Below are 144,179 nucleotides of genomic sequence, written 5' to 3' on the forward strand. Positions count from 1 at the left end.
CAGAGACTTTTGTCTCTGTTAATCATTTAATCAACAGTCTTATGCTAATGTGTGTTTCTTACCCTTATTTTCTCAGTAACTTTCTGTTGTTGATGCTATAAAGTAATTGTGTTCCACAGCTTTGGAACATGAATTGAATAATTGAATTGTAGGAATAACTTACTATGGTATTGAGAGGAACTGAGTTGACATGGACCACTGTGAATCTGTGAATAACCCTTAAATCCCAACCATAACAAGAGCCAAATGTACATCACAAGTTAAATACATGTGCTATGCTTTCAACATCTTTTTAATGACAGTCATTTGACTATTTAGGCCACATGCTGCTGTAGGGAGAATACAGTGGAATTTGAACTAATGTTATTCCTTGATTTCTATCAGTGCTTAGTTCACATATGAAGGTCTGTTGTGTTTTCTGATTTTGGCTTTGCTTTTTTTTTTTTTTTTTTTACTTAGAATGGTTGACTTTTGGGGAATTACTGTCAGACCTGTAACCCTTCATCTTTCATTTTTCTTTTCAGGCTGTTTTCCATACTCTTGATCCTTGAAGAGACAGAAAGATTGATAAGAACCTTTAGCTATGGGAGATGTCTACAGATCTTCAGAAATAAGAGATAGAGGGGCCAGAGATCCTAATTAAATACTCTATTTTGAAGCAGGTTTTTTTTGAGTATTTCAACTTGAAATCCAATTCTTTCTTATATAGCCATGCAAATATCAAATTTCAGAATATTCCATGATATAATAACAGTGTAGTTGTAGCCCTGATTTGGATAATGGCTATAACAACACTTATTAAAACCTTGAAGGTGGCAGAGAAAAGTTATAATCTCCTTAGGGTCAGTGCTCATTTTTTTTTGTAGGCTTTCTGAAGAATTGAGATAGTTATACTGAAAATGCAAATGGACAATGTGACAATGTACCTCAGAACTTGGAGCTTTTTCCCAAATCTTTGTAGATGAAGGGTTTTGTAAGAATTTTTAAGATGGATACAGAAGACAAATTGAATTCTGGGAAGATTTCTGCTTAGGCAGTTGCCTTCTCTTAAGCACCAGGGGCTTTGAAATGGATGTGGAGGTGTGTGTAATGTAATGCATCACATACAGACTTTCTTTGGTGCATATGGAATGGTAATTTCAAGGTCTATGTGGATGTTGGGGGCAGGGAAATTTGCATTATTCACTGCTCTATCCTCAGTCTGCAAGTATCGTCCTGTTTATAGTATTTTTCTTCGGGAACCCTGTTCTGCAGAGGGAAAACCTGCACCTCTGAGGCCTAGAAAGGAAAACTGAGGAAGATATCCTTGGCAAATACTTCTGTGTTTGATTAGCTGGTGATATAGTAAAGAGAAGTAAATTGAATGGTAGCAGTTTATGAATTTTAATGTGTTTTTTATTCATATACTATTTTACTGTATTTTTAGTTTTATATATATAAAGTATGCAAAGGACTGATTACTCAGAAAAGTCATTCTTAAATGTAAATCCACTGAACAAAACCAAATCTTATTACAGCAAATATGGCTAAGGAAAATATTGTTTATTCACAGAGCTTGGATGTGGAAATGAGAAAATATGCTTTAGTTTGGAGTAGGTGTAAGATAGAAAAACGTTCTGAGTATGTGTGTACAGGTTAACATACAATGCTCCACTTAATACCAGCATTCACTAAACTGTGATGCTCTTAGGGGGCACAAGCAGGTGCTATTCCTGGCTATCTCTGCTTGGCAGCTGCAGACAACCTTGAAAGGAATTTCAGTAATCCTTGTAACAAACCTGTCTAAGCAGGAAATCTGCTGTTCTTTTCTTTCCAGCAATAGGGTCCTGGAGACCAGGGCCTGAGGAAGCTTAGCTCAGGTTGTGGTGTCATGAGATTGACTGAGCCAATCTAACAACTCACTGCCACTGGAAGGAGAGAGACTTCCTTTTTTACCCCTGCTCCCAGCTGCACAGCCTGGATACCTTGCATGGCCTCTGGTACCCACTGGGAACACAACTCACTGATCTGAGGACATTCCCCCTCAACCCCAATAATAAAAAAATTCCCAACCCAAAAGCCCTAAATGTTTTCTCTTCAGAATCTGGGTAGTAGCTGGGAGCAGGAAAGGGTTGAGCAGGGACACTGGTTTTGGTATCCGAGACAAAGATAGTATTTGAAGGCAACTGGATTTGGGTGTCCATGATGTGCTTGATTCAGAGACACTGCAGAGGGGTACTCTTACTGCTTGCTTCTGAAGTATGAACAGTGGGCTATGGACTGATGAAAAGAGGGGGCTATATACCACTCCCAGAAGTAGTGGGTCTCCCTATGGGATGGGGAAGGGAATCAGTCCTGGGAGCATATTGCCTGACAGTTGCAGGGAACAGAATGGGAGACGCGTCCAGGAGAAGGCAGTTAGAACAGGCATGGTGCTGAAAGCATGAGCAGAGCTGACAAGGCTGGTGGAAAGAGAGGCAGTGGCTGCTGGAGCCACGCTATCTTCTCTCGTCTGCTTACCACCCAACACTGGACTCCAAAGACAAGTGGAGAGGTAGTGATGGGGTCCCAACCGCTGTAGAGTTCATGTGCCAATCTGTCCAGAGCTTGCAGTTCTTTATCCAGAGTAAGCCAAGACTCCTTCAATCTGTCAAAACCCTTTTCCTACTGAGAAAGTAGTAGGGAAGCTACTGATTAGTGCTTACACATGTATCTTATTCTGATGGTTCCTCCAGCTATCCATAGATTCAAGATCTTTGGATTCCAGTTGTCACTTGTGTGTTTTCCAGATGAGCTCCTATTATTTAGTCTGTAGGGTGTTGTCCTTTATTTTCACCTCTCATACTTTCCTACTTTGCAGCTGGTCAGGTTTTGAGTTGGTTCCAACAATAATTTGCCCAGCAATCATAAAACTTTCTGTCAACAGTAGTTTATTCTTTAAAGAAAAGAAACCTAAATGGCTTTGGTGCCTTATAGGTTATCACTGAAGAGACTAAGTTTTGCAAGTGACTTGCCTGTTTGATGTTCAAGCCTACTGTGAGCTAAAGCCTAGTATTAACTTCCATCTACCTTCTGTGGTTTTAACATAGCTCAGATTTGCAGCCCTTTGCCTTCTGTTTACATCTTCCTGTTTCACCCCCTGTTCCTCTGCAGCAGCATGTCTTCCGGGATACATTCCACAGTAACATGTTCCTAGTTTGAGGATTACTTCTGTAAACTGAAGTCCTGCAGCAGTCTCACAAAGAAGTGATGATTTTAAGTGATAAGGGATTTGCCTGAAACTGTGACTATGATTCTGCTTTCTGTGCTTCGTGTTTACTTGTGTTATATTAGTGCAAATGAGATCACAATGAGATTGTGGATTTAGTGTTTATATGTAAGTGCATTTCAAAATCTAGAGAAAAAACTTTAAATTTTGAATTTTGTCTCTCCCTTCCTACGTAAGGCAAGTATTTCTCTAAAATTAACCTAGTTTAGGTAAATGATCAGTTATATGAAGCATCTGTCTTAAAAGATATACATTCTATCTTCATGTTGTGCTAGAACATATCCATGAAGTCTAGAAGTGGAATAAAATTTTTAATTTTTCATTGTTTGTAAGGTTACATAATTGGTATGTTCTCTGCCCCTCATTTTAATTGAGGGATAGATAAATGAGTTGAATGGAAAATTAAAAAAAAAAAAATCTTTGATCCCAGTTATTTGCAATGTAAGTCTATTATCTAGCTTTATTCTTTAATGTGCATTAGCAGATCTTTTCCTGTGAAACAAAGGGTGACCTAAGGTATGGAATGAAATGATGTATAGGATCTATCTTGAAAGTACCATATTTAATATAATTTTCATTTCTTTTATAATCCCACATTTTCATGTAACAGACTGGCCACACATAAGAAATGGTAAAGCTCACTCTTGTGGTATAGTAAGAGAAGTGCAGAAGCAACAGTCCTTTATTCTTCAGTGACTTTTGTTTGCACATAAACATTAGAAGTGACCCTTTAACATACTTCTTTCTGTAGATGGATCCTTGATATTTACATTCTTCTCTCGATGAACATGGTTTCTTTTGTTCTGTTTTTCTTTCTGTGGTCTAAGGAACTTTATGGGATTGATGCAGTGCACTATCAGGCTGCTGGACAGGTATTGATGCTTACAGCACCACTAACCAAAGCTGCTTTACTAAAACTCACTGGTTTTTCATCAATCATGAAGTTACGAATGCAGCCAATGAAGGAGTTGCGTGTAGACAGGCTGGATGTTAGCAGAGACTCTGGAAGAAGCAGATTTAAAAAAAAAATAAAATTAGAGCTCATGATGACCAAAATAATCAGCTTGGTGGCAGAATTTTTTCAATTTGCTGCTAACTGCAGCTCTGCTGAATCTTCTGTGGATCTTTTAAAATGTCTGGCCTACTGCCAGTGTCCTAGAGACCATCAGAGTAAGTATGAGGAGTTATCTACATCTATGTAAAACTCTTGATACTGCATAGTCAATAGGGGCCCAGTCTTGCATTTTTTGACAACTGCATTTTCTTTTAAGTAACAGAGTAGATGAATCCCAGGGTGCATGTTTGTAATTTCTTTTAACATTACATGTATTGTCATCTGTGTCTGATCTGTTAGTTTGCATTTAGTTTACTGTATTTACATGGTATTAGTTAGTATTGTATCTTGTTTGTTGTCATGAAGTTCTTTGTAAGATTTTTCTGTGCCAGGGTGATAATAGCATTATAGAGCCAATATATGGCATTGCTTTTGTGTTCTATAATTAATGTAGAAATAGACGGCTCTATTATGAAGCAGAACAGCATTTGTAATTACCACTTTATATTACCTCTCTGGGATAAGTTCTGTCCTAATAAAATTCCAGTTTGGATTTAAAGAGTGAACAGGCATCTGCACATAGATTTTATTATTCCCTTTAGGCTCATTTTTTCCTCCTGGTAGTGTGGGATGGATGAGAACATCATGGACTCAAGCCACTAATCCAAGATAAGCAATATAATAAATTTTGTAGTTAGAGCTGTTCATGATTGACATGCAAGGCACAGAGAAATAATGCTGCATGTTTTCAATGAGAAATGTACAGGAGATGACTTAAAAATTGAATCACGTAGTGTTGATTACAGTTTGTATATGAACCCCAACAGAGTAGCTCTGTCTGTTGAATAAGGGAAGTAAATGTAGTAATCTTGGCCCACACTACACAGATGGTCTGTGAGTCACAAATTCACATTAGCAGACATCTGTGCAATAGAAATCACTAGTCAGAAAAAGAATTTTCATGTTTTGTCTCATGTTCAAAGACACCATTGCTTGAAGAAGAGGGAAGAAGCCTACCAGCCACAAAACCTTGAGACTCCAGTTACAGTGACAGTGAGTTTCCAACCCCATAAATAAATAAATCACTTCTTAAAAAACAGTAAGCCCACACTGGAAAGTAAAATGGAAAAAAAGTGATATTTTTTCTAGCTGGCTGACTTCTCTACTGAGTCCATACCTGACCATCCAGCAACTGTGAATGTTTTAATTTCAATGAAGCAGCACTTTTTTTCTTTGAGAACTTGAGGCAGAACATTTCTGATCAGCTCTTGAGCCTTTGAATTTTACCAGGTTGTTCACATGAGATATGTTTTGTTCTTTTTTGAAATGAAAATGAAGTCTCTATGCTTCCTCTGGAAACTGTGTTGAAATTTGAGAACAACTTACCACAAAGCTGCCAAAAACTTACCTGGTACACCTCCAATAAACACTGGCTCCCTGTGGTCAGTTGCCTTTGGATTTAGTGGCCCTACAACATGATTGACTTCAGAGTCTACATCCAGCTGCACCACATTAGCATCTCTAATAACTGAAAGGAGAACAGGGATCAAGAAGATTGTAAGAAGTAGCACATAAGTCTTCTATGACAGACAGGAGTTATCTGATCTGAGTAGTTTGATTTAGTGTTTGCTAGGTTGGGTGTGAGCCATCAGTGACAGTATGTGGGCAAATTCTGGCATAGAGCAGGGCCAATGGAAGATATAGTGTGGGAGCAAGGGTGCTTTTGAGTGGGGCTCTTGATTGCCAGCATGTGTGTCTAGGCTGCAGGGTATGAGCATACAATGGTGTGTGGCTTAGAAAAACCGTTTGCCAAATCATTCCCAGTAGGAGATGTACTAGAATGCAGTGAAGTTTCCTCCTTGCTTGTGTGCCTGGGTTTCCATCAGAAGGAAACCAGAATGCATGGGGAAAGGGTGCACACTCATATCTCTTATGAATGTGATGCTGGGAGATAGGCCAAGTCAGCACCTAGACAGGAAGGTAAGGGAGTTCAAAGTACCTTAGGTTTAGAAGTACTTTCTGACTTTCATACCCAGGAAAGGATGGCTGTATGGCATAGAGGCAAAATCCTGTCTGTAGACATCTCTCTGTGTGAGGCAGAGGCTCCCCAGATCTGTCCTGTTATTTGACCTTTAAGGGCAGCATATACTTGTGCCTACTACATTCTACCAACTTATTTAACCTCTAATTGGGAAAAGAAGAATATCATCTGGTATAGGACTTAGGAAAGGTTGCCAGCATTTCAGTTAGGCTGTCTTGTGTTCTTTGAACAAGGAGCTTCCATCTTTGCTTGTTCTTTGTAGGAACTTGTGCTTGTCCTCCCAGGAAGCTCTATGGTTCCTGTATCTAAGGGATGAATATGACTATGTCTTTCACACAAACTTATGTCTTGACAGGTGAAAAGGAAGAACTGAGAATATGACCCCATTCCCTGTGCACTAGCCCGTGGAGATGGTTGTCTGGAGGGGAGAACTGGGCTCTGTCACCTTACTTAGGGGATGATCATGTCTTACTGACCTGCAATTCGGTGCCACCTCCCATCGCAGAGACTCTGTTTCAGTGTCACTGAAGTTGAAAAATCCCTGATTCCATTATTTAGTTTCACAGTAACCTGGGGGAAAATAATGTAGTTGCCACTGTAAACCCCTTCCTGTTCTCTTTTTTCCTTCTGTTGTAATAATGCTGTATTCCTCACTCAAAACATGCCTAGTATGTAAGTGAAAGAAAAACATGATTTCATGAAATTCTTTAAAATAAAGCACCTTTCTAATTCACAGATTTAGTGGTTTTGGGTTTGGGGTTTTTTTTTTTAGATTCAATAGTTCTGCAACATTTCTGATTTGAACTCAAGGAAGAGTTCAAAAAAAGATTAAAAAATAACAGCTAATTTCACTCAAATTTTCTAGTACTGCTACTCTATAATTTCCTGTGTGGTAAATTGGTGTTTAGAGGCATCAGATGATGTTTTGGCATCTTGCTAGCCACTTAATAAGGAAAACAGTCATGAAAGACCTAAGTATAAACAAACAGACAAGATGTGAGAAAGAAATAGATAGGGAACTTAAGAATCACTTTTAAGTTACTTGTTCAAGCTTACCAGCAAATCTCTGGCAGAGCTAGAAAGTGAACCTAATTCTGAATTTTGCACCTCTGCTTTATGTGGGTTACGTGGATTAATATCTTTCTGCGTGGAAATGTTACAGCAGTGGCAGAGCAGTGCTGTGTCCCTGTTGCGGGGCACAAGATTGCCAGTGGTGATTGTCAGAGAACTCCAGAGTGTAGCCACTTAGGCTTTTCAAATGTCTAAGTTGTCCCTGCTAATACTGACAACTTGTTGACTGAAAATGTTGCAAGGAAACAACTTCTATTTAATTTTAGAGGATCTCTGTTTCATCATAGTTGTAACTAAGAAATTTTTAAACTTTTTTCCACAAGGGCACCAGCAAACAAAAATGAAATGATCCTCATGTTCTCTTTTATCCACCCTTGGACAGAATATATAGTAGTGATTAAAGCAAATACAGAATTGTGAGAGAAAGTGGCTCCTTAATAAATCCCCCAGACAAGCTGTACTGATAGAGAGAGATGCGTACATTTAAAAAATGAATTAAAAATGCTGGTTGTTCTTATTTGTCCAGCAAAAATGTTTTCACAAAACAGTCTTTGGTAATGCATTCAAAGAGAGCAGTTGGTTAATGGTAAAAAACACAGATGCTTACTAAGAAGATAACTGGCGTACCTGTTGCATTGACAAGCAGGGAAGAGCTGCTTTTCAAGGGTGAATTTTGTTTATGAATTGCATATGCGTTATGCAGGAAGTGAGGTTTGAAGCAGTAAGTGAGGCAGTATCTTTTGTTAGACCAACTGATACAGTTGGAAAACCAGGCAAGATTCTGGACATTGCAAACCTTCCATCAGATCTTTACATAGGGAATACTAGGCTGGACTAGTTGTATACAGATTCAACCTTTAAAGGTGACATGATACACAGCAATACAATGTGCTTTAGGAAGTTCTTTGTTAATTCATGAAGGACTAACTACAGCTATAAGAATGGGCTTTATCTTACCTAATCAGCTGTCAAAAGTTAGGTGCCTAACTGAAGCACATGTTCTATCTATGGTCAATATAGAAAAATAGATTCTCTGAATGACAGCTGACTTACTTAGTCACCTATATTAGGCACCTGCCTTAGGATAGGATGAATCACCGTGTTAAACTCTCCACTCAGTCGCTCTACTGTAGGTTCCTGTTCTTTTAAGAGAGGTGACAGCATGTTTCCTGAGATGTTGCATTTCTAACTGAGGTACAGCCAGCCTCACTTAAATACCCTTCTGCTTTGGTTATATAGATAGATATTGGGTAGTGCATTGCAGTGGTCAAAGAATATCCACACTGCTTAGTCTCTTGACTATGCCCTGAGTTTCTTTTCTGCAAAAAGGAAAAAAAAAAAAAATTTCCCCTGCTCTAAACCTTTGCTTGTTTTGTCCACTTAGACTGCAACTTATTACTGTATGTGTGCAATGCATAGCATGAAGGGATCCAGATTTTAGCAATGAACATAATAAAAAATAGCAACAGCAATAACTATCTGGTAAGTTCATTTCAGACATCCCCCTTTCAAAAAAGAAAGCCTTACAAAAATCCAGAGGCTCTAGAAACCAGATCAGCAGACAATCAGAATTTTCCCTTTCTCTCTCTCCCCATCACACACATGTATGTTAAAGGAAGAAGAGTGAGCACAACTCAGACTTCTCTTTTAACAAACGAGAAATAAAAATTCATCAACAGTTACCTTACTTGTAACTGTTACACATTTTTAATGTGTGGATGAAAGAGCAGCACCAAAGAGTCAGTGCTCTTGCTTCTTTTCAACTGCTCATTAAATATTTATAATTGGTATCAGTAAAGTGATCTGATTTTGTCCTAGGTGTTATTTTTTGTATTTTGAAATAAATATCTGGGTTGCCTAATCTAAGCAGTTAATATATTTAGGAGAGAAATAAGAATCAGTTAATGGCAAATTTGTAAGACAAAAGCTGCATATAGCAGAGCCCAAGTAGGTAGGAGAGGAACCAGTCAAAGCAGTAGAGGAAATAGCACTTTCATTATACCTGTCCATTTCTCATGTGCATATTCAAGTACTCTCCATTCACGCTGTGACCATGCAGTAGAATTCCTGAGCTGCTTCGGGGACGTATTTCAAAAACAACTTCAAATTTCAGGCCTAAACTGAAGGATTCATCTGTGAGGTAAAAAGAATAACATTCTTTTTGTACTGAGTTAGTGATGAAATTGGACATTTATTCAAAGTCAAAACAGAAATTCAAAGCCCAGGGTGGAACTTACTTATCCTGTCATTGAAATTATTGAAACATGTGCCAATACACATACTTGAAGAGATGGCATGGTGTGCTGTCAATGACCCATTTCAACTTTTGTTTTGATTGTTTGCTTGGAGTACTAATAAAGGTTTCTTTATTTTCCCATTATTTAAAAAAATGTATTTTGTTTAAAAATATTTCTTAGCAATGAAAGGGACAGCAGAAAGTAAATAATCTGTATTTTTTAGCAGTTTCTTATTGTGCAATTTGGTAGACATTCAGCAGTCTTTATACAGTGAGTGGGAGTTCACATGAGCTTTGATGATTCAGTAGAAGAAACTCCCTTTTTCAATCTGGTGGCAGGCCAGGGAGCAAATTAGAAACACTGTCTAATTCTTCTTGGTGTTGCCAATGCATAGGGTTGTGCAGTTTCCTTTCCTGTTCAGATCAGAGCCTATGTGACCAAAAACCCCTCATAAAACACGTCCTGGAACATAACAGGCCTAAATGACAGAAACGATGTATTCTGCCATGCTGTTCATTGTCAAGACATGCAGAAAGCCTTTCCTTAGGATTTTTGCATTACATGTTGTTTTAGTAATTAAAAAACTAAGGGATGACTATTTGCTGGTGTGCTTGGTCCTGGCCACATTGACTTCTGTATGTCTGTAATAATTTTTCCCATATTATAATCTGTTCCCCTGTGAAATTATTCTAATTATTTGAAATACATACATACAGATGTATTTATGTAACAACTTGTTAAGTTTCATGGTGACATTGTAACCTGTCAACATCAGCTGCTTACCACAATAATGATCTGTATCTAGTAATCCTTACAGCTCCCAGCCTCAGAAATTACCACACCCTTTAGTAAAATATGCCATTCTGAAGCACAGTGAATACTACAGTCTTATTATGCAATACATTTGTTTAGTAGTGTATTACCAAGGACGACATATCCTCCTTCTGATGAAAAGTATGTTCCTGCTTCTGATGGGCCTTCAAAGCAAGGCGTTACACTAAATGTCTGTGAAGCTGAATTAATTGATCTTCCATTGAGCTGTAAATTGCTGAGACAACCACTGAAACTGTAGACAGAGTTAATCTGAGGGGGGGAAAAAAAGCATGATTAGTAGAGAAGCTGCTTGTGGAAGGAAATAAACTCTTCTGTCCTTATTTGTACTTGTTTTACAAGCTGTAAGGCTGTGGTTGTCTGGTGCTGCATCAATTTTGAATAAAAAATAGTTTCCAGAGAAAAGAAGCAGGACAGATACTTTTCCTAGCCTCTCGTATCTCTCTGATGACTTCAAGGTAACTCCAACTTGTGTTGTTTCTCAGACAGTCCTTACTGAACTGTGAGAAATAAAGTGCAACTAGAGCAAGGCAGTGTTATACGTACCTTATAGCCTCAAGGCAGGACAGGGGTCTACTTTTTCTGAGTAGTGTATCTATCTTGTTAGGCACATAACACTAAAGATTATCTTGAAGGAGACTTGATTATGTTCATTTTTGCTTTAACACTCCTTTCCACGTAATTCAGTATCAAGATGTAGAGCAGAATCCTGACTTCTAGGTACTGTCTTAAAACAGAGATACTAAGCACTAAAATCTCTCCAAAACTCATCTGTATCTCAAACCTTAGGGTGAAACTGATCTCACCTAACTTTACCTGTCTCATCTAAGCTTGGATGTCACTAGGATTTCTCTGTTCCTCAGGGACCATTGGCTTTCCAGTTGCTGCTGCAAGTCTATGGAAGTCTAGCCCAGCTACTGCCAGCCGAGCCCTGCAGGAACTTTGCTATCCACTTGAACTGAGCTCCATGCTCCTCAGCATGCTGAGGATTCAGATCATACAGTCAGCTTTTGCACTAGCTGTACATAGAGGTATGGGATGATGTAATGGGTGTCTGCTTTACCTGGATATTTTTTACAGCTTTTCCGGGAGCTACACCCCCAATATAGAGTGGTTCAGTGACTTGCCAGGTATTAGCATTGCTGCTGAAAGGTTCTTCCAGTACTCGGAGACCATCAATTATCAAGCGACCAATATTTTTGCCTCTAATAAATATCACCTAGAAAGGGAGGAAAAAAATTTGGAAGATTACTTTAATCTGTTGAGTGAACACTCCTGTGCAGTGGAAGAAGATAAGAAATTTGAGAAGAAAAGCTTGTGAGTGATACTCTACAAACCTGTTTCATTAACTGCCAATATTCTTTGCTGGACAACCCTCTCTTTTCAAGTTCATGTAAAGGCTAGATAGTAAAACTGTTCTTTCTTAACATTTTGGTGTACAAGGCAGAGGTAGTCAAGGTGTCACAAGGTCTACTGATATCTGACCATCTTATATTCACATATATGATCCATTGCTACAGTGTTATCACTGTTAGCATTTTCATGTTCTTCACCAGTTTTATGGTCTGGATTCATCCAGCCTGCTTTAAACACTTAAATGCCCAAGTTAGGATCTTAGTAACTGTAGACTTCCTCTGTAGTCAGTGAGGAGGGAGAGGTACCTACAGAGGGAAATTCACCTTGACCCCTAAAATTGGCTTTTTATTTTCATAGACTACAGAGGGAGACTAAGACAGCTGTGCTCCTTGCTTAGGGACTTCAAAGAAATTTGCTGAACAAAATTATCCTAGTCCTCCCTTTCCTAGCTAACTTAACTCTTAATTGCCTCACTGTTCTGCTTGTTGCCATCACTTCTGTTCAGCTGTTAGTGTTGGGAATTGCTGGATTTTTATAACTGACATACTTTCCTGTCCCTAGTTAATGACTTGATAAAATGCCACATGGAAGATTTAAAAACATTGGCAGAAGTTTCTCAACATATAAGTGTGGTTATGAACACACAAATGAAAACTTCCTGAGCTGTCACATCAGCAGTGTCTTTACTACAGCCTTGATAGCATGTGCCATCATAATGATTGCTTTCTTTTACTTACATTGTGCCAAAGGCCATCATTGTATTTCTCTTGGCTCTTAATCCTTATCTTCTGATGACCAGCATTAAACATAAAAATGAGTCGGCCATGAGCAACGAAGAGGGCCATGAAGTTGGTCTCTTTTTGATCCGAGACGTAGCAAATCATTCCATGAGATGAGTGAGTTTTCAGACTGATAGAGAACTGAGCTCTGGCACATAAAAACACAGTATTAAAATTATAGCAGATATAACTGACTTAAATCAAACTGCAGCAGAGGAAGACTGAGATTTGCCTCTCATCCAAAGGAATATACATCTCCTTTATGGAAGTTCTGTTTCTGAGAAACATTCTGTACTGGATTTTGGAGTAGAAGTCAAAGTTGGAGAAGAAGCTGCCTTGCAAAGAACTTGTTTTCAAAAATTAAAATCTCTGGAGTGAATAAAATCAATACAGACCACCAATAACTGACACTATACACACTACATTTCCATTCCTGTTGAACAGCAGTGTTGGGGGACTTTTTAACTGTGACAGCATGGATGCCTGACAGTTCACAATTCTTTATTGTTATTCCAGACTTACTGCTAAGCTTCTCCTTCATTGTAGTTCCTTGTGAAGTCCAAGACAACATGGCAAGTTATATTGACTTGGTTTGACACTGTCAACAGTGAAGATTTCTTGAGTCATTGGTATTATTGCTTTGGGTCTAAAAAATGGTAAACCTGTACTGGTGTAGGACAGTGCCAGAACTGATAACTCCTGCTTCTCATGTCAGGTGACTAGCCTAGCTTCCATTCGTAGTATTGCCTGAAGGATCTCTATGTTCCCCATTGCATGTGTGTACATTCCACACACACTTTAGGCCCTTGCCAATATCTGTTGTTTTAAAACATCACAAGTCATTGTTTTTTTGAAATGCACATTAAATGATGAAGCTGTAATAACAGTTGTAAAACAAATATGTCTTGTAGGGATGAAGAGACATATTAAAGTTTGGGTTTTCCTTCTTCATATGGGCACCATCAGGACTGCCCTACATGAAACACTATTGAATTAAAACAAATGTAATGCTTTTTTTATTTAAGTCAGGAAATAGCACTCTTCTTTTCTGAGTTAGTCTGGTCTGGTATGCTTCCAGGAAGTGCTATGTTGTTGAATTTATAGTCTTTCATGGAAAGTATTAAACCAAAATCCTTTGTTGGTCATAACATACCATATGGCATATTCTGTGGGAGCCTGAGAATTAAAAGTCCACAATATCTGGACTCATTATTTATGGTTTGAATTGGACATGGTTTTCATAGCTTTATGTCCTACTGCACTGTGTAGATTCCTAACCATTAAATAGCTGACAAGGTCCACTCAACACGTAACTGCTTCATTTCTTGGTAAACTGTCATGTTCTTTTCCAGCTCTGCTCTAATGCCATTGCTTCTTGTGTAAAGAGACGAAAGGTGCATTGCTTGTACAGAACTAACATCCTCAACGTCTTCATACAAATAGGCAAGGAGACACATTTTGTTAATATATGTTGCAGAAGAAGACTGCACAAGAGGGTTGTAACTGGAAACACATTCTATTTATTGCTGAAACACCTTTTAATATATCCTAACAACATGCTCTATACAAAAATTGGCCTAAGATACAAAGGAAAAAGCCAGGGTAACAGCAGAAATGTGTCCCTTTTTTAAATTTGAAATACATCTTTCTCCTCCTCAGTATATGTAATTTTTATTTCTAAGGTCCCTTTACCTTTGACTGAAATCCTTTGGCATGTGATCAAATTCTTGCCGGCTGTTTGCTGTTCCTCCAAACTGATATGCATGTTCGGTTGCCTTGGGATTCATGGGCAAGTGGCACTGAGGGTCTCTTTGCATATTCACTTCTTGATATAGGTTTTTGAGGCCAGTTGAAGGCTGTGAAATCTTGTCTTTATCTCTTCCCACCTTCATAGAAAGAGAACCATTAACCACAAATTTTAACTAAGATTGGACATAATAAAATAACAGTATCATTTATACCTAAGCTAGTAATACATTTTTTTCCTTATAAAAATAGCAGGAATGGTTCCAAGTCAAATTTTCCTTGAACAGATCTACTATAGATGCTGATTTAGGGCAGAAAAAGGGATAAACAGAATACTTGTGTAGCTAACATAATTACAATTCAATTCTTTTGCTGTTCTCCTAATTTAATCTTTTCCTCTCTGCTTTGATGATATCAGATATACTATAGGCATAAGATGACATGCTTGGACTAAAAGTTCTGCATGCTGGAAGAAGGGGGTTCTTTCACATTTATATTAATGCATGCTAATTGTACCCAGTAGAGAGAGCCACACAGATGTAGCTGAGAATAGAAGCAACCTTATTGCCTTTAGGATATAGAAGAAATCAAGAAGGCTTGTTTCTGCAGTACTTTTTTGAAGATGTCATAAATTTTGTTTTACAGTTCTAGCAAGAGAGAATGATGCAAGTGTAGGCCAGATAGACTGAGTCAGGGATGCAGTGATGGAATATGTAAAGAACAGGATCCTTTCCTTCATATATGTGAAATAGTCTTCATGTGGTACGTTTTGGATCCATGATTTGGAGAATTCCCAATCGTGGCACAGTATGTATCAACTTTGGAAAACTCTAGGGTGCTACTGGGGCAATTTGTAGCAAACCTTTTTATTACGGTTTCCTTTGGCTTTTGATGAGTTTTTTCCTTTCTTATGGAGAAGAGCAACTGGAGGAGATTCAACAGGGCATCCATACAAAGAAGTCTGAACTTTCTCAGAGTACTGCTGGAAATCTTCCACTTCAACCTCTCGATCCAACCTGTGTTTCAAAAAGGGGATTACAAGAAAAGCTTTCTTCCAAGCATTGGAATTGTCTTCGTAAAAATCACAGAATTTTACATTTATGGTTTAAAAGATGTTTGGATGGGCTTTTTTTTCATTCTTGGATCATGGATAAAAGTACAGATTTATCAGTCAATGTTTGGGTAATGCAGGCAGCCTATACTACCTCTGCCTGTTGTATCCATGCTTACATAAACAGAGAGTACCAACCTGCAGCATCAAATTAACTTTAAAATCTTCTATATAAGAACATTTCATAAAGTGATTAAAATCAACAAGTTCTGACCATTTTCACATGACCAAACTCCTAACTTTCCCAGCTTCTGTGAGATGCCTTAATATCATTTTGTTTCAAAGGCAGAGCTGAAAGCTACATAATATAAATGTAAATTACAGCTATGCAAATTATACATTGCAGCAGCAGCATTAGCAGGTGCAGTACTGAAAGCTAATTTACATCAAGTTATTCCCACTTTAACAATAGATTAACCTAGCAGGTCTGTGCCCACAGATTCCATGGCAAGTAAGGTAAGAAACTTATTCACACATACTGTCTAGCCTCACAAAATGAGACAGGGATTTTTTTTTTGTGACAATAAATCAATTCTGTTGAGCTACTATTCGAGCTGTCAGGCAGTGACTGCCTGGTAATGTGTTTGGGAAGATGCTACGCACCTAGTGAAGTAAGCGTTGCTTATGCAGCCAGTGAAGTTGGCTTGCTGCGTTCTGAGGGGAGAGCCGCCAAAATAAAACTTCTTGACACTGTCTGGGCTTTTCCCTGCTCTGTCCTTTGCTGGGTTCTTCTTGCTTTGTTTCTTGTCATCAACAGTCAGCTCATATCTGCAAAGGCAAAACATCCATTTTGTAGGCTAGTTTCAGAAACATCAATGCCAGTGGTTAGACAGCATATTACATGCACCCAAAATGCTCCACTCGGTGTATACATTACTGAATGGTGGTACTGCTCAAAGTCATGAGAAGACCTTCTCATTTCCTGCTATGCAACAGGTAGCAGTGCAATAACCCACTGGCAAAGTTGAGCTCAGAGGCCTATGGATTTAATAATATTCTGGGGTTAATTGTGAAGTCCAAAAAAATACAGTCCACTCAGTGAAGGTAGATAAACTAAGGGATTGCTAATAAATGGACGGAGCCACCGTTTGGGTAAAATAAGATCTAAACACATGCTAATCCTTCTTTATGACCCTATCCCTTTTTCCTCCTCTTTCATCACAATACATTGATGTTTGAGCTTATACAATGTTTTTTACCTAATTAATTTTGCAACACATTAATTGCTGCAGAAGTCAGGAAGGATTTTATTGCTTTAATAAGGAACTGAGTATAACTAAAGCATCAGATATTGATTTTGTTTGGCAAGTTCAGAATTCAGCACGCTCAGGGAAACATGACAGTGCCCAAGGCTATTCCAAGGCACCTTTTTGCACCTTCAACTTTTCAAACTATGTTTCTTGGAATCAGAAGTCAAAGGTACAAACCTCCATTTCCATTAGAAAACTGAGAATGACCTGGTTGTATCTGCATAGGCAAGATTCTTGAAGAAAGATGATTTGATTATTTGACCTTCTAAGAAAATTTTAAACATAGAAAATGACACTAAAACATACCAATAAAACAATGCTTTCAAGATTTAAAAATGAACATAGGGAGACTTATTCCCTACTGCTGTATTTAGTCTCACATTTGTGTCTGTCGATGCTAAAAAAATACTTTGAACACGTTCCACTTCATATATCCCGAATGAATGTTTTTTGTGAAGATGCCTCAATTACTTCAGGGTCAATTTCGGATTGCTTTAACAAATCAGAACAATCAATCCTGATGAAAAATGAATATCCTGCTAGTCTTTAATTATATTAAACTGCTTTCATACCTGAGGACAAAAAAGGACTAAGCTTTTAGAAAAACTATTATTTTAGTTTTACTAAAAATTACCAGCATCTTGTGCTCAGGCCAAGCTGGCCAGTTTTCAATAACATAGATTTTTGGCTTTGTATTTTCTTAACTGAATAGATCAGTTAAAAATATCACTTAAAAATCACTTTGGAAGTGAATATTAAATGATAATATGCTTTACAAGAAATATTTATATGCTAAAGGTAGGGAATAAAAGATGCTGGACAGCTTTACCTTTCTGGTGTGACAGAAGTGATGATGAAGTGGGTTTTTCCATCATTGTAATTTCGGTCTGGTGATTGAATTTTGGTTCCACTTGCATTTAAAACCACAGCACCTCTGTCCATAGAGATGGATAATACATCTGACTGGAATATAGACAAAAACATCTTCATAAGCAAGTGTAACACAGAAAAATTAACAGTTCTGTGCATTTTCATGTTGTATTTATTTTCCTTCCTGCTGTTTTCCCCATTTGTGCTTTATTTGCAGAAAGCTATACTGAGGAGCAAAACGGGATGATCTCATTAGAATTGATATTCTTGCTGGTTTTTAAGCCTGAATTCTGGGAGTTCTGGTGCTGATTATGTCTCAAGTATGTCACATGAACTCCTTCCATCTAACATGGCTGCATGACGTTTACATTTCATTTGTGTTTCTGGTACTCCTGGTACTGTATAGAGCAGCTGTTACTGCAAGATTCCTGCTGTCGTAAGACCAATACATTTTTTTTTTCCTAATTCCCTCTGATCAGACCAGTTCAATCACCCAAAATTATCTCAGAGATAAGATCTGCTATCTGGGTCAGGCATACGGGATCACTATGCCACATAGCAGGAATATTGTCTGTTCCATTAGAGCAAGCACCGCCACTGTGCACTGGTAGGAATCATCCTGTCTCCCACTGTCAAGTGCTAAGTAGCTGAACCTCCATTTGTTAAGTAGGGCACTTGGCACCTCATAGGATTAGAGCTTTTGATTTAACACCAGAAGTGGTGTGTGTAAGGCTTCATTTATGCAAACGATGTGGATAACTGACATGGTTACTGATTTCAATTTAAGGTAATACTCCAGGCTGTAAAATGTAAAAGTTCAGGAGTAGTTATCAGTGTCATACAGCCTTCCCTGCTGCCCTGCTGATGATCTTCTGCAAGTACAGCAGAACAGACACTCGGGGGTGGTTGCAAATGTTCTGTCATCTAAGCTCATGCTTGCTGCAGATATCAGTCTGAGCCTGCAGGATCTTGGAATCGCTTTGGCTCACACAACATTTTGGGAGTTCAAGTCCATGTTTCTGCCCATGTCACACCTCTGAGGGGGCATTTAGAACAAGGAGCCATTCTCCAGTGCAGCTTTTCCCAGTCACACATGGAGGTCTAAGTACCATCTGGGAATACAGACAGCTTTCTTATTGATTTCTGTCAACTCAGCGATGCTCAAAATACCATCCCACTAATTCAAACAAACTTTGTCTTTGCTTCTAGGGGATTGTGTCTGGATGGAAAATGTCAGGCCCTTAATACTATTTGTGCTTTGGTAGCACCTACAGGTCCAAATAGGGATTGCAGTACTGCTGAGCACAGCAAGACCCACTGTGCATTTCTGCTCTAAGGACTTTATTGAGCACAAGTGGATGCATATTAATTCTAGGCATATGATCAAATCCTCTTCTCAACATCAAAATAATGCCTAAGCATTGCTGTTTTTCATCTGTAGATCAAATGTGAACTGTGAAAATGAGGTCATCAATGAATGCTTCTATATTGGAGACTGCTTTCTCTATTATGAAACCATGAAGTGAGAAATTGTATTATTCCCCTAGTATTCTCCTGGGAAACAATGTGAAGATAAAATAAAACCAACTGTAAAGAAATATATACTTACTCCTTCAGAATAGTAAAACAGCAGCCCGTTGGGCTGCAATGTCCGGAAATTAAAGCCTCCTTCAAATTCACTAAAGAGGGATTCTTTTTGGCTTGATGCAATGAAGCTCTCTCCATTGAAATATGCTTTGCGGGACATCTGTGTATTAAATGAAACAAAATTACAAGTAAACCTCAAGAAAACATTCAAATCATAAAAAGAATGAGGCTATTTCTTTTTTTTTTAAAGATTCAGCCAGCTCAGTTCTATAAAACCTTCAGTTTTTCATGCATGTCAATGTAATTTATATAGGCTTTCTCTTGCATGCTGTGAAAATATTAAGAAAGTGTAGCCATTTTAGACAGTGTAAGCCGAATTGTTCTCAGTTTCCTGGGATTCTTGGCCTCATCCTAAATCTGCTGATGTTAGTGGGCCTGAAGACCAGAAGCAGAGGGGGCTCAAGCCCCTGTCTATGCTGTGTGGCACTGATTCACCATCCCAACATATTATATATTAGTTTGTGTGCTGCACTGAGTGCTGGGACGGGACGGGGGGGATGTTGGACATGGTAGTCTATAACCCTCAGAGTCTCAGGAGTAAAACTGGATCTGAGGTAGGACAAATTGCAGCTAGCTTCATTGTTCACAGCGGGTGAGATTGTGTGATGAGTTCTACAAGTGTTGGGCTCCTTCATCTCCACAGATTTGCAGCATGACTTTGGATAGACATGGCCATAGGATAAAGACCACAAACACTGTTTAGATTTACCAGCCTTGCATTGTAATGGACAAATGATGAATGATGGAAGGGATTGGAAACAAAATGGCAATTTTCTTGGTGGTAATGCTGGTGCAGTTGGTTTGTGTATCACAGAGGAATAGCTGGCCTGACTTAAGGGGAGAACTTATTTGAAGGGTGAATATCGTGCTCTCTTTTTAATTTCATACATCTGTATTAGGATGCATGTGAGGATAATTCTCCTTGTTTCTTTAAGAAAAAACAAATTATGTTGGAATATTTCCTTTCAGAAAACAGCACACAATTTATTTCAGATCCAGCTTTCACATTGCAATCTCACATATGATAAGAACATCAAGTGAAACAGCTTGTGCTGTAATTGAGGGTGAAAATTGGGTGTATGTCAGCAGACTTAACACACACATGCACCACCCCCACCAGTCAGTGTGTGCATTGTCATTTCCTTGGTTGAAGACTTTCTTTCTGTTGTTTGGAGTAAAACTCAAGCTCACAGCTGTATCCATTGCCAAAATTTTGTTGTTATCTCACAAAAATGATGTTACGCTCACCAGTGAATCCTCTGGGCACCCGTAGCTGATTCCCAGGGTTCCTGGTTCCTCTAACAAGTTGAAATCCTTCTTTTGGAATTGGAAACCCTTCATGCAGCCTTTAAAGCCGATACTTCCTGCCAGATGTGAGCTAATGCTGTTGGAAAAAAATGCCAAACAAGCTGCAGTTAGATAGCCCTTGTCTTTCTGAACAGACTTTTATCACCAAGGTGTTCTAAAAAACTTGGAAGAGCCTCAATCATTTGCCTCACTAGTGCCCAATTCCTGCATCTTTATATAAAACAACTAATTAACCACATTATGTGTTTTGAAAAGTCAAGATGCACCAGATGTAATAAATGTTATGGGGGGAAATATATGAGAGTTCAGAGAGGAGATCCATATAGAGTAACTTTAAAAAAATAAAAATAGCTGCTGATATGAAAAGGTTTTAAAATGTGTTTCTACCCACTTACAATGGGTTTCTATCTCCATTTTTTAATAATTTTGGAAAAGTTCTGGTTTAGTTTTCCTGTATTGCCTTTAGTAGCAAGCTCCGTTCTTGCCTTTGGAAGCAAATGGATCTCTGTTTCTTAACAAAAAATAGTAACAGAGGTCAGGGAAGTAAGAGCAAATTCTGCTTGCTGATGAGTGGGTTTATGTGATCATAAATGAGAGCAGTAGGTGGGCTTCCAGGATCCTTTTTAGGTCAGATTTGAGGTAGATAGCACAGCAGTGTATCCCAACTGCTCCTACTCACTGCTCTAAGTTTTTCAACTCCACTCTTCACTAAGATATCACAGCATTACAGCACAGGGCAAATACAATTGAATTTATCCTCACAATATTCGAGGTGCATGAAGAGGAAGTAATTTGCTTAAAATTGCAGAAAGTCTGTGACAGGGCAAGGAAATTACATGGGATCTACTGGGTACCAGTCCAGGAGACAACTAGGGAACAAATGCACTGAAGGAGTGAATGTGAAATCTGGAGCTTTGACCTGGCTACCTGGAAGTGGTCTTTGTTCTTTCAACAGGATGTACCTTAGCAGTGGGATTCTTCTCACCTCACATGAGATGATATTGACAGTGTTGACATCTGCTTCTGTGCTAGTTGTCTATGAGTTATCTCATTGTAAGGTAGACATTGGAAACATGATGGATGAATGAGGCTCTGGAAATGCTTATTTTTCTACATTGGCAAAAATGGACCATCAGGTGAAGTAGCACAGATGTACATGTACATATCTGAAATAAGGTGAGGGGAGGAGCACCGTAGGGGCTTAATCTGCTCCTCAGTGAAATCAGCACGAAGGCAAAATCAACAGGAAGGCTCCTGCCATCCTCACTGGGATTTGGATCAAAGTGTGGGGTATCAGTCAACCAGTTTAATCTCTACTCTGATTGACCATGTGACTGGCTGGATGCCACAAATATGCCTTTCTGTTAAATGCCATTAACTTAACATTTTCTAGGAGGAACAGAAACTAGAGAAGATAGGCTTTAACCTAAAGAAAGGCTTCTGAGTTTGTTTCTTAATGGTTCCCAGCACCCAGTGCTCATATCTCCCCTTAGCTTTCTGCTTTATGCAGTGACTGAGGTGGGAGAAAAATAACATATAATGGTACTTCCAGATTCATTTATTTGGGAAAAAGGCAATTGACAGAGGAAAGAGCTGCTGAAGTGAATGAAAATACACTGCTTTGAAAGAATATTAAACTCCCTCTCTAAGACTAGAGCTAATTTCCTGCCCCTGCTGCTGCCCTCCACTGTCAGTTATATGTAAGTCTGTCTAGAAAAAGGAAGCATAATTATAAATAGTAGGTAGTAGTAGTAGTAGAGAGATAGTAGTAGGTCATCAGTAGATGATATAATTCTAATACTGACTTAATGCTCTGATGAAAATGGAATGCTGTCACCACATTTGGACTGTACTTTTTGCTGTCTACCTTTGTCATGAGAACCAAAGCTGAGTACAATAGCAAAGGTGTAGCTCTGCTTAAATAATTTCCGTATACATTTTTCAATATTGATCATATTTTTGCAATGCCTATGGATTTTTTCTGACACAACTTGTTTATTGAGATGCTATTTTTCCTGCTTTAACAGTACCTTCCAGGTGTTTTGCAGAATAGCCACAATTCACTCAGAAAACTGCAGGCATAATTCATGTGATTCATCTTGTATCCTACATTTGTGAACAAGTCTCATTTGCCATTGAGCTGCACAATTGCCTAGATTTCTAGGTCCTTCTGGGCTTTTTCAAGGTTCTCTAGGCTTGATTAACCAAAGTAATTTTCACCATCCTTTTGTCCTTTGTTTCTAGATAGTTAACGTATTTAATACCAGCCCTAAGAGAGATCCTTTGGGCAGGTGGTGTACACTTTTTATACTGTGAGAATTGAAGAGTTACTGCTATGTCCTATTTTCTCTTTCCCAGCTGCTCTCTAATCCACTGCAGCCTTTCCCCTCTCCACACCACTAGTTTTCTTAATAGCCCTTTATGACAGACCTTTGTAAAGAACTATTTGAAAGGCCAGATAAATTATATACTCTGTTTCTTCCTTGCCCACCATTTTGTTTGCATGTTCAAATAATTACATGGGATTGAAAGGCATCGTTTTCCTTTATGTGAAGATTGCCCCTATTTTAAAAGCTTAATCTGTAAGTATTTTATACCTCAGACATTATTTATCGATTCAACAGGCTCTCCTGACAACAAAATAAGGTTTCAGGAGATTTACCACTAATTCCTAGAAACTATTGTGCAACATTTTCTATCTTCCTTTTTTTTTTTTTTACACAGAGGGTTTTTTAAGGAGAGATGGTATTTCTGTTAGCAGTTGTGACACTTAAAACAGCAGCTGGAGCCCTTCTGAAAATGCTGGCCTCACTGTTTGACCCTGGGAATGAATACTGCCTGTCAGAAGAGCATACCCTTCTTCAAGCAGCCAGTTGGCTCTCCCAGAGCATGACCCTGGTCCGGCAGATTCCCACTGCAGGAAATGAGAGTAACACAGTCTACTGAGATTAAACCTGGCTTCTGTCAAATGGTACGATGGGAAAATGAGACTTTTTCTTTTCTTCCCACGCCTACACAGAGCCAGCTGACTTGGGTCTAGAGAGAACCTGAGATGGATCAGAACTGAAGTGCACAGAAGGAAAAATATTGTCTTTAGATTTGAAATGCAGTTGGTAGAAGGTTTTGATTCTTCAGCTGGTGCATTGCTATTTTACAAAGATCACTTTTTGCAGAGCAAGGAGGAACAGCGATTCTGTACATTCATGTGTTCTTCAAAAATGCCATTTAGTTTTAAGAAGACATCAATTTCTGTTACCCTTACTAAAACTCAACCAGTTTCAGCAGAATTTACCTGTGCTGGATCACAGCCTAATCCTTGGTACTTCAGAGCTCTGAGAGACACTTAGAAAAGTGTCTGAGGTGTTGTTTTACGTAAAGTGTTGAGGCTTGGAAAAATGTTTTACTGTAAGCCCTTCAGCACAGATCATACAACATAACTTAAATATGGTGATTACTTGAAGATAATGATTGAATCCCAGTAGTAAACCAACCTGGAGTGCAAGATCTCAGCAGGCGCTCCTCCAATGTAGATGTCTGTGAATGGCATTGTTGTTCTTTCATTGTCCACACTTTTTATATGTCGTCTGTCTACTACCAAGATCATCTTCTTAGAATTGTGATATATAATAGAAATCTGAAAAGAGAAACATGTGCTTAGAAGTGTCCAAAATGTCCTTTTGTAAGTTGTCATGGTGATTTTGCAAAATTGATTGCATCATTATATCTTTTTGTTTGAGAAGTTCCTCCCATTTATAAAAAAATTTGTTGTAAATCAGGAGAGGCTGACAAAAATTACTAGTAGGGAGCTTATTTTGATGTCACAATTTATCTGATGACTGAAAACTCAGGATAATTCACTTATAAGTAAATCCACATGAAACTACCCCATGTCAAATTCTACACTGTGGCAAACAGATAAGCTCCATTAACTTCAGAGTGCTTTCTTGATTTATCCAAGAAGCTAGGCCATACTTCTTAAAAAACGTATTTTATTTTCAAAGCATAAAAGGCTTAATTGTGCTCTGCTTAAACAGTTTGAACAGAACTTTAGCTGCAGTTGTGGATCAGGAATCAGACTTTGAATTTACATCAAGTAAATGGCAGGAGAAGCAAGCCACTAAGCATGATTTGCTACTGTCACTGTCACAGTTACACCAGCTTAAAGCAAATTCTCTTAAACCAAATACAAGTAGATATTTTAGATTTGCCAAAGTCCCTAAAATACTATGCATATACTAAAAACTGCTACCAAATTAATTCTTTCTTTAAATGAAATGGGAAATGCAATATTTCTTGTAATACAATGCATAACAACTAAGGTGGTCAAGTTAACATAATGACATGTTTTTAGTTGAGGAGAGTTGTATATTTGAAGGACATAGTTGTCCTGGATATAATTTCATTTTGAATTAATAACAATTTTTCTCCCTCGTGAACTGTCCTGTCCTTGGCTAGTAATATGGAGAATCTGTCCACAAGCACTGATTTACAAGGAGGCAGAGAGCTCCTTCCCTTTCCACTGCTCAGTAGTGGTGGGACTTGCATGTCCTCTTTCACATCCAAGGCAGGCATGCTCTCTACTCTTCTGCCCACTCTTCTGCATCACCACCTGACACCTCATCCCTTTGCGCCTCTCATTGGTGTTGGAGTAAATTATTGCTGCTTTGGAGCTGCTGGGATAGTTGGTCAAAAGGCTGTGATTGATTGTAACTGTATCTCTACCTCATGAAATTTAGCGTCGTTAATCTGAGCCTTCTTCATGGAGTCCTCTAGCAGCACAGGGCCGGTGCTGAAGCCAAAGTCATAACGAAGGTACAAGAAACCATTGTGCATCTCTAGACTGAAGAACATACTCTGTGTAAAACAAAACAGCAGTCAGAAAAGCACAATGATTGTGGGAGCAATTAAAAAAAAGTAATAAACAATGTTATGAGAGTGTCTGATATTGTGAAAAGCATGCTGGGAAAAGGTACTTTTGTTTGCAAAACTAAGTTTCTGGATTATTTATATGTATATAAAATATATGTTTATATACACATGCACACATAATTGATAAACAGCACTTATTTTAAGACTTGATGAACTGTTTCCCTGTAGGAAGAGTATTTGGTAGCACAGTGATGTCAATATTCTTTACCAGCAAATTGTTCCTAATGCAAACACATCTATTTACTGTCAAAGTAATACCACATGCCCCAAATGAAAGATGTTATACTGCTGAAAGCAATGTTGTGCTAGAATGACTGTATCTGCATTAGTAGCTTCTGCCACGATGCCTGTAATAGCTCAGGATTATATCTTTTCACAGCCCTGATCAGCACTGATGTATTTCCTGAAGGCTGAGCAATAGGTAGAGAGTATTTACTGTGTGTTTGATTTCTGGATTTCCTGACTATTCCTGCTTCATGGTTTGGCTTCTGTTCTGTGGCTGGGTGACCTAAAGTTTATAAACAGGATCTCTACTTTAGAAATCTTTAGGGAGTGCTTGAAATGAAGATCTGTACCATAGAATTAGTCTTGTTCCAAAACTGAATATAAAGAAGGAGAAAGGACAGTTTACAGCAACTGTACATCTGGGTTAATGCTTTTAATGCTAATGTTTGTCTTCTCTCCTAGTGTTTGTGCTGTTGTTCCCATGCCTAATGGAAACATGGGAACAATAATTCTCAAAAAACTACTGCAGGGCAAGAACTGCTGTCTCTAACACAGATGAGTGCACCTTCAGAAATCATTACTTAAAGTAGTAAAAGTAGGTCTTAATCTAGCGCTTTTAAATGAAACTGCAGCTTGGGTTTGTTTTGAACAGCTTAAACTTGAAAATGAAACAGGGATTACATTCAGAATATTTATGAGCTGTCTTTGCAGAGCTGAATAATGGACCAGCTTACTCAGTCTTTCTAAAAGTGCCTATGAGCAGACATGGTCTTCCACAGCTAACATCCAACTTGATTGCAGTTTCCACCGTAACACACAAAGTGCATACATGTCCAACAAACCTCTGGGCACTTTGGAAGAAAAATGTCTGATCTGCCATAGAGGCTGTTAAACTTTTAACAGGAGTTGCTTAGTCCAAAACCTCCTAAGAGCGAAGGTTAGTGGTGGCATGCTATGCTACAGAGCAAATCACTCCCCACAACTCTCCTCTGGAAGTTATCCTAAAGGTAAACACTAGAGAGTAGCTCTTCTAATGAGAATGGATTTTTTTCTCTTCTAAATGCTCAATGCAGTGGTACATGTAGGTGTCTAGACAAGTGTATGTCTGTGGACTGCATCTACATAGTAGAATGTTTTCTGTAGCTTTACCAAGTTGTAATCCACACAGGACTTGGGAGCTTGATGTGGAGATCCTCAAACCAAAAAAATCCAAATTTGTCTTCAGAAGATATTTGCATGTGGAGTCTACTTTCTTCAAACCCTTACAGAGTTGGCGTAACCCTCAAACTTCTGAAAAGCTGGTGATATTTGGATCAAGCCTTTTTATTTGGACTACTTTCTGTTTTCAGTAACTTAAATAAATATTTAGTACACCCTGAGACACAGTTATAAAGTGGCAGCTACGACAAAGTGGCTGCTTTATGGCAGTTACTTCATAGAAATTTCCTATTGCTTTGATTGTGTGTTCACATTTAAATAAAGGTGCAACTACTGGTCTTAACTGGAATCTCTCTCAAAGTGTCATTGCAAAGGTATGACCGGTCTGAAGACCTGACTATCTGGAAGAGAGCAGAGTCCAACTCAGGGCCTCGGCTTCCTGGGGCCTTTGCAGAGCAAGTTCCAGTTCCCTCCTATTGTATGCATGCACCAGACAAACACAAAGTATTTCCTCTTTCTGGAAGTTAAATGTATGAACATAAGCATTTTGGATTTTTCATGATATTGTAAGTATTGGGGAACTTGTGGCACTCATGGATAAAGGGTAACAGCAGGATTTGGTACTCACCCCATTAATCATCAGCAGGATCAATCCATTGTCTGTAGGTGTTCGAACTTCTATGTCAAACCGAGTCACTTGGCTGAATCTTCCCCTTCTCTCAATGTTTCTTGCCAGGGCATAGCCAGAGCCATCAAAGAAATAGCTCACAGCCCGGCTCTGAGTGAAAGCCAACTTATTTCTATGAAAAAACAAGCAGAGAAGTAGTATTTGGCATATCCCCATTTTAATTTGGGGAAATTTAAAGGCCTTTACAATTAACATACTTTCTTGAAATAATTGTTCTGTACTGCTGCTTCTTCCTGGCAGCAGTGAGACTGATCACTTTCTTTCAAATTCTTTCTGGGAATTTTTTCTGAAAAACTCTGTATCTTTGAAGGTGTATCCTCCTTCATCATTACATTGTGCTTTTATTCTGTGTAGTACGTAGAGGACAGAAAAACTCTTTGCTCATCCTTGTAATGTGGCAGGCCCACAACACCTCCTCATTATAAGGATACACATACATTCCTATTAAGAGCTTGCCCAGTTTGCACAGAAACCCATTGGAATTCTCTGAGGGATTTAGCCAAGCATGGGCTCTGCTGGGGAGCCCAGGAGCGGCCACATGCACTGTCCTGGAGAGCAGCTGCTTGCATTCCCTGCTTGTGGGAATGGTATGGGAAGCAATCATTTGCTCTGTCCCAACACATCCTGCATTTCTTCCCAGTGAGAGCAGCACATTTCTCTCCTGTTCTTTGTATGGAGAGATTCTACTGTTGCTGCCTGTTGTATGAACAAAATGCCTGCTAATGTCTGTGCTAAATGAACGCTGCAGTTGATGTTGACTTCTACTTTAGGGGCTGCATTTCCCAGTTTGTGAATGGCTTATCTGAGGAATTTCTGTTGTGGGTTTAAGAGTATGTGACAGGAAGATAACTTTGGTATGGGCTTTGCTAGCTGAGGGTGGGACTGCACTCAAGTTTGCCAGGCCCACTGGAGCAGTATTGCTTGCAGTAACAGGGTTCAAGTCAGGAGCAGTCCTGTCCTAGGCAAGCAGTGGGGTTAAGGAGGCAGCCTGGACCATGGCCCAGCTAACATATCAGTTTCCCTTTCGAAGGCATGAGCAAGGTTGTGAGAGAGTTAATGGAGACAGCAGCAAATCATAGAATGTCTTGAGTTGGGAGGGACCCATAAGGATCATCGAGTCCAACTCCCATGTATATGTATGTTTAACTTGTTGACACAACTAGGAGTTAAAAGTGGCCAAGTTCCTTCTGGACAATTCAGTATCACCTTCACGTTTGTAATGTAAAATGGGAATAGAACCACCAGGACTGGCACTTGCAACAAACCAGAGCAGCAGAGTGACGGTGGGACTGTCCCCTACCTGGCACAAGGTGGCGATGTGGTGGTGTCGATGTTATAGACGTGCTTGAAGTTGTACAGGCTGATCACATCATCGTTCAGGGTAGCCAGTTCCAGGCAGCCGATGAAGCCAGGTAGGTTTAAGCTAGGAGGGAGCTATGCAGAGGGCAAGGAAAAGTAAAAGGAGAAAGGTCACACTCTTTGTTTTGGTATCACGACAGCTTTTGTGCCTGGGGTCAGTTTTGTCCCGGTGCTCTTCGTGTTTTGAAACAAATGGGATGATGCTACCTCGGAATAGTCTTTGCAGTCCGTATCATGATATGGCCATTGTGCTGTAAGTTAAAATGGAGCACATGAATGGTCTCACAGTGGGAACAATAGGCCAGGTAAGGCAACTGCAAACAAAAAACTTCTTTTGTAGTTTTGAAGGGAGCACACTTGGAAAAGGGGAAAAGGGTTAAGATTTGACTAATCATAGATCTTGCTCAGCGTATTTGAATCTCTCAGTAGATATTTCATATCTAATGTATTGACATCCTTCACTGCCAGAAGAATAACTTCATACTGTGATGAAAGAGAGAGAAATGAGAGAGGTCTTTAAACCCACAAGACTTGGATTCAAAGTCTGTACCAGTGGCTAATCCTCACTAGGTATTATTTTGAACAGTTAGCATGATATAAAAACTCCTTCTTTTAACAATGGTCACTGCAAATGGAATTTAAATAGCCACATTGGTGAGGGGAAAAATACAAAAGAAGAAAGCTGATAGAGCTAGTGAATCATTCTTTTAATATTAAAATACTCTGCCCTGTGGAACAGGTGTGATATTAATAACACCCCTTGTACTTCAGAGTCTGATCACTGCCAGTAACTTTTCTTTGGCTTCTCATTATTTCCATTTTGCTTATGGTGTAATAATAATGGTAATACAGCAATGCAGAATATGTGTAGCTGTAAGAGAAAATGAGATTCTTATCTGCAGCACAGATACATTTGGTAAATGATCATGTTTCCTTTTTTTCCTTTGTTTCTTCTATTCTTTTAAATTATGTTAAGTATGAGACTTCTAATGGTTAAGTGGTACATTTCATATTTACAATGTAACAGGGAAGAAAAGGCAAAAGCTTTTAGCAAATAAGACTGTATGTTAATAAATGAAAATGTGAGGTGTCCATTCCTAAGGGAGAGGAGACCCATATGCTTATCAAATAATGCCATGAATCCTTTTCTTCCCATTCTCCTTCCAATTTTTCTTCACTTTTCTCTTTTCCTTTTCCTCTGCCCTGCTCTGGAACAGACCTGGAGGGTTCATTTGCTGGATTTTTGTTGTTGTTGTTGTGTGTGTGCAACTATTATTCAGTCCTCAGTCCTATTTGCAGGCAATTTGCACCCAGGGTTCAGTAATCAAAAATTCAAACCATGGCTTATAGCTGGCAGTCACAGCAATGCAAAAGCTCAGGAATATGTAAGTGTATTGAGTTAATCTTTGTTTTTATATTGTTAGGAGGGCTGCTTGTAGAACAGTAGTTAGATGTTTTTAGCACCTACTACAGTTAGCTTAAAGAACTTAGCATTCTCTAAAGTCTTTCTAAGTATGTCTTCATTCAGTCATGGAATTTTCATAGCCAAGATCATTCATAACAATTTCTAAATCCAAAAAGAGGACCTGGTATGTTCACAGAAGCAGGTTAAGTGAGGTGCTAATTCATGCTGACTACTAAGGACTAGACTGAAGCAACTGTCTCACACAGATCTTCAGACATGTCTTGCACAGGCAAGTCTTCATGCTGTTCTAAGGCCAGATTTAAACCAATGATAATTTAAATTCAAACAAATCACTATATTACTAGTTTCCCACACTGTCCTAATATTAACAATACATTACTTTTCATTTTTGTGACAGTTGTAAAAAAGAAACTGTAAGCATCAAGATGTCATTAGCATTGAAAAAACCTGGTAGCCTACAAACTTTGTGCAAGCTGGGCTAATAGGCCTGAATTTATACATACTACTTAACAGCCAGCAAGCTTTTTTCTTATTACATTTCAGAAAACTTGAATGACAGCTAACAGGAATCTAATCATCTTACTGTATGACATGATATGCTTGAGAAAACAGTAGTTTTCACCATGGCTAGAAGATGGATTCCTAAGATGACAAATGACTAAATAAGGATATTTTATTTATTAACCATTTCTGTGTTTAAAGGGAAGCCCAGCAAGATAGGTTTGCATTATTTAGTTTTGAATACAGAGTATTTATCTGACCAACCTGAAAGTCTGGAGGCACTCCACCAACGTAGAAAACAGTGTTTTCAGGTTCCAAATTCAGGAGAGAGCCAGGACCAAGAACCTCTCCCTTTTTGATGAATTTTTCTTCAGCTGTGCTGCTAAGACTGGGCACAGTTAAAAACATTTTGCCATGTCTTCCAATCCTGTAGAAGGGAATTGTAAGAGAAGAGAGTTTTGTGTTGGCTAAACTTAAAAAAGAAGAAGCAAGCCTCCAACTCCTGGAGGGGTTTTTATTTCCTCACTAGAAGACTGGTACTCTGGGGGAAAAGAAGGAGAGAAACTACAGACACTTTCTCTTCCCCCCTGTGGCCCCTTGGGTCCTGGCTCTTCTAAAAGCAAAGAGAATTTCCATTTCTTTCAGAAGGAGTAGAACCAGGCACTGAAGACTCCTGATGAGCAGTTCTGACCCAGCCTTATCTGTTTGATTTTTTTCTATTAACTGATTTTGGGGAAATGCACATTATCACTTTACCTCTCAATTTTGATGATGCTGAAGTAAGAAGGCCAGGTGCTGACTGGCTTGGCATCCAGAGGTATCTCCACGTCTTGGCCCCCCAGATTATAAATGTACACAAGGTTGTCATTTTTAATTGCGAGACCAATGTAATTTTTTGCCTAAAACACCAATGGAGAAGGGCGTCAGGGCTACAACATTGAAAGAGATTTAATGCAGAACATTAGTAAAGGGTGGGCTTTATAGACTAAATGACACCTTTAAATCTAACTAATAAACAAAAGATTCATTCTCTAACTGCTTTCTTTCACCATATAAAACTGTACAGAAAAGGTCTCTGATATTTTACTTTATATCCATTTTGACTGAGGTAAATACAAGGAGATGAGATGTCATCTGACCATAAATCAGTCATGTTCAGTGGGAAGCTGTTCATCAGTATTTAGTGTGCAGTGTCATATGCAGGAAATAGGAAGAAACATTTGTCTAAAGCCTAGGATTTATGCTGCAATTAAATATTCTGCCAAGAGGGGCTTCACTTGATTTATATTCAGTAGACACTGTTTTTAGAAAAGCTTAAAAAGAAAAGCTTGCCTCTTTACCCTTCCCAAGTAACACCTTGCCAGGATTATACCTGGCTTGTGAGGTGTGATTTTTTTCTTTTAGGAACCACAATTTAAAGAACAATTACATCACAACACTTACAGGTCGTGAGAGTATATGCCCTTTATAGATGTTTCAAAATAGTGATGCACAGAGTGTACAACAGCAGCACAAGCCACAGGCAAAGAAACCTGCTTATCTTGTGGGCCTGTAACCTCAGAGATTTGGAATTGACACTGTCAGCAGCATAAACCTAATTAAAATGTGGCCCACAAAAACCAGGCAGGTGATATTAACTGCTTCAGAGCACCTCAGTACCAGCAGTGGAGATAGCAAGCGTGGCTCACAGCAGTGACAATCACAGCAGCATGCTGCATAGGCAGTCTAATTTGCTTCTTAGCGAGAATCCTTTACTGTTTGGGGTGAGAAGTTTCAAGGACAGGCATCTCGGGAACCCTTGCTCTTTGCTTGTCACAAAATCAGTGACAGTCATATAGTAGACACCTCTTATTTTGAAACATAAAGTAATAGTGAGAGGAAAAACCAAGGGCAAATAAACTTCAAACCTATTTCAATTTTTTTATATATATATAAAAATTAACTGGGTTATACTCTTACATTTTTGTTTCCAAGGTACAAAATAAATCTGTCTGGAGATGCTGCCAGTTGTGGGTTGTCTTTCTGAAACTTTATGTACAAGCTCATGGAAGTAAAAGATTTCAGTTCCTCCACGTTGATCTTTGGATTGACTTCAACAGCTGATTGGCCTCCAAACATCATAGAAACTTGGACCTGCAGTTGCAAGTGTGCTAAGTGAGACACATTATTGCTGTCTGGAGACATTACTTAAGGTAAATGTGCAAGAATACTTCGCCAGCAGCCTTGCTTATTGCAAGAGTGAAGTTGGCACCTATATATTGGCTATGCAAAATTGTATGTTTATAACAGTCAATTCTGGAAGACACTGTAAAGAAGATAGAGGGAATTAATTTTAAAATTAATTAAAGCTTCTAATTAACTGCACTTAAGCATATTCATAAAGTAAATTAAATTTCAGTGGGACATAGATGTGTGCTTAGTTGAATCAGGGCTACATCATTATGTATGTCACATAATGAAATTCTTCCATAGCTATAAAACTTCTACACATAATTTATTTCTTTGCTTTGGGAGTAGTATGACCAGTTTTCTGTTCACGAGTAATCCTCTTATATTACTGAAGTTAAAGTGATGAGATGCTAATAAAATTTTAAAACATGTTCATTTTAGTTCAAAATGCCTTCAACATTAACTGAAATAATGTTTTCAAGTTTAAGCACTATATGCCTGAATGACAAAATAGATTTAAAGAACAGCCAAGCACTGCACACGTACTAACTGATTTTTCCTTTTCTTTCTAAGTAATGTACGTGGACAGCATATTCCAGCAATGTGAATGTACAATAATGCACTGATTTTTTTATTTATCTGAATGAATTCAAATATACTGTTTTAATTCTTGACCTTGGTGTTCTTGTTACAGAAAAATACCTCATAATTAATGTATGATAATGAAAATGTTTTTCTCTATTAAATGTGTGAGCCAAATGTTCTCTTACCCTGCAGAAAATGAATTCAAAAGAAAAAAAAGAAATACTGTCATCTCAGAAAAGTTTGCGTTAAATTGCCATAATTACTACTGCTTGTAAATAATGTTGCCAGCTGAGTAATGACCTAGTAGTTTTAGCTTTAAATGATTTTGCTTTTGTGGCCATCTTTAACACTTAGGCCAATTAGGTAATTAAAGTTGCTACGGCAGTAGCAGTAGTCTACCATGAATACCATGGTAATGTTAATTGCTTGCAAATAGCCACTGTAAAGATTTTAATGACTTCCACAGTACTTTGTTTATCCAGTTGTCGGGCAGTGATAATGTCAATGTTTGGGCTTCTAACATAGCCCTGGAAAATGGAGCTCCTAATAAGATGCATTTGATTATTAGCACTAGTAACCAAAAGTCCCATCCGAAAGTTTTACCTTGCTTGCTACACTCCTGGTTTGAGCAATTAACTGTCTGATCCGCTGAATGCTGGAAGAAATATTGTTTGCTGGTGCCTTCTGTTCTACTCTGCGCAGTTTGTCCAGGAGTTGAGGGAAGACTTCTGTAAGTTTCTTCACTGCAGTTAGAAAAGACGTGACAGCTTGTTTTTTTCCTCTTTGTAACACTGGTTTTGCACCAGGAAAATTCCTCTTTACCCTCTTAGGTTAACTCACCTATCTCCTTCTGCTTTAAGAACAAGTCCTAACTTTGGTATGTGAGAGTCAGTGATTTCAGAAAGGGTAGAGATTTATCAGAATCTAGTATTGCAAAAGTTTTTAGAAAGAAGTTTGCACAAAGGAGACTACTTTTTTCATGGGACTCCTAGGTACTACCATGGTGGTGTACCTCTGTAATACTTTCCTCAATGAGCTTTGCAAACGTTAATCATTCTAACTTTTTCATCTTCCTTCAAGGCAAATAAATGTTAAACCCAATTTTACAGATATGGCAACTGGAGCAGAAGGATTATTTGTTCAGCATCTCACTGGATATCTGTGGCTGACCTGGGAACTGCATCTAAGAGCTATGGTTCATGAGCTCTTCAAATTCATTTTAGGGGAGATGAATAGGTTGTTTCCCTCAGGTCTCAGCTGTGCATCTCTCCCAAAGGTTATCACCCAGATGATAGCAGCAACGGCTGCACAGGTGATGTGTCTGTGTGTGGTTCACAGCCCACTCTGCTAACAGAAACACTGCTGCTTTCGGACTGTGGTAACAGGCCTGTACCGTACAACGGTGCAAAGCCTTAGCTGATGATGCATGTGCACCTAAACTGAGAGTGGTAATCTCTTCAGCTTTCCTGCCTACATCTGCCAGGGGTCATGAATCAGAGTCCTGGACCTTTGGTCTTTCACTGCTGTGTCTTCTGGTACATGTGCAAGTAGGATTGTTATCAAAGGGAAATGCAGGTGCTTTGTTGTGTTTAAGGGGAGAGAAGTCCTTTCCCAGAAAGATAAGCAGACAGAAAAATTACTGAGAAAGAAAAATAACTACCCCTAATTATAATCCAATTTCATCACATCAGATTCCAAAGACATGCTGCCCTTTGAAGTATATTTACACATCACATCAGTTTTCATCTTTAATTAGATGTAGGTACAAGTAGCTGAGTATAATGAAATGCGATTTTAGCCACAAGCTACATGCATATAAGAAAGATCCAGTAGTCATAGTTAATTTTTAATGACATGGATTCACTATAAAGGTTAAGACCAGATTTGTAGGGTTTGCAGTTATATTTTAGGGGTTGTCAACTTGTGTCCACCTGCTCTTGTATTCTTCCTCTCATATTTTTACTCATCTGAGAAGACAGTGGAGAGACAGAGGAGCTAATCCTCAGATGTACTGAGACTGTATAGAAGGGAAAGAAGGAAGAGTAGGCTCCAGTCACTTTTCTGTGCTTCCAGTTCTGTGTTGTCTAAAGATTGAAGCTGCTCTCAGCCTTATTCAGAGCAATCCAGAGTATGAGAAGATCCCGTGGAGTCCTACCAGTCCTGCTTCACTTTGGATAGATTGAAAAGTTTTATTTGCCACAGTCCTGCCCTTTCTCTACTTGGCTCTTCTCAATTGTGTTTTACTTTCCAAGTTCAGTGTAGGAGTGGGCCATAGCTTTAGACTCTCCAGTTATTCCCATTAAGTCCTGAAAGACCTTAAGTGCCAGGGAATCAGTAATCAGATATTCTATATAAGGCTTACTGTACATTAAAATGCCATCATTTTAGCAAATCCTCAAAGAACTACAGTGAATTTTGGGCAACAAATTAATTCTAGAATGCATCAAAATTTCTACTTAAAAAAACCTAACCAGTATAATAATCAACTTACAGAAAGTTTTCTCTGCCTTTTGAAATCAATGTTCCAGTGCATTGGAAAAAAGCCCACATTATTCTCAAAGTAAAAAAATTGCAAGCTAAGAAAATGATTTAACAAATTTCAACCACTTTTTTTTTTTAATAGTCAGCAACAGAATTGGAATTGTGTCTGATCTAATGTCTTAAAAAACTGGCTTTTCATCTTTTTGAAATTTGAGGTATTAAACTTTAAACACAACCATAACATGAAAACACAGAACTAACTTCTACTACTACTAGTACTATTGTAAAATCTCACCATAAATCTCTTCCCCTTGTCATTTATAATGGCATTCTTTAACGCAGAAGAATATTGATTTTTTATTTTAGTTTTTGGGGTGATAGTGAGAGTGAAAAAGGAAAACTAGTCTTACCCAGTGATAAAATACAAAAAAGAATACAAGGGAAACTGTCAAGGAGGAAATACCTCAACTATAACCTTCCAGACACTTTCTCATTTTGTGTTTTCCTTCCCAAACTGTCCTTCATCCTCTCTGCTGAAGCCTACCTGTTCCCTGCACCATGGTGGCATAGGGAGTATTCTCAGACAAACTGCACAGCCAAGACATGCTCTCACCTTTCCAAAAATCAAGTGCAAGCTTTATTCAAAGGCAATCCAGACTTGCCAGCTTAGAGGCTTCAGCTGCCATGGTAGTGTTATTGGCATGATGATCAGGTGTTTTGGTGTTTCAGGCACCTGTCTGAACATTTTTTGTGACTTTCTTTTGGACTTTGATGGGCATTCCTCCTGCCACATCAACCTCTCCTGGCAACATACACAGCTGATCTGAGAACACTCCACCATGCCCTGGCATGTCTACATCTCTCTTCCCAGGCTGTGAATCACAGTCACATCTGACTGAAGCATTACCCATGCCATCCTCCTTTGTAGCACTGATCTGTCTTCTCAGCTATTTCCACCTGATCTGTCTGGCAAAAAAATCATCGTGGCTTAAAACAAAAAAATAAATGCCTTTAGATGAACAATGCCATGGAAAAGCTGTTTCCACAAATGTAGTAGGGCACGCATTGCTGTAGTTTGCATATTAGCATCTCTCAGTTAGTTTGTGGTCAGCAGGCCCTCCAGGTGCTCTGATATGATCAGAATACTTTCAAGGTGACTCCCTACCTGCAAACCCACTATCACAGAGAAGACCTTTTTGCCAGGCACATCACATAGGAGCTGACCTGTTCTTTACAACCTGTGGTGCGTGTACCATGCATGTCTTTTTGGGAACATAACCAACTAGGAGAGCTGGGCCATCTTACGTTTCTCCATTCTTACAGAGCCTCTCAAATGTTACTGGAAATATTTCTTACAGTATATTAGCTAGTATGAGCAGATTTTTTGAATCCTGAATATCTGCTGACATTTTGAGCATGAAGAACCAAATGCAGCTTGTGTTGCTGCTCTATATACTAAGCTGGCACTGGTAAATGTTAAATGTAAATCCAGTGTAAAGGTGAATAAAACAAAAACCTTCATATGTAAGCTATAGCAGACTGTGTCTCTTAGATGTTTTTCCTCATACCATTCCCTCCCTGAATGCCAATCATATCCACATTTACATTGTCTTAAATGGGAGTTGGAGCCCATAGCCCACAGTCTAAACTGTGCTCTGTGGTGATCAAAAACATTTTACAGCAATGCAATACAACTGTTATATCAATTACACCTTTATGGAGCTCTGTGCAGTGACTAACAGTGAGCTTACCCATTCCCGGAGGGAGTGGCTCAATGTTTCCTTGATGAAAAGCTCAGAGAAATGTGAGTTGCTTCCAGTTCTGGAGCCAAAGGTTGGGCTATTGAATAGTACTGAATTTCTTCTTGTGGAGGGAACCAGTTTTATACCAGTTATTGGGAGCACTCACTTAACCAAAAATATCAGTGTGAGTGTCTTATCCATTACTGAATTCTGGAAATAACATGACCCTTGGGTTTCCCCAGTCTAGAGGGAAGAGTGTGGCTTTGGGGGACTAGAAGCAATGCTGGGTTTGGTACTCGTAACACCATTTGCAGTAAAATGACACTCAAGTTGCAAAGCTCCTGACAGAAGGAGAAAGGATTTGGGGCAGTAGATCTGAGATTCAGACTTTCTGGAAATAGAGTCAATGGAGTTATGGACCTTCCCTGAGGCACTTTCAGGAGGGAAGACATCACTGGACAGTGCTGCAGGTGATGGTACATATCATCAAACATATGCAGGAAATTTCTTGTTCTGGATTTCCAGCTTCCCTAGCCGTGAATACCTTGGGACCTTTGTAAGCCTCCTGAACAGAGCCAGGAATACATTGAGCAATAAGTAGTGGTGCTTGCCAGCAATTTTTTATTCTGAATATTCTCAATTCTAGGTTGATTCTTTTCTTTCCTAATTTTTCTTTTCCTTCTTTCACCAGTCACTTCATTTCAGCTTCACTCTCTCTGCCTCTTTTTCCACTCTTCCCTATCATCTTCATTTTAATTTTGTAGCCTGCCTCCGTTTTTCTTTTGTCTTTTTGTTTGCCTTAAATTTTTCATAACAAGTCTTCTGGTTTTTACTCTACTCTTCCTCCTCCCCCTGACAATAAAAGTGGAATTAATGTGATGTTTACAAGCTTTTCCAGCAATCACCCTGCTTAAATACTGTATTTCCTCCCTAATCCTCTTTGCCTCCTTTGTTTAGACTACAAGCTCATCAAGTCAGGGACCTTTTCTCCTCCATGTTTGTACTACTGAGGGCAAAAGGACCCTGTTTTCAAATGCCTCCCAATGTTAAAAAAAAAGTAAACCACCAATCATAATAGCAAGAAGTATTTAAACAAGCTGTCTACCATTCAGTGTGACCTTGGTACACTGATAAAAATGACTTAGAAGCCAATAAGACTTCAGCCCTTAAGTGTTTAAGTCACTTTTGGAAATGCTCAAGTATCCAAAAGCTTTAAAGTATAGTCAAGTCTCTAGAAAACTGCTGATTTTTGAAATGTTTTCATGGAGTTAAGATGCTAGAGGATTATATGCAATGAACATGCAATGTAAACAATTCATATAACATGATGTTGCAATGATTCACTGACCTTTTAATGCTAAGGAATGGCAAAATTCAGGTCACCCTACCTGCATCCCCAGCTGAATCCACAGCACTGTCGTATGCTGCTGAGTTGTGCTGGAAGTCTTGCAGGTTTTGAGACCACAACCTCACGTTCTCATCCATGGGGGTTGTAGCCTGCGTTACTGTCATGGTAGCACTTACAGCATCTGCAGTCTTCATTTTAGCTTGCTCCAAACGCTCTCTGGCCTCCACTACAAAATAAATAGGGGATGAGAAGAAATGAACTCTTTCAAAGATTCAAGCAAGCTATACCCAGTATTTAGAAAGTGGTGAGGCTAAGGGGATTTTACCTTCTGCAGAATGGGGACCCAGCCTTGCTTGGCTGGTTTTCTCTTTATTTCTACAGGGAATATTCAAAACTTCCTGTGGTTGTTCTACAATCATATTAATTCTTAAAATTTAAGAAATTCTCATTACCATTCTAGATTGTTAGAAATTTTCAATGTCCTTGGATTTTGATGGCTGTTACATAGCCAAGGAAGTTGGAACAGAGATGAAAAAATACATTGTTTTTCATCAAGTTTTTAAAAGAAAATGCACATATTTGTTGAATATTTTTCATGAAAGTTATTTTGAAGGAGTGAAACCCAAGACACTGAAGTGGTTTTGTTTTTTCATACCTGGCATTTTTTTTTTTTTTTTTTTTTTTGGAGTTACCAGCTACTGTATTTGTAAAACCTGTGGCATTTTGCATATGGTAATGTCTTGGCAGTAAAACCCAGCCATTTTTAGTTTAAGTTAATGAAGAAATCTTGACCATGTCAGTTTTGAACACCTTCAGATATACTTGCTGGATGGTCTATGATGTCTCTTTTCTTAAAAACTAAGGTGAGGTTTTGTCAATCAAGACTGCCAGTAATTACCTCCCAAATACTCTACTTGGCAGGTGTGATGTATATGTGAATTAGATTTGGACTGTCAATACAGTAAAACCATAGACTTGTAGATTCTCCATGCCCTGAAAATATCAAGAGTAACATGGGAGAGGACAATTGTAGTAAGGAGGATCAAGAAGAATGTTAGTAATTTCATGTGGCAAAACATGTAATTTGTTTATGAATATGTTAAAGCTGGATGTTTGCTACCTAGGTCTTGTAGTTTCAAATTCGTTTAGGCCTCCCTGGGACTGAAATTTTAATACCAACTTCATAGGCGATATGCAAAGATAAAATATGCTCTTAAATATATGAAGATAAAGCATCATAAAATGAAGTTCCTCTTACAACCTGGCTCTGCTGATTGCATTTTTGTGATGGCTCTCATCAGTTGGCTTCGCAGAACACTCATTCTAGCAAGAGTGCCATTAACATGCCGGCTAGTGTCTGCAATGGTTAAATCATTACCTGCAGGGAGAAAATAGGAGGTATAGTTGAGTGGCATCAAAGTGGTGTTTAAAAAGGTATATTTTATCCTGTGGAAGTATGTTATTAAGCATTTAATACACCATAGGCAGTATACTATGGCCTCTTTTAGCATAGATCATACTAACACTCTTGACTTAACATAATCTAAAGGAAAAAGCAACCTTGCAGGTCCCAGCCATTATTTGCATGCCAGAGGCTGTCTTAGAAAAATCTGGAGACCTGTATCTCAGTCAGTACTGTCTCTCTCTGCTTTACCAGAACTGCTAAGAATAGCTGCAACAAGTATACAGGAAAAGTTTTAAGGAACTCAAAAGGTCCTGAAAAATTGAAGAGGTGATTTCTGTAATTTGAGTTTTCTTTTATTTTCAGTGAAAAAAAGGCCAAAATACCTTAACATTTATTATTATCCTTCACTGGTGATATCCAGCTTTCTGAACACTTAAACTGTTGTGAATTAATTTCAGCTGAACTACTTGACTGAGTATATTTACCCGTGAACAAGTCTTTGCAAGAACACATTTAAACAGTGGTTGTATCTGAAATGGTCCTTTTGTGAAGGAAATAAACTTTCAGCATCTGGCAGGATGACAACACATGAACTACTCATACTGTGCCTGTGGCCATTTCAAGTACTTTGTGTGGTAACTTTGATCAATATGCTATTCTGTTACAGCAGTAGTTCTGCCTTAGTGATGTGCCTTTTAAATTTATTTTAACATGCATGCTTATAAACTGACTGGGAAGGTAGGAAGGACGTATATTTACTGTCATCTACTGTCCGTTGTAGCTCCATGGCTTGGTTGAGGAGTTCTTCGCTTTTACCTTTATGGTAAATGATCTGAGTATCAATTCCAACTGCAGCCTACAAGTATGTTCCAAAAAAGAAAGTCAGAATAATGCTTATCAAATGTTCCTCTTTATTGTGTTTAATTGTGGACAACATATTACTTCATATGAATGCAACTGCAAAGTCACTGCTGTTTCATTTCATTTGAAGATTGGCAGTTAGATTGGAAAAAAAAGTCTGAAAAGCAAAATTTTCTGTAGATTGCAATTAAAGTTTAGAGAATGTATGCTTTTCCAGGCAACAACACTGAGTAACAAAGATGGAGAAAGCACAGAAGTCCTCTTAATTTATCAACTCTAGTATGGTCAACGTGATACTCATGTTGGTTAGGCACTGTGACTGTTCATTTCTACTGTCATCTCTCATGGGTGATAAACACTTGCACTGCGTGGGGAGCTGCCTTGCAGTCCCCAGTAGTGTGCTGGAAGCAGAAGGTTGGACTTGAAATCCCACAGCCCTGTAATCTAGCCAAGTCCTCTTGCTATCCCACTAATAAATTGCTGGTAAGTAGCATGTATATCAGTTGGAAACTATATATGTAAAAAAATACATATAAAATATTTCAGAACAGTGAGGCCAGAGACGAAATTAGCATCCTCATCCCTGCACTGAGTGTGTGAGTCGGCTCTTTGCCCCATTTTAACTTGACTTTCTGTGAGAAACAGTGATGTTTCTGTTAGATGTCTTGACCACCTTTCTTGCCACATGGTGCTGTGTGGAGTAGGAGGGCTTGGGCACTAATGCCAGCTCAGGTTCCTACAGGGCCAGGGAGTTGTTTGGACTTTCACAGAGCAGCCTCAATTTGAGTGACGACACAGAGCAGCATCACCCTATACTTAGGGACAAAAGAACCTGTTGCGTCTTTTCAAATACCAGGGGACTTTAGGCTGGCAGAATAATTAACTACCTAGGATTTAATTCCGGAAATAGTAGATGAAGCAAAATGTGCAGTGAGAAGTTCAGTGCTGACAGTTAACCTAAATCTTGTTTTTTCTTTATATTTAGGTGTCTGAAGTCCCTGAAGCATTGCAAGATAAAAGCTGATATTATGAAAATTACTTACATCGTTGACCCGGTTTGTTGTGTTCAGTGCCAGCAAAGCAGCTTTATTAGCTTCTTCAATATAACCAGCAATATTTTCGTAAACATTTGAAGCATTTATTGCCCTTTGTACCAAACCATTTGTATCAACACCATACAAATTCCTGTTAAAAAGAGAGTAAAAGGAGGAAGAAACCAAACTGAATCAAACTAGTTTCAAATTGATTAATTTTCTTAACATTCTGTGAATTCTGACTACATAATTACACAGATAAATATACTTGGCCTAAGCAGTATTCTCTTCATTGTGTATGACCATTTATGTCAATCTGAAGCAGGTGAAAACTATGTGGATAGAAGGTAATTCCCAGTGGTATAACTTTGGGAATTTTGCCTTCAACATCTATGTAAGCAGCAGCAAATGACTACTGAGCTTTTATCTTTTTTTTAGTCTAGATTAGATATTCCATGAATTAACAGAATAACAGATCCATCAGTTGCCGTTCATTAGGGTTAACTTCTGGCCACGAATGGAAAGACTTGTGTGTGCCAGTGATCAGGACAGCTGTATCGCTGGGCTGTTTATATTTTCCAAAAGTAGGTGGGAAAAGGGGGAGGATCAGATGAAGGACTGCCCATGGTCATGATACTTTGCAAAAAGTTAGATTTAAAAAACACAAGATAGCTTTTCTGGCACAGTAGATCTTGATTTGCATATGAGGCGATAACTGGTCTTTAGATTCCAAACAGCAGTTGGTTCAGGGCTCAACCTTCAGCTGTTAGCAACTTTGAATAAATATTATTTTTTTAAGATTTTTGTGATAAACAGATTTCAGAATATATGTTAAATATAGACTAAATATATATATATTTACATGTGTGTGTATTCACTTCAAAGTGTTTGCACACTGAGAGATTATTAGGTTTCCAGATTCAGTGTTGTTGCAAGAATTTCCTGCTATATTCCCCTAAGACAAAAGAAGAAACTCTACCAAATAAAAGCCTAACAGGCTTATAAAGCAAACCCATAGAAACAAAATTATTTGAAAACAGGCTAAATGTTTTAAAGGATTAAAGTTTCACTGCAGGATAATCTTCTCAACAAATAAAAGAGTCAGCACATTTCCATCTCAATATTTCATAATTATTTCTGTTTGCTTTCTGTTAACTTCCTAATGTGTTGGACTTGGTAGTAATTTTTAAATTATTTTGGTAAGGGATGAAGGCTAGCCATATGGGGTATTTTCTTTCAAGTGATTCTGCTGCCCCCAGTTAGCTGATCTCAGACTGAACATATTGTTTGGTTTTTAGGCTGTCTGTAGTTTGTGTGGTGTTACAGAACAGAGTTTCAGATGTCAGCTTTACACAACTGTATAAAAGACAACCATCTGTTATTTTTTTCTCTATTTTAATCTCCTATCTAGGGCATACTAATATTAAGAAACAATTGGTATTTAGGTAATATACTTGAAGAGTAGTTTTAATTTTATCTTCCAAAAGCATATGTCCATGATGTTACTTAAGGTAGAATTTGGTGAAATATTTTATTTAAGAATTCATTTGCAGCAGTGATTTTTCCACAGGTGGTCCCGATTGCAAATAAAGTCAAATTTCAGATCTGTCTAGAAGTGACTTGTTAGTAAATTGGGGAATGTTGATGCATTTAGTATCTTCCAGCAAAATAGGAAGACTTATAGTAAGTTTTTGGTGTTACAGTGGGCCAGTTTCACTGGAACACAACCTGTTGAGTATCAGAACTACTCCATCTGTAAACCAGTTCTTGAAAAAAAATGATCCCAAAGCCCATTTTGTGGCCTATAATGCTGAACATTTTTAATGTGAATGAACTTACTGACATGAGCTGTTTCTGCAAACCCCATTTAATCTGACTGTATTATTTTACTTTTCAGTGATCTACCTTTCCTATTCTCTTGCTATGGGAAGAGAAAACATGCCAAATTAGAAAAGGCAGAATGTCATGCAAGGTATATGTTTATTCTTTGAAAAGATTAATAGATTTTGCTTAGCTCAACTTCAGCTGTTCCCTCTGGACCATGACAAGTCCTTCCATACATGACTTAACAGTGATTTGTTTAGTGCCTATTTACAGACAGCATATTTAATGTCACTGTGTTTCTGCTTGTCTTTTAGTTCATTCAGCTGTTCAGTCAGTAGCACTTGTATGAACAGAGTCTGCTGAAGTTAAATTTTACCGGTCCAGCTCATCAGCAAGTCTTCTTAGGTTGTGTGCATGATGCATAGCCTTTTCTACCAAATCATCATCAAACAGAGACAGATTGGCTATTTTTTCCTGCAATTCCTTTTTTGCTCCATCTATTTCTGCGTAGAGCCCTGACACATTCTGAAAAAAATATGAAAGGAAGGAAAGAAGATGAAAATTGTAAAAAATCAGGTCTGTATTTTTATTATTATGTTTTATTTTACCATTTATATTATTATAATGTTGTTGCTTTCTGTTATATTTGTTTTATGTTATATTTTTAACAGATCAAAAAGAGGAAAGATCTAAAAGAGTCTGTCCCATGAATGTCAGTATAGCAAGACAAATGCAGGAACATAAAAATCAACCAAAAATTCTAGGAATCCCTTAAAAAGATATTAGAGATATATGTGTAAAATACAGAAGAAAGACAGTTGAGAAATGTCTCACTATCTTTTATGTTTGCTCCAGAATGGTGACAATGACAAGACTTGCAGAGTGAAGTGCTAATAGGTGAAGTAATTAAACCAGATCTTTGCAAAAATCCCCTTATTGTGGTTCTTCTTAAATTGGGAGATGGAACCAATAATTTTTTTTTTTTTTTTTTACCCCTTCGCTGTGAAGTCTGCAGGCCAGAAATTATTTTTTAGAACTTTTAAATGATACCTATACAAGTAAACTAAATAGTGCTATAGTGGTTGGGCTAACGCATCATCCCGTTACTGCATGGGTCCTGGCACTGTTTTGGCCCTGGCCAGCTGCATCTCTCCCAAACCTGCCTCCTTGAGGAATAGCATGGGGCAGTGCCTGTGGCCTGGGGACAATTTGGCAATTGCTGGAGGGGGGCAGAGAGTTTAGCTGTACTGCTGTGAGCTGTGCCACATCGCGGAAAATGGGCCCTGGTCCCTTTCTGTCTCCTTGCACAGAGACATCCCTCATGCTAAGAAATCTTGGGTTAGTCTAATTTGTAAATTAGTCCACCTAAATACTACCTATATGTATTTGTAGGCAAGGAGAAGTAGTATCCCTTTGCCTTAGCCATACTTCTTCCTTATATGAAATACTTGTGGGGAAGACCAAATGGGCCTGCAGTCACCTTCTCTCCAATACACAACCTTGCTGATATGTTTGAGGAGTATAAATGCGGCCTCAAAATACACAAAAAAAGGATGAAACAGAGGGAGAGAAGAAGGATGAATGAGTGAAGCGTGAAAATACTTATTGCTGATGAGGATGGAAGATCTATGATGTTTGCATACTACTTCTTTCCCTGCAGTGTGAATGTCCCCTCTGTGTAAACTTATCCACAAGAGTGGGGGACCTGAAATGATAAACTGCAGCAATTTGTTTTGCACAAAATGCAGGGGAAAAAAAAAATCATACTGCTTGATCACCTAGGGAGGGTTATAAAGCAAGCTGTCTTCCTTCTGTTTTCTCAAATAACTTTTTCAAAGAAATATTAATGACTTCTGATATTTATTTTTGTGTTAAAAAAAAGAAGTGGGCAACTATGACCAAAGTCAATGTCTGTGGAGAATTTTCATTTGTCTTAAATTACCTCAATATGTTAGAATAAAACATGAAAAAAAAAAAAAAAGCTTTGGTAAGTCCAAAATCCTAAAATTTCTAGACATTTCCTGCAACACTTTGTCTCATTCAAAACACTGGATACTAGTCTACAGTTCCAGAAGAGGAGTTCTGTAAGACAATCTGTTTATGTATGTTTTACAGCCTGACAGTGGCTGGTTTTAACACTGGTATCTGGGATCTGTAGCCTTCTTCTATGCTCACTTGCAGGTACAAGAAAAGGAATTTAGCATATAGTGCAGTCTTTTACCAGAGCATCTTTAGGCAGCTGCTTGTAATTAAATGATTGAGAACTCTGCAGCAAAATCCTTCATTCAGCTCTGCCTACAGTTAGGTGTCCTTAGAATATGATTATATTTCTGATGCAGTAAAATGTAATTACAGAGCTTTTCATCCAGGAAGATTTATACTTTTTGGGGGGGAATATTCATCAACATTTCATTGAAGCAATATAAAAAAGGAGAGTTTTTTATTTAGTAGTCTAAACACATGACTTAAAAGTTCAAAAAATCAGGACATATCATTTAAACAAGTCACTGAGGCACCTACCTTTATTACCTCACTTAACTCAGAGTTGACCTTTTGTGGTCCTGCCAAAATAGTTGTGGCACTTAGCAGAATGTCGTTCACTTCATCTATTTGCTCTTTTATTTTCTCATGTTGTTTCTACAAAAAATAAATAAAATCACATCCAAACCCATCTGTGCATTGCTAAAATACAGTGTTACCATTTTTGTTAAATTTATTAAAGTTAATTCAAAAGATGAAGTGATGAACTAAATAGGTTTTAGACAAATGTGAAGTCAAGTTTTTCCCAGACATCTGTAACAGCTGCATATTATAATGTGATTGTGCATTTTCTTGTCTTTGTGAAAGAAATGTTGGGTTTTTTAAAATTTATTAATTTCATTTTTTATTACCGCATGAGCACTTATTGGAATGAAGCACTATTCAGTGCACTGCCAGCAGAGACAAATTAAACATGGATTTTTCATAGTGGTCTGGAGACTAGTTTTTTTCTGGAGGTTTTTTAAATCTACAGTACAGAGATCTCTTTTCCTTGTCAATAGTAAAGCTAATGTGAACAATCTCTTTTGTACAGCATCTGCCTTCATTGTGAGTAATAATGAAGATCCAACTGGTTAAAAACAGTGAACAAATGCAACTACACACTTCAGGCTTTGCTTCATAAATGTGAGATGAGCTGCAGCTTGGCACTGTAATTATGAAACAATGGAACAACAGAAGAGGCTTTGTACATAAGGATCCCAAGCTGCTTGTAGAAGAATTCACAAGAGCAGCACGCCTGATTTCTCTATTGAATTATTAGACCTTCTGCATCAGCATGAACTTCTAGCGCTGCAAATTTCAAGAGCTCAAAACTTAGCCACTGATGCTACGAAACCCAGAGGTTGGCCTGCATTTGCAAGATCGTTCTTCAAATCACAAAATTTCTCCCCAAGTCCCTCTCCTCCAGAATCCAAACTATTTCAGACATTGAAATGAAAACAGTTCGCTTCAAATGGTCCCAAATTGTTCTCTGTTGTTTTCTTCCTTGCTGAAAGAATGAATGAAGAGAAAAGTTTTAGGTGGGACATTCTGGTTTTGCATTCCTTAAAGGAAACTAAAGAAAATGGAGAAAGAGTCACAAAACTGCTGGGAGGAGAAAAAATAGTCTTTTTGTCTGGCTGATGGATTGGGTACTTTTCTGGGATAAGAGACCTGAAAATTCAATTTCCTCATCAGCCAGATGGGATTTGAACCTAATACCACCACTTGCAAGCAAACATGCCCCCTTTCCGTGCTGCAGGGGACAGGTCTCCTCTGAGCTCTCTGGTGTGATTACTTTGTTCAAAATACTGAAACTATTCATTTGAACACAGCATAAGGGAAAACTGCTGTAGCCTTACAGCTAGGCTGTTCACCCAGCAAGTAGGAAACTCAGTTTCAAGGTATCTGTTGTGGAGCAGTTAGAGAATGGATTTGTGCCTGAAGATGCAAGGACAATTTTCTGCTCTTCCTGAAAAAATGGGGATGCATTTTGTTTAAAGAGGAACAGGGAGAAAGTTTGGACAAGACAGCATGAATGCACTCAGCCCAGGGCAAAAAATGCAGTGCAGAGTCTTTATAAATAATTATTTTAATACAATATAATTACTTTTGTGAGCATGAAGTCCTTCCACATTATAAATCAGTATGTAATAGGTGAAACAATCCCACCACAATATTTATAACAGCCATGCTGCATGGAATTTTAAACTTCTTGGGTTTTATTGTAATGTCTTCCTAGTTTAAGCATCAGTATCCATCTCTTCCTTGGCTTGCAGAGACATGCCATGCCAAAACTTGTCATTTATTGTCACTCCATGAATAAATAATAGTACCTTGCACTTCCACAACTTGTTTCTTAGAATTGGAGAGTTAAACTCATCCTGCTGAGTGGTCCAAGGAATTCTTTTTTGGTGTGGTGATTCCTGAATCTAAATTGTTTGCACTCTACTATTTTAAGCACCAGCAGAGATGGAGTGTTCAGAGACAACAGTTATGATAAATGTACTGCATAGTACCTCACGCCTTTGAAGATTGGCTGTGTTTTCCTTATTTATATCTTCTGCTTGTATAACATAGTCAAGCGCCTGGTCTAATGCCTCCTTCAGGTCTGACAGTTTCACATCCTGTTCACTGAGCTGCTCCAGCACATCAGACACTAGAGATCTAGTGTCGTTGTACCTCTCGTGAAACTCTTCAACTTGCTGTAGCACTGGGAGAAAAATCAGAGGCCACTGATTAATCCAAACCTTGGATTTCTGACAAAACTTACCTATGCAACAATTTCCATTGCTGTTACTCAGGGGACAGTAAAACACCGTTGTTAAGAGCTCACTTGAGAGGTCATATACCTAGATTTTAAATTCCCCATCTCTTTTGAAAAGGAAAGATACCTCTCGTTTTAGTATCTCATTTTAATCCCATTGATTCCCCCTCTCAAGTAGCTTTTCCTAAAAGAAACTAGGTTTGGCTTTCCTTGCTCTTCATTTGTTTTTCATTGTCACAGCTAACCAGGCTATTCTGGAGAAAGCAGTCCTTATTGTGCTGGGGCTCTGACTCATGTTCACCAAGCAGTGAGAATTCGGCTGCCACTCTTCCCCATACCAGCAGTTTTTCTCTCTCTCTGTTGGAGTTCACTGTCCCCATGGCAGAGCTGGCAGGAGGGAAAGAAGACATTCACATGAGCAGTTCTAGCCCTGGCACAAACCTTCCTAAGCAGCTATCACTGAGGTGCTGCAGTGCACAGGCACACACAGACACACGCATATTTTTCTGCCCGTTCTGCCATGGGGGCAGCAAGCGCCAGCAGAGACCTGGGGCCGGCATTTGGAAGCAGCGGCGTCTTCAGTACACCGATCGGTGCTTGTCAAACGCCTGCGGGTCCTTCCCAGGGGCTCAGCAGTACATCCAGAGCTGCTTGGCCTGTGCCAGCTGCACATCAACATGTTGGGTGAATGGAAAACAGTTTTAAAACTCACACTTCTCTGCTGCGTCTTCCTCTTCATCTGCAAGTTGCCTCTGATTAGTGAAAGGCTTACGGCGTGTGATCTCCTTCAGCATCTCCTCAGCCACACTCAGCTTCTGGGAAATTTCTTCAGGGCTGAGCTCTTGTTGAATTGCATAGTATTTCATTTTGCTGCTGATCTCTGTGGGAAAAAGGAACAGATGGTCAATCCAGCATGGCTACAGCGAAGTAAATACTGTGGAGTACTTTTACTTTTGTGAATCCAGATCATGTTGATGGCAAAAGAAAGTTTTAATTATCTTCCAACTTTATAGTAGGTAATTATGTTTAATCCAGTCTTAAAATTAAATCTGTAAATAAATCACACTTTCTGGCATGTGTGGGGGTCTCATCAGAAGAGGATGAGATTAAGCGGGCATGGGTTGTGTGCATTATTTGGCTTGGCATTTCTTATAGGCTGGGATCATCATTTTATTCTGAGTTCTGTGGCATGCAGCAGGCTGGGGCTTTCGTCCTGGATCATGGGTTTTTAGTGCTGCTGCAAAAATGGTATCTTTATTAAATAACAACAATGGCAAGGAGACTGGAGTAATCTTTTTTTCCATCTGAAGAAGTTTGTGGCACCCTGAAGAGGTAACATATGGCTTCTGGCCTGGCACTGCGTAGCTGGTTTGGAGATAGATACTATTTCAAGGCTTTGGTCTCAGTTCAAAAAACACTGTTGGATCCCTGCAGCTGAAATTGAGTTTACCCATCCCCAGTGTAGGCATTACAAAGTTTACCCACTTCACACTCCCTGGCCTCAAATACCAGTCACCTCCTCTTTTACGCCCTATGATGTGAGTAGCTTTGGCTTGCGTTCATCACCACTTTTGTGGATAACCAGAGCTGGCAAAGCCAGCACTATGCATCTGTAAGGTCTTTATAAAAATAGATGTGTAGTTGTGGCACAACTGATTCTTTGGCAGAGTGTCTTTGTATGCAGTTTCTTGCTAGCTCCTGAGCTCATTAATGAAGCTTTAAAGGCTCATACTGAGCAGTAACAGATCACAACCAGCAGCTCCATGGATTTCTTTTTCCTTCTCACGCTGGCACACACATGTGCATGTGTGCACACATACACCTTCCCTTCAGTAAAGAGCGGCTTGCCTTCTGCAGGGGTGATGCCCCTGTAGAAGGTTTTCAGCATGGTGGAAATCATTTTTGTCTACTTGTCTCCAGCTGCTTTGTGGGTGAACAAGCTCACTCTTTTTATTCACAGCCATGGGTGTTGCTTCTTCTATGATAGCTCAACCTTCTTGTGTTATTTGTGTGCTAAACTAGATACATGTCTGCCTTCTGTGGTTCCTGTTCTGCCCCAAACCAATTAATAATACAAAATGATGATCCACAGAAATCAACCAGTGATTGTTAGTGACATACAATGAGGCTTATGCTGACACATCTGCTCAATAATTGTAGAAATAAAATGTGACAGTTGGCCAGACAGTCAAAGGTGATTTAGAATTACAGGTGTAAGAAGGTACTACAAATGTAACACCCTATGAAGCTGGTCTCACCCTGCCTCTTTTGTGTGAAGGGATGTGTTAACTTAACTATGTTTGTGGAAATAAAGTAATGGTTGAAGCACCCATGGAGATAAGGATAAACAAGGATAACAGTTGATATGTAACCATTCTTCCTTACACAAGTTGCCACAGAGCTTGCGATAATTGCTCTAAGACAGAACTACTCAGGTCTGTTCATCAAGTATTTCTATTGAAAAAGGGCTGTTTAACCTCAGGTGCCAGTCAGCCTTTCTATTCTGATGCCATATACAGCTTTTGTATACTGTTGGCTTTGCCAGAGACTGGGGGAAATCAGTGTGCTCTACGGCAGGATGGAGGCTTTCATGATGCAGGTGTACAGGTGACAGGGATGTTTCTGAGTACATTCCCTTGGGGTTTTATTGCTTTCTGTAAGTACTGAATAAGAGGCTGCAATTGGTTTAATCTCAGTTTTATATGTCAGCATGATAATGATATGCCATAGATATTCCAGATGAAGATAATCTTCTCTCCGTAGGAAACATTTTTTAAATGCAGTTGTGCTTGGGAAGGTGTTAACTGTTGTCATTTATCCTTTGATATATAGGACAGTAAAAATTCTTGAAGATGCAAGAGCTTTCACAGGCTCTAAATAAAAAAAAATCTTAATCTGAGAAGGTGTAAAATATATACATTTACAGTCCGAAGAGAAGTTATATTTTGAAATTTACGCTAGCTCTAGAGATGCTTTTATTGCTCTAGCATGTTGCACAAGGATGAACTTTATAAGTTTTATCTGCATCCCCTCACATCATATGGACAGATGAACAGGACACTGAGACAATAGGTGACAGTTTGTCCCAACATTTTAATGTGAAAAAGCTCTTGGTTTCACTCTTTTCCTAATTTTGGGAGATCTTCATCATCATGTTTACCTCTCCTACTGTGAAACAGCATCACTATAACCATTTCTGGTGGTCTGCTCTAGCCACACGGTTTACAATTCTGCTGTTCACTTTTACTAGAGGCAGCGCTTTCTTGGTGGAAAAAGAAGGCAATGAGAATGCAGTTTTCCAATTCTATTTCTGTATTTCAGAAAAAAAAAAACCCCAAACAGGAGGACAACAGCTAGTCTGTAATGCTCTGTAGATGTGTCTGGACCCAAACTCAGTTGGAAATTCTGGTCAGATGAAGCAATAAGCAGCTTTTAGTATCTCATTTCTAAAAGAAAATCACCACTGCCTCCCACACTGAGCTTGGAGAAGCAGTAAGCTCACCAAATTATTTACTATTCAACATCCTTTTCTTTTTAGAAGCATCTGCATGAAGTTTTATAAACCAGCACAATTCTTCTCAGCAACAATTTGCTAAAAGGCAAAACCTAGATTTAAAGTAACACTCACTGGTGTGATCACCAGAGTTAGTCAGACCTAACTGACTGCCATGGGTTCAAAAGGGAAAGCACAATTTAAAAAAAAAATCTGTCTAGCTATTTATATGACCTCCATTATTTATCAGCCAGAGGGGAAAAGTGCACTTGCATGAATCTGCTGACAAGTAAGACACAGCACTCTCATTGCCCATCCTGTGCTTGTGTTTGTGGCTCCATCCAGCCCCAATCTGATACTCTTTTTTTTACCACAAGTGTATATAAATACGTTGAGCAGCTATTCAAACAAACTAAGGCTACAAGCTGAATTAGCTTGAAGTATTTCGTGTAACTCTATTTGCTATTATTTTGCTCCACCAACAAAAGAAAAAAGAAACAGAAGCTCTTGTTCTGGGTGTCAGACCAAGACAACCCATGGTGTCAGCTGTCTTAAGAGAGACAAGTTTTTGTTATGGCATTGCAGGCTGCAAAAGCCTTATGTGGGGGTTGCTTTGTGAGAGTGCCCAGGTACTACGACATTTTTTTGCTGAAGGTTTCATTAATACATGCTTGACACTGAGCTGAACCAGAAAGAAATCTGTTTACCTTGAATGTTATCCCTCATATTACTGAGCTGCTGCACAAGCTGAGTAGCACGGTTGTTGGTCTCCATGGTTTCCTTCTGTACTAGTAGGCCTTTGCTGGATGCTTCATTTCCCTATGAATAAACCATGTGAGCTAGACATTAGTTTTCTTTTCAGATCCATATGCATGTGTGAGGATGAGCAGTGTAAACACACATTTTGCTTTCTCCTGATGAGCATGCGAAAGTCCATTTATCATATAAAGTGGTATTTACAGAGATGTTTGAAGTGAAGGGCTGTCTTGGTATTTTCAGAATTGCAGAGCGAGAGATTAAAATCTGTCCCATGTTTATCCATCATTTGCTGCAATCAAATTGCCATAAATTATGTACAGTTGTAAAACTCCCATCTGCTGAGTCTCCTAGGCATTCAGCAGGGCTGGCTCATTTTGCTGGGTATGGTGTTTCTGAGTAAGCCTATAGACTGAAGAACAAGGTGTCGCGCTCACAACCATTTTTAGATCGGTGTCTCCCTCAAGTGAGGTCCCCAGCTCTGCAACTTGTTAAAATTAAGAAGCACGAGGATTCAAAATACTCTGAAGAGCATAGCCATCCTCTTATACTATATTACGTTGGAGGCTGTACTCTGCATTTTGTTCCCTTACATGTAAGGGAAATGAAGAGTTACCGTGTCATCGTAGTTACCATCTTTCTGAGAAGGTCACTGACTTTGGGCATGCTTAGATTTAATTTTCAGTGGTATTTCCCAGGAAAAAGAAAAAAATATGACTGCTGTGCCATCGACATTTCCTGGACCTTCTTTGTGTGTGTGTGTGCACGTGCACGAGTAAGTCCACACTGCATGCTCGCCGGTGGCAAAGCGTTTGATTCACAGTCCCCGTTGGGGCTGCATCAGCAAAAATTCCCACTATAAAATTAATTTCTGGGTTTGGGGCGCTGCAGCCGCGACCCCCGAGGCCGGCCGGCTTCTTGCTGGGGGTTTGGGGAGGCACCAGGTGGCGCTTGAAGGCAGGGCCAGGGACCGAACAGCAGGCTTTCTAGAAAGGTCTTAGTCTTATTTCTCTTTACTTGGGTTTTTAGTCTGTGAAGGGCAAGCACTATGCTTTTTAGTCTTATTCCTTTACGGAATCAGGGTTTCTTTCTGTTGTTCAGCATTGCCACTTCATGCTTATTTTAAGCAACTTGTTACTGTTTTTACACACTCTTGCCTTGACATAATACTCTTTCCTTGCCAGATTGTTCTTTAACTACTGAACACATGGGGAATTGCTGCAACAGGGAAACACAGCTGCGTGAGTGAGGGGTGCTCTTGGGGACCCTCAGATTCCCACTGATGTACAGAGGTTCATCCTGGAATTTGCTAAGAGCGAGCCCAGGAAGGAAAAGGCGCTCGGCTTCCCTGAGTCTCTGCCAAACTTTCGGGACTGAGCTATGTGCTGTTTTACTCTAAGATCACCCCAAGCAGACTCAGGGAGTTACAGGTCACATTTATTCTTCTCATTTAGCAGGAGGATTCGCCTACAGTTGGTGCATTCATCCTGCCTTTGGGGTTTCGGTCAGAATCTGCAGCAACCCCTCAGACACGGGGACGTGCACGTGAAATGCTCTGGATGGAAGATGCAGCATATCTCTGCAAAACCCACACAAGGCCCTAGTACCCATTTTCCATAAAAGTGCCTTGAAAGAGCAAAAAGTTCAATATATTCAGAGTTATTACTGCGGGCTTCCTTCCACTGTGGGAGTTTGGGGCCATTATTTCCCTGTCTTTACAAGCAATCACAAGTATTCATGTGGAACAAGCATTAGAAATAACCAGGGAGAAAAGACCAGAGGAAACGCTGAATTTATTGGTTCAGGGAGAGTCAAACTGAGGAATGAGCTAAGAAATCCCCAGGTACTACTGAAGATGACAAAAACGTTATTATCTAAAATTCACTAAATATTCCTGAAAAACCTACAGCCTTAATCATCCTGCCTAACAGCTACATAGAGGGACACTGAGGTGTGTGAGCTCTGCTGGATTTTCACAGCTGCAGAGGTGTGTGTGGGGGAGCTGATTTAATCAAACCTCTCTTGAACACAGACATAGTCCATGTAATTCTGCAGTGCCCTTTCTGCTAAGTAAGTGCTGCTTAAATACACCCAAACCCAAATTTTCTCTTCCACCTCTCTGTACAGTTCTTTCTCCTCTTCCTTGGTGTTTTTTTTCTCTTGCCTGCTGCTGTATTTGAATTTTAGTCTGAGGTATAATTTCAGTTTGTCTTGTGAAGGAATTGGTAAGTGAATATAAGTTCTGGCATTTTGCAATAAGCATGAAATATACTTTAGTCCTAGTACAGCTGTGGTTATTTCTGAGAATAACATAGAGTGATGTATCTCACTAATATATATATATCTTAGCAACAGAAAGATGTTTAATCATATCTCTTTAAAATGGAGGAGAAGCAATTTTGAGCCCTATTTCTCCTCTTAATATATATCATATCAGTATTCTGCCAGGGTGCAATGAAAGTGTTATGTGAGCTGAGAGCAGATAACCTTAATTTTATAGCCTGGCAATTGCATGTGGATGCAACATTTATGATTACAATTGTGTTAAAATATATCTTGAGTGCTGATCAGGCTCCCATCTCAGTGGGTACATGAAAAACCTTTTAAACTGGCAGTTTTGTAACGTATTTTGAAGTGTCTAATCGGGGCTAATTTAATTTTATGAGGGCATCCATGTAAAATAGATATAGTACAAGTACTCCCAAAGTCAATCTAAATTAGTTTAGTGTTGGTTACTTCGCTTAATTAGAAATCAAAATGTGAAATAGAAAGGCAGTGTGTCTATCTCAGATCAAACGTGTAGATCCTGCGGGAAAGCTTTTTGTGATTGGTGACAAACCTCCAACCACATTCAACAGTCTTTGGCCCTATATCCTTCCTTTTCTGGGAAGAAGACTTGATAGGTCTTTTATGCTTTTAATTCAGAGCTAAAGTAAAATAGAAAGTTTAGAAAAAGAAAATAAAAAGTTCTCCCAACTATCTTTCAGGGCACTCCCACTCTTGTTTGGTGAACCTAGAGGTTCAGGCTAGATGTTAGGAAACATTTCTTTATCAAGACAGTGGTCAAATGCTGGAACAGGCTTCCGAGACAGGTGGTCGATGCCCCAAGCCTGTCAGTGTTTAAGAGGCATTTGGATAATGCCCTTAATAACATGCTTTAACTTTTGGTCAGCCCTGAAGTGGTCAGGCAGTTGGACTAGATGATCGTTGTAGGTCCCTTCCAACTGGAACTATTCTACACTGACCTCTCATGCCAGCATGCGAATATGACAAACCACAAACCCTCAGAGCTGTGGCAGGGGGCTATAAACAAACCTGTTCATCAAGTGTTGCTGCCTCTCTCAGGAGATCATTCATTTCATCTGCAGCATCATCAACCTGGATGGTCCAAAGCACAGCATGGTTCTTTTTTTTGGCCGTTGCCTCCTGTGTGTTGCGGAAAAAAAGTTAGTGCATCTGAAAACAAATTATTTCTCTAGTGAGGGTAGGGATTGAAATTTACAGGAATGGAGTGGAAATGCATAGATTAAAATTACATTGAAAAGTAAAATATCGTCATTGTTTGTACCTGGAGATGGGTAGTAGTGAGGTTCAGGTCATTCAAGCGCTTTTGTGCTGCAACACCTGTAGAAATGCTCAGTAAAGTCGATTTGCTTTCATCGATAGCCAGAACTGCTAATCGGATGTCATCTGTCAAATCCCAAATACATTTATCGCAGCCTGATAAGAAAATAAAAGAGTATAATTTTTCTTTAGTGTTTGTGTCAGTTAGCAGCAAGTATCTTAAATTCACGTTATAGCGCTCTTGCCCCATAGTGTTCTCTGTCATTGATGGATCCTGATGGATACTCATTTTTCTTTCACTTTCATCCATCCTCTTCCAATGTCCCATAATACAGTCATGACGCTTCCATCTGAGCAGCACCAGATGGGATTGCTCTAAGTGGCTGCCCCAGCAGTTCCATGATCAGTAGGGAAGGAGACAGAAGAGGTATTTCCTGGCTATCCCCTAGAGGTTCTGCATATTTGTGGCCCAAAGAACAACAGACAAGGGTCAAAAATACAACTTCATTTTGTCAGAGCCCAAACCTCTGTATTTAAAATGTAGTGGTATGAGGAGTGAGGATGTCCAGCAGATGGGCTCTTGGCTGCCTATTTGATTAGGAACACAACTTCTAATAACACAGTTATAACACGTTTGGAATACACTTGCTCAGAATGCTTGCAATACCACCTTGTTTTTAGTGACATTGGTGCCACGACTAAATGCAAGAAACTTAGGTGACTGTGAAACACAGATTCCTACAGAAACTTCTGCTTGATTGATATTGTATAGTCTGTAGTCTTGATGGCAGCAGCTCCCAAATGTTTTCCTTCTGGTTGCACTTCCAGGCACACGACGCCTCTTCTTGGGAGTCGGTTTAGGGACACATGTATGCTACATGGTCTGCCTTATACCACAGGCATAGTTATAGTAACATTTAAAAAAAATCAGTGGCTGCCAATAGTAACAATGTAGTGCTTCTGGAAACTCCCCAGGCTTCCTATCATTAGAATAGGGGAGATGATAGTGTAAAAGCAACTGACTGATGGATATATGTCAAATTGTCAACAGCGACAATTTGTATTAGATGTACAACTAGAAAACTGGAAAATACATGCAAGGTGGCACAGATAAAGTTGTGATGGCAGTTTTCAGGGCCAGAATATTATTTTGCATGCACTGTGTCTCAAAGTCTATAGAAGTGGCTTTGGTGATACTTCCCTACTGCTCCGCAGTTTGTACCTAAACATCCAGTCTGTCACAGAGTTGGACATATGCATGTACTCAGTCAAGCAAGTGAGAACATGTTTAAATATTCAGTCAGTGGGGCATTGTGCATATTCACATGTTTAAGTGCCCTGTCAAAGTGCTGAGCCCACTGGAGAACCGAGCTCTTAAGTTAGTATTTGTAAGCATCTGAATAGAAGAACGATATTAATTTTTGGTGTTCTCATGATAATCATCTTACTGATAGTTGGGCAGTCTGTGCCAGTAGAAACCTCAGGGCTGTCTGCGAGGCATTCTCCAGTCTGGCTGTCACACATTCTCCCTCCACAGTTACATTCTGTGGGAAAAAGAAAGGATTTTTGAAAGAAGAGCTTCAAAATGTACAACTAACTCATCTTTCCCCTCCCAAGACTACTGAAGTGATTATATGCAGGATTGTGCATGGATAATCAAACCAAAATCAAGGCCCTCTTGGACTGAATTTTCCTTCAGTGTGTAGAAAAAAGGTGGTTTTTGCACTGGAGGGACCAGATAAAATAAAAGATAGGAAACAGAACCAGAAAGCCTCTGCTGAAATGATTTGTTCAAAGCCTCCCAGCTGGTCACAAGCAGAGACAGAGAGGCCAGAGTTGCCCAGCTGGGCCATTGTGCATCACTGTCTAGAGAGGGTGATGTTTAGGAGGTGGGCTAAGAAAAGTGGTACAACTGAAGTCAATTATTAGTTACAAATCTCTCCACAGCTCTGCGGAATTTATTAACACTATGTCAGGCTGCCACTAAATAAGATTTCCAGCTATCAGGGATTGATAGTGGACTCCAATTCCACCATCAGCATGAGCATATCAAAAAGTAAATATCTCCTACCACTTACAATGAAGAATAAATGAGATTTTACATTTTTTTAAACTTGAGTAAGTTGCATTTTAATTGCCAGCACAAGTGGCTTTTTAAAAAGTATATTTTTAAATCTAAAGTGTCTCTTTCAAGGTTTAATTGGCCTTTTAAAATATATTATTTTAAAGATTAAAATATTCTTGGAACACTTTGATAGAATAACAAAAACTCAAGCAGAACATAAGAACAGCATCAACTTCTGTGGAATTCATTTTGCTTTTGTTTTTCATGGTTTCAGCAGAATCTCATGTAGCAAAATTGTTTACTGCCATTTTATTGCAGCTCATTCATAGTTCTCTATGAATTACCCTTGTTTTTACATTCAACATTACACTGTTGAGGAATTATCAGGGAAAATGTGTAATACAGCTTCAAAGTCAACACGATGCACTAACATTGGAATAATTTTGTGTAAGTGAACCAATGTTAGTAGAACTACTCAGTTTTTGTACTAATGTAAGAATAGAATTTGATTATTAATTCTGTGGGGCAATCGATATTTTGGCCTCACCACAATCTGTATGAACTGGGTGCCTCCCAGATTTTGGATCTACATTTTCTTAAAATTTGTTATTTCTTTTGTTAAGAAGTGAAAGAAAAGTCTCAGTTGAAAGCAGAGATTTCTCTTTACCTGTATCACAGGATGTAGGCTATCCCCAGGTGGCAAGATTACAGTTACAAGATTAAAATTTGGATGAGATTGTTGCTCAAGAAAATCAAACTGTGTCTTCTTATTTAAATGGATAACTCTTAATTTGCTACACAAATGCTTATAGTAAATTAATTTCAAAAGTGGTCCTGACAATTTGTCATCTACTTGTTTAGGAGGTACCACATTTTTAATAGGGAATTAAGACTTTCAGTGCTCCTGTGCCTTACTGGTGGAGAAAGCTTCTAAATTTCTCTTTATTTCTGAGGGACATTTGTGGAAAGCTTTGAAAAGTGGCTAAAGGACATGTGGTTAAAAAATGTATGGAAAAAAAGCTGAAAACTGCTGTCCACAGCTACACAGATTTTGTCTTTTGCTCAAAAAAAAAAAAAAAAAAGGGTGATCTTCGCTGGATAGAGCTTTTTGCTCATTGAGTTCTTGTGCATTTTTTTTGTTCTGTATAACCTTTGAGGTGCTCTGTGGAAACCATGTACACAGACTCTCTTGTTTCTTACACTAGCTTCTCTTTCTGTATTTTTGTATTTCAAAGAAGGTATTTGTCTTATTTCAGAGTCAATATTTTTCTAAATAAGAGTTCCTAATTGCTCAAAAACGCCAAACAAAGTATAAGCTTGCCTTGTAAACTACCCGAATAGTTTGGATGTTGCGGATGTCTTGAGTGGTGCATGCAATCTACGCAATACTGTCAGGTACAGCACATTGTGTTGTTCAGCAGAAATGAAGATGAAATGAGAAGTGTGTAATTCTCTGAAGCATAATACTTCAAAATCAGGATTTGCTAGAGTCAATTACAAGATTAAATTCACTCCTAAACAGAGAAAGGTGTACTTCTCACAACATATTCAAGTGCCCAGGCACTTTTTATTTTTAGCAAAGATCAAACACTACAAGGAAATCTGCTAATGAAGAGAATTACCAAGCTGATTTATGGTCTGCATGAAAAACCTCTATAGAGAAGTCCTGTGCACCATGAAATCCCACTTAAACTGTACCTCAGAAATGTAAATGACACTGAGGCATTCTGCCTCTGATTCCTGCAACTCCTTAAGGGTGCAAACCAAAACTACACGGAGGTGATAGAAGTTTGACTTAACGTCAGTTTAGAAACTCTCTTGTTCAGAGATGCCTTCCAAAATTATGTGTTGCAGAATCTGCTCAGACACTTGGAATGCCCTGTAATCCTCAAATTCTGGCACAGCTACTCTTAGTTGTTTGAAGCTCTGCTTTTGCACATGGCCAGGGCGCGATTGCTGCAGTTTGCTGAATTGAAGTGCTGGGTACATTTCTCCTGTGTCATGGCATTCAGGAGTCTCAAACTTGATCCCGTCATTCCTTACGGGAGAACTGCAGTTAAATCATCTCTGGTGAACTGAATTAGGCAATGAAGTGCATAAACAAGGTTTGCTTTTGCAACCTCAAGATCACAGAAATGTTGAATTTCAGGGATGTCTTGGGTGCCTAAATGCAGGCAGGAGGTGAGTTTTGGGCATGCTTTTCCCTACAGCTGCTGTCTTTTTGGCTGGTTTGGATACCTGTTGCTGTGTGTGAGCATCATCTCTCTCTGTTCAGTGTCAATGGAATTTAAGCATGTGACTTAGCGATGTGAATTATATCCTGGAGATGGACACTCAACTTCTAGCTGTCACTGGAACACAAAACCAGAAGGGACCACTAGTGGCATCATACACGGTCCCCTACAAATGAAGACAGCAGCACAAAGGCCGCTTGTGTACAGAGCATCCTCACAGCCTTCATCCTGCAGGTCCCAAAACACACCTTAGCACTGTATAGTAAGCAAAAAGCAAAGTCCAAGCGTACACTGAGTTGCAAGAAGGATGTAGGTTTGATCAAGACATTGCTAAGACCTTGAGGCTTGTAGCTCTGTACCTTGAGACCCCAGAGCACTTCAGAGGTCCGGGTTGGGTGCGTGCTTTGGCTGTGTCTTACCTTCGAGTCAGGCTGAGAGCTAGGAGTGATCTATCTCCCCCATTTTTGTTCTGGTCCTTGAGGGAAGGACCCTGGCAAAGAGGTTGGGAGGGAGCCCCAAGGTCCTTGCTCTGAGCACCTGCATTTTGCCTTTAGCAGTGGCTATTCCTCGGTGCTTTGAAAGAGGATGTAATCTTGTGTCTCAGAGCCAAAGCAAGGACAAAGGGCATGAATCCAAAGTCCTATTTGTATTGAACTCCATGTAAATTAGGAGAATAATTACATTAGAGGATGTAAACCTCTGTGACCCCTCTGTGTAGGTATGTCTTGGTAAGATCCTCTGGGTAGCACTTTACTAGACCCTGGAAGTACAGTCATCTCTGGTGTGGAAATACAGTAACCAGCAAGATTACACAGACACATGGGAAATGCAGAATACATTATCAGTGTGAAAACTAGCAGAAACTGAGCAGGGATTGGGTCAGGACAGGAAGGACAATCCTGTTCCCATAAAAAATGCTTTCAAGTCTTTAAGTGCCATCAGTCTGAGTGGTCATGTTGGGCAGCATGTGGTGTGAACAAACACAAAGGTGAAGTCTCTGCCCAAAGAAATCTTAGACACCCTTATTTAAAACAAGGTGCAGGACACAAGAGTGCCTACATTCATCCTGCCCAGGCATTTGAGATGTTGGAGTCTGAGGTCTGAGACTTTCTTGTGGGCAATGGAAAGAGTGCTAGAGCCTGGGATGGTTCAACTGGGCAGGCATCCCACTTATCCCACCAGGTAGGTGGCTGGGAGCACCCCTGCCTCCCTTGGCCGCAGGTGTCTGATGATGGATTCAGGCATCTCCCATCTCTGGGAGAGCATCCATAGACCATGCTGTGCTGCGTTTTGCTCGGCTCTGCTATGCTAAACTATAGACAATACCTGTACAGTTTTTAGCGAATCTGGCATCCCCGTAGTAACCCGGAGCGCATCGTTCGCACTTGAACCCGGTGGTGTGGCTCAGGCAGTTGCGGCACTGGCCCGTCACTTCATCACAGTCTTCAAAAATCAGGTTTGGGTCCGAGTTGCCACTGCAGTCGCATTTTTTACAAGTACTTCCAATTAGCAAGGGGTTCCCATAGTAACCGGGGGCACACCTGAAAGGAAGAGCAAGCACAGCAATGACGAGCAATGACATTCCCATCTGCGGTACTGTTTTTTCTCTGACCCTATTTATGTCACCAGGAATTGATGTTGGCCTGCAGCTACTAATGAACAGAAGGCAAATTAGGAGCTGTATTCCTGCAGAGGCTGTTTTGTGCTCTAATCTCAATCTGTACAGTTATATATTTTTCCCTTCTTGAACACTCCTGGTATCTCAGTCACACCAGTCTGCATTTTTGTGTGTATGTGTGTTTTTAGCAGTAAAATTACTTGTTCCCCATTGTTTTAAAATCTACGACAGAATGACCTTGGCAGAGAGGCAGCTCTAGTGTTTATTTTGGTCTCTTTCAGCTTTGGATCTCATCAACTATATTGTGTTATATAGGAAACTGGGGTAAAGAGACTGCATTTTGTGATGCTGAAACTCAAGAGGAATTTCAGACCTTATTTCCATTATAACGCATATAACAAAGCACTGACCAGAAAAGGTGTCAATAAATACTTCTATGGTGAGGCATTGGGATGGTTTCTGGTTTTTGCAAAACAGAACAGGCACTGAACCAGCCTCCATTTTTCAGATTTGTTCAATCTTAGCCTGCTGGCTGAGGGTGAAAGGCTGAAAGCAGCCACCAGCCCAGGAGGGGAGGGTTCCTCTGTTGGTTTGCAGAGAGAGAGTGGGAGGTGAGTAACAAGCACCACAGGGAAGGTCTGAAATGGGTCCAACTTGCCTTGCATGTCTTGTCACGTTTGGGAAGCATTTCAGTTGAAAACTTGCTACGTCTTAAAATGGAAGAGGTGTTGAAACTAGTGGTTTTTGAAAGTGTAGACAAACCAGTGATACGTAACATTCCTGGGTGACCAGTGGCCCTAAGCTAAGACAACAGGTAATAGATTTGGTACCATCCTTTGGAAAGAAAGAGGAGGGTCTCATTTAAAGGAGTTTCTGCTGGTAGCAGGGACTGTGCCTAATCCTACAAGCTAGAGGAACTTTTGCAAAACAACTAGTGAGGTGAACAGAGCCAGCACTGGAGTAGGCATGGAGCAGCTCGTGGGAGCAAATCCTGGAGCCAGGGCTTTGCTGGAGAAGCTGGCGGCTAGAGCAGCGTGGAGCAGCGGCTGACGGACTGGAGGGGTCAGCTGGCAGGGCAGGAGCAACCCACGCCATTCACGGTGTCACTGCGGAGTGGCAGGAGGGTCCATGGCCCAGCAGCCTGGGATGCAGAGATCAGGGACTCATACCCCCAAACTGGGAATGAAGAATTACTTCAGGAAGAGAGATAACTAGCTGGTGTAGCGATTGCTGACTGAAGACGTTGGAGGACAGAATAGTTGTTGCAGTGATTTAGGTAAGGAGTAGTTACTGCATTTCACCCTGTTTTATCACCCTGTTGTCCTTGTCTTTTCGCCCATCCACGAAGTCCTGTTTTAAGATGCTGTTTATTCTGCTGTTTGTGGGCAGGGACATCGAGCTCAGGCACTTTAGTTTAATTTTCCCAGGTTCTGGCTGGGGACCTGAGCTGAGGTTTGTTGTCTCCTAAAAACTGAACATAGTCAAATCCAGGTTCTGCTCTGTCTGAAGGATAAAAATGTGGGAGATCTGATAAGAGCTTCCAGTTTTGATCTGTTCCTACATTTGCTGATTTTTTTTTTTTAATAAAGAAAGTAATTTCCTCAACTCTGCTTTGTTCATGTTCCAGTCCTGAACCCCCACAGTAAAAACACATAAAATTTTAAGCATCTTAATATAAACCACTTGGCTGCCTCAGATACTGCTTTTGCTAATGACAAAGACTCTGTTTGTCTCTTTGCAGCACAGCCAGAATCTCTGGTGCAGATCTTATCATTTGGGTGACCCAGATGTAAAGAATAAAAGTGTGACCTGGAGTTCTGTGCACCCCTTGAAAAACTGTGAATGCGACACTGAGCGCAGAGTGTGATTTAACTGACTTTGGTGGAGACACTCCCCATTCCTATGGGAGTTACAGCAGGCAGTGATGGGTAACGCTGCTATTCAGTCATGCCAAAAGTCTTGCTATAATTTTGTAATATTTCAGCTAATGTGAGATTGTAGTATTTTCCCAAATTTCAGAATTTCAGTATGATTATGAAGTTTGAACAAGAAAAAACACCCTCTGTGTTTTAAAAAAATATATCTGTAGAACTGTTTGATTTATTGTGAACTCTCAAAATCTTGCAGAGTTGCTTTTTAATTTTCTGTAGTTAGGTATTTTCCAAAAGATCATCTGCCTAATGTGGCCACCAGGTCACAGAAGCCACTGAGCAGTGCTGGGGCCAGACCAGCATTTTGCTTATCACTGTCGAGCTCTGGCTTTCAGCCAGCATCTGCTGAAGACTGCATGCTATTCCCATCAGGCCCACAACGTCTGCCCTCTCATCAGGACAAGGTGATTTTTTTTTTTCTTCTTTTCTGAAATATACCATTCAGTTCACTTGCCAGAAACATAGTGGACAGTTCTTCACATCCTCCCAGATATATTTTGTAAGTAAGTGCTGCCTTTTATGACCGTCTGACTCACTTTTATTAGCCATATCTCCTCATCTGGACTAGCTGTCTAAAACAAATAGAAACTTTTAGAGCTGAAAATACATGTGTCACCTTCACTTCCCCCTTCACCACTCAGTGCATCTCAAAGGGCTGAACTGCACTCGGCCTCTTTGGAATAGTTGGTAGCACGTGAGAAGAGCAGAGGCTGCTGATGGAAACATACTGCTCCATCTGTGCACTTTATGGCCTGAAAAAGTAGAGGCTCGCGGTTAATGTCTTTTCCTCCGTTGTATCAATAAATGGCTCTTTGTTGCTAACAAAGAATATTTCCTCTCCCATAATAAAGCTGCTAAGTTATCTTTGTTTAATTTTGCAGCCATGTTTGCTTCCTGTAATTATTGGTGAGTAAGAAATTAACTTCCTCTTCCCTGGCAATGCCAAAAGAACCTTTTTCGTCTCTTCACTTTGGACACTAAAGTATCATTTGTTCAGTTATCTTTTTTAACATTGGGGCATTAACAAAACCTGGATTTCATCCGCTACCACCTTAATGCCTTATTGCTGAAGTGCAGGACCAAAATGATTCATCCCTACATTGCAAACTGGGAAGCTGCTTTTCTCAGTTCCTAGCAAAGGCCTCCGTGATTCCCCAACGCCGTTCGCTGGCAAACTTTAACCGGACAGCTTTGTGCCAAGCCCCTGGAGCAGCACAAGAAAGCCTCCGACACGAATGCCGGAGGAACCGGAGCAGATTGCTCTGCAGATCCCCCGTGGAGGGGTGTCCTGCAGGTCGCTGCCCCGTCACCCACCCCTGCGGAGAGCTGGGGGGGAGAGCGGTGAGCAGGACGCAGCCTTCCTCTCCCTGGGGACACGAGCTGCTCCTCGGGTTTTAACCAATGCCCCTTCTCGCTCAGGATCCCCCAGTCCTCCTGCCAGCGGGTTGACAGGACCATAGCTGCCCGCGGGAGCAGGGGGTGGTGGCAGAGCCCAGCAGCAGCGTACGCGAGGCAGGGACTTGCTCTTTAGCAAGTGGACAGGGACGAGCAGTGCATGTCTCATTAGTCTTTGAAATGCTTTTTGTCGTTTCTGACACAAATGGGAGTGGGACCAGGAGCCTACCAGAAGGAAAGTCCCGTTTGTCACTGCTCGCCACTTACCCAAGTCGTTAGTCGAGGACTTAACGCGGTGACCAGGACAGGCTGATTTCTTTCTGTAGCTTTTTCTAAGCCATCTACCCAGCTTTGCCTTCCTTGAGACAGATGCACTGTGTCAGGCTGGGTAGTGGCTATTAGAAAACAAAGCTGATGCTATTTTCTGCTGTTACTATGCATCTGCTACTCATTTCATAGGATTTAAATTGCTTGTAGTCTAGGTTGACATTTTAATAACCATTAAGAAACCTCACTGACCTTTTAATTGTCTGCGTTATCCTTTGTGTATAAATCTGACATTTTGGAAGAACAAAAGAATACAGCCATAGGCCTGGAAACAAGGGTGGTTTTTTTTATTTTTGTGTCATCTGTCTAAAGGGCTTCTACTATTGCTGTCACCGTGTTAGTGATGCGGAGGTAATATGCTGATGTTTTTGCATCATCTGTAAGGGCAAAAGCCTTCACTCTTTTTTTTTTATCTTACCTTTTTCATATTGATTTCTCTTTGCATCTTAAGCATCCACTTTCTCCCTTATCTGATACTTACATTAAGTATCATTTGAATTCAAGGCTTGCCCATTAATGACAGTGGACTGTAATCTTAAATACTTCAGGGGCTTTAAGGAAAAACAAAATGACATGTTCAGGAAGCCAGTGTCTGAGCCACCCTATACCCCTCAGTCTTTGTGCTAGAGCTGTTTTAATTTATTGGCTGCTCAAGGAGAATTTCTGCATTATAATGGGGCGTCTGACATTCATTGGAAACATCATCCATGTGTGTTCACAGCAAGCAAGATGGCCCTTTACAAGATAGGAGAGTTAGCTATGTTTCTGCTCTATAGCTCTATTTATTTGTGTACTTTGTTATTTAGAGAATAGTTACTGGAAATTTTTTATGGGCATAAGGGAAATTTGAAAAGCAACACTGGTCTATGGTTGTTTGCTTGCCTTTATTGAATTATGTCTGTGAAGTACGTTTAAAATTTAACTAAAAAAGCTGCATCTGCTCATTAAGAATTTGACTAGATAATGGATTTTCTCCTTTGTTTTTGAAAAATTTATTTTGTAGAAGCCTGCTATATGTTTTAGAGTGCTGAATTGCAAGAGGCATCTATGTGGTGGTTATTTTTCACTTCAGCTGCTGTTTCTGATTTGCATTTTGTATTTTGATTTGTATATTGTACCCCTTTTAGGAAGATCACCACATGAAGGTACACAAAATGCAAGAACTCGATCAAAATACATCAGATGTAAGTGTCTGTCTTACCCTGACATGTCTCCACAGCAAGTTGTTAACGGTTTTTAATAGGACCTGAATGAGATCCTTTAACAGATGTGATTCAACCTGATGAAAACACATGCACAAGATTTCTCCCCCATATGAAAAGATTCCCTCAAAGACTTCTGCACTTCAGTATTGTCAACTAGTAATTAATCCTATTAGTTTCTTACCTTTCACAGTTGGGTCCTGCATAGTTTTCCTTACAGACACAGCGCACGCTTCCACTTTTTCTGTAACAGGAGACTGCAAAGCTGGAATTTCATTAGAATGCATAGTTAGAATAGCACGCGATGGCAAACACTTGGGAGTATTTCTTTATTACATTATGGACATTTGCTGTAGTGTGAGCTCTGGCTCTTGGTTACTCATTGCTGAATAGGTATTCTTAAGCTCTGCATGTTATTCACATTTTACCCCTTGTTTAGTCTTTTTAATCAGTGTAGAAAGCACTAGTTAGTATATAGCACTACGGAGCTATATAAATACAGACATATGTAAGTAAGTTCTTGTCTTGCAGTGTAGATCAGACACAGCTGTAGGTTTTGATACACACATTTTAGATAAGGGACTTACTTAGGACAAATGTGTATGTCACGTGAACATAATTGCTTCCTGTCTCTTATTCTAAAGGGTAAAATATTGCTTGTGAAAGACACCACAGTAAGCACTTCAGGAATTGAGATTCTGGAATGGGTACAGCAGTTTCCTATGAAAATCCTACAGTTTTCCTCAAATCCAGTCTGGAAGTACGGAGTGGTGAAAACTGACCTCAGTGATGCCATCCTCATTTACAGTAACTGAGGCTGCTCTATTGTCTCTCTGAGTAAGCTGGAAAGAGTCTGGGGCCTCTTCTGAGACCAACATGCCAAGTAGTGATACTGATTGCAGTAATGGCTTGGGCTGCAGTTTTCTCTGCTGGGATTCTAAATTGTGGATTGCTTTGCTTTCTTACATTTTTCAGGATTTAACAGATGTTTAACTAAATATGAGACCCAAGGAACAGCAGCAGCCAGATGTGGAAAGTGCAAACTGTATACACTTCAAACACAGTGATAGACGTGGCTTAAATACATTTGCAGGAAAAAGACATACAGTCCTAAAGAGGTTTCCAGTTAGTTTGCAATCTGTGTGAGTAAATTCCTGCCAGCACTGGAATGCAACCAGAGTAGTGAGTGGCAGCAGTTGCCAGCTGCAGGCCCACGGTTGCTAAAACGCGGGTCCTGAGTTGTACGGTGCTGGGCAGCTGTGGCCAGGCTGTATCCTTTTCACACAGAAGAACAAAAGACTCGGAGAGATGGGAAAGAGCATGATCCACGCACTGCTTTTTCCGGGAATGAGCAGCATTGAAAGGTGACAAGAATTCCTGCATATTTCTGTTCCCACCAGCATTTCTCAGCTGGTTGGAGAACCAGTGTCAAATAAATCTGTGTCTGGATCTCTGCTGCCTCAAAATATTTCATATAACCAGAGAGAACATAAAATGAGATTCTGCTCACAGAATTCACAAATTAACTTCTGTAAAGCTTTTATGAGAACATACTGAGAAAATCCTAACAATTTGGCAGTCTTCCTCTTCTTTCACAGAGGCTAATTCCTTCATGTAGTTGAAAAAACCACATTGTGGATTTAAGTTATGAAATAAGACTAAAGCCTTCCTGAAGTTTTATGTTTTTTGTGATCTTTTAGGGAAAAGAAGTTCATATAAATCCCTCAGGTTTGAAAAGAAGTAACATCTGCTGGACTGTGAAGCAATCTCCATCCTCCTTTTTTATTCCAAAGAGATGACATTTACACTTCATGTGTAATGTCCAAAAGTTATTCCAAAAGTTTCCAGGATAGCAGATATGACGATAGCCTGGTCAGAAAATCTAGATACACACAGATGAATCCCAAGAAAAAATATGTCAGTTTACATATTTTGTCACTTTGTTTAACTGTTGTGAATTCACTGGCTATTTCCAAAGTAAAACAGAGTACAAAGCAACATCCTTTGGATGTTCTTTATTTAAGGCTTTTACTGCTTCTCTGCTTTCTGGTAGAGTTACTGTTTTGCCTTAATATAAATGGAGTAGGGTTAATGGAGGAAAAATGAAAAAAAAAAAAGAAAGAATGGTTGTTCTTTGAATTTAGTTATGCAAGGCTGAATGTTGCTCAATCATTATTATTTGCCTGTTCCAGCCCCAGCTGAAGGCTATTGCTGTGGTCAGGTCTCTCTCATGCAAAAGCTGAACAGGCAGTATCTGCATGTTATTTAAATAGGGGTAAGAGGCAAATTGGGATTGGATGTCCTTTAACTATTGCCTTCAGGACTTTTCTGAGTGAAAAACCCTGAAAAATCAAAATGCATTTTTACTAAGGTAGTTTTAAAGGGGTGACATATCACAGAACGTAGACTATCCTGAGATGGAAGGGACCACGAGGATCATCAAATGCAACTCCTATATTGCTGCTAATGTCAAAGCCTCTGCATTCAGGTTCCCTGCAACCTTTTTTCTCCCTTCCCAATCCCGTGCTGCTGTCCTTTTGGGTTTGGGGCTTCCTTATCTCTAGTGGTCTGGAACAGGAGAGGTGTTATGTCCCCTAGCAGAAGGGCTAAAGGAGCATGTTGAAGCAGGGAAAGCTGCTTGTCCTCTGCCCCCATCTGCCATAGCACTGGCAGAGACAGCGCAGGTCCCCGCTGGTCCCACCGCACCAAGCCCTGCCGGACTGGTGGGCCGGCCAGCTGCCCGCTCTCGGGGACCAGTGCTGCAGAGCCCGGTGGGCTGCAGGACTGGGCAGGGGGCTGGGTGAATGCAGACCGTGCTCTATCAAACGGCGCTGTAGGGAGGACAGAATAGACCTTGCTTGGTAGGGACTGGGTCTTGTGCGATGGTGCCTCAGGCATGTGCAGCCCAGGTTGTGGTTGAGAGAACAGCTCCTTACTCCAAAGTGGCTGCTCTGAGCCCAACAGGTTAAAAAAAATATCACTTTCCTTTGCTGAGGAAAAAACACTGCTTCCGACTTTGTATTTCTATTTCTGGCATTACAGCCGCTACTGAAACTGGAGGAAGAGGTCTGCTGCTTTGTCTGTGAGCTCGCTCACTCCTAAGCCTTTCTACATGTGAGCAAAGCCATGTTCTTCCCCCGTCTCTGGAGGATTTTCTCTCTAATCCAGGCAAAGCTGCAGTTTTTCAACAATATCTGTTCTCCACCCCACGGCCCTCCTCACATGTCTGCAGCTCACTGCGAAAGCCAAGAGGTGATCTGCGGAAGTTTGGCCAGGATGATTTTTCTCCATTGCCATTTTGAGCCTGTGCCACTGAGCCGCTGAGCAAAATGCAGCTCAAGCTCATCCCACCTTAAGGCTGTACGAGTAATCCTGTAGCAACGGCAAACAAATACGGTGAGGAAATTCCCCTTTGCTGAGAAGCCCTGCTGAAAGCAGAATGGGAAACAACGCGAGGGGAGTATGTAGCTCGCTAAAAAATAGCTTCAACCCATTGGCAAATATTTACTAGCACCTCCTCTGTGCACTAGAGTGGGATTTGCATGGATGCCTCTCTCCCAGAGCACGGACCTCAAGCAAGAGGAAGTTGATAATTTCTTTCAGCTGCGTTACTGACATGCCACTAACAGTTTCTAATAGCTGGTCACGGTTTGCAGTTATTTGTTTCTTCTGAAGGCACAAAGCAGCTAATAGCTGGAGCTCTTTGGCTTGGTCTTTGTTTTCTGCCAGGCTTCAGAGTTTCTTACCTGAAGGTAGCTGGGCATCAGCTGAAGGGGTGTTGTACCTGTCATAGGGTTGTCCAGCCCTTTCCTTTCAGCTGTTACTGTACTAACCAGATCCAGCTGCTGCTGACTCAGGAGACTGCCAGGCTATGTTTTTTTTGTGGTTCGTTTTATCCTCCAGAGGTCATAGACACATCTTTCTATCTGTCTGTCTCAGCCACATACATCCCTGATGCCACCTTCCTTGGGAATTAGTCTTTACGGGATTCTTAAAAGTAACCAGACAACTGAATAATCTCTCCTACATAAAAGAGGATGAGCTTGAATTTGCTAAAATATTTCCTCCCCCCTCTTGGTAAGAACTGATATGAGCACTTAAGGATATTTTACACCTTCTAAATGAAATGCTGTTTCCTGTGGTTATAAATGTGAGCAGCTGGTAGTCCTCTTATTTCCCCCCGGTTGGCAAGGGCAGCAGCCTTTGTATCCTGCATCCAGGAAGGGATGCTGACCCCTTCTTGGAAAGGGCCAGAGCCAGCCCAAATCAAAGAGAAGCAAAGACTCAGTACGTACTTGGCAAGCGCTGGCAGGGGGCAGGGGCAGGGCTGGCAGAACGTGGGCACTCCTCTGACAGCGTCACCGATGAAGCCGTCTGGACATTGCTCGCAGTGCTGTCCCGTTGTGTTTCTCTGGCAGTCCTTCAGTGGAAAGAGAAAGAGCGGTGAAAGTTAAACGGAGGTGCTGCCTAATTCAGAATGAAATCATTTAGATGAAGACCCGGCCAGACAGAATAGGGGCTGATGCCAGACCCCAACCCTTCAAGGCATTGACAGATGCAGCCAAATCGGCTAGCACTGCTGCAAATAAAAATGCTATAAATGATTACACCGGCCAGCCAGCAAGTGTTGGCAAGGTGCGGTACAGGACAAAACAGACATATGTGCCTGCCAGGTGCTGGAGCAGAAGCAGCACTGCCTGTCAGCAGAGATGTCAGCGGTACTCAGGTGTAGCTGGCAGTCCTCTTTTTAATTGCATGTGCCAGCAGGAAAAAGCCCCTTTTACTGACAGCAAAACAAAATGAAAAATATCTGCTGGTAAATACTATCAACAGATTTCAGCCTAGATATAAGTTTCAGCGAGGCTGCTTCTTGGACATGATAACTGGAAAAGAGCATCAGGGGAATCTGCCTGCAAATGGTGGCTAATATACCAGTGGCTCTGAGGTTTTTCTCCTGAGATGAAAAGCGTTACAGCATGAAGGGATGTGTTATCACTACTCCTTGTTCTCAGCCTTAAAGGAGGTCCACTTAATGGAGGGAAGAAGCAGGAGTCTTCTATAAGTGGCCTTTCTATAAAATACAGATCAACTGTGCAAAATGTCAGTCACTTTATAAGCGAGTTTCATCTCCACAGTCTATTATTTGTGAGGAAACAGGCTTCCTCATGCAGAGACAAACTGGCCATCAGCTGATACTGTTGGGGCTCCGTGGAAGTAAATCAAGCTGTGGTAATTCATATACAAAATATTTGTTGCAAAATATTTCCTGTTGCTAGGCACAAAATTGTGCCTCTCAGATAATATTTTCAATCACAAAAAAAGTCAAGGTTTGCTATAAACAATTCTAAATAGAATTTGTAAGTCCTGCAAGCTTAAGTAAGCATAGTTATATCTTTTGGTTTGCAAATGGACACACTTAGATGCCACAGGTTATGTGGTCTTTCCTCTAGGCACAAGGCAAGGCAGCAGGTGACTGGTGCAGAGTGCATGAACAGTGCTCCTGCACGCTGCGGGACTCCGGCAGACTCCTGTCCCTGTTTCCACTTCAGCAAAATACCCACAAGTTGTCAACAAAACCCCACAACCCTCCAAATTCTAGCTGTCTCGCCCAAATTGCTTTAGAAGAGTAGGAAGGGTGCAGAAATACTTTTCTTTCTTGCAACTGTGCAATGAGTTTTTCAATGTCCCTGATTCAGATCTCTCCAGTTACACCACTTTGTACTGATGCAGTCCAGATGCAAACAGCTGTGCAAGGTTCGAGGCAGCAGGAGTCAGCTTCATGTCAGAATTATGTGGAGAACTACTCTGTCAGTGCATATTTGCTGTGGTTTTGGGTTAGCATGCTTGATTCTTTCCTCTTCTGACCTACAAACAGTGGATCATGGGAACTGCAGACTAATGGATATGATTTCCATCCTTGGTAAGATGACAGTGTCTATAATAAAGAAGAAGATCTCTGAATACATGACTAAGGATGATTCAGGAGCTCCTGCTTCACTAACCTGCTGTATAATGGTGCAAATAAGCAAGTGTATGAAGGGGAACCAGAGGACATAACATATCTGAACTTCCAAAAAAAGCCAACTATGCTGTCAGGGGACTTGAAAAAAGTTCCTTTTAGGAACACAAAGCTGATAAAGGCTAGGAAGTGAAGGGTAGGATCTAACAGTCACTTTTCAGTATTGGGAAGAGTCACTGTTCGGATCTCCTAGGCCTTGGGGCCAAGACCAGTTTTGCTCAGTGTTCACCAGTATCTTACAAACAGAGACCAAAAATGCTAGGGCTGCTCAGCTGGGAGAGTGTTGTGGTTTAGGCTCAGTCGGCAACAAAGCACCACGAGACCGCTCGCTCACTCCTCCCCCACCCCCAGTGGGATGGGGAGGAGAATCAGAAGAAAAAGGTAAAAACTCGTGCATTGAGACAAGGACAGTTTAATAGGACAATACAAGGATGATAATAATAATAACAACAAAAACAATACTGATAAAAGAATATGTAAAGCGAGTGATGCACTATGCAATTGCTCACCACCTGGAACACGATGCTCAGCCTGTTCCTGAGCCTAGTTTCCCACCCCTATCCAGCTCCCCCCGTTTATATACGGAGCATGACATCATATGGTATCGAATATCCCCTTGGCTAGTTGGGGTCAGCTATCCTGGCTGTGTCCCCTCCCAGCTTCTTGTGAAAATTAACTCTATCCTAGCTGAACCCAGAACAAAGACAAAGGCTGACAAGTGTTTGGGTTATGTGAAATTACGAAGTTGGTAAATAAGCTGAATGCAGGACCGTAGTTCACCCAAATCCTGCAATACAAGAGCTGAGGGGCACTGACTTGAAAAGGCATTTCTGTACACAGAAGGTAAGAAGCTTCTGCAACTTGCTGCTGGGAGGTGACGGTATTTGCAGGGACAAAAAGGGGTTTGCTAGAGAAACTCATGGGCAACAGATTCATAAATGGATGTTACAAGGACTCAAGGAGGTATGTACCCTCTAACATACCCTAATACAGCAGTTGTGGATGCTGGGGGAGTACGAAGCAGAGACTTCAGAAACAGGCCAGGCTAGGTCCCTGCCCCACAGAGCATCTCCTATGGCCACCGCTGGAGATCCAATATGGGCTGCAGAGACCTTCGGTCGAGCCCCGGAGGAGACCTCTTGTGCTACATTCAGAGTTCGTGCAGGTGCTAGGAAATGACCGCGATGCCCCCGTTTATTCTCTAGGAGTCATTTAATCCCATTACAGAACTCACTGTGCTGTCAGCAGCTGGCAGTCCCTGGAATAACAGGGAAGCTGGGTGTGGGATTTTAGGAGCGCTCACAGCGAGAGGGAGCTCCCCAGCATGGGACAAGGGGCACCTTGGCCTCTCTGCAGTCGGAGCTTCTTCAGCAGTGCCGGGCTGTGAGTGGGCGAGCTCAGCTTACTGATTTTTCCTCTGAGCCAGTCCCTACAGATTTGAAACTCACTTTCTACTCCAAACATGGTGTGTTCTTTCAAGAAAAGAGTGTGAGGAGAAAGGAATGTGATTAGGGAAGACGTTTAATGAAAAAAAATGGTCAAATTTCACTTTCATGGGCGTTGCTAAATGAGTTTTGTACCCAAGTATTGTAACTTTGATTTAGTGGCAGAATTTTGTCCTGGCAACATTGATGTGTGGTGGTGTGGGTTTTTTTTGTTTTTTTTTTCCCTAAGCCTGTGTCCATTTATCATCAATCTGCATTGAAAAGTGTAATTTTAGTCAAGGACACTCACCCTTGTGAAAGCACATCTCATGTTTTTTTAGCCAGTGTTCCTTATTTGAAACCAATTACAGCTTCCCAGTTAGGACTCTCTAGTTTAGCTCAGACCCTTATTGATTCTAGAAGACTTTGCTTGTCTTGCTGCATGTTTTGTAGTCATACAGAATCCATTGCACAGCAATTATTTATTTCTACAAGGCTGTGATTTGGCCAGAGAACTCTACAGCAAGTAGAATAAGATAAGGAAAGGAAAAAAGTAAATTTCTTTTTCCATGGAGCTTTAAATAGATTAGACACTAGTAATTGTAGAGCTTAGAGCTAAAGGTGGGTTTTCATAGTAGTAAAGAAGAGAGTATTTAGTATACAGAAAACCAGAAGGTTATTTTAACTAAAAGGCTCTAAAATGAGAGAATACAGAAAGCTTGACTGGGAGGAAGAGGAGGAGGAGCAAAGAAACTTGGTGAGAGCAGAGAAACTGAGAGCAAATGAGGGCAGAGCGGCAGGCAGCTGCCGGGGAGATGTCCAGATCTCGCACTCCTCTCTGGCGAGAAAGCACTAACCGCAAGGGACACGGTGTGAGCCAGAAGGCACTGGAAGGCTAATACCATTTCAAAAATAGTTTGCATTTGTCATTATTCAATGAAAAAGTAATGTTAATGTACCACAAGGGAGAGATGAGAGCGTGGGCACTGAGTGCTCGAAGGGAAAGAGCATTCCTGTATCTGAAGCTCAGGTAGGCTCCGTTCAGTTGTAGCCTTCATCACGCTCTTTGTTTGTGCTCTGAGCAGTTCACTTCACCTCTCTTGTCCTCAGCTCTCCAAACGACACATGGGTATTATCAGAATAAGTCTGTTCTTGGTTTCCAAAGCTCAGATACTATTGTGATGAACAGAGCAGGGCAGCGAATGTTGCTCCTTAAATGTGCAGTGGTTTTCATCTTCTAAACTGAAGGGAAGTGCTAAAAGGCCCTTTTACCCCAAAGACCCCATTAGCTGAGTGCTTGAGGCACTTTTGTAGTTTTTCTCTGGTTAGTGATTATGTAAAAGAGGCTTTATCTTACTTACCAAGTCAGAACTCCTGTGGGTATTTAGAATCATATTTTTACGGTGATAAAAAAAAGCATCCTTATATTTTATGTTCCATTAGCTTGCATCTCCAACAAAATTGCTGACTGCAATAAGCCTATGAGACATCTCTGAAGGCAGGGAGGACACCCTCCCTGCAGCTCATGGGTAATTCTCAGTGCCGGGTGACACTGGCTTGGTAGTTTGAGAAAAGTGTTTTGCTTCTAAATGGATCACTTTTGACAGAGAAATAATGATGAGGAAAAAAATGGAATTCCATTTATGGTGATTTTTGTGAAATTGGATTTTAAAGAAGTGCTTTGCTGTAAGAGTTACAAGGGCTACTCTTGGTCCTGGTATTCATACATGCTTTAGAACGAAAGCCATCATTTATGGTTGATGTTATAAATCAGACTACGTATGGGATTGCTCATGGCCTTCCCTGTCTCAGTGGTTCATTCAAATGTACTCACAAAATTGTAGAAATATGTTTACTGATATTGGTGTCTACTTTTTCAAATAAAGAAACTCAGTATATAGGTTTTGTTTTGATTTCTTTTGAAAACCAAGGAAGACTGAAGTAAAAATCTCTAGAAAATATGCAGTGATAATGTATCTTAGGTCATCAAACACTGAAGCTTAGCAGAAGTTTGCTGCCTGTCTTTGTACAGAATGGAGTGAGACATGGTAAAGATCATGAAAACAGGTGCCACCATGCAGTCAGAAGTATTGCAACTAGGCTCTATAATACTCTGCTTTTTGTAAACTGTTTCAAATTACAGTAAGTTAAAACTAAGCTCAATTCTTTCCATATGCCTGTGTTAATACAACCTTTATTTTCATAAAGCAAAAGTCAAGGCAGAGATGTCCCTTCCTCATGGACACTTCAGCTTCAGAGGAAGTAATCCAATAGAATAGCAGCCTGGCTTCTAAAAGCTTCTATACGAGGCTACAGCACACCACATTCATCCATCAGTACATCATCATCAGCCTGTCAAGTAAGAGGGTGGCTGGAGTGTGTTTTCCTATGTTAGAAAATGCTTTCCCTGGTCCAACTACTCTGCTCTTACTAAGTACCACAAATCAGAGCATTTCTACCTGGCCCTTACTGTAACTATCTATACTTTACACACATGAAAAGCACATGAAAAGGTGCTGGGGGGTGTTACTTAGGAATGATTGTCAGCACTGAGCTCCTGAACTCATTTCCTTGGAAAGTAAAGCTAGAACCACTGTTCTGAGACCATAGAACACTTCATGTGATGCAGTTCTGCTCAGAAAATACCCTGTGCACAAATAATAATGAAAAGTCTGTCGACTCTCTTCAGGCAATGGTACTAGCACAAGTTTCCCAGCACAAGAGAAACATGCTTTTCCATAAATGAATACAAGTGAAAAGCTGAGAGGTGGGAATCTACCCCACCTTAATTTAGGAACCTGAACTTAGGAAAGAATAGCTCTTTCTAGTGACCTTCAAAGGCACCAGCTTCATTAAATGTGCCAGTTAGGCAGTTTTATTGAAATTATTTCATCAGATGGCTAACACCTAGTGCAATTTAGGCAGGCTGGACCTCCACAATAGGAAACAGATAACAGACTGGTTTTCTGTGTACCCTCTAAACTTAAAGAAAGACAGGACCTGCCACAGAGTGGTGCAGAGCACCTGTGTTAGGCACCTAAAGCTGGATGGTATGGGGACTCTCCAGGGGCAACCAAATGTTAATACTCATCCCTACCTCTGGTGAAGTTAGTATGACCAAAAAAAAACAACAACCAAATCCTAGTGTGTGTGTGGGGGGTGTTCACATATTATTTGTGAAATCCAGAAGTGTCCTCAAACCCTGGTTGGAAATTCTGAATATTACTTTGCAGCTGAAAACAGTCATTGTTACAATATAGTAGGAACTGTTGGGTTTTGGTTTTTTTTTTTTCCCTCCCTTATTTCTTGTTCTTCTGAAAGATAGTCTCATAACAACTGTTAATGCAGAAAGATTGCACAAGGGTAAATAAATTATACAGGTAAAGAGATGCAAATGGTTTACATTGCTGTGCAATCTGTCTGTATCTATTGCTGGGCCACTGGAGGTTGGCCTGAGGTATAATACCTGGATGTAGATTTAGACTTCCCCAAATTTGGGAGATGCACTCATATCTGAGGTTACAGAACTGCATAGCACTGCCCATGCCAGCACACCAGGACTCATTGCTGTCCCCAAATAATAGTAGTAAAAAGAGTACTTCAGCATAATGACTTGAAAGTCAGGAGATGTACGTGTTTTATCCTTTTACTCTTTGAGGTTTATGAGTTCAAGCTTTCTCTCTCCAGCCGGTGTGGATGAGATGCAGTGTTAAATTTCAGAATTTCTTATGGAAGAGGGAGATGAGGCACTAAAAGGAAACACTAAGTATTGCACAACTTTTACTGAAGTAAGGACAACTGTCTACATAAAATAATGAGAACAGCAACAAAACTCAGTTCCTGGTCCAGTTTGGGTCAACATACCCCCTCTATGTCAAAGTTTTGGTTTGTAGAACTTGTCCTGTATTAATGAACAAAGTGGGAGCTGATGTTTTGCCAAAACCACCTGGCCCTCTACTTTCTTAATGCATCACTTGTCTTAGCTAACTGTGGGAAATGCAGCTGAGCAGGCATGAGAGCAAGAGCAGCCCTTCCTCGCAGTCTTGGCCTGACTTCCTACGTGCCTCTTACACAGGCTGCATGGGGAATGGAAATGAAGTGGTCGCGTGTTGGGGGTCACTGTTGCAAGTTTTCAATAGTAAACCAGTTAGGACAACAAATACTAAGTTTAAACACAGCTAAGAGAGAGGGAAATGTCTGTATCTGAGAAAATGACTCTATTAACAGAAATGCTTTTGACAACTACTGCATACTAAAACTCTCTGGAGAAGAGAAGGGCTGCACTTCAGCACCAGTCTGCTGTAGTTCTGGTTAGCTTTCCAAACATGTATCACCAAGGTCACTAAAGATAGATGTAGTCCATCTTTACAGAAAGAAACAGTGAGCTGTAAGCTGCAAGGTTCTTCATGAAGCCAGAAATACCTAATAAGCTGGAGAATTTTACTAGCTCCCTGCTGCTTTTTGCTCATGCTTGATGGATGGTTGTAGATCCACTGGCGATTCTCCAGACCTGCCTTGGCAATCATGTGGAACATATTATCCTCTCGGGCAGAACTGCCAAATCCATTCCAACCTTTCCACTCAGCTGTAAACCCAAACGCTTAAACACAAATCACTTACACGACAATGCGCTTGATTGTAAAAAAATTCCATAAAAGGCTGGAAAGGATACCAGTGAATTTATCCTCTCCACTGTTATGATCCTTCGGTCTTTCTTCTTCCCCAAAGGTCATGTTTATTTATTTATTTATATATGGCACTGAGGTGATAACAAAGCACTTACTTAGAGATTTTTAGGTAGACACCAACAAATTTACCCTTCACCTTCTGCTATAATGCTGTCTCCAGACTTACTTCTTCTGCTTCACGTGTTTTCATGCTTTTATGAAGATCAACAGCAGAAACCTCAGAAAGGACACTGATAGATCAGTGCAACAAAAATTTTGTCTGGATATCCAGCTTTGTAATTTTTAAATCCTTTCAACCTTTCAATCCATTTTACTGTGTTTGTCTGGAGTCATTGCCATAGCACATTGCAGTCACCTCAAGCAACTTCCTTCCCTAGTGTATGCAATCACATTTTTTAGTATGGTGAAGCCCTGCCCATTATATTAGTTGCATATGATATGAGAGCTCATTGCTTTAGACAAGCTGTTTCACCTCCATATGCCACTCATTTCAGAGTTGACCATCATGGCCGCTCTGATGTTCTACTCAGCTGTCAAGTCATTTGAAGCCCACTCCCATGTCTGAATTTTCAAATGTTGAACCCTCAGTGGAGGTGCTGTAAAGGAATAGCTCAGCTGTAGGTTGCTGATGGGGTAGAGCCTGGGGGATTCTGAAGGAGGCAAAACATTCGCTTAATTTCTTCATATCTTGTTAGCAGCAAAACCCAATGGGCTTTATGCAGGAGAAACACACATCACTGTCTGCAGACTGCCACTTGCAGGTGTTACAGTTTCACCCAGTTAACATCACATATATGCGTGTTTCCAAAATCAAAAGCTAGAGGGTCCTACAAGTGACTTCCTTTCCTTGTCTTAGCTAGGATTGAGAAAGTTACATTAAAAGTCCAAAGTCTAAAATCAGTACAAAATATTGGTGTTTCTTCCTCTACTAACCTTTCATGTATCACCAGATAATGTCTTTGAAATGAGGCGTTATTTGACATCTCTATGATATTATATGATAAATGGAGCTTACACTCTGCTGGCTGCTTTTCTTCTAACACTTGGGTGATTTTCTATACTAATGAAGTGGACTGAGTGGCTCTTCGGTTTTAATCACGGGACAATGTGATTGATTTCTGCACCAGTTTTATGTGGACATCTATGCAAGAAAGGCTCTGTCTGCAATAATTTCTTCTGTCTGGTTACCTAATGAGTTTGTTGATTCATTGATTGTGTCACTCAATAAGCTTTTAAAGACTTGTGGATTTGATTTACACTCTATGAATAAGCTGAGACAAGTTTTGAAAGAGAAACCTAAGATAGATACTTATGTCAGCAGAAATTAAAGATGTGAGTACTTTACCCTAAGGCATTGTTAATAGGGGTTTAATTTTACTTGATTTCAAATTCAGGGCAGAGGCCAATGAAAATTTCATTAATTTGTATGCTGTGGGAACTATATTTGCCAAATTGATTTGGGGGATTTGCATAATATGATGGTCTTAGAGCACTGTATAGAGTCTGACCCTTATATTTCATCCCTTTTGAAGTAGAGTACTTCTTCATTTTCATACTGCCTTATTCATTTATTCAGCTCTTGTAGCATAGTTATTACTTAATATAAAAAATAATTATCTACCAACTGAACACTGTTATTATTACTTTCATGTTGTCTTCTGTCATTGTTAGCAGAGTTAACTTTAAAAAATGATTTTTTTTCATGTTTAAATCATTCCCTTGTGTGAATAAACATGCAGACATAGAAACTTTTAACTCTGGGAAACATCAGTTCTTCTAAAGATTTTGTGCTAAAGACATTCCGTAACACCTCTGACTCATGGTTAGGGTAACATGTGGTGCCAGTAGAGAGTCCATAAGTGATAGAACTTTAGAACACTGTTGCGTATCAGAAGCAGGGTGATAGCAGGTTTATACTGATAGAAACAGAGGATGACAACAATAGTAATATGGGATAAATACAGAATATCTCTCTTTGTTATGGCTTACTATCAGGTGTGGTGATTACCACTGCAAGAATTATTGGAGTAATTTGCCTAGAAATTTGAGGACAGAGAAAATAGTGAGCTCTCCATACCTTGTGGTCCCATCTCTTCACAGAAACTCCCAGCCATATAGGTACCTACTCCTTTCTGCCCCAGTCTCAGCCCCAGCAGGCTTTGGCCAGATCCGTTCCTGTGCTTCTCCAGAACGGTCCTTAGGGAAGGCTGCTTTGTCCACTGATTCTAATACAAATCACATTATCAACCATCAAGTCTCCTTTTCCCAAATTACTTGCATTCATTCATCTAACACGCTTCTTTCTGCTGTACTTCAAGTTGCATCTTTCTTTCTCTAAGCTGTTCTTCTCCCAGGCTTTCTGTGTCACATTTTGTAGTTTACTGATTTCTTCAGTCTTCCCTAAAAATTTCCACATCCTCAGTAAAGTCCTGTTACTGCAGTCCCCATGGACATCTCTGGTTCTGTTTTATGCTATCAAACTTTCAAAAACTCTTTTCATTCTGCTCTTTCCTTGCACCACACTCTTTCCTTCTTTCTTTCACTCTTATTTCACGTAAGCCTTTTTTTCTGTTCCTCTTTATTCAGAAGTAAATGGCCTGAGATTAATGGCTTCTTAAATCATTCACATAAGCCATCAAATGGCTTATTTGAACTCAAGTAGTAAACTGGGGTTTAGCTCTTAGTTTTGTTCTTTACTACCTGGCTGGTTCCAAGAATTTAGTATCCCAGAGAAATGCCAGTCAGGAATGCACATATACTTTCAGATTATTTCCTGCTGATACAGTAACTTTGGGTTTGTGGTTTTTTTTTTGGTTTTTTTTTGTTTTGTTTTTTTTTTTTTTTGTTTTTGTTTTTGTTTTTTTTTTGTTTTTTTTTCTTTTTTCCCCCTGAACTCTTGACATTGGCCTTATTTTTGTAGAAGTTAGGAAACAAGTCTTCTGCATGTTTGTAAACTGAGGATATAATCACTTCCCTACCTCATATATTCCACTTCAGAAACTCTCTGGTCACCAGAGTCATCATCAGCAGACATTTGTCAAGCTCTCTCTCTTGTTTCCAAATCTTCCATCAGAAATTTCCTCTTGGCATCATTGTCACTTGACACTAAGGGGACAATCATCCAGTGAGCAAAAGCCTTGTGCATGTGAAAGAGAATAGCTGGGAATGCCTGCAGTGTAAAACCACTTTTAAAAATTTAATATTAAAACACTAAGCCAAAATGTGTTCTGCAGAAACCAGCCAGTCCTAAGCACGCTACAGTGGCCAAGCCATGATAATTGTTCCTGGGCTGAACAGCTGCACTGTCTTTCTCCCACAGAAATAAAAATGGTAGGAAATATGCCATGGAGCATGGCTTTATGTATTTGTATAACTGAAAACTTGATAGAAGCTGCAACAACACAAAGTATGTGAATATTATCAGGCTGTTTTATGAAGAGACAAACTGAGGGCAAAGGTTTATGGCTTGTCAAAAGCAACACATGGCAGAGCAAGGAGCTCTGGGCTCTACTCCTGCTTTACAAGCCTGTAAAAAGTACACTAGTGCCTAGCTCTTGCTATGTGGTTTAGATACATTACATTATTAACTTCCATCCTTTTTTTAGTGTATTACTGCTCTGATTGCCCACTAGTAATTTGGGGTAGTTTTACTGGACTGATTTTTGCTCTGAAGCTACAAGTGATCAACTACTAATCCTAACTCACAGCTTTCTGTATAAGCTGATACTGAGTGAGATCGAACATACGGGAAATTGTAATACTACCCTGGAGTTCAACACGCTCTTCCCTTGGTGTATTATTTCAACCTCCTCATGTTGTTCCTTCACAGCAGGAGGCTGCCATGCAGCAGAATTACTATGGATAACACATGTATATACACTCACAGGGGTCACTCACCATTGTAAATTGTTTATACAATCTACAGCACTGTATTCATAAAGGGGAGAATGAAAAGTCTTTGAATTTATACATTTTTTTCTCCAGAGGTATACAAAATTCTTTCCATATTTCTGATGGACTAAAAATTTTCCCCAGCATACTGACTCTCACAAATACTGCAAGCAGGAACTGTTTTGAATCTGCAGACATAATTTAAGTAAGTGAGAATGAAATTTGGCTAGGATAATCTTATTAATATATTGCTTTTGGCCCTACTTACGATGGCTCTTCAGCAAAAAGCTCCTGTGCTAGACACTGCTTTTGCTGTGTACTGAAATTGAGCATTGGTGTTAATCGAAGAGTCAGACCATGGTTTCTTGGGTTTGCCTGGGAAATATTTCCTTCATGTGAAGCCTCATGCAAGAGTGAAAGAAGGAGAAACGGTTCGTGTTATCTTTTTTAAAAAAAGGTACTGTTATTCAGTGAGGGACCAGCGGAGAACACAGGAATTCCTTACCACACAGATTCCAGATCCATCAAGGCATCTGTTTGCATTACCATTACAGTTGCATGGAGAGCATTTTCCTGAGCTGGTACGGTAAAATCCTTCTTGGCATCCCTGCAACGAAAAAAGAAAAAGTGTTTCCTATGCATATGTATTCGGAGAGTTAGATTTGGTTGAGAGGCAGGGCAAAGCAAGAATTACAACCGTCAGGTCTCCCCGGAGCACACTGCACAACCCCATCATAGCAGACCACACACACGCTGCTGAAATCAAGTCTGTTCTTTCACTCCCTGCCCCGGTGCTGGCTTTTTTGCCTTACAGTATTTAAGCTGTCAGCATTCCTGCCTGTGTCCTGCCCCTGGCCAGCAGCGGTTCCCTGCCCGTGGGTGAGGTGCTGGCAGATTCTTACCGCATTTTGTACCAGAGGATGAGTTAAATAGAAATGGTGATCCTTCTTCAGTAAAGAAGGTGTATCTATAGGAAAGGAATACCTTTTCCTTAAAGAAGAAAAGCTTTAGAAATTTGCTTTACATCAAAGCTTTGATGAGCTTTGGATGAAGAGCCTAGAGGAGGCAGAAACATATCTACAAAGATAATGCCCTTCTGAATGAAAGCTGGCTGGCTGCTGTGGGAGGCTACCAACGCAGGTCTGTCTGTGGGACTGGTGAGATGTGCCAGCAATAACCTGTTGTCACTGCAGGAAGCAATCTGTCGCAGGGAGGTACAGCAGTTCTCCCATCATTCTTCATGTGACATAAGAAATAAATGGGGGGGGGAGATTGTATGAAAGGTAAATTTTTCTTGTTATTTCTTAAATGTGTGGCTGTGCCTGGTGTATATAATTTAGTATTGTTGATAACTTACCAAAGCTTATCAAAATTAAACAGAAGATTGTAAATATCTAAATCACCTTCTTTTAAATACTAATTAATTACTAATACTATTTATAGTATAGTATATATATAGTATATAATAATACTAATTACTAATACTAATGGAATAACATAAGGAATCAGAAACATAAATGAAGACTTTAAGACTGGAAAATAAAAAGAAAATGAAAGAGGATAGCTTTCATTTGATATGGTATGTGTAAATTCTTGTTCTCCTCTGAGGAACTTCTACCTCATTATGCAAAGCTGGTGAGACACGGACAGGTTGACCTCAGGAGCAACCTCTGCTACTCAGGCAGCACCTGCTCACCCTATGCAGTCTCCTTGTGTCACGTGTGTTATGTCAGATCCATGCAGAATCGTGAATTTTTTGATCCTAAATCTCTTACCCTTGCCTAACTCTTGCAATGATGTTGCAGAGCTGATGTGAAGGCCCTAGCGTGTAATTTAGATCTCCAGAAATTTAGCACACCCTGTTTCTGCTAGCATTTACAAACACTATCCCTGAGGCGGCTGTCAGAGCCTGAGATATGCCAGGCTCTCCTGCAATATTTTTTTGTGACTGCCTCTACAGCACTTTGTGTATTCTGTGGCTCTTGAGGTCACTTACCCTTGCAAAAAAGTGGGAAAAGTGGGAAGTTCAAGCAAATCAGAAGGGTATGATCCTCCTGGCATTTGTATGAGCTGTGAGGCTTCTTACTATATTGTACTGATCTAATTAGGATTAGATTTCCTTTGTGTCTCCCTCTTTTTCCTAGGTTGCCCTGAAATAAAGGATGATTTCTTTCCTGCACTGAGCTAACCATCGCTTCTCATGCCTGATGTAAGCTTTGACATGAACAGCAGGTCTACAATACCAAATGCAGCACTGCTCAGTGATACCTCCACCAGCTGCAAAAACTAGCCCGCGAGTAGTCTTGCCGAATAGCCCTGTTGGTGCTGTGGCTAATTAACCCTGGCACAGTGCTATGGCCAAATTGCTTCTGGGACCTGAACTTGTACATCTGCACGTCGCTGTCGTTAGAGCTGCGGAGCACTGTGTAGCAAGAGTGAGCAATCCCGAGATTCATCTGCATGTCAGCTTCCATTCTCAAGGGTGGCTAGATACTTTTATCCAGCCAGATAAGCTGCTTGTTTAGAAAATAAAGTATCTTACGAGATGACTAACAACGAGCTTTGAAAATGAGGTTTACAAATGAATCATGAATCCAATCTTATCCCAGAGAGCTGTGAGAAGCTGAGATGAACATAAATGGAAAACTCAGTTGTCTTTAAGATTCTTACACACAATATTTTATCTGGTTTGCTTTGGAAACACTTTCTTAGATAATAGCTCCTAGGAGGAAAAACCTTCATACCATAGCCACTTTGGGACAGCAGGAATACTATCTATTTGTACTGCTTGTTTCTTTCAGTTGTTTATTCTTAAACACAGAGCTGTAGGACTGGCTTCCACCAGACTAAGGATTTCAGCTGAACGATTACGCCACACACTGTGGAAGGGAGACAGTTAGTTTCTCAATTGAAAACAGATTCTTATCCCAGTGTCTGTCTTGGCAGTATTTCTCTCCACCCATACAGATCTAAGGCATGTTATATTCTCTGATGCCCCTCAACTGGTGGGTGGCCCTAGCTGGTCCATTAGTGTCTGCCCAAAAGCTTTCTTGGTTTTGCAGGTCTAAGCAGAATAATTTTTTACTTACAATGGTGAATATGAACAATGGAAAGGTATGAGTGCATGTAAAGGTGACAATGCAAATCCTTCAGTCAGCCATAAAGATCATCTCCCCTACACTTCGATTAAGGGTAAGCCTGCACTGCAGCCATGAGTGAGCTTTCATCGAGCACTCACCCAGCAGTAACAAGGTAGGTGCAGTTCAGTGCAACGTCACTGGTTCCAGCTGTATGGGCAGGGTTGTACAGTCTTTGCTGAAGTCCACTGGGAACCAGTTTACCTCCTATTATGAGCAGACACATTTCTCAGTTCCTCAAGACATCTGCCTCAGTTTTGGGTGCCTCTGCTATTCTCGCTGTCAGAGCCCGTCTTGAAAATGAGACACAGGGTCCTAAGTCACCTGGGTATTTTTTGGCAACATTTTTTCCCCACATTATTCAATTCATCACAAAAACTTGGAAGGTCCTGATGCTCACTATTTTAATACAGTATTTTAAACAGTGGGTTGCATCAATTTAAACCAGTAATGAGGTATTGACAATCAGTGCTATGAGGGAGGTGGGAATGAGGGGAAAATGGGATCCAGATTGTTTCCTTTGGGTTCAGAAGTTTTCTCAGGCATTCTCAATTATTCTGATATGTTTTTGTTGCTCCTTGCCCTACTAGTGATAATGGAGTGATTGGTTAGTTGTTCCAGGGTGTAAGCCAACATCGTATTTATAAAAAGAAGTGTCAGAGTGTTGAGCTAATTGAGGGATTCAAATGGCCGAATGTTCTGGGAGCACAAAATAATTGCACACAAAGCACAAACAGGTCTGGAAAAAATGGAAATATCCTGCCTGAAAAATCGTTATGTAGGCAATTGAGTGAGGAACATTTCTGTCCACTGTCTGTTTCTGAATGGCGAAGACAATTAGTAGGCCAAAATGCTAGGTCTGCATTAGCAATTATGTCTTCACAGTTATTAGATTTTTTTTGCCCGAGGGACAACATTCATTCCAGTTGAAGCTGAAAAGTCCAATCTAATGTGGACCTTGCTGAGCTCTTGAAAATCTTTTACACTCATAGTGCCTTTATTTCCCCAGTTATTTTATTTGCATCTGAATTTAATTATTACATTCCTTAAAAACAAGAACCAGCTGCAGTGCTGAAAGCGCTGTGGAGCCTGTAGTCATATTCTGTTTCTTCAGCCCATTCTGTTGGTATGGGTGCAAGATGGGACTGAAGATGGAAGACAATCTGCATATACAGGGTATGAGTTTACTCCCATATTATATTCAAGCAGTTCCACTGATTTCATTGCAGCTGCTCCTGATTTGTGCCTCCATAACTGAGGGCAGAATCTGGTCCCCGTTCCTTCCCTGCTGCCAGCTAGTAGTAGCGGTGCAGCCGTGCCAGGGTAGCTATGTTTGCTGTGACCCTGCCTCTTCTGGCTTGCTTTTCCCAAAAGAAGAGTGTTGTGCTGGTAGCATGCACGGAGTGTTCTCTGTGGTTACATCTGCACCAGCCAGATGTAGAAGGGCAAGGCATGGTTTCAGGCACTGGCTTATGATCGTCCATACTGACTGACGGTTAATTTTCTGCCTTGATTTTGCTGTTTGACAGGTTGTGATTTTCCTGACAAGGTCCAGGAACAGCTCAGAGCATGGCATCTCTGTTAGGATGTGTTCCCACAGGGAAGCCTGTGTGGGACTGTTTTTTTCTGGGCAAACACAGAGAGAGCTTTCGCATGTGAACACGAGCTGTGTTGTGCTACTTGACCAGGAGGTCCTCGCACTGCTTTATTTGGTAATACAGATGTAGCCATTGACTCATCTAATGGTAAGAAAACATGGCATGTTTCTTCAGTTACTATTGGAACTTGTGACTTTCCTGTGAAGGTATAAAAGCACAAAAGGTCTCTTCCTTCCACAATAAAAGGCTCCCTTGGATCCACACCAGTGTTTGTTATTTCGAGTTTTCTCTTGAGTGCTGGGGTGCCTGAAAGGATGTGATTCAGGGTTAAACAGTCTACATTAAGACATTTCAGCCTTTGTAATATTCATTATACTCATGCCTACCAGTCTTGGGCCAGGAATCTCATTACATTCGATTCAAAGCAAACCCAGAAGACAAAGATGGTGCTTGTCTCCAGGACCATCCTAAAAGAGGAGACAGCTGGTGCGCTTGGGGAACTGAAGCTGAAGAACAGCACTCAAAGTAGCAGTCATGGCACATGAGCTGCCACATCACTGCTAAGTTTAGCGTCAGCTGAGACTTGGTTGTAGCTGGCCAGCAGTCTTGTGGTCTTTGCTGCTAGAGATGGAGTCAAAAGATGTGCTTCCTTCCAGGTCTGAGAAGGATCCTCAGTGCACTGCGTGGATGTTCAGACATGAAGGCAAAGATCAAACGTTATTACTTAGTAGATTCTCACTTCAAAGGTCTGTTCAGGATAGTAAAAGTGAGTGCAGGTTGGGCACAGTTGAATCCTATGAACTCATGGGCTCGCGATGAAATGAAAATTAACCTAATTAACCTAATATCCCAAATCTACCTGCAAAAATACAAAGAAGTTCTACCCTGTGCCATAAACACCTGTATTTTGTGTAGAAGGGTGATATTTGATGCCAAGAGGCAGAAATGCACATTTTTTTAGTTTCTGGCAGCCCCCTCAAATTACTTCTTCATAGGCCAAGAGGCTAGACAAATGACTGTAGCATAATTTATGGTATGCTACCCAAGTCACAGTAACTGTTCCTGATCATGCTTTTTTAGTCTTCAGTGGAAGAGAATTAAATTAATTCTCATTACCTGTCATCTGGTGATGGTCAAGCACATACATCGATAGTTACCTCTGGCTAAGCTGGCATACCACAGCTTGTTCACCTGCTTTAACTTGATGGTGTAGCAAGTTCATTGGACATATAGTTTCATTTTGAAAAGATTTTTGTGCATTCAAGTTTCCATTTTTCTGCAGTCTGACCTGTTCTGTAAAGGTGGTAAAAATATTGTCAGAAGACATATTCTTAAGGGAGCTTTAGTCCGAGAACTGTGAAGTCTGGTGTGATAGGCTATCTCTCAATCCAAACATCTATGGAGAATTGTGGCATACTGTGAATTATTTGCATAATAATATTTATCACTTGAAGTTGATTGATCAACAGTTTCAGAACTGTGGGACCCTCAAAAGTCCTCACTGTCTGTTATGGAGTGAAAGAAGAAGAAAAGAAAACAAACTCTACTTGAACATTATCAAGTTTCACCTCAAAGCCCAGGGAAATGAAAAGAGAAAAATGTTGCTCCTCTGTCTGGTATAACAGGCACAGTATCAGCCACAGATGCCTGTCAAGCTAGGACACATGAGTAAATAAAGCCCAGGTTTTTAATGCATTGGTGAAAATAATCAGACAAATTGAGTGGAGCAGTGGGTTCTTCCCTTCTTGACAGTTTCCCATCAAGGTTTAATGTTTGTCTGGAAGGAACAGTTTAGCCAAACAGAAGTTTAGGACTTGACATAATACTCTAACCCTGAAACTCTCCATCCTTTGCTATACAGGGGTGAATGAATACTCTAAACATCCTCCACCCATTTTAAAATCCATGTGTCTAAAAGAGAGACCAGTCTGCTGGAAGTGCATGGCATTGCCATGGAAACAACAGCCCTCTGCTCCTTGGGGACATTTCCAAACCCAACCCAAACATGCTTGCTTTTGTTTATTTTTTTATGAGCAGTATTTGGAATTGGCAGCCACAGTTCTGAGGCCTTTTTGAAGATTGTTTGCTTAGGTCAACTTGAGATAAACAGCCTACTGCCCTTCCTAAAATTAAAGATGTTTTCGTGCTTGAATATCTCCCAGTACTTTCATTTACATGATTATTTATTAGAAATAAGAACATTAGAGAAACAAGTCTGAGAAAGAAGTCCTCTACTGTACGTTTGATGCTATTCCAATTTCTCTGGTCTCCTCAGAATGGGTAGGACTCTCTTCCGAAGAGATTCCTGCTCTTTCTCACCTACAATAGGGTCTTCACGTTCAGAAATACCCAACCCCTGGCCAAGCGCTCACAGCAAGCACGCCGAATTTTCAGCATTCGGCAGATCCCACCTGGCATGCCTATGTCAGCCCCGAAGCCAGTCCCAGGCTGAAGCCCAGAGGAGCCCCGTGCCCCAGGTGCTGTGCCGTGCTAACACAGCTGTGGCCGTGCAAGTACGGGGGTGTCCTGGCCAGCAACATCTGCAGCTGCGTAGGACTGGCTGTGTAAAGCCCAAACCACAGCAGGCTGGGAGTCTTCAACGTGGAGACATCCACATGGGAAGAAGCCAGCTAGACACCCTTTGTACGGTTTAGTTTCTTCTCTACTAAAATGCATCTAAAGTAGGTCAGCTGTGCTGGTTGCTCTCTACTGACTGTGAAGGGGGACTCAGAGGGCTAGCTCACGTGTAGGTGCCTGTACTGCGTACAAAGTCCAGGGAAATAAAACATCTTGCACATGTCAGATGTGCTGTGCTGTGTAGAAGTGTCCAGGTTATGACTGCTGTGCCATAGATCTGGCCAAACTGCTGGACACCCTGTACCTTTGGAGAAGTGCAAAGGCTCCTGACGCTCTGTTCCACCAGTCAGTATCTTCAGGTAGAGAAAGTGGATGCATCTAAAGGAAACCTTGGGGTCTGACAGGTCTGAGCGATTCTCTTTCTACATTTGAGTTAGGCTGATTCTGGCAAGTTCAGAGCATGAACTTGAGTGTTTCCCTTTGTCCAGACAGCGTCTCCTCTGATATTTACAGGTCGGTCTCCAAGGAAGCTGTATTATATCACTCTGCACTGGTGGCACCTTCACCACTGAATACTTGTGCATTAAAAAATCTGCAAACAGAATCTTTTCAGCCCATCTCTGAGATATGTTTGTTTTTCTTTGGAAGGCTGAAAGCATACATATATGCTAGCACATCTAGTAAAGCTATAATTCTTAGGAAGAGTTTTAAAACACCACTGGACATTTACTATCTGGAAATTGATTTTATTGCTGTTAGTAGCTCAGTCCTGCTTCAACTTGATGGCTTTGGGCAGCATAGAACGTGTTTAGGAAAGAAATCTGTAAGAAATTATTAAGACTTTGTATCGTCATCCAAAATACTTGGTGCTCACTGCAATGACTTTAGTTCTGATACGTGCCTGTGAGATATAAGATTATCCCATTTTACAGAGAGCAAAACTTATCCCTGCCATCATGTTAGTGCTGCTGTGTTCATTCCTGGCTCAAGGTGGGGTTAAGCACTGTAGATACAGCTGGAAAGAAGAGCGCTCATGCTGTGAGTGGCTTTGACAATCTCCAGAACTAGTGACTACTAGTCCCAAATAACTACACCGCAAAGCTCTAGCACAGAAAGGAGCACAACCCCATTCTAAGGACACCTTCTGGTTCCCTCCAAAAGGAACACTTTTTGCTGCACAAAAAATACTGCTTTGCCAAATTGCGATGTAAATAAACAAAGTGTTTGACTCCATGGACATCCTAGCTTAAAACCACTCTGGGCAGGCACAAATTGTATGGCTTATCGTGCTTGGAAATCATTAACTACAAAACAATCTTCTTTACCTTGGACAGATATACAAGTCTACTTCTGGTGTTTCATTCAGCAAGAAAGTACTGAGGGCGCCAACATGACTTCTACATCTGCTTTTCAGCTCAGGACAAAATTGACTTTCAGTGCGTTTAAACATGGACTTCTAAAATCCAGACTGCCAGTTGTAGACTGATGGACATTTGACCATCTTGCTCCCTGGGTGCAAAGTAACAGACGATTCAAATTCCTCAGGTCAAAGACATGTAATTCATAAGCATAGACACAAAGATTTAGTTCTTCTTCAGTCTGCTGGGGAAGCTACGCAAACAAAAAGAGCTGTGATAACACTGCACCCCACTGTCCTGACCTTCCTGCCTTTGGTGACCTGCAGGAGAAACCTCTCTCCATTTGTAGCCAAAACATAAAACCCAGCAGATGTACAGTATGCACTGCGTGCAACTGCAGCTCGGTGCTGGCCCATGCTACCGGTGCGCAGCACACTCAGGAGCCCCGCGCTCTTTGCCCTCTTACACAGCCACCATGCACTTTACTGACCATGGAAAAAGTGCTTAACTGCTGGAGGTTAAATTTTGGCTCGAGCTTTCAGCATATGTAATATTTAGGAGTGTCTTGTGACTGCAGGGGGTCTCAAAAGTGTGTGTGTACATGGGGATGTACAAGGGTTAAGTGGGGGGAAAGCATATAGCTATATTTGCTCTGCAGGACCCTGCTGCTGACTCAGCCATGCTGGTTGCTGCCTTGGTCTCAGAGGACTGGATGGACTCTCACGTTCACTAGAAAACCTATGAACTGCACTTGCTGTATACGGTCAGCAGACAGGAGAACCTGCATGCATTTCACTCTTTTCTGAATGCATAGGCAGCTGCACTGGGTGCATCAGACACTGCGTTTACCAGACTGAATTGTGTTTATTAATTAATGCTCTGATTTGAATGGTCTACATGGACACGTCTTTAAGTTACGGAGATGGAGCCCTATTTCTGGCAGGGGATGAACTGCCAAAAGCTTTTATCCCCATCTCACGTCTTATCCAGCCAATGTTGTGCCCATCCAGGCAGTGTGTGATGCTCCGGTGTACTTCACGCTTAGACTTTTCCACTTTTGTGCGTGGGGAACTCATGGGCGCTAGCTCACCGGCTTTTGCTGGAAATGCTTTTGCAGCAAATATTGACTACAGCTGAGAAACATCATTAAGTGAGTTTTGGGATGAATTTAACTGGTAAAGGTTAGAGCTATGCTGGTTTTGTCTGTCCCCAGGAGACAGTACATATTTTACAGGTACATGTAAGATATCTGAGCACTGTGCCTCAGCAGGTAATCTGCCTTTGTTATTTGGCCTAGCTAACCATGAAAGACTGTCTTGCCACACTTCATAACTAGGAGATAACAAATCACTGAACCCAGCATCAGGTGCTGTGAGACACCTCTGTATGATCAGATTCCTGATTCCTGTTTTCCAAAAGGGTAGGACTGTCAGTGATAACAGCATGCAAACAGAGCCTGTAATATTATTTGCTGCTTTGAATATTATTTGGCATTGCTCCTCTTCTTCACAGCTTTTATTCTCATCTGTTCCACACATGAACACTAGACTGTTCACAAGATTGCCAGCAATGTGTAATCAAGAAATGCAAAGCAAAGCTCTGCATTTTTCCCTGTAATAGCTACTATGGGAGAAGCTTAAGAGGGTGGTCTCTGTCTCTCAACAGCTGAAATGGTTGAGTTAACAGATGGCTGCATTTAAACACTTGGATTTTTTTACTCCTCCAACCTGCCAAAAGGATCCACCTCTACTACTACGTTTGATCTAACTATGGTAGGCCATGTAGACAAAGGATCTCATGATCTGATGGATCCTATGTGAAGTGTATGACTTGGGGTAAAATTTGTCTAATTAAATTCTCCCTGCTTTGTTTTGTTCTGATTTTTTTGAGGCAGGAGAGAGAAAATATTTCTAGGTGGTGTCCTTGGGCTCTTTATATACAAGTGTTTGATGACAGCTCTGGTATTGTCCTATCTGTTATTCATATCCCTGCCACTTCTTTACAATCATAACTATATAGTTGCAAATAATTTGTTTATCAATTTCTAGCTCTTGTGTCCCCAAAATTTCTATGGATTTTAATTTGCCAAAGGAGAAAGAATAATCATATGGATAGAGATTTATGCAGTTACAGTTTCCTCAAAAGCATAGCGAGTACTTGTAGCAATGAGGGGTTTGCTGCAGACAGCCTGTTCCAATAGGTCAGTTTATATATAGTGAGGCATTGATTAAATTCATGGCTCCCCAGTTTATATTTATAGCACACATTCACTCTAGTTTTTATTTATAGGTTACCTTTTAGTCTTGTCTATATTATATGTCTCTCTTGTTGGCAATGAGGCTTGAATGCCATTTAAATGGTCTTACAGTAAATGCCAACCAGATGAGATGGTCGTTCATTGGCCCTTCTTGGGGGAGGCCTCTGTACTTCTCTTGAGCTGTTTCTATTAATGGAGCATCTGACCATTATGCTGATGGGTTGTGGATCTTCATCTGCCCCCATTGGCTCCCACAGCCCTTCTGCTGTTGCCTTGTCCTCTACTCATGCTCGTGTCCTGCCTGTCCTGGTTTCCATTTGTCCTCCTACTCCTCTTCTCCACTTTGCCTTTCCCTGCACCTGGTTCTAGTCACTCATCCACTTCATGACATACCCTTCACCTCTAATCTACTAACATCCTCACAGCAACAGTTTCATTATGTTGTTTGAAATTAACATAAGGAAAAATATTCTTTCTCACTGAACAGATGAGAAACTCATCACCTTGTTTCTGTGCATGATCTCCTCTGCCCCTAACTATGTTCATAAGGGTATTGGGACTCAAGAAAACACATTCTTCTGCTCATCTCTTGTGTGACCATGAACATTACTTTCACTCAGTTTCTCTGTCTGTAAAATGGAATATTGACCACAGTCACTCAGAATCTCAGTAATCACAGAATGGTTGAGGTTGGCAGGGACCTCTGGAGGTCATCTGGTCCAACCCCCTGCTCAAGCAGGGCCACCTACAGCTGGTTGCCTGGGACTGTGTCCAGGTGTACCCAATGTCATCCACAGCAGTGTACCCAATGGAATCCCAGATTACAGTGTCCTACATGGACCCAGTGTAACCCACAGCAGTGACACAGTCAACAACTTCATGTCTTTTAAGAGAACTAGTCAGAACTGCCAGGAATAATAAATATCCCCACATGGGCAGACATTTTTGGTAGTCATGATCTGCTTGTTTCAGATGCCTGCAGTGAATATAAAGCCATTGCTGGACCCAAGAGTTCCAGTCTTTTTAATCCAGTGCTGACAGAACTTTTTCAGCTTCCAGCTAAACAGCCACGTTTTAAAGCCAATTGCATATTTACCCAGCACTACTTGGCATTGTGCTGTCTTTTCTTTTTTTTTCTCCATACTTTCTAAGGGATAGACCACACTCCGGTATTTGAGGGCAACTTTTATGAGTGACCTGCAAGGATTTACTGCCAAGGCATACCAGATATATGAAAAGGATTTGTCAAAGAGGGTAGGGAGAAAGAGAAAGAATTACATTTCAGTGTTAAAATTTCACATGAAAAGTTGAAACTAACTTTGTAGGAGAGCTTTTAAGATATTTAAGGAAAATCTGTTTTCTTCATAAGAGGAAGGAAATACGAATATGGAAAAATCGATTTGATATAGAAGTTGTTTTTGTTAAACTGTCTTTCAGGGCATTTGTTTTTGTTAGATACAATGATTAAAACATTTTCCTTTTCCTGAAAAAAACAAATAAAGAACTGGAGCTCCTACTGAAGGTACAAATAACATTAGTTCTGCTGATAATTTCCCCTTAACCTGTCCTGTTCATTTCTCTTAGTTTGCTACATGCATCTTCCTAGACCAGGTCTTGGCTATGGAGGAGGTTGCTGTAAGTTCTTCCAACCACTCAGTTAAACAATAATTAATTTTAAAAATAAAATGCCCTGGTGATGCCCTTTCTAAGAGCTGTCATACTTCACTCTAGCTTAAGTTATCATTTCAAGAAATAAATGAATTTCAAATTCCCAGACCTTGAGTAATAGCAAATTCAAGACTGTCTTTGTACTTGAACCTATAAATCCCTATGAAGCGACATTTCAGAGGGATCTTTGTCTGTCTTTGGGGAATGAGACTCTCAGAAGTTAATAACTGACCTGTTGGCCAGACGTGCTCTACCATTAAAGTCATCATAAAGAGAGATAGACAGAAGTCCTGCTTTACACCGTGAGGTACTCCACAACACGCAGACAAAAGCAGAGATCTGCTCTGCAATTTTATTTCTTCTCCGTTGTTTTTTTGCTAAATTTACCTGAGCTTTGAAGCCTCACAAACCTAGAGAATTAAAAACAAACAAGCTTGCTCACCAGCTTCCCCTTAGGCCTCCAAGCTCTATTTATAATTTCTATAAGCCTTCATCACCTCTGGTCTACAGTATCAAATTCTTCTGAACTAGAAAGGTCACATTCTAACTATTATTACTGGAGAAATTAATTCAGTGTGTGATGTCATAGCTAGACAGTTAATTACTCCATTTAATACGACACTACAGCTGCTAGAGAACTGTCTGCATGCAAAAAGCCACTCTATAGTATTTACCATTTCAAGGGCAGAAACTTAACGCAAATTAGCCATTTGCAAATTCAAATTTATTTTTAAAATTGTAAACATTACTGAGAGGAACACATTCTTTACCTTAATCTCCAAATCAATATTCATGATAGTTTTATAATAAGCACCCTGGTGTAGTACATTAAATTCCTGTATTGTTCTCTTAAATTTCTGACATTGTTAACTGTGAACTATTTATTACTTCCAGTGTTCCACTGATGTTGTAAATTAGGAATTAACCAGAAGTTGGTGAAGAGTTTTGGGCCCAATGCTGGTAATCTTTTTTTATCCACTTATCTTGACAGGTATCTCAGTTCTAATTGCATTTAATAAGATTACAAACTAAAGCAATTATGTGAATTACACAATAACAAGCTTTCTGTTTTGTTATTTAGCTTGCAAATGTAAAAGCAAATTCTTTCTTGCTGAAATAGTCATTCAGTGAAAACTCCCAATATTGTTGCATATTCTTATTTTTTAAATTAAATTCTAAGATGTGATAGGTTCAGTGAAAATTAAAGCCTCACTGGGTGCATTTGCCATAGATCTGGGCAAATTAATTTAATAAAGAGGTTTTCTAGGTAAGTGATATGAAATGCTCATTAAAGCTGCAGTGGTGTGTTTTTCTGAAGCTGAGTAATTTGAATCTTCAAACATAAAAAAATAAATAAAGCAGTCACTCTGGTTTTGAATCTGTAGTCTTTCTCAGTAAATGAACTGTTCGATGAATGATGAAACAAATGAAGCCTTATTTTCTGTTACTAGCATCCTTTCTGTCACCCCCTGTGTGTGGATTTCAATATTATCCCTTTTTTGTCTGCATCCCCAGTGATGCTCCCACCTGAGAGCACGGGGCTGTGTCTGGCCAGTCTGCAGCTGCTAAAGAATATATCTGATGACTGAATTGAGTCTGATTTTCCAACTGTTGCTGTGTTAAGCAACGGCTTAACACTGTAAGATCTTCATCATTACAGAGGGTTTGAGCTCTCCTCAGAATTTACTGAAAAAATTGTGATTGCCTTAAGGGAGACAGGACAAGGCCCTAACAGTAACAGCCTCATTTGAAAACCTCACTTGCTGACTTATTGCTGACAATTGGGAATATTTATGTATCACCTGAGGAGTTATCAACTCATCAGCTTCCAAAACAGAAGTCTATTTTTGATGAAAATTAAGAACAGATTATGACGTTGATGGAAACCATCTTCCCAAAGTTTTAGACAAGGAGCTCAGAGATTGCTAAAACTAAAACTAGCAAGACTGAAACTAGTTGCTCCAGTTCTAGGTAAAATCCTGCTGGCAGGGGAGATACAGAACAAAAGTTACCTCTATTTCTCCCTGTTGCATAGTAGGGCTAGCACTCAGAGAAAGAGTGAATATGTCTAATTGCACATGGGTAATCCCCAAACCAATAAGCAAAGCAGAGCATGGGCAACAGGGAAAAATGACAAGGAACCCCCTTCCCCAGCCCACTGTCACTCTATGTTCTTGTTCTTTGAGTGGGCTTGTGCGTACCTCCGTTGTAGTAGGGACAGACTAACAGCAACTCTCACAAAAACAAGCGATAGCTGAAAGCCAGATGGCTTTATGCAGAGCAACAACATTATCTATTACCTTGACTAAGTAATTGTATTTAATTTAAAAAAATTTTCCGGTGTTGAAAATGTTTCCAGACTGTTACTCCTTCCCCAGTCCAAGTGGAAAACAAAATGCCATTCAGCAACAGAGATGGGGTTGGATCCAATATAAACATTTTTCAGCTAGGCATTCTCCGTAGAAGTGCACAGTCATTTTTTCCATATACAGTGGGAAAGACAAAGCCTCTGCTTAAAAGGCATGCTTCTCCAAAAAGGGGGAGGGCTAAAATGTTTTAGCTGTCTACAAGCTGGCTAAGAATTAGAGATTAATACCAACCTCTGCTCTAATGTACTTATTACTACAGACACTAAGTAAAAAACTTACTCTTACGGATGCTCACTGGTGGAAACAGAAAATCTGCAGTTGGAAAGGTAGCTATTTGATTTTCCTCTTTCAAACAAAATGCCAAGTTCATTCAAGGAGAACAATTTACAGGAAAAGGGATGAATAATTCTGTGTTGTTTCCTCATTAACCACCCTCCACCCAGTCCCTACAAAACATTCACATGAAATGTGTGTTCTGAGTCATACTTTATCCTCCTCAGTCCCCCAGATAAGTGGGCCATAATCAGTTGACAAACTACAGCACTCCCTGAGAGATTTCCAGATAGAGACAAAAATTTGCAAGGGATAAAGAAGAAAAGTGGCCTTTGAAGCAGGTACAACTGTGCTCGTGGGACACTGTTAAAACTGAGGGAGTAAATCCGAAGCTTCCTTTGATTTCCCCTTTTGCAGCAATTTTCCCCACCCCAGATTTCTAGTATTTCCTGCTCTAATTTTGCAGCTCTTTGAAATGTTGGAATCACAGTAAGAGACATACAACGATCTACTTGACCAATGGCCATGGCTTCAATTTAAAAGCCTGTTAGCACGAAACACAAACCAATGTGAAAATCTTGAAAGATCAAGAGAAAGAGCTTCCATCCACCTCCCCCTCCCAAGGGTGGCCCAACTGTGGACAAACCAGGCAGCTGCTGGGGATGGCTGACGGGCAGGGGCTGTGTTTTGGGGCTGTTCTCAGAAATAGGGCTTCCCCCTTCACCATCCCAGCACTTTTTAAATGTGTGGGAAGGAAGTGAGGCAGCTCGGCGTGGTTAACTACAAGCCTTACGTCCAGCGTGGAGGTGGGCAGAGGCTGTGCTCTGAAAGGAGAGAGGAAAAGCCAGGGCTTGGGAGAAGGGATAACCTGCCCTGAGCTCTCACTGCCTCTCGGCCCCTGGCTTGTTTCATCATAGACATAGTCTGATAATGAAGAAATTAGTTTCTTCTTGTCTCAAAAAGGGTGGAGAATAGATGCATCAAGAGGAAAACCCCACATTTTCTTTCCTCAGCCCTCACAAAAATCCATCTCCCAAACCCCTGTTTCCAGCTGACCTTAAAGGGAATTAGCTGGTGCCTTAGAGACTCTGCTGAGACTCCGAAGACAATCCTTGCCATTGATGGGAAGCAGGGAGCCACAGAAAACCACAAACCTGCGAAAGGCTGAGTAGGGCACACAAATCCCCTCTGACCTTACTCCATGTCTAGACCTTCCCCCTGAACCTGCCCACCTCCCCCCCGAATGGATCTGTGCCCAGCACTGGTGCTCCGGAGACCTCGCCGACCCTCAATGGGCCGGGCTGCGTTAGTTTTTCTGGGGTATGTAGGATTTTAATAGCTGGGGTAGGGAGGGCTGTGCCGTGTTTTGCCCTGTCAGGTCTTTCTTTTTTTTTTTTCTTTTTTTGGATACTGGAGCAGATTTTCTCTGGATAAGTACTTGCTTCCACAGAGTGCTTTCAAGGAAGGGTCCCTGGAGCCAGGAGTGGGGAGCACAGCATAAGGGAGTCATGAACGGTAGGCTGTCTGTGGCTGTCCATGGGCTCTCATCCAGGATCAGAGGTGGAAAACCACAGTGGGAAACCCTAGGACATATTGGCCTTACAGTCACCTTGGCAGACAAGAAGTCTGCTCATCTCTTGCTGCTCAGAAAGCCTTTCGTAGAACAGTAACAGGATGCATCGTAGGGTCATAACAAGGTACCGCACAGCCCAGAAACACTCTGGTTTAGGTGCTGGTTCCATGTAACTTTTTCTTCCACTTTACACCAATGGTGAAAGGCTGAACGAGTTCATTTTCATTCTTTTTTGTTGGGAAGACAGTCAAACAATGATTCAAAGCCTTACAGTTTTAGCTAAAATGACTATTTTTACAGATCATATTGGAAGTTGTTCATGCAGGTAGAGACTTTTTATTCAGTAATTATTACATTATGTTTCACATTAACATTCAAGTGTGCCAGTTCTTCCCGTGCTCCCTGGCTTCCATGTGTCATGACTTAAACAATAACATTTTAGTTCGTCTTACAGTCTTGTAACTTGCAAGAGTAATTTCTAAAATATTTTTCACAACCCTCTATTATTCTTTGGCTCCTATTAGGTAACTTAGTAACTTGAATGCTGGGGTTTTAGCACTGTTTCTTGCTGATTTGTCTTAAAAGAAAAAAAGGGAGTTCTAGTTTCCTGAAATATTTATTTTAAGAAAATAATCATCTAAAAATTTGCACAATACAGCTAAACAGGAATGGCAAAGCTAGACAGTATTTACTGCATTTTAGTCAATCTCTGTTTGCATTGCCAAATACACACTGTATGTATCCTGACTGATAGTTAGGAAAATCTCTTTGATATCGTTTAATGACAAAAAATTAGATTTTATAAACTGTGGAGATCTAACAGCTTTGTATACAATGCTATTCAGCAATTGCTGAATCTTGCATTAGGATGCATAACCCAAACATCCCCAGCTCATGGTGGTGTCTGGAAATGAACTGGGATCAGATCCAAACATTCAAGAGGACCAATTAAAATATAAAAACCAAGGGTGTCTGTATTTTGGTGTTTGAAATGTGAGTCCAGAAGCAAATTTTAAGTTATCAATGGCTGGTTATATATTACTCAGAAACTAGACCTATTTTCCACAGCTCTTGAACACTAGGAACTCTAATTGTTATCAGTTTAAATCAGGACAAGTACTCCTTCAGAAACCAATTCTTTTATTGCTTCTCATGCCCCCTGGAAAAACTGGACTTCTAATTCCTTCCTTGCTTCCTATGTCATGAATAAGAGTGGGCATGAAATGCCTGTTACTGGTTTTCACAGCCCTGAATAAGCTTTGGGGCACTTTGCTGGTACTTGCCCAAAACTTTGTGGGAACTCACTGCAGTGGAGTTTAAATTGCATTGTTCTGGTGAGTGCTTTATGCACCTTCTTGAAATGAAGAACAATTCCCACTATCCATCTGCTCTGTCCTGCACTTCCATTTCCTTCAGCTTCCTATGATTTAAAAGGTTTGGGGTCTGGTGGCTGTACTCCAAGCAGCTGACTTTCATTAAAGCTTTGATGAGAAACTTAAGCTGGAATCACAAACATCTGCAGTAAAACTTCCTCCCCACTAATAGATGTTTCTCAGAACATAACCTTGTTGTACTAGAAAAAAACAGCAGCTAGAACTCCAAATTGCCCATTTTGGGAGTTAACCTAACATAACCTCAAGGGTCTGAAATGAATTCATTTAAAGATTGGCTTTTTTAAAGGTAGATACAGTTCCCATTAGTTTAAAAGAATATAAAGTTTTCTGTCAAGCTAAACACCTTTTTGGCTCACACCTCAGTATTAGGTCTTCTGCTGCTTCTTTGACTGCTAGTTTGTTTTGAACAGATTAATGTCACAAGTAAGGATCAAATTGTGGTTTCTGTAAACAGTCTGCAAGACTTTCTGTTCCAACCTTTATGGAGGAAAGGGTGAAGGCAATTTGGTGATAGTTTGAGTCTTTGTTAACAAGTGGTTGGGACTTGTTGGGGTTGCTTTCTTTTTATATACTTAATGTGAGCCATTTTAGAGAGGTGAGTTTGTCACAGGTCCTGTGCTAATTATTGCTTATCACTTTAGAGAGCCAGAAACAAAGCACTTCAAATACTGTCTCTTGCTTTTGAAAATTTAGATCAGCAGCTGCTCTAGAAGTCAGGTGGGAAAAAAAAGATGGTCAAACATATCATTTTAACATGCAAGCTCCAACAGATAACTTCTGCCTCTTTCTTTCTCTTATAGTAAATGGCTAATTTTGACTTGACTATGATAATAGTTTCCTTTAAAGGACTTCTTTTGCCTCTCTGCCTTTCCCCTGAGCCAAAACCACTGATGCTGGAAACAGTTTTCCTCTTCCATCCGTCCAACAATATCATGCTTTCCTTCACTCTGGGAATTGGCTTCCTGCCCTGTCCCAGCTACTTCATTTTTTTCTTTACTCTTAAGGCTCTTGATTATCTCATTCTTGGTCTAATTTTTTCCTCTCTCTTGTCTTCTTGTTTTAGTTTGCTTCCTTTCCCACTATTTGCTTCTCTTCTTTCCATAGAGGACATTTGAAATTATCTTTTCTTGCTTGGCAAGTGTCTCCACAGAATGTTTGTCTTCCCTTTTTTCCACTAATCCCTCCCACACTCATCTCCTATAGCTCTCTTGGCTATTTTCTTGACCTCAAGTAGTCATTTACATCAGAATGAAATGAGTCTTTTTCTCAATGTCACCTTATATTCATTTTACATTAAAGTGAGTGACTGCACAATGTGAATCACAGGGAATCATTTGCCATACTCTCTAGTATTTGAAGTCTTGTACTATTGTTTGTTCTTACCTTAGACTCTGTAAGGAACTTTATTCCTACTGGGGAAGAAAATCTACACCGATATAATTAAAACCATCATGTCAGTGGAATATACAAACACAAATGTTGACAGTGGCAGGCTTCAGGCCCAAGAGGTAATGTATGACCTGCCTCTTATTTTAAAGGCACGTGTTTGACATGACAGTGGGATATAACTGTTCTCACAAGGTACTTCTGGTTTTCAGTTTTAACTCTGTGCCTCGCCAAAACTGGAGTGTCCCACCATCCACTTCTGCTGTGTCCAAGCAAATAAGTGGAACCCTAAACCAAAGATTTCTGATGTTTGCCATTCACTTGTTTCGTTTCATTTGATATCTGCCTGTCAGTTTTAAATCCTTTGCTTCCATCTCTGATGAATCTTCCTTGTAGAATATTTTCATCTATCCTTATTTGGAAAAATCAATCTCTGACTTAATGCCGCCAACTGCGGTTGGGTTATACCGATGAGCTGGATCCAGTGCTTTGTGCTCACTCTCTTTCTCACTGTCTCCTCATACACATCAGGATTCGGCACTGTAACATCTCCCCCACATCCTCTTATTGTCTTCGTGAGCCAAGGAACTTAATCATCCTAAATAGCACACAGACAACTGAGTACTTGAGAGTGCTTTTCATATTGATCTGCCTCTTGATAGACAATCCAACACAAGCGGATAAAGTCTCCAGTGCTTAATTACCTTTGAAATTAAAATTTGTAAGTAACTCGTAGCCTGATCTGGGTCACCTTCAGTTTCCAGTTGTTGCATGTGATGATACCTTCATTTGTTAGACTAGCAAGCATATTATCATTTTTTTTTTGCCTGTGTATGTGCTTACACAATAAGTTCAAAGTTTTTTCTTAACCTTCCTCTTAGCTAAGCAGATTGGATTATAGAGTCTCTCAGCTATCTTCCAATTCCTAACACTGTAACCCTTCTCATGATACTTTTCTGACTAATTTCCATCAATTTACAAGCATTTTTCTTGAAACAGGCAGAGAGGTAGATGATACCCTATTCCATGACAGTCACTACCAGTGCTCATTATGTAGGTAACATGACATTTCATTGGGTGGAATCCAGTCCAGTTAACTTAAACATCTAAATTTGTGCCCCAGCCTTTAGCTGATTAATAAAGCTGTCCTGAAGCGAGTACCCAACACAGTTCTTACAGAGGAAGAGGCTCCTTTGAGGGCCTCCAGGGGAGACCACTAGGAGTTAGAGGCTTTAAACACCTACTGTCTCCAGTACTGTATGGGGAAGTACTGTAGTGTCTGCAGTACTGTATACTTGAAGACAGTGCCTGATTCTGATTGAAAAATTTTGGGAACAGTTTATGTGCCTGATTTAGGTGTACTGTATTGCATATTGATTAACAACCAGGCCACCAAGCTACCACGTGTTGCCTGAAGTCCAACTCAAACCCACCGTCCACTCTGTGAGTGGGTACAGCATATGGCATAGCATTGAAAATGTAGTTAGTCCTCTTCTCTCTGCTGTTAAGAGTCTTTCATTCAAATCCAAGGCACAGAGAAGCTCCACATTAACATTAACTCTGAATTTTTAAACCACTTCTCCAAGTTCCTCTGAGTTTAGGGCTGCCAAACATGGGAAAAGAAAAGGAGTGGACAACTGAGAAATATTCACTAATATGTATTTACATTAATTGGGATCTCATGTTCTTCTCTAGGTTCATAATATCAAACTCTTACAAGGATTTTAGAGCATCCCACCAGTTACAGCTTGGAAACTCCCACCAGCACTGTCTCAGACCTTACAGTTCTCTGAAGATGTTGTGTAGAGCAGAATCATGCGTAGGTCAAATTCTGCCCAGCACACTGAAACACCACGGTCTCTGTCTGCCCTGATCTGTCCTCTGGCTTTACAGAGGCGTGTTTCACATCACGGTTGACTGGCACCACAGTCCACAATGAAGCCCCATCCACAGCTCCATAACTCTGCCTTGCAAATCTGCCCCCTTTGTATAATTTGGCACTATTCAATGTGACTAACAACCTCTGTCTGCTCTGGAGAGCTGTAGGCCTGAGTCAATATTTAGACGAAGGAGCTGAATCAAACCGCGCTGTGTATGGGAGTTTATTCTGCGGTTCACTGTGAGCTGCGGGTTAAGAACTCAGGCTTCGAAAGAGGCTAATGCAAACCTGCTGGGATAAACCCTGTTCCCGGGGCCGAGGGAGGGGAGGTGGGCTGTGGGAGGGGGAAACTCTCCGAGGACAAAATGTGGTGTTCCTTCCTTGGGTGAGAGACTACCAGACCATCACTCTCTGACCCCTACATCAACCTCTGGGCTTAGAGCTGGATCCCCAGCTCCTGGTACCAACTACGTACATGGATCAATGGGTAAGCAGGTTCTCACTGTTGCAGGGCCATCAGCCCTATCCCAAAAGAACATCCTAGTGGGCCTCCTTGCAAATTGCCATAGAGCTGGGCCCTGAAACGCAATAGTAAGGTGAATCTGCAGCTAGCAAAGGGACCTGAAATCCTGGCTCCTTCCACCTGGAACCATAACATCCTGCAGCCAAAGGCCCTGGTGTGAAGATAGCGGGCAGCATCATTCATTCATAACATGGCATCCAGAGTCTAAATGCTGCTGTTGTAGGGACAGAAGTAAACTGCCAGACTAAATGCCAGTTAGTGAGTCTATTAGATTGGACCATACGAATGAAACTTTAGGGAGGATTGAAATGGGTGAAGGAGACTAAAGTGTCATTCCCCTGAGGTGTTCAATACATCTCACAGCACTTTCGCGAGGTATAGTATAATATATTAAAGTGAAGCAATGTGAACTGTGTCTTTGGCAAAACCATACTACACAATCATATCAAGAAAGGCTAATAATCACTTATGCACACTATCCTCTGAAAAGCAGCTACAAAACCCATCCAGCTCTTAAATCAGGCATTTCATTGAGGGACTTTCCACGTTGTAAGGAACAGGTGGCAAGTGATGAACAAGCCAGAGGAGAAGAGCTGTACATCCCATGGCGTGGAGCCCATCCAAGCCCGGGACGGCTCCCGAGAGCCCCTATGCTGAGCAGAGCAGGGTTTAGCCTCCAATTTTCTCACACAGGTCGTGTTTCGCGCCGAGTCCCCAGCAGGGTGGGCAGGCAGCTCCTGAGGCTGCCCAGCTGCTTGGAGCCGCTGCGGGGGGGACGAGCTCTGCCCAGCCCTGGGGTAACCTCGGCTGGCTGAAGGGCTTGTACACTTATTTCCATGGCTGTTAGTTCTGGCAGTTGGAGCGTGGGGGGGGGGGAAATTAGCCTTGTGATATCAGAGACTGCGATCTTGATATTGTCATAGTGACACGGCTGTGTTAATCTCACCTCATTTTTGGATGTTATGCTAGAAGAACTACTCTTTCCCTTCCCATGACCTCATGTAACTCAATTTACCTCCTACTTTGCATCTCCCACACAAGACACATTATTGTCTCCCCCCTCCCAGTGTATGCTGGAGTAATTTATTGTTTTCTCAAGCTGTATTTTTGAGTAGTCCATTCCTGACGCAGCCTTCCTAGAATGAGAAGCATCAACCAATCCCAAAACATGGGGGTTGCAGGAAAATTTTCCACTGTAAATTGCTTCTCAGGTCTTTCTAATTTCATTTGTCACTAATCCCAACCTCATACTTTTTGGAAGTCTTAAAATGTCTGCAGGTGTTTTCTCTGCAGGCAGTTTCCTACACGCGTTTGATGTATTATCCCCGCTCTCATCGTGAAAAGGAACTTCAGATTGTGGCATTCAAAGATAAAAGCACAAACTTCTACAGTACAGAGTTTGCCACCAAAAGATAGACCCTTTCTGGAAGTTTAAGTGAATTACAGTCGCAGGAACGACAACAAGACAAGCAGAAAAGTGTAGTGACAATTAACCCTTGTAAAATAGCTCTGTTTGGACAGGCCTGTTTAGTTACGTTGGCAGGAAAGTCAGAGACGTGCTAAGCCAGCCTCACTGCAAAGTACAGCAGCTGTCTGCTCACAGCAGGCAGGGCATGTGTACATTTTGAAGTTTGAACTGTATCTCTCCAGTCCCGAAATGCAACGTCGCAGACCTCCCCCCCGCAAAAAAATCCTCCGGTATCGCTTTAAGGATCGAATGATTAAGCTAACGTTAACCAGATGGGAGCTTCAAGACAGACAGATGAAAGCAGAAAAGCACAGACACTAGAGAGAGAAGGGAGTTACTGTACCTCAGCAAAAGGCACCCAACTTCCAGTAGCTACTGCCTGCTGCTGCCCTCTGATAACAGTGGCTTCTTGCGCGCTGACCGCTGAGCTACCTTCAATGTCAAACTGAAAAATGCCTCCCTCACTCGAGGCTGTGCTGGAGGAGAAGCATCTCAAAAAGAATAATATAGGAGAAATGAGGGGCCAGGCGGAGATCAAAGCCATTTCCTCCCCTTACATCCAGCAGTGGTCTTCTAGCGTCTCAGTAATTGTTTACCCTCTTCTGCAATCAGCCCCCCTTGGCTTAGTGGTGCCTCAGTTATTTTAACTTTCTTTCAGCATTCAGTTTCCAGATGTGGCACTTCAAGGCAGTCTAACCAGATCCCGATTTAAAGAGGAAAAAAAAAAAGAAAAAAAAAGGAAAAGCAGGGAAGTAAAGCGCTTTTGCTGCCTCCCTTGTTCACTCTCTGTGCCTGTGGCTCCTCTTTTTCCCCAGAGGCTCCAGCTCAATAACATACAGATGGGCAGTGCTTAAGCAGAGAGTGTCAAACAGAGATTGTATTCCAGGAAAGCACCGCTGGCTCCCCAGCCACCTTATCTCCCCCTGTCAGGATACAGACTGACGCTTTGCTCGGTGCTCTGGCTTCCTTCACATGTTCACATCATTCCCTTTTTTACCTTTCATGTCGAGACCCTCCCACTCAAACTTTGCCGTTCAGAAAGTGAGGTCACACTTTTCTCCCCCCCCGCCACCCCCCCCAACTCCATCCAACCACTCCACATGAAGCATTGACTCTCGTGACTGTTTATTTTTTAACATGTCCAGTTTATTAAGTGGAAGGCAGAAAGGTGCCAAATTTATTAAAAAAACTGCTAGACCAACCTTTTCTTTTGCATGGGGGAGGGGAGGGTGTGGGCGGGAGGAGGAGGAGGAGGAGGGAGACAGCCTGGCTGTGCCATGGGCTAATAGGGCTAAGTGGTTTCTCTAACATGCTTCATTCAGATCCTTTCCCTCAAGCCCACCTCTCAGCTTCTCGTCGGCTCGTGAAAAAGAATATCGTTCACTGCGATTTTGGAAAATGACTTCATTCCTCAGACTCATGAACTTTTATTTACAAAAGGCATCTTGTATTCCTTTTTCAAGAGATGCTTTGTGAGGCCCTGGTAACAAGGCTTGCAGTGTGTGTATGAAAACAAGCTGAATATATTGCCCACAGCTGACAATTTTATGACTACAATCTCAAAAAGACAACGCAGTAACCCTTGCTAGGTTTTGGGATGAAGTCAGGGTATAATTGTACTGTTGCACACTGTTCCAGCCCAGGGGTCAGCACCCTGTCCCTCAGCTGTCCTGTGTGCAGGGCTTTGCAGAACCATCGGACTGTCGGGCTTCATTCTTAAATCTTAACAGAAATTGTCTTATTGGGCTTCATTCTGAGAGTGGCTTCCTTCTTTCTCCCTCCCTCCCCCCTTTCTTGTCTGATTGAAGATATTATGAACCAAGGAAGCAGTCAGTAGAGAATTAAGGGTAAAATAAAGTGTTTTGGTGATATGTTAACTTCTACACACCTATAGGCAGAGCTTCGGGCTCATAAATTCTGTACAGATGCCGTATAGAAGTTAACCACCAAGAACTTCTGCCTGATTCAGAAACGGTGCCGCTGAGCTGGCAAACCCACTCAAGCTTGTGGGACTAAGTATTACACTGGCAGAGAAGAAAAAGCTGAGTGACTCGAGGCTATGAGCTTCAGGACCAAGATTTGTAGTAGGAAATAAAAGACGGCGATGGTGGTTGCAGGTAATTCTGTCCTGAGAGTCATGGAAACATCTCTCCGTCACCTGGACCTGATCTGGTGGCAAGCGTGCTGCCTTCCAGGAGCCTGAGGGTGAGACGTTATGGAGGGCTGCCAGGACTTTTCTATCCCCTTCTGCAGATGGCAGTCCTGGGAATGGCCTGGAGCAGGTCTGAAGGCTCAGGGAGCAGAAGACCAGGAAGAACCCAGGCAGGGATCCCATGAGGTTCCCGTTCAGTCTCCTTGCTATAGGGACAAGTTTGAGGTGTAAAGATGACTTTAAAGCAGGGGCAAGAAAGAGAATAAAACATGTTGGCAGTAAGTGACAGAATCACCAGTCCTGTGGCGGCAATGGAGATTTTTAACTAGCTGGTGAATTGTGCAGCAAATTACTGGAGTATGTGTGAGACAGTTTTTTAGATACGTTTTTTTTTTGGAAAAAAGCAACCACAAGAGAATCTTCTACATCTGTTCCTAGGCATTAGGGAGGAACTGTTGACAAAACAACACAGAAAGATAAGTTGGGGAACAGTTACTTAAGATTTGTAAATCTTTGGATTGGAAGAACAGGAAAATTAAATCTACGTATTCCTGGCAGTCAGTCTTCAACAAATTCAGACACTTGGGAGGGAAGTTCTCTTGCCTAGTAGAAAAAGAAATTGAAGAAAGTAAGCAGACTATAAAGAAATGACATGAAGCAGAAAGACAGGAAAGACAAGAAGATTTGGCCAAGCTGTGAGCTCTCTCTGAACCTGAAACTCAAGAAAGAAACATGTGGGAAGTGAACACTGAGACTACATCTGAGCACAGGAAGAACATACCAAGATGAAAGCTGAAAGGTAAAAGCAGTAAATGAAATGTAATTTTTGAAGACAATAGGTGTGAGAGAAAGATATGGGAGATCCTTGGTTCAATATCCATCAAAGAGAGAAAGTTATCAAAGGGTAAATCTGAGAAGGGAAATTGTTTAAGGTGAAGGACTGTGTTAAATGGCTTTTTGAGGGTTTTCCTAGCTCTGGGAGTTTTAGTTTTCCTAGGAAGTCATTAGCTGTTATGGTTTTGGCTCTGGAGAACAGGACTTCTTAATTATAGTGGGTCAAAAATAAGGTGTGGCGCTGATTTTCTACAATTGATTGTGCCTTCTTTTTTTTTTTTTTTTTTTCTGTATTACATTGCAACAATGAAGGAAAAGATTCTTTCCAGAACATTTTAGGAGAATTTCAGTAAATAAAATTTCAGAATAGAAGACTTTTAAAAGAGCTCCTTTCAAAAAGGTAATTTGCAGAGTGGATAAGATTTTTTTGTGTCTTTTCATCTGCCTAGTGATGTAGTTTGAGTACAGTTTAGGACTGGGAGTATGTCACAAGAAGTATCATTATGTGAGAGGTATTTGAGACCAGTGGTAGGTACTAGTCATTATGTTGAGTGATTTGTAGTTTTGGCAATTTAATTAATTCAGGGAATTAAAATTAATTTAATTATTAAACCCAGACAATTTAATTGTTTGTGGGTTGTTTTTTTAAGTCTTTTTATTGCAGGGATGGTGAAAGGAAGTTGAACAGTGTATTCATGCATACTTAATTTAGGTCAAGGTCCTGCAACTGTGTATATAAGTCACATAATGACTTTGAAGAGTTCAGGGCTTAAATGTTTTGCACAATTGCGCTTGACTAAGTAGCTGCATTGGGAACCAATAGCAGTGTTTGGGGGGTAGCAGCTGCAGGGTGCCCTGGGCTGGTCCAGCTGGCTCGGCAACAGATGGAAACAACCCACAGTGCCCCAAAACATGGCTCCTTCGCTCAAACAGATGCTAAAAAGGGCAGTGACTGCTGGGGCAGGAGATGCTGGAGGAGAAGCATGAGGGCACACTGAGGACACACAGAAAAGAAAGGTATGAGAATGCAAAAAGGGGACTCGTGAGGAGAAATGAGAAGAGAAGCATTTTGAGAAATGAAATGGAGGAGATGTGGTAGTGGACGTGGCTGGGGAGATGGCTGGTGATGCAGCCTTGGAAGGAGGACATACTTGTTGGTGGGTAGGGTGCCCACCTAAAGGGTGGCCCGCACCAGGGCAGGGACACCCTGTGGGAGCGCAGCCTGTGTGTGACCCGTGGGGGTCAGGGATGCCCCTGAACGTGCAGATTAAGAAGGGGCTAGGAAGGTGTTGGACAGAAGTTGAGCCTGGAGAAAGGGAAGGAAGGTATTTCTCTGAGTGTTTTTTAATAATTTGTTTTCTTGCTCTTTTCTCAATACCTAATGGCTGATTAAACATTTCTGTTTATTTATTTCCAATAAATTAAATTATGTGAAATGCCCTGAGTCGAGACTGTTTTGCCTGTGACAGTAGTGAATACAGAAGTCTCGTGAATGAGGTGCTGAATGAGATATATTCAACCAGAGCAACTGTGAGCTTCATGAGCCTTGCTCAGTGCAGCAAACTGGCCATCTGCACCCTGGGCAGTCTATTGAGGGACTTTCTTCTTCAAGTATTCATCTGCTTTACCAGAGCAAGAAATACCGTTAGAAATATCATTAAGGCTGCTTAGATTACAAGTTCTTCAAGTAAAGCCTGATTTTATTGCACATATGTAGCAGGTAACAAAATGAACCTCAGTGTGTGATTAAGGTGTCCCACCTGGTAGGTTATTAATAATGCAAAGACCCTGAAACACATTTATAGAAAACAGAAAATACCATTCTTGAAATGGGCAAAAGTTGCCAAGTGAAAACAACATTGTTACCCATCATATCTCTTTATGTAAAATCAGAACAAAGATACTCATATCCCTGTCAAAGAGTTCACAATGCTAATTTACAGCACTTTGAGAAAAGTAAAATTGTAATTATTCTCAAGATCAAAGTCTTAAAAGGAAGATGTCTGCTTAACATCTTTGGGAAAATCAGATCCTTTAAAAAAAATCTCAGACTGGCCCAAAGCATTAAAACTCTGGAAAATCTCATGTCATGAATCTATATAGGGAAGGAAATACAGGTAACTTCAAATGGTAGAATTATTAAATAATAAATAATTTATTCTTATGAAGTACAAGAAATACAAGAAATCAAGAAAGACACAGTTCATTGCAGCTCAGAAGATCTAAATCTCTCTACAAATACATATTAGTCCCATACTACAAAAATTATAACCAAAATCTTTTGAGCAGAATACATTATAAATAGAATTTCCCTAAATATTGCTATACAGTGGAATGGCTCGCTAACCAATAACTGCTTACAAAAGCCGTTTCCTGCATTTAATTTTAAATCTTTTAAAATACTGTATTACTTTTCAAAAACTGCATATTTGTGTAGAGATTTAAAAAAATTAAAATGGTGCATAGGGTGCTTATAAAAACACAAGCCTCTGAAGGTAAATTTATGCTGTGATGGACTTCCAGTTTCTTTATCCTTGGCAGAGATGATGTGCGTGTGTTACGTGAGCAGTCTCAGATTTGGAACGGGACTTCTTCAATATGGCAGGGTACAGAAACAGGAGTTTTTCCTTCTGTTTTCACAGTATCATCTTCTGTTCTTTTTACGAGTTCTTTCCCCCATCTTTAACATTTGGTTTTGATTCACTGTGATAGACAGTAGGATTAGTGAAAGACAAAAGGAAGAATCCAGTGGAAGGCTTATTGCAAATAACATATTCCAAATTAACCGATCTCAAGCTGTTGTGTGTGGGCCACTGGTGGTTTGTCAGGTCTCAGTGGGAGATCTGCAAGCAGTCTGTCAAGCTCTAGTGCCAAGTGTTACCACTTAAACATTTGATAATTTTGCATGATGGTCCAATGGAAATGTTGACAGATGACTGATGTTTGTGGTCCAAAATGTTTTGGAACCAGTGTTCAAAGTACCTTTGAAAAGGTTAGAAGATGTTGGCAGCATATCTATGTATCATCAAATGAATTACCAGTCTACAATCTGCACTAGAAACCTGTGTCAATTGAGGGGCAACAAGCAATAATTTGTCTGTCACAGTTTGTGCCAGAGAGAGATGCTAATAAAATCTCAGTTATGCAAGAAAAAAAGCACTTTTGCTAACTTATTTCATGTGTTTTGTATTATGTCATACTAGGAAAAATCTAAGTTTGCAGATAGAAGATAGAATTTATGGTGTAGGGTTCAAGGACGGCGTACCTGCAAAGCCTTCAAGTTGTAGGTCTGGTGCAAGGAAGCGCAAGCATGTTCTTTGCTTCTTTGCCGTACTAGTTAAGAGCATCCTATAATGAATTTCCCACACGACAACACTTTAAAGCCAACAATGCTCATCCTTCATGTTATTAGTTACTGGCAACAATGGGATCTGGCAGATTCCAAGCTGATTTCAACTAACCTCATAGTGTTTCTTTTCTGCCTTGATACTTGTTACTGACCAATTTTTTCCTCTGTAAAACTCTTCAAATTCGATTAAGCATGCCAAATTCTTGCTCTGATGAAAATACCATTATTCTTTAGTACTACAGTATTAAAGGCAAGCTTGTTTACTGAGAAAGATTTCTCAAGGTTTCCACCTTCAGAGTGCAACAGGGAAAGAGCTGCCTGTCTTTCTGGCTAAAAGCATTGTCCTTGGGAATTGTATGGGCCTTGTAAGACTAGAAATGAACCACAGCATCATGTAATACTGGATAACTTGAAAAATCCAGCCTACGCTGGTTGCTAAAAATCAGTCAGATTTAGAATAGTGGTTTTCCCAATCCAATCTCCCCAGTGGTAACCAATAAGCAATAACGCCATTTTAATAGCTTTTTAATATGAAAGTCTTTCAGTACTTCTGGTCATTTTTGTCACCCATGTCTGAACCCCCTGGTACTCTTCATATATCATTATTCCTGTTGAATGGCCTGAACTACAGAGGTGCTATACTACCATTAATGATATTATCTACTTCATTCTTTATGGATCCTAAGGTTCTGTCTGCTTTTGAGACAGCTTCTTTACACAAATTACTCAGCGTGGTATAGGAGGTGTTAGTCCAGCTTCCACTGAAGAAAGGTGCTTGAGAAAAGAAAACACCATCACACGTAGCGTTGCATAAATAGCAAAGACTTGGTGATCTTAATAAGTGAACTAGAGTGAACCAGAAGAGGTGGGACTGGAGAGATGAGGGTGAAGGGGTATTTGCAGGATGGAGACCATGCTTCCTGTCTTCTGTGGATAAACAGTTGAATCTTTTCATTTCCTGTGACAATTCTCACACCATCTTGGCTGTGGCAAGAGGACCAATGTAATATTCCAATTGTTCAGTTTCTTGTGACCTGGTGTTTGGTTCTGACACCTTGGCTTGCACATCCAGCACCTAATACTTCCAGATGGTCTCTCATATAAATTCTGGGCATGTCGGCTTATCTTTTTAAGATAAAATAAGCCAAGGCAAATCAAGTCAATCTGTTATAGCCAGGAAAGTGATACCTTCTGCTAGAACAAAATAAAATGTTAAGAGAGAAATTAAAAAAAAGATAAGGTGTTATTTCTACAATAGAAAAGTCCCTGATTTTATCAAATATACTCGTAGGTTTGTGTGAGTCTGGAGGGAATTTAATTAGGATGGAATAGGACAACTATATTTTGCTCATAGATGATGACGATGCTTAATATCAGTGGATACATTGATGGAGAAAGACGTGACATTGTAGCATGGCGAGAACATGTTTTTGGGGTTATTGACAGATCTTATTGATAACAGCAACACATCATACAGAAGAGAGTGGATAGGTCTGACTAACAAAGTGTCAACAACTTCTTTTGAAATCAATAGGAATGGGCTTTGAAGTCAGACTCATAGGGTAGAGATTAATTGTTAGATAGACACGTATTTTGACCTTATTTATAGACAGATAGGGAAACTGATGTCTTGTTATGATTAGTGAAGTTGCACTGGGTATTAGTGAAGACAGAATTCATCACTAATCACTCCAGCATAATGCAGAAAGTCTAGGACGTGAATGGTGGATTCTTTTCTGCTGTTAATTGTGTACTCATCTACTTTCGAAAAAGATTACACAGGGAGAGAGAAACAATTTTGCACATTTTAACCACATCAGACTAATGATAGGTGAATAGTGATCCAGTTCAGATAAATCCTTCTCTTAAAGCAGAGGCCAGTCCCAAACTCAAATTTCCTTATAATTTTCCTTTTGGTCTTCTCCTTACAAATCTTCTCCAAATCTCCAGAAAGATACTTCTTAATTTGTTAATCCTTCATGATTTCACTCATGCCCTTACTGCCTCTGAAAATTTTTGTATTAGAGGGTCCTCAAAGCTACAACAGTTCCTTCATGAGGTTGCCTTCTAGGTCTAATGATTCCTCTCCTTGATTTTAGCTTGGGTCCTTCACTGAGACGCTGGGCACAAGGGGCTAGCTGCTCTTCCTGGTCAAGTCAGGAGGAGTTTACTCTAACAACAACAACAAAGATTAAAGTAAAAAAAAGCCTGATCATTTTATTTGTAATCACTCATCTTCAACCTGTTTTTGGTACTCACACCCTGATAAACTGGCATATTTGGTTGTTGCATTCCTACACAGTGCAGCATTTCCCATTGCATTATGCTTTGACCTATGCTGACCGCTTTCTTCTCTGGAGCCTTCAGATATTTCCCTTTCTCTCCCAACTTGTTTGTCTAATTCAAGTTGCATATCTCTATTTTTTTTTTAATTCTCCATTCTCCCTCCAGGGAAGCTTCCCCACCCTTCCTCATCAGTCGTTGTTTGATCATAATAACGGAACTTTGGCTAAAGAAAACCAGTTTCATAAAAATCCACACTGAACTTTACATCCCCTCTAGAAGTGCCCATAAAACAGCTTTCCAAAACTGAAAAAAACCCCACCCAAAACCCCAGACCCTGGAAAACTGGCTAACAACTCTCCCAAATCCAACAGTGCTTTACTTGGATATGAAGTCACACAGAAGTGGATATTCCAGCTCACTGCCAAAACGCTTCCCATGGATCCTGCGTGGTCAGCACAAAGAAGAAATGGTCTCATATCCCTTCAAGTTTATCCTACTCACTCCAAAGGCATGCTGGTGGCCAGAAAGGAGTATATCACCTACAGCTGACAGCAAAAATGCAATCTAACAGAGCTAACTGAAGTAGTACTGAGAACACTAGCAGAGTAACCATGGCAGTGAAGCACTCGGTGCAGCTTGTTTTCTGGCAAGTTAGGTGGGTTTTATAGCCTCCACTGATCTGAGAACTGTACCCTGAGATGTACCCCTGTGCTAGATGTAGCAGAGAGGTAGCAGTCTGCACTTGCAAGGACAATCTTTTCCAACCCTGCATGTCCCATAGTAGGGCATCCCAACACCAGCCAGGTCTGTCTGCTCAGTCATTCCCTTTTTAAGCATTGCACCAGTTTTGAAATTGCTCTGTGCCAGCAGTGCTTGAAAACAGCCTTAGCTGGCTTGCAGAGCAAGCCTAAAATGTAGTCACAAACTTCTCTAATGTGATGGGAGAGAGAATATATGCCCTGCGACATAAAGGGTTCAGCAAGGCAGATTCAGAACATTTATAAGTCTAGATTTTTGTGCCACACCTATTGCCGTATGATCTGATGGGGAATTTTTCAAATCCTTGGTTTCTCTAATACTGATTTATGTTTTTTAAGTGGAGGGAACTATGAATGTGCTCTGTCTTAGCTTATTGGTTTTGGATGCTAATATTACTTCTCCTGAATGGCTCAGTAAACAAGAAGGAGGAATAAATTTAGATTGCACTATGCCACCTGTATTCCTGACAGCTTAATTTGTTAATGTCAAGTCTGCAGGCACTAAACGAATGCTCATGAAAGTCTTGACTATCTGCTGAAGGGCACTGGCTAGTATGATGCAATTAGCTGAGCTCATCGATTATGATGGACAGCTGGAGCTCTCTGGGTTTTTCTGAAAGAGCTTAATCAAAGGCATCAGAATAATAGAAGCTCTCTAAATGAGAAAGGCAGTGAACTAAGACAGTTAATTAGATTTTTTTTTAAATTGTTGTGTTTATTATACTTCCCATTTTTCCTTGACGTTTAAGTCTCCACCGCAAATGAGCATAACTGTACCGTTGATTTCACGTCAATCAAAAAGAGTTTTAATTTGCATAATAAGCTGAAAGTATTTGTATGAAACTAAGACCTGTAATAAGGTGTAAAAAAAAATTCTTACAGTTTTGCAGGATTTTCATGTCCTGTCTTAGCAGCAAGGGTATTTGAAAGTCACTTTCACATACAGTAAACACTGGTTTTCAGATTTTTTTTTGTTTGTTTCTTTTTTTTGTACTTTTTTGTGATTTTCACCCTGGCCAACTGATGGATTCAGTAGAATAACAAAGCAATTCCCTTTGACAGGAGGCACAATACCAGCTAACCCAGCTTGTCTGTTAGCAACAGGGCTGGCTGAGCAGCTGGCCCCTGTCCCACTGCCAGGAAACGCTGACAGCAACAGCTACACCGTTTCAGCTGGTAACCGGCTCCATAGCAGGTCTTGATGGCTAATGAATTGCGTAAGTGCTACCCCGATCTGTCCAGATCTGAGGAAGAAGAACAGCAGCTTTGGGATGTTTGAGAGAGACCCTGCGCCACGGAAAGTTTCATTACAAATGTGTGGGTCACGCTCTGTCCGCAGTGACTTTCCGTAGCGCGATAACACGCTTCAACCATGCTGTGTTTTTGCGGTAAAGCAGAATGAAAAAGAGTTTCGGAGACACCAGCATCTTTCAGCTGGCACAAAGTGTTTTGCTACAACAGCAGCCAGGCACGACGGAGCCAACAGACAGAGCAGTGTGCATGCATGTTGAAAATTGGCTGATTTAGTCGCCTACCCACACGTACAAACGAATCCTGGTAGCTCCCTAACTGCCAAGCTGTTAGCTATGCGGTCAGGCAGCTCCAGATTAAGCCAGTCCCTTCAATTTTAGACGCTTGCTTTCATAGCTGTGAGGAAATCCATGTTGCTTTGTCCACTTTTATTAAGCTATTGGAGATCTGAATGTGTATGCATGTGGACAGGCATTGTGTAAAGCTCCAAACAGATCAGCGCTACAAGGCAACTGCCCTTAGGTACACATGCCGTGTGGATGACCAGAGGCGGCTGTTTCTTCCCTGGTGTCTTAGGCAGACTTTATCTGAAACAGGAAAAGCCGTCTGCCTTTAACAAGAATCAGAAGCTTTGCTTGGTGGCTTTTTCGAAGTAGTAAAAAGTTACTAACTTCAACCGGGATGATCACAAACATGATGTGGTGAGTTTTAAAGGCATATCTGCTGCATGTTGCTGATGGTACAAGCTATTGCTTTGGGGGAAAACTGTCCCTGTGATGTCTCCTCAGTTGTTCGTTGGAAGTTCAGGCCTCCTGGGAAGATCTCACTGCTAGACACCTGACATTTGGAGAAAGAGTGGACTGTTTAGATGCCTTTGGAAATGTTTCCTTGGATTTCTCTAAGCTTTGCACTAAGCTCAGATGATTCTTCTGGCTAAGCTGAGAATAGCTTTTTGAGAAACTGCTCTTCATAATTAAGGTGAAGGATGTAACAAGACTTGCTTTCTGAGCTGAAAGTGTTTAACAGCCCTAATAAATGGGTCAAGCATGTGGGTCTGTAACTGCAGGCTACCTGGCTGGCTGGGATAAGAGCCTTACACCCTATGATGAGTGCGGATGGATGCCATGTGGACTCCAGCTTCAGTGCTCCCCTTCCTTTCCCACAGAGCTCGTTGCCGTGCGAATGGAGCAATCCAGTCAAGCTACCATCTGCAGCGGAGATGCAGTCAGGACCAGTTGACTCACCCATGCAGAGGCAAGGAAATAACAAACCAGTCATTTCACCAGTCATTTAATTCTACACAGTGAGGTATACTAAGACTTTTCAGGATATATATTTATTTTAAAACCAATGCCAGTGGATGTATCCCAGTCGTCCTGACAGCCTGCTATATCATTCCAGCATACATACTGTGTCTCCATAGCATCACCCATTACCCTGGTAATGGATGGGAAGACCAAATGAGGCTTGTGTAGACAGTATCATTCTGATAACTCCTGGCAAAGCTGCAGGATACAAAGCACTTCATATATTTTTCTTACCACTAATCTCATGGTAAAAAATACACCCTGTCAAAGTTCCTGGTACAGAGGCAACAGTAAACCCACTAACGCTTTGACACCATTCCTATTGTGGTTTCCGAAAAAACCAACCACTTTCTTTAGTGACTATCACTAGTTTCCATAGCTGAGAAATTACTGCTAGCTGCCAGAAAGTTTTCTTCACGTCCCATTTAGGTTTTATTCTTACTTACAGCTGTAAAAGCTGTCTTTAAGGTCCTATTTTCTATTCTCTGTTTTCCTCAGTTGACGAGCACAGGTAGAAGTTTAGATTGCTTACTGTTGTGACAATCTTTCACGATGTTCTTTCCCTAGCTCCAGACCTTATCGGGGTTGGCAAATGCTTGAATCAGATGACACAGTGGCCTCTTAAATTTTATTTATGCGATGGGAGAATTCATGGCTGCTGCAGTGACTGCACTTACTGTATCCATAGCAGCCAATATCACACTTGGCTGCTTTGGAAACAGTCCCTGATGAACACTGGATTTGCATGAAAGGCTCAATTGTTCATACAGCCCATCAAATTAAACAAAGGAAATTTCCCTTTTGGTTGCATTTGCAGAAAGACAAAAGTAATTGCTGTGGGCCTCATACTGTGAGTCCTGGGTGCCTGCTGGGCCAGAGCAGGTTTTTCCTGTGGATCAAATCAAGGTAGCTAAAAATCTTTTGTTTGCCAGATTCCAGGGCTGACACACTCCAGCCTGACTCCTCTCTCAGAGCAGATGATTTTAACGTTGTTCATCATACAAGGTATCCTTTCATTTCTGATTCTTTTGCCTTCTTGTGATGCCAGTGATACCTGTCCTCTCACCTCCTCACATATCACCATGTGACTGCTTTGATCTGGGGTTATTATTCTGTGCTAGGATGCTCCCTTAGCTCTCTTTCTTTTTTTGGCTGTGGGAGTCTGAAGTTATTGCTCTAGGCAGCAGAAAAAAAGGAAGAAAACTCAAACCAACAAGCTTTTAAAGTTTCATTGCAAATTTGCCATGTAGTTTTAATGGCGCCATCAGGGATAGAAAATGGTGTAATGAAAGAAAAAAAGAATCTTTCCATAGGCTTCTTTAGAACCTCTTAAAGAATGATGTATAGAATTTTACCTCATTTATAGAATTACATGGGATAGTAAAAGTCCCCGAAACTGTTAAAAAGAAAGGGAAATTGCTCTGGCAAGTCTTTTCATGAGTAATTTCTGGACAAACCTACCACATATTTACGTATGCTTATTGACAATTTCATGCTGCTTTACTCCAGTAGTGCTGTCCAAAACAATGAATGTGGTAAGTAGGAAACATTGAACGCAGTCATCAAATGTGAATTTAGTCAGACTCTTACTGTGCTGCTCTCACTCTTCTACCTAACTGCCTTTAAGCCTTATTTTCCAACTCCCTGACAATTTATGCTGATCTAAGTCCATGTGCTAGCACTGGCATTTTTCCGATCCTGTGGTAAGCCAGTTCAGGGAGCTGAAGAGGAAGAAAACTAACCTTACAAAACCAACCAAACTGTTTTCAGTCAGTTTGGCTCCCTCAACTTGATTGCTAAGAGATCAGCAAGCACCAGTGCTAGTGCAAGTTTAATGAATACTGTAGGAAAAAAGCTATACTTCAGGAGCCGGGTATCCTAAATCTTACCTGATCCCTGGCTTCTGAATGGAGTTGCAATGTAAATCAGGATTCATCAATTTCCGTGTTAGGATAGCTTGCTTTTCTCTTTCCCAAACACAGAGTTTGTTGTGACTTATTAGGACACACCTTGATGAAATAAAATGCAAACCAAATAACTGAACTGACTTAATGGATCTAGGAGTTATCCACATGCCAGCAAGAAAATGTAAGTAGAGCATTTCAAAATATAACAAGATTGCAATCTGCTAACCAGGTCATTTGTGTCATTTCATAGGTCTGCCAATCAAGCAGATCAGGCGAAGTCTTGACCCCTCTGGAATCCATGGGAGTTTTTTGATTTACTTGAACAAGGATTTGACCGCCAAGATTTTTCTCTTATAACAGAAAGCAGAAAACCAGAATTTACTCTTTCTGCATCTACAGTGGCCACATATTTGAATTTATAAGTATATTTGTTTGTATAAAAGAGAGCTCACAGATGCAGAAATGCAATGTGGATTTAGAACAGAAAAGAGGGGATAAACCTCTGGAATCAAATCTGAAACTATTGAACTGTCCATATATACATTTATCATTGCAATAAAAGTCTAAGAAAACAATTGATGTTTAGGAGGAAAGGAATGCTATAGCAAGCATCTAATTAATCTTAATAAATCTTAATGCATCAGTGTAGTGCCTTGATACCATATGCTGTAGTGGGATATCTGCAGTTGTGACACCTTGAAACGTCTACTGGTCAGCAAGTAGAATTCAAGACTTAGAGACAAAAGCTCTAAAAGATACTATAGCTGACTTATTTGTTCTTCATACTTTCCCCCTTCTTTATTTAGTTCATTAGAAAGTCTAGAAAGGGGCCTCGGGTGACTTACTATATTAACATTCTGTTGAGGAAAGTGAGTGCTCAATGGGCCAGACAATGCTAAAGCTGCAGTGAAATGAATATTGTGAAACATCTCGTGTGTGCCTTTCAACTCAAGAATTTTCAGTGATTGGTTAGTGCTGATAATTCAAGTTGCACAGAAGTCAGAAGCTATAAAAAAAGATTGATTCGAGACAGGAAAAGAGAAATGGAAATAGGATCTGCATTAAGATATGAGCATTACAAGCTGCTGTTTCTGTTCACCTTCTCCAGGTTTGGAGGCAGAGATAAGAGAAGATTTTTAGTTTTATTATTTCTGGAGAATAAATCAAAGAATGTCAATGAGAAAAAAAGATAAGAAAAAAACTCAACCCCTTGACCTTTCTATCAGCATATACAACCGTTTCTCCCAAGGAACAAAGCAGGTCACGAAACACAGAAGAGGAAACTTGGTGGAAGGGAAGGAAAAGGATGTGGGAGGAAGGATGGTGCAGTGGTTAGCACATGGGCTTGCACTGGTTCAGTTCTTTGTCCTTTCTAGTCTTGTGTAGCTTCAGATGCATTATTTCAGCTGTGTCTTCTCTCCCTTCTAGGGCAATAGCATTTCTTTGATTATTGCAAGTATAAGCAGATTGAAACTAATTATGCCTTAGGGTGGGAAACCTATAACGGTCTTACTTTGGGGGCAGTAGGTTCCTTCCCTGGTAGAACTTACAACTCTTAGTAAAATCTTTCTCGGTCTTATTTCCCTCTTGTGTTTAGCATGGCTAGTGCACATGCTAGCAGCAATTCCAGCAGCACTGCACATTAGAAATGGAAGTTTACAGTGTGGGGATTTTCCTGGCTATTCCCAAGCTTGCACAGATGGGCATGTGGCAACTTGGGCTGAGCACAAAAAGGGAGTATCAGAGCAAGTTTTAAGTCCTCTACAAGGCAATGCCCTTTTTTTCTGTTTTCAATATATCACAATTAAATACGCTCATCTTGCTAGTAGTATATTGCTAATAACTTATGTTGTTCTTGTTTTGTATGGCATTGTTTTCTTAAACCTGTGCTGCATTACAAATGTGTGTGCGCGCACAAAGACACAGTCACACGTGCACGCATCTGCTGCAAAATAGTCTATTGACATCCTCATCACCTAAAAAGTGTCAGAGACATCAGTGCTGAAAAGTGTCAGCTTCTTCATATGGATTTGGTCAGCTCCCACCCTCAAGACCTCTAGATTCTGGGAAGCAGGTCCCTCCTGCATGGATCTGAGGACCTCCTAGCTCAGTGCTAGGAAATCTTTTTACCAGGTCTTCCCATGGTCTTCCAACTTCCTCTGTAAAGCACAATGATCTTCTACCGAAGGAGACATTTTCTGGCTTCTCCTGTGATATTTCTTGCGGTGCAAGGAGAAGGGGAACACATCTTTCAGCTTGGCCCTACTCCCCAGGTCTGTCACTCAAACCTCCAGCAACATCAAGCAATGCTGAGCTTTTCATGGAGCTGCAAGGAGGTGGGACTGCAGCGTAGCGGCTGGAAAGCAGCTTTGCAGCGAAAGACCTTGGGGTCCTGGTGGACAAGAAGTTGAACATGAGTCAGCCTTTGTGGCAATGAAGGCTGTCTGCATTTTGGGCTACATTACCACAGACTGTAGATTGAGTGGAATGACTTACCCTTCTCCACTATTTGACATTCGTGGGATCGCATGTGGAATACTGTGTCCAGTTTTGGGCTCCCAGTACAAGAAAGATACTGTCAAACTGGAGCAAGTCTAGCTGAGGAAGATGTTTAGGAGGAGTATGTGGCGTGAGAAGAGAGATTGAGGGAACAGGTTTTGTTTTGCCAGGGAAAGCAAGCTGCTGTTTTCAGCTGCCAAATGAGGTTATGAAGGTGGCAGAGCCTGACTCTTCCTAAAGATGCACAGTGCCGGGAGTGAGAGGGATTGGGCACCAGCTGCAGCAAGGGAAATTCCATTACACGTAAGGAAAATGTTTTGCAACACGAGGGTGTTCGAGCATTGGGAGGTGTTGCCAGGGTAGGTTGTGGTACCTCCATCCTTGGGGATATTACATACTCAGCTGGGCATGGCCTGTAGCTGTCTGATCTAACTTTGTAGGTAACCCAGCGCTAAGCAGAGGTTCGACCCCATGGCCTCCAGAGGTGCCTTCAAGACCTAATTATTCTGTGATTATGTGATTCTACAGTATTGTCGTGAAAGTAAGCACCTGACTACACACACACACACACAGAGAAGAAGGGTATAGGGAGGGTGCTCACAATGGTCAGATTCAGGACCTGGCCTTTATTTTAGGAAATTTACATAGCAATATGACTGTAAGCACACTCCCAGCAGGGCAGTGATTGTAACAGGTGCAGAACAGAAAAAAAGAGTTACAGACACTTAAGTAAACATTTCCTTCCACTGTTCCTCTTGAAAAGAGGTAGCTGGGCAAGAGCTATCATTTCTCTCTTCTGAACAGCAAAGCCCTCTTCATTAACATCACCCACTCAGAGATAATGAATGGGGTCTTATTTTGTATCTATCTGCTGCATTACATGCATATATTTTGCAATAAGCAGAAGTCTCTGTCACCGATGGGTTACATTACTAAGAAAAAGAACAAAGCCATAGAGATCAGCTTTTAAGTTTAAGCTTATAGATCATTAAATGGTGTTCTTCCTCTGAGGCCAATGGCTGTAGCTGCTTACCCCAGAGAACCTGCAACTGAGATCCTTGACAAAGAAAGAGAAAAGTATAGATGGGAAAGCAGATGGCAAAAGGGCAATTAGTGAACAATAAAATAAATGTGTTTTTACATAATTACCAAGACCAAGCTTTCTCAGATGCTTACATCTACACCTCTGTGGTGCAGAACTAGCTTGATTTATTTTTGAAATGTGGTGGTTAACATCTTGTAAAAATGAGATTACATGAGACTTTCAGGAAAACAGAATATCATAGAGTGGTGGCATTACTGTGTGTTTCCACAAGCTTGACATAACTCAGAAATTAAGAAGATTGTCAGCTTGTCAAAATAACTTCCAAAAATGAAAGGGAGGCAATTTGCCAAAGCTTAATAAAAACAGATGACATCTGCTCTTTCAGAGTCGGACTGATACTGCTAGCTACCTTAAATTGTACCTTATTCTCAATCCTACAAAAGCTTTTGCCTGGGCTTAGCTTGATTACTATTGATTTCAATAGCACTATTGATAACAAAGAAATAAGATAAGCACATATATTTAAGCTCTGCAGGATCAAAGTCTTATTCTGCTGAATTTTCTTATTGCCCTAAATGAAATTTATTGGAGATAGGGATACCACTGACACAAATAATTTGATTTTTTTTTTATTGGAGAGTCACCATTTCAGTAAATTCTCAATTTGTAAAACAAATCAGCATCATCTACTCTTTGTTTCTTTACACTGATACAGTGGCAGAGTTACTGGCATACTGTCGCTAAAAAAAAAATGTCAGAATGACTATTCTCTACACAGTTCTGTTTATGATATTTTACAGCAGGAAGTTATTCCACTGACATTATCTCTTCAATTAGACAAGCCTGCTGTGCTGCTGGTAATTGCGAAGTGGATTATTGTACCAACACAAAGAAAGCTCTTCTCCAACATGTGTGTCAGAGTATAGTAGGTGAGGGAATTATGCCCACAGTTTGGCTCTTCAGAGTTTATGAATGTTGGGATATTCAGACTATGTTCAAATGTCAGGATAAGCTGAGGAAGAATGACCATAGGGCTCTTAAGCAGAGCTGTAACATACTCCATTTTAGCAATCCACTCTGGTCTCTAATGTGGGCAGAAAATTAAATGATTGCCTGACAGTGTCTGGTCATAATGTAACAGCACTGGGCTCCAGCACCAATAAAGATTCACTGTTGTAGACAGTAGAAGTGGGGCATTAACATGTTTACGTTGCCCTGACTTGTCTTTGCACCAGCTCTGTGTGCACTAATCCCATGCTGCCCGCTCCGGGAGGGAGCCCTTGTCAAACCCCCTTGAATTCAGGCTCAACATGGCATGCTCCGATGCAAATGTTGTGACTGCAGGACATTTGAAATGAAGCGTAGGCTCCCTGGCTTGGTCAGGGAATTTACCTTCACAGCAGATCCAAGCTTAAATATTTCCTGTGCCTGATGGGACTCATATCTGAAGGTTCCACTTTGCAGGAGAATGCCTTAACTATCAGATGGTGCAGAGATTTTACTAATACTAGTACTAATACTTTGTAGGCCAACTGTTCCCCTCACCCCAAATCACATGGGTCATGGACTATCTCTAGACAAAAAAGAACAATCCTCAGCTTAGTCCACTCCCTAAAGCAAAGTAGTACAATAAAGAGTTTGTATTCACAGACTTGTCTTTTCCCTTTAAATAAGGAGACTGCATAAAAACTGCTTATTGAAAACAGTCCCTATCTCGTGCTATCCTCCAAACAGTACCAAGTGAGCCAAAATTTGACCAGAAACCATTATAATCACTTAACAGAATGAATGATCATGCTTCAGAGGCTGGGTTCATGCCCTGTTCACTTTACTGGTACAGATGAGTCCCTGGGGATTTGTGTGCCCAGCTGAGGAGATCTGGTTTCTTGCTTTTGTCCCCAAACCGCTTACACAAAACAGTTGCTGAGAAGGTGAGGCTCTTCCTACTGGTGGAGAAAGGCATGTCTCCATCAGTCCTTTCAGGTGGAAATTATGTGAAAGATACTAGGCTGAGTTACCATTTGTTTCAAAACCTGACCCAAATGAGTGTGTGTACCCACGCATCAGAACTCCAGGCAAGAAAAAGAGGTTTCTGTATACATAAACCTGCGTGGAGCTGCCATGTCGTGCTGGACCCCAGAAGGGAAGGGGAAATCTGGCAGAAGGGAAGCCAGCAGGAGGAAGGATGCTTCCCTCATCTTGCAGGACTTCTGTGGTTTCTGGATGTTTGTCATTCAGAGGAACAATCAAACAGAAACAGTTCAGAGGCTTTCAAAAGTTAAAAGAAATCAACTCTTCCCAACCCCCTTTCCCCCAAAACTCTCCCTTACTCAGGTCAACCCAAGCAAGCAACAAATTGCTGGTCAGGGCACTCCTCTGGGACACCTAAATGCCAGGTTTGGGCCCTCATTCTAGCTTTGCCCTTTGTGACCAGGAACTGGGACTTGCTACGGGTTCTCCAAGTTGGAACCAGCAAGCTCTAAATGTCTGCCTCTTCAGCCCCATGCTTATTTAACGATTTCTTCAGCACTGAGCTGCTGTAAGGAGAGAAGTCTCCATAGGCAGTAATCACATCCAAGGTCTTACCCAGGGATATGGGATCCTTCCTGTTCTTAATCCTTATTGTCTTTACCATCTCCTTACTGTCCTTTCCTCACTCCCAGGAGACCATTATTCTGGGATGGAGACTTCTCAGACCTGAAATCCCATTCTAAATCTTACAAACTTTTTCCAGCTAACTTTGAAAAAAAGTCAGCAAATCCTTCATCATCATGCTTTTGACAGTGCTGTTTCCCAGCAATGACAGAAACAACATCGAGTCATTAGATAATCACTTTTATTACATTGTACTTATAAATCTGCACAGAGTAGAGAGAGATATTTATGGAAAATTTTCCTGATGTCCTTATTTTTAAAAGGCTCTAAGAATGTATGACAAAGAAATGCACAGATGCTTTTCCCTAATATATATGCTTCAAAGTGGACTAAGAGATTTAGCATCAAAAGCATCTCTCCCTAAACACAAGGTAACACACTGACATTCAAAGAGAATGGCAACAGATCACTCTGCCAGTATGTGGTGATGGATTCTCGGTTCCTTGTGTGATTCATGATGATAGCTAGATGTCAAGTCTTTGCTGCATACAAATGAAGAAATAAAAAATAATAACAATAAAAAGAATCCAATGACTTCTGACAGGAAAAATCTGAGATAAGGATGACCTATCTAAAAGAAGCTACATATGTTAGATCCATTAATTTTATTTTCTTAGGAGTACTGAAAAGATGTGTCAGGTAGCATGAAGAGCTGCTGACATTTCCATGTATATCTTTTTTGTTTTCACTTTCCAGTTACGTGATTGAAAGCTACTGCATTTTAATGGGATTTTGTAGGAAGCCAAAGGCTAATATTTTCAAAAGCAGAGATGTCGCTGAGGAAACTGAGCAACTCTGAAAGTCAAAGTCTGTTAGCCACCTACATCGTTTAGGCCAAGACCTTAACAACCAGAAGTATTTGTCTGCCTCTTTTAATTCCAGTGACATCTTAAAACACACCATCCACCTTTTGCCAAACATATTGCTACTGAGTATGCTAAAAACCCCCTAAAGGTTGATACTGCTCTATGGAGTCACACAGAGTCTTAGGCCAAACTTAGAACTGTTGTTAATGCAGGTTTTATTTAAGAGCAGACATAAGACTGGCTGTGCCAGACCGGGACCAATAATCCATCTCCCCCTGTATCCTGTCTCTGACAGTGTCCAAGAGCAGCCATGTCGGAAAGCATATAGGAACAAGACTGTCACGTAGTAATATTTCTCTGTGATATTTTCCCAGTCTCCAAAAATGAGTGTTCAACAATCTTCTGAGTCAGCATTGTCATCCTTGTATCAAATGGTCCTCCACGGATTCTTCTTCCTTGAGTTTTTCTGGTCAGATTTTGGACTTGTCTAAATGTTTTGCTTCCACAGTGCCTTGTGCCAAAGGACTGCTCTCACCAGCCAGAGACATTTGATGCCCCCTGATTCTTAGGGGATTTCTTCATTAAAAATTTACTACCTTCCAATCACAAAATCGGCAAAATTAGCAGGTACTATTCCTGTGGATATCTCTCTGTTTCAGCTTCCTCTTTGTAAAATACAGCCACGTTTCCACAACATGTAAGGATGCTGCTTGTGAATCACTGAGATGCTGTGCCAAGTTCATGGAAAAACCCAGTGGGAAAACGAACAGCTGAACAGCATGCTCTACATGAAACTGAGGCCCAGATAGTGAATAATGAGGAGAAAACAAATTATCAGTGGGATGCTCATTAAATGAACACCATCCTCTAGTATAGTGGATAAGCATAGACAAGCTTGTTATCCACTTCTGTAATTAGAAGCAATGTCCTAATAGATGTGCAGAAATGTGCTGAATTTAGGTGACTCACGTTTGACTTTACAGTCTTAAAAAGTTTTCAGTGTAGCTTGTGCATGTGCATGTTCCATGTCAGAGACAACACCTTTCATTTAAAGTGACAAAGATGCTTACTAAAAATGGATATTGTATTACTTCTTTTAAAGTTCTAAACTGCACAAGAGGTTCAGTTTTGAGAACAGTTGAGTTGGGTTTTTTTGAGAATTTCATTGCACATCCTACCCATTGCATTATGGATAGGCCAGTGCAAATATTATTTCTGTAAATGAAAAAGACTGTTGATAACTACTGTGACCTGTATAGATCACACGTGCCAGGGTTAACTGGAGTGTTTATCAGGCTTATGTTGGTAACGAAAACCAGCTGCTCTTCAGTCACACTGAGTTGTTCATAGCTAGCAGTTCCCATATACAACTAAATTGTGTTTGGTATAGGGAAAGGTGTTTGCAAAACATCCCAGGCTGGTAAAAACAAAAGGGATGGATTTAATAACATCTCTGAAAGCAGTATCCTATGACATTTGTAATCAGGAAATATTTTTGTAACTATTGAGGAAAGGGTCAAATACCTATGCCAGCTGTCCAGCTGTCTTAGCAAAGAGCCAGGAGTGAACAGATCCAGAAGAGGTCTGAGTGGATTTCTAAAGTAAACTCTCCTTGTTCTGTCAGCTGTTTTACCTCTGGGTTAAGCTGACATAAGCTTCCTGGTGATGTTTGAAAGATTGCCTTTTTCCTCCCCAAATCTTGCTTTCCTGCAGGTAAAGCAAGGTATTACTGTTCCACCGCTGTCGGTGGTCCACAGGACCTGGCAAAAGAGTGGAACAGCAGTAAAAAAAGAGCAGTAGTGGAAGTTAGTATTAGTGAAGGTGGAAGCTAAATGCATAGAGAGATGAAAATTCAATAGTCCTGTGTTCTGTAATACATATCTTGTGGCAACTAACTGGGGCAGTATTCCACCATGGTGTGGTGTGACCACACTGAAAAGGACGGGAAATAAACACTTTTGAGTTTCAAATTAAAAAAAAACAGGCAATATAAATATAAAAAGTAAATGAGTGAAGCAAACTTAAGTAAATATAAACCATGAAAAGTTCAGTAGCTTCAAGTTTTCTGGTTATAAAGCAGTCTCTGGACCTACTTCCCAGCACAGGCATAGAAAGATGTGCTAGCCATATGTCTAGAATGGCAGAATTAAAGAATAGGAGGTATTGGGATGGATGTGGCTTTTTGACATTAAATTTGCATCACAGCCAAAGCAATTACAGTGGTTACTCTTAGGCCACAACCTGGAGCTGAAGATGTGGTATAGTTAATTTCTTAGTGACAGAAGCTGACCCTCTCTGCAACAAGGAAACATGTCGAGGAAAACCTGATGTGAGCCGAAGCAAAGTCTCACAGCTTTGGTTTTTTAGCTGTCAATACAAATAGCCATTACTCCATAACTTCTTTCTTGCAGGAGGTATAATCTTCTGCACATGCTGAAGGAGACAGAAGCAAGGTGCAGCGTAAGTGGTAAGGTCGTATATCCACGCTGTGGCGTTACCGATGCACAGCGTTGCAGGTCTGCGCTTTACATCCAAATACGCTGTATGATTATACAGAAGGCAAGGGAGAACGCCTGAAGCCAAAAGGAGAAATCACTGACAGTGTATGACTTTGGGGGCCCGGTGGGAAAGGGACTCTGCTGTGTGGTCACTTTGTGGTCTGTAGCCTCTTCTTCTTTGCTCGTTTACCCCGAGACAGTTGAATGCAAACCTCATGTACAGCCCTTGGGTAGGCACCCTCTCCCGGCAGGGGCACTTAGGTTTTTGGGGCTGCCCTTCTGAGATGCCTAATTCCACAAGGTGGCAGAAAATGGAGACGACGTTACCAATCCTATATATTAGGCACCCGTATTTTGGCACCAAAGCGTGTAAAACGTTGTCTCCCTCAGCAGTTTCCACTGCTCAGCTTTGGCTGCAGCAGTCTGTGAGGCTCTGGTTTTGGCAGCGCGTTAGTACTAATTTTGCTGTGGGTATCTGGAGGTGGAGGAAGGCTGAGGGCTGATGGTAACTGCAGAACTTTGGAATCGCCAGCGACTGGTGGCTTCTCCAAATGAGGCTATGAAACCCCTCCTGGGCTGGCCTGGGTGGTAAGAATAATATCAAAAGAAATTATGGATGACCCTGTCGCTCTGCCAGCAGTTTTCTGTGCATGATGCTGTAGGAGCGGCCTTTGGCAGCTGAGCTTTGGGTGTTTTCGAGTTGCTAAAAAATTGCTCAGGAGGGACCATTCATGGGCACGAGGTGAACACAGTGCACTGTGGGACTCACTGGCAGCGTGGTCACAGCCCTTACTGGGAGGGCAATCAAACCTGTCTCAAAGAGGTGGCTAACTCCCAACACTTGCAGAGCTTCTCAAATTCTTCAATTTGTTGTAGTTACCAAAGGTTTCAGCTGCTCTTCTATCATCACGGTAATCCCATCTAGCACACGCTGTGCAGAAGGCTATTTGGTATCTAGAACTTCTTTTTTGTTCATTTTTGGTTCCTCAGTGATATTAAATGTGAGATCCCTGAGAAGATAACAAGAAATGAAAAGCAAGTTCTAGAGGTGCTTTACCAGTGTATTATTTGGTATTGCAACCCATCTGGGTATATGTGATTAACATTTAGATTTAAACAGCTTGAAAATCATCTAACATTTCCCCATCTTTCATTCGTTTCTCCTTCTCTCCCTTCCCCAAATACTGGGTACTTTGAAGAATGATCTAATAAAAAATGAAAGCATATCTACTTGCCTTAATATGCCCGTGTCGCTTTTTAACATCAAGGCAGAAGCTTATGTATGAAAAAAATTTTAAATTCAGCATTCTTTTTATTCACTTAGGGAAAAGAAAGGAAGAAATGTTAGCTTATTTATTTCCAGGAAACATAAAAAATTTCCTACCCTACCCTGCAGTGTGTTCTGTTTTGTTTTACTTTGTTAATAGTCTGTATTCTGATTGTTGCTTCGTAAAGAATAAAAGAGGATTCTTTAGTCATGGGAATGCAGAGATGTTTATTTCCACTTTGGGAGTATAACATACTTTTAAAAAAATTCAGCTGTTTCCAGAGTTAGTAACTGAAGCACCTGGTATCCCACGCTCCACCCAAGATTATAAAAATATTTGAAACTGCAGAAAGGCAATACAGCTGTGCAAGCTTATATGGGGACTTGTTGATTTAATTAACTTCAGAAAAAGCAGCCATACCAATAAATTTGTAGTTACTTGAAAAAGAGATGCCATTTGCTCAAATAAATTTCCCCCCCTTAATTATCCAGTATCTAGTTAACGTTATAGTCTCCCATCATTTCTCTGGCAGTGTGGTGCAACCGAATTCTGTTCTCCTTGAAATCATGTGTTAGATGATTATTTTTTAAGGGTGAAAAAATGACACAGTAAGGAGAAATTCAGATTCAGCTCTTGCTGTTGATGTTTATGGCAGTACAACTTAGTTAAAAAAAAACAAAAAAACCCCAAGCTAAATTTTCTGCCTTTGTGAGTGATTCTCCTTGGCAATAAATACAGTGTCTTGTAGGAAGGCCTTTCTTGCCTTGATTTACTAGAGAGATATATAGTTACAGGAGAGAGCCCTGGCTGGAGGATACCATACATATGGGGCAAAGAGCAGCGAGTGTTTCAGTGGATGGGATTCAATTCCCGGAAGGTCTGGATGCATCAACTCCTGTTTGTCCAGCTGGGGGAAAACTTCCACAGTCATCCTGGAAGCAGGAACAGTGGCACCATGCATTCTTGCTTATATTAATGAGGAAGGTGCCAAAGTGATGTTCAACATTCAGGGATAAATGAGGGTATAGAAAAAGGTATCACATGTAAAAATGGGTCTACCTCTTAAAGACAAAACTGAAATCCAATAGAAAAGCTATTTGTTACAAATGAGATTTTTCTGCACAACCTTGGTGTGGGGGCAGAAATAGGGAATTTTCCACTTTCCCCAAACTCAAGGATCCCAAACTATTTGGAAGAATAGCCACAAATATATATGGGAAGGTGTTTGTAATTTTCTGGGTTACATACCATATGTGGCAAGTTTCTGACATTTAAGTGTAACAACCATAAATCAGTATGTGATTAGTTAGCAGAACATGTATTGGTATAAGGATGGTAAATCAGTATTAAATGCACATGTGGAACAAAGATCATCAGTTCACTCACTGGTCTTTAGTTTCTCACTTGAAAATCAATTGATGATTTGGTTACATAAAGCATTGATAGATGGGAAATTGTTTTCACATTTTGCTCTGCATCCTGTTTGATTTTGAAGTGTTCGTGGGTAAACTCACTGGCGGTGTTTTCACGTGGTAATGCTGTATTTGCACATTGTCAAGGGAGGACTCTGAAACTTGAGAAATCTTCTAAGTCAGGTTTTGATATAAAAGCAGAGTGACAGAATTTTTGAAACAGAAAACACCAACGACTGAAAGAAATGGCAGCACTTAGGATATGCAAACGGAGAGGAAAGATGGAGTATCACCATCCTTTTGTTATATATTGTTGCTTACTAGAGATGAATTTATACTTTGCATGTGCTGAATCACATTTGACTGGGTAATCAATGAGGCTGATGCTTCAGAAAGACAGTTCATCCTAACTTCTCTGCTGGAAAGCATACAGCACGGATGAATACAAACCGCTCTCTGGACTCAGGCATGATATATGTGAGTGTTGAGGATGTCACTGACACATATTCTAGAAACTGTGTAATATCACTCCAACTCTTTGCATGTTTCTTCTCTCTCTCTCCAGTGATACAAAACAAAAAGAAAGTTAAACTGATTTGTAACTATTTCACGTTCAAGTACATAAAAGCATCCTTGCTAAAGGTGGTTTTCTCAGCTAGTTTGTCTCCATCAAAAGCTGCTGCAAAGTTTGGTATAATCAGTACCTGTGATCCAGAAGCACCTTATCATAGACCCTGTGCTTGAAAACACAGGTGCGCAATTTCATGTGTGAAACTACTTCTCAGGACTGGGTCTGTGCACTTTGCTAAGGTGGGCATAAATGTGTCTGAGGGGGCTGGCACAGCATTTTGTTAGGGAATCAGCTGATGATCAGTTTATAAAGTGACATACTACACCTTGAAATGAATCAGGACTAGGATAAGAGATATGAGAAGTGCAAATGTGATACCAATAGGGAAGTCTGCTGACTTTTACTATTACAAGGGGAAAAAAAAGAAAACATAAGCATATGTTTTTGTATGGCATACTTTGCTAAATATGATAACAGATCATGGCCTTAAAGTAGTAAGAAATTATAAATACACATTTCATCATGTAAACTCAGTACTGTTTAGTGACAAGATGACTGAATCAATAGATAAAGTGAATGAAAGAGATGAAATGTAATTGGATTTTGGTAGGTATTAGGTAATAGTTCACAGTCGGTTCAAACCAGCTGTGGTGTGAACACCACCATGTGGATCAAAATCTGGCTAGCTGGCGATAGAAAGGCTGTAAAAAGAACAATGTGTTAAATGGGAAAAGATATCTAGCTGTGTGATGTCAGGATTAGCTCCTCACTTCTAAATTTCCTGGCCTGGAAAGCAGTGAATAGCATCCTTATGAAATTTACAGCTGTCAGGGCAGTGTTTTCGAGAGCAGTGAAGACATGAGGAAAAGAGGCCTAGAAACAGAAATGAGAATTGCTAAATAACAGATCACCTGCACACCCAGAAAGGGGCACAGGGAGGTGACGGCGGGGGGGGGGAGCCCAAATAACATCAGCCCCCCTAGCACCAGCCCGCCTCTGTGTGCCCAGAGGAGCCCAGGGGCGAAGGCAGGCGGGAGGCCAAGCTGCAGGCTCAGAGGGGGGACACCCTGTCCCGGGACAGCCTCAGCCCCCCTGTCCAGGTGGGACTCCCAGCGGGACGAGTCCACCCCAGGGCACGGTCAGGACTTTGAGGGGAATTACTGCCTTGGGGCAAGGGGCACGCTGGGGCAGGGAGGAGAGGGAGGAGAGCATTTGGGGATTGCACGGAACTTACTATGAGACGTTCAGGGGAGGGAACGGGGAGGGATTAGGTGATCTGGGGAGAGAACAAGGGATAAGAGGGTAAAAAGGGTTGGTCACATGTAAAGAGTTTGCTGGTTGGTATGCTCGTCTGGCCATGCCCTGCACCGAATCAGCGCAGCGTGCCCTGTCTACTTGCTAAATTCCTTTCTGACCTTTTCCTGGGCAAGAGACTCTCCATCTGTGTGCATGTGTGTGCGTGCATCTGGGTGTGCGTATACATATGTGTGTGTATGTATATATTCTCACTTGCGGACCTCCATCCTGCTCGGCCAGAGAGGGGAGCGGAATGCGGCCGTTGGTTTTGTCTGTGTTCATGTGAGAGCTCTGTGTGTCTGATCTGTGTCCAGCCATGTACACATGCACGGATGTGCTCTGTGTAAGCATGCCTACTAGCAATACATTTTCAGCCTCATTACTGGTTGGAACTGGGGGCAATGATGAGCATAAGCCTGGCCTTTCTCAGGCTGTCACATGTGGCCCAATATTTTACCCCCAACAAGAACGACAGAAGAAGATATGACACTCTGCTAAAAATACCTAGAATTATCTGTGTGTCTGAACTTTGCCTGAAACACTTTTGAATATGAAAGGAGATGTGGCCTTATAAAAGAAGGTATTAGCACACAGAGGAGCTGTGCTCCAGATTTCTAGCCTGACCGTTGGTTGACTCTTAATATGTGGTTTACAGTGATAGAAAGTAGCTGATGAGCAACTTGTAAAGATTAATTGGGTTTTGAAGCATGCAGCTTTGGTAGTGGGGCTGATGCAGCTGTAGCACCAAGATCAGATTTAGCAGGAAAGGCTGAGAGCTGTATCTTCTTGTAACGTGCCATTACCAGCAGCCGAGGTAGCTGCCTTTCCAGGCCATGTGAGAACCACTGCCTTTCTTCAGCATGCTGTGGGTGTTTCTAGCTCCCCAAAGCCCATAGCCGTGCATGAACTGTTTAATCAGGTTCCTAGTAGGGTCCGGCCACGTGTGCTTAACCGCTGGTTAATACACCCCATTGCGAGCTGTACCCGCCTGGGTGGTATGAATTTGCCTTGTGCATTTCTACACTGCGCTGCAGTTGCAATAGTAGTAGGAGGATATACGTTACCTGTTTTCCACTTTTAAAGATGGTTATGATAGTAAATTTTTTTGTATTGTCTAGAAAAACGTGAAGGGAGGTCACTACTTCATCTAACATGAACGATCACAAAATTGAGCCTGAAATTTAAACCAAGTGTCTCAGGTGGGAGGTAGCAGCCCCTGGGTGACTCTGTTGACTGCAATGGGAAAAGCTGATTAGTTTTGTGTGGGTACCTGGTGGTTATGTGAGGTGACAAAATGTACACAAAAGACTTGTCAGAGTGTTTCTCCAGAGCTGGATTCAGCTCACCTGCGTTAGGTGTCGAAGAAATGGTTGTCTGATTTAAGGTAGTTCCCTGAGGCTATTTCTGCAGGCAAGAGAGTGAGGCAGGCACCTTCAGGGAGCGATTCCTCCTGCGTGAGGTAGAACAGATGAATCACCACCTGGAAGTGCCAATTTCTTTCCATTGACTCTACAGAGATTTCAGCCTAGCTTCGGGTGGGTGCCTAAGGCAGGGATAACTCCAGCTGGGAGCAGGAATCCCACCCACAGCACTCGGCACGATGCAGCTCTGCTCCTAGTTAGCCCTTCAGAGCCCCACCGTAATAGAAATCACTGCACACAAAACCACGACATTGAAATGCATGCTGTACGTTTATTAAGCATTTGATTTCTCCAGGGCTTTCTGTAGCACTCATCACTCAAGAAGCTGGGTTTTTCAGAGTTAATGACTTTATTTTTATAAACAAGCTGGCTAGATGAACCAGATCATCTATAAATGGGAAACAGCTACAGAGGCTGAGATGGAAATGTCTTTGATTTTGAGTGGCCAGTCAGAGGTACCAATATCTCTGCTCAATTTTCCAGTGTCCTTGCTGGTAGGATTTACTCTCTGATCCTTCCACAGCAAACATTTTCCTCAGGATGCCTTTGAATCATGGAGTTAAGCATTTTCTTCTGCTCTGCTTAGACCCAGAGAGGGGCCCAGTGAAAGTATATAGAAATCTGGCTCTCAGATGAGGTGCCTGGACCAAACCTAGAGCTGCTCAAAAGTGCAGTTTTGGGCCTCATGGTGCAGTGCCTTCAGATGTTTTAGCTGCAAAAGTCAACATGGCTTCTACTGACCATCCACGTACTGTACTTTTGAAGGGTCTGTAACTTGGCTGAATTTATTCAGATTTTCACTGGGTAGGAAAAGGAACGACGGACAGACAAGCTGTGCTGTCAGTTCCAGCTATGAAGTGTGTGCTCTAAAGTTCAGGATTTTGAAGAAAAAGTTGCCAGGATTTACCAGGACCGAGTGTTTCTTTTCTTTCCTTGGCTGAGTAAAGACTGAGAGGGATAAATCCTAAAGCTGAACCACCCAGCGTGTAAAATTCAAACCTCAAATGGTGATGGTTTGGCAAAGCCGTGAAGTAAAATGCAGGCTGCAGAACGTGAAGTGCTGCAGGCTGGCAAGATGCTGGGCTTCCACCCTGCTGACATAATTTCGTTATGCACTTCTACTAAGATATTTTCTTGAATTTTCTGTACTTTACTACACTTACACGCTTTTATGCCAGCAATGTCCTTACCTATATACGTGTTTCCATGAAAAAATGCTCTATCTGTGTGTACATGCAATGCAAACGGATGGAATATAACCTAGTCTATGTAGTACCAACAAAGATATGCTCTTTTTCTCCCTTTACATTTAACTTAAAGTACTTTTTGAATGCCACTATCTGCACAGCAGTATGCCTCACCAAGGCCCACTGTCCCTAAAAGCTATTAACTGGAAAACTCTGAGTACTCTGAAGCAAAACCATTCTACTTACCCCCCTTTTTTTTTTCAAGTGCCCAAGGTAAAAAAAGAAACTAATAGGTGTCATAAGGTGTTTTTTGTGTTGTTTCAGATAAGTGTAGTTGTGAATTCTAAAGCTGCAAATTCTTTACATCCGCCCCTGTTAATTAATAAAATTGCTTAAATGTAAGTTAGGTATCCATGTGAATGTTTTCTGAATAAGTTTAAGGGTGGGCCCAAGGGATGACTGGAGAGCAGTCCTTCCCCACACGCTTCCCGAGCTCCAGCTCAGACTCGCTGCCTGACCTTTGCCGCAGAGACGTGTGGGCTGGGGACAGCTTTACAGTGCCCATATTCTATTCAGTTCAAAGGAGATGGATTTAATTACAAGCGCTATAATTTGAAAAGATTTTGTAATTCAGAAAAGCTTTTAAAAATCCTTGCTGGCAAGCTAAATAAATGATCCTTTATTGCATTTCCTCATCTTTGCGTGGCAGCAGGGAGTTTAACAAGGACCTCTGCTGTTCGTTTAATTTATTACACCACCTTATGCTTTACATTCCTGTAAGTTCTCTTTTTACGAGTTCTCATTTTGTTGGTCTTTCACAACATTTTTTCATGCCCCTTGTGTGCTTGCATGCACCAATTATATGTCACATAAAAAATCGTAAATCCTCCAATACCAGCTGGTGTAGTTAATAAACTTGTAACTTTAGCCTTGTTGAACTATGTCAAATCCCGGTAACATCTGGCATGTTTTAATTTCTATGCTATTGAGGGTTGAGTTTTCATTTAAGAGCTCCCAGACATGGACCTGTCAAGAATTTCTTTGCACTGTAGCTTCTTTAAGCTCCTTAAACTGCGTCCGTAAGTGTGAAGACTTTGAACTGACAACTGCTAAATATTTATGGATTTTTTTATTTGTTTCACTTGTGTTAAGGATATTTTTTCCTTTTTTATCTTCCCTCTTGCTTTCTGATCTGGTGAGTAGCCCAACCAAATGAATAATGGATTACCATTTCTCCCTGTTGAGCTAGTCTTTCTACCTGTACTACTGGCTCTGTAACTACACCCTCTCCTTGAACAAGGAGATGGGCGGCTTTGGACAGGGTGAACGTGCAAGTGATGGTGGTTAGGTTAGAAATACAGTTTTGTCTCTCCTGCTCTGTCATGTGAGATTTTCGTAGCATGCCTATTCTGAATATTTCTTAATAACACTGAATTTGTGCCCTTTGCTACTCAACGGCACTATCGTTAATACAACTGGATTTCAGTATTTCTTTTCCACCCTTTGTACTGGGCTGGACAGACAGGTCAGAATAAACCCTCCAGAGGTTTTGCTTGTATCACATTTAGTCTCAAACTCCTGCCCTCCCACCCGCTCTCTCACCCTCCCACCTGCTTCCTTATTTTTTAAACAAAAGTCTTGTTGAGGAAGGTTTGCCAGAGTGTGTCAAAGGGTTAATACATTCTTCTTTCACTGCAATTTAATGGATTATCCGTGTCTTCCATATTAGCTCATCTGAGGCTGCCCCAAATGATATATGATCTGTGTAGGCACTTTCAGGCAAACCATACCATTAGCAATGCTTCCACAGCATCCCCTCAGCTGTGTGAAAAAATGCGTTGAAAAGACAGGCTAAAACATGTTGCTGGTTTCACAAAAGGGATGAATGAGGGGAGAGAGAAATAAAACAGAGCGATGCTCAGCTGGGGCCTCACTGTCACCATCTTTTCGCCTTGGTTCAAGGTTACGGGTCTGCACACCAGCTCACATTTAAAGTCTCACATATCCTTCTCTTTTGTCTAGACAGCTATGGTATTAATATGAAATAAACCACTTTGCTTGGTGGACTCAGTGGAAACCCTTTGCTAGGAATGGGTATGACTCTAAATAGGCTTAGAATGTAATAAAGCAATAGGTCCAGCAACATGCTAGAAAGAGCCAATAAAGCATTTGTTAGTCTGTGCAGACTGGAGGACCTGCTGAAAATAAGCTAGTGTGTAGCTTTGTGAAAGACCCAGCCAGACGCTGCAGCCTGAGGGCTATCTGGCAGCTGGAGAGATGCTCGGCTTCTTGGAAACATCCCTCTGGGCAGAGTGAGAGAGAGTTTTCAGCATGTGCGTGATTTACCATCTGCACTGTAACTCACACCAAAGCACGGCTTTACTGGGGGGAGAGGGGCATGACTACAGTTACCTCTGTCTAGGCAGAAGGTTACGCGGTGCGGCACATGTCCAGCCAACATGAAACTTTGAGAGAGTCCGAGAGTTACAGGTCATGCAACACAAGTGCATCAACCTGCTTTGTGGGAGAAACTGTGCAGCACCATCCAGAAAATTCAGTACTTTGTAGCTGCTGTACACATACCATAAACCACCTGATATTTCTGGATGACCAACTGCACAGTCTAATCTGTGTATGCCTGGGGCTGCAAGTTGTCAAGAAATCCCAGGCCCAGGTATGCCATCTCCTCTCAACTTGCTGAAGGAAATCTGGACACGCGGTAATCTCTGCAGAGGTCAGGCAGGCGCTCCCATGAGGTGCTCCCACAGTGCAATAACCCTGTCCTGCTCTAGTTCAGAGCAAAGGCTGTGTCTGCATTGCCCCATGAGCTGGATTAGGTTATTTGCCCCTCCACAAACTCCGAAGGAAGGACACTGTGGTCTACAAATATAGTTGCTTACTAAAATACCTATAAGTAGGTATTATAAATTAACAGCATCTTTCATTTGTTTAATAAGATGCAATGAAACACTGCCTTTTCCTCACTGTCATGCTTATTATCAGATGTGCCAGCATGCTTTGGGAATGGCAGTAGACCTGGAGAGGGTTATTTATGAGGCTGAACTCCTCCTGCATGACCTACACATGCATGTCCCAGCTGTACAAAGGACCGAGAAATGAGACTCTTGTGAAAAGGGAGGGAAAAGGAATAAAACCACTCACTGTTTCTAATTGGAATTTGAATTTAGCAAAAGAACCCCTTGCACCATGCTGAAGTGTTAGCACGCCAGGGTAAGTGGTCATGTAGCTACTAGAGCTAACCAGTAACGACTGTGCAAACAATTGCTCTTCCATGTGGAAACCTTTCAGTTGGTTATCTGACTTTGTATTTTACATCAGTCATACAACTTTTCAGACATTAAAATGAACTATACATTACATAATTCCTAAAGCAAATGGCATAGTTCCACTCTAATGTGTTTAATTAACTTATTAGCGCTAATTAAAACTGTGGAAATCACTAATATGATTCAGAATTTGCTACTCTCTTTCTCCATGTTTTTATTCTTGTCTGCACACACTGAAATCTGAACTAGGAATAAAACATGGGCATCCTAAACCTACAAGCTCCATACAGTTGTGTTTGGTGTCTTTATGACCCTCAGACCACGCACCTCTCTTAGGGGCAATGAACACTTAGGAGACTGGTCACGAGCTATGAAGCCTTGTACATTCAGCTTATCAATCTAAAGCCAACTCAGTCTTACGATGGCTGAACGGTTTGTATATGACTTGTAGAGGGATTTATGCGTGTGACTGTGCAGGCTGGACTATATTTGCCTCCTACTTTGATGGTTCCTCAGTTTTCTGCTAAGGCAGGGAGGCAGAGCAATGAGAGGAGCATTGCCCTTTCTGTGTTCGTCCTGTGGGCAAAACGTAAACATGAATATCCTCATTTCTGTCAAGATCCCCGCTATACTTTCTGTTTCACATTACCATCTAGTGCTTTAAAAGTCTGTAGCACTAGTATAGGGGGGATTTGCAGGTAGGAGGAGAGCCTCTTCTCTACTTGCATGGGCACCCTAGCATGGTGCACGCTTCTGTATCGCCTTTGCCACCGGGCTTGGAAGAGTGCCCTTTGTTTCGGCAGGCACACATTTCACATTCAGCCCCCCCTTGCATACAGGTAGGTCATTGTCACCGGGAGGGTCATTCTTTCTGGTGTGTGCTTATATGAGGTTCATGTACAACTGAATGGTACAACACCTCTATCGCCTTTTGTAAGAGGAAGCCAAACATTAGCATGCCACGATGACTTATCAGCTCTGCATCAGCATCATTTTAAGTTCACTGGTTAGTTTATATTATGGTTTTACCTTTTGGTGTGTATTCATGTACACATAAGCACTTGTGGAATTACAATGTGGCTCTGACTCTGTGCAATAATATACTTCACCAAACCTTCAGCTGGTACCAGAGTATTACAAATCAAGTACAGCATTACCTGAATCGACTGGATAACTATGTCAGTTTATGTCTATAATCCTTCAGGAAGCTTGTATGACACTGTTTTTGGGGCATAAAAGACTATTTGGTATAACATTTGAGGAACAGGAGAAAGCTGTATCAAGACATTATTTTACAAGCAAATGATGCTTTGTCTTATGCCTTGGCAACTGCATGGTATTAATTTTCTAATTGTTGAATTTTCTATCTCCAAGTAAATGTTACCTTGAGTGCTTGCTAAATTAATTAACCTTTTGTTTGCATATATGAATGAAGTTCCTATCTAAATAGTTCTAGCTTATTTGGAGACTCTGTCAAAAAGAAGAGAAAATTACACAGTGAATATAGTTTTCCCTGTGCCTGGTACTAAGCCTCAGCATACTTTTACATTTTTTTCAAATTGTGGCAGTTCCAGAGGTTAGCCAGTCTTGATTTGAAGATGTGAAAGAATGGACAGTCTTTCTTAAAAACATTTTGTATCTAACTGAAATTTTTATCATCTAATATCCACTTATTATTTCTTGCCATTCCTTCCTTTCTATTGGTTCATGGGGCCCTTCAATATGCTATTTGTCATCATGAAAGTGCTTGCTGTGACCAAGATAGCTCAGTCTTCTGGGGCAATATTTTTAGCTCCATAGACTCAACATATTAGGTTTCTTACTAGAAATGATTTTTAGTTCTTAGATTATTCTATTAGTTTTTCATTTTTAGCCGTGTCCCTTCTTCTCCATCCTTTGTAAAATATGGACGTCAGCATTATGTGCAACATTTCTGTACATGCTGTGTGTAAAAGTAAAATCACTACATTATTCACTGCTCTCTTTACACAAAGGGATCACAAGAATCACATCCATCCTTTTTGTCAGTTTCATACTGAGAATTCATGTTCTGTTGCTTTTCACAGTTTGGTCTTGAAAAATTTATATCAGCTTGATAGTGATCCCCCTATCACCTCAGAAAGATTGTTTATATTTTCCAGTATTTATCCTTGCATGGCATTTAAGTCAGTCATTCTACAATATTTCTTTTTGTGCTGTCCTTCCCTCATTCTCAAAGATGGGCACTAAAAGGGGCCTTTTGCATCGTTCTGGAACTTCTCTTTTTCTCCACAAATTTTGAAAGGTGTGAAGATTAGTTCATTCAGGTCCCTAAGTACACTAGAGATGGTGGGAGTGGGACCAGGTGTTTGTGTAACATAGCTGAGCAATCCTAACTCATCGTTGTTCTAGCCTGAGCCGTTACCACTTTATCACTGATGTTAATTGTGTCAGCCATCTGAGCCCGGTTTACTTTCTTAATGAAGATGGAAGCAGAAAGACTGAAGCAAAAAAAAAGGTCTAGATGAATTGCCCTTCCCAAAGCCATCTGCTACCAGCTTTCTTTTTCATTTAGCGGAGGACCAGGTCATCCAGTTTGTTCTGATTTATCATATTTAATCCACTGTAACCCTTCCTTTCTCTGCCTCAAATCAGCAAATGTTTTCCAAATGTGTTGTTTTTATAATATTGTTCCCTCCGTGTTGCGCCATCTTTTCCTCATTGCAAGGAGCCTCTCAAATGATTCCTGTTTCTGGGTGAAAACCCATTCTTTCATTTTTGCAGTGTAGAGGTTTTTTCAGTGAATTATGGTTTATGGCCATTCCTCTCAGGTGAACTGCCCGCAGAGGTGCTTTAGGAGCGCAGTCAGATGTCACTCATGTGGTGCAAAATGGTCTCATTTGATTTGAATCTGATATTGAATCTTCCTTCTTTATTTGCCTCTGATGAAATGCCCTCAAGCTTCTACGATCAAATTACTTCCTCACTAATTGAAATTCCTAATGACCTTTTAGAGATGTCTCAACATACCAGCATCTCATTTTTCCTGCATATCTTACACAAACTCACAAAAGTAGTTGTTGCCCTTCAGAAAGATTTCAGAGTCTTAATAAAATTTGTTATAAAGTGACCTCTTACATAAAGTCAGCTTTGCCGACTCAGTACATATCTCAATGTTGCAGCTATCAGCAAATCTGGACAGTCAGTGTCAGTGTTAACCTAGCAGGCAAGTCACTAGCTGGCAATGAGAGTTGGGATAAACCTCTGAGCTATCC

The 144,179-nt window shown here is 40.7% G+C and overlaps 1 protein-coding gene across 1 annotated transcript; it reads right to left on the bottom strand.

Moving 5' to 3' along the window:
• Positions 1 to 3,680: 3,680 nt before the first annotated feature.
• Positions 3,681 to 107,680, bottom strand: LAMA4 (laminin, alpha 4). Its single transcript, XM_010561672.1, has 38 exons — positions 107,480 to 107,680; positions 84,182 to 84,283; positions 71,950 to 72,074; positions 67,839 to 67,919; positions 62,508 to 62,722; positions 58,331 to 58,426; positions 56,887 to 57,038; positions 56,634 to 56,744; positions 53,270 to 53,381; positions 49,782 to 49,949; positions 48,822 to 49,015; positions 46,804 to 46,920; positions 44,660 to 44,808; positions 42,469 to 42,610; positions 41,324 to 41,420; positions 40,421 to 40,537; positions 39,200 to 39,385; positions 34,192 to 34,331; positions 32,794 to 32,967; positions 31,591 to 31,733; positions 31,099 to 31,261; positions 28,849 to 28,982; positions 27,489 to 27,660; positions 25,271 to 25,402; positions 24,040 to 24,182; positions 20,489 to 20,624; positions 19,203 to 19,340; positions 17,553 to 17,686; positions 16,077 to 16,241; positions 15,225 to 15,378; positions 14,309 to 14,502; positions 12,575 to 12,764; positions 11,545 to 11,700; positions 10,574 to 10,733; positions 9,416 to 9,546; positions 6,819 to 6,912; positions 5,710 to 5,829; positions 3,681 to 4,249 (listed from the first exon to the last, which is right to left on the bottom strand). The coding sequence occupies exons 1-38, from the start codon at positions 107,678 to 107,680 to the stop codon at positions 4,104 to 4,106; spliced, it is 5,484 nt and encodes a 1,827-aa protein (XP_010559974.1). The 3' UTR covers positions 3,681 to 4,103.
• Positions 107,681 to 144,179: the final 36,499 nt, after the last annotated feature.

The sequence above is a fragment of the Haliaeetus leucocephalus genome, unplaced genomic scaffold, assembly GCF_000737465.1.
Source record: "Haliaeetus leucocephalus isolate CR32 unplaced genomic scaffold, Haliaeetus_leucocephalus-4.0 Scaffold149, whole genome shotgun sequence".
NCBI lineage: Eukaryota > Metazoa > Chordata > Aves > Accipitriformes > Accipitridae > Haliaeetus > Haliaeetus leucocephalus.

Excerpts from the sequence above, each read along its gene's own strand:
- LAMA4 (XM_010561672.1), bottom strand. The coding sequence starts at position 107,680 with ATGGCTTTGATCTCCGCCTGGCCCCTCATTTCTCCTATATTATTCTTT. Across the intron at positions 34,332-39,199 it reads GGATTCAGCTGGGGATGCAG|TGAAGAAACTTACAGAAGTC; the intron begins GTAGGGTGACCT and ends TTCTAACTGCAG. Across the intron at positions 24,183-25,270 it reads ACGACGCTAAATTTCATGAG|ATTTCTATTATATATCACAA; the intron begins GTAGAGATACAG and ends TTCTCTTTTCAG.